The sequence below is a fragment of the Oreochromis niloticus genome, linkage group LG4, assembly GCF_001858045.2.
Source record: "Oreochromis niloticus isolate F11D_XX linkage group LG4, O_niloticus_UMD_NMBU, whole genome shotgun sequence".
NCBI classification, from domain to species: Eukaryota; Metazoa; Chordata; class Actinopteri; order Cichliformes; family Cichlidae; genus Oreochromis; species Oreochromis niloticus.
Genome location: NC_031969.2, coordinates 25,743,296 through 25,851,402, shown reverse-complemented (window position 1 = coordinate 25,851,402; position 108,107 = coordinate 25,743,296). Strand labels below are relative to the sequence as shown.

The 108,107-nt window shown below is 39.8% G+C and overlaps 8 protein-coding genes, 1 long non-coding RNA gene and 3 other non-coding genes across 23 annotated transcripts; 9 read left to right on the top strand and 3 right to left on the bottom strand.

The window, feature by feature from the left end:
- Window positions 1-1,597: 1,597 nt before the first annotated feature.
- Window positions 1,598-7,577, top strand: wnt9b (wingless-type MMTV integration site family, member 9B). Its single transcript, XM_003442171.5, has 4 exons — window positions 1,598-1,825; window positions 2,247-2,500; window positions 3,923-4,188; window positions 5,576-7,577. Exons 1-4 carry the CDS (start codon window positions 1,740-1,742, stop codon window positions 6,035-6,037), a joined length of 1,068 nt encoding a protein of 355 aa, XP_003442219.1. The 5' UTR covers window positions 1,598-1,739; the 3' UTR covers window positions 6,038-7,577.
- A 10,667-nt stretch (window positions 7,578-18,244) lies between these two features.
- Window positions 18,245-22,264, top strand: gosr2 (golgi SNAP receptor complex member 2). Of its 2 annotated transcripts, XM_003442050.5 has the most exons (6): window positions 18,246-18,439; window positions 18,664-18,728; window positions 19,347-19,455; window positions 20,642-20,774; window positions 20,894-21,034; window positions 21,502-22,264. In XM_003442050.5, the coding sequence occupies exons 1-6, from the start codon at window positions 18,411-18,413 to the stop codon at window positions 21,661-21,663; spliced, it is 639 nt and encodes a 212-aa protein (XP_003442098.1). In that variant the 5' UTR covers window positions 18,246-18,410; the 3' UTR covers window positions 21,664-22,264. The 2 variants fall into 2 exon arrangements, with proteins under 2 accessions (XP_025762157.1, XP_003442098.1); XM_025906372.1 differs by lacking the exon at window positions 18,664-18,728 and having other exon boundaries at window positions 18,245-18,439.
- Window positions 22,265-22,771: 507 nt separating this feature from the next.
- gpatch8 (G patch domain containing 8) lies at window positions 22,772-51,041 on the bottom strand. Of its 8 annotated transcripts, XM_025906368.1 has the most exons (11): window positions 50,912-50,975; window positions 46,545-46,622; window positions 45,661-45,696; window positions 41,945-41,963; window positions 38,858-38,930; window positions 32,459-32,500; window positions 29,972-30,039; window positions 28,567-28,653; window positions 28,335-28,478; window positions 28,108-28,238; window positions 22,772-27,827 (listed from the first exon to the last, which is right to left on the bottom strand). In XM_025906368.1, the coding sequence occupies exons 7-11, from the start codon at window positions 29,996-29,998 to the stop codon at window positions 23,978-23,980; spliced, it is 4,239 nt and encodes a 1,412-aa protein (XP_025762153.1). In that variant the 5' UTR covers window positions 29,999-30,039; window positions 32,459-32,500; window positions 38,858-38,930; window positions 41,945-41,963; window positions 45,661-45,696; window positions 46,545-46,622; window positions 50,912-50,975; the 3' UTR covers window positions 22,772-23,977. The 8 variants fall into 8 exon arrangements, with proteins under 8 accessions (XP_025762153.1, XP_019213284.1, XP_025762150.1 ...); XM_019357739.2 differs by lacking the exon at window positions 32,459-32,500; XM_025906365.1 differs by lacking the exon at window positions 32,459-32,500 and having other exon boundaries at window positions 38,858-45,516; window positions 50,912-50,976.
- map3k14a (mitogen-activated protein kinase kinase kinase 14a) lies at window positions 50,992-70,041 on the top strand. Of its 4 annotated transcripts, XM_019357744.2 has the most exons (17): window positions 62,273-62,380; window positions 62,493-62,620; window positions 63,895-64,167; window positions 64,251-64,332; window positions 64,448-64,667; window positions 64,929-65,312; window positions 65,406-65,540; window positions 65,633-65,762; window positions 66,197-66,325; window positions 67,629-67,733; window positions 67,828-67,985; window positions 68,076-68,226; window positions 68,443-68,757; window positions 68,850-68,959; window positions 69,121-69,259; window positions 69,367-69,467; window positions 69,585-70,041. In XM_019357744.2, exons 3-17 carry the CDS (start codon window positions 63,909-63,911, stop codon window positions 69,744-69,746), a joined length of 2,580 nt encoding a protein of 859 aa, XP_019213289.1. In that variant the 5' UTR covers window positions 62,273-62,380; window positions 62,493-62,620; window positions 63,895-63,908; the 3' UTR covers window positions 69,747-70,041. The 4 variants fall into 4 exon arrangements, with proteins under 4 accessions (XP_019213290.1, XP_025762156.1, XP_019213287.1 ...); XM_019357745.2 differs by lacking the exons at window positions 62,273-62,380; window positions 62,493-62,620 and adding an exon at window positions 50,992-51,127; XM_025906371.1 differs by lacking the exons at window positions 62,273-62,380; window positions 62,493-62,620 and adding an exon at window positions 58,538-58,634.
- An 866-nt stretch (window positions 70,042-70,907) lies between these two features.
- LOC106097998 (apoptosis regulator BAX) lies at window positions 70,908-74,393 on the bottom strand. Its single transcript, XM_019357746.2, has 6 exons — window positions 74,185-74,393; window positions 73,501-73,549; window positions 72,831-72,989; window positions 72,566-72,701; window positions 72,335-72,439; window positions 70,908-72,251 (listed from the first exon to the last, which is right to left on the bottom strand). The coding sequence occupies exons 1-6, from the start codon at window positions 74,213-74,215 to the stop codon at window positions 72,153-72,155; spliced, it is 579 nt and encodes a 192-aa protein (XP_019213291.1). The 5' UTR covers window positions 74,216-74,393; the 3' UTR covers window positions 70,908-72,152.
- Window positions 74,394-74,408: 15 nt separating this feature from the next.
- Window positions 74,409-76,435, top strand: rps11 (ribosomal protein S11). Its single transcript, XM_003442051.5, has 5 exons — window positions 74,409-74,564; window positions 75,043-75,183; window positions 75,403-75,478; window positions 75,809-75,938; window positions 76,213-76,435. Exons 1-5 carry the CDS (start codon window positions 74,550-74,552, stop codon window positions 76,334-76,336), a joined length of 486 nt encoding a protein of 161 aa, XP_003442099.1. The 5' UTR covers window positions 74,409-74,549; the 3' UTR covers window positions 76,337-76,435.
- LOC112846800 (small nucleolar RNA SNORD35) lies at window positions 75,244-75,327 on the top strand. Its single transcript, XR_003219973.1, has one exon. It is a non-coding gene; the product is annotated as a small nucleolar RNA SNORD35 (small nucleolar RNA).
- LOC112846801 (small nucleolar RNA SNORD35) lies at window positions 75,624-75,707 on the top strand. The gene has a single exon (XR_003219974.1). It is a non-coding gene; the product is annotated as a small nucleolar RNA SNORD35 (small nucleolar RNA).
- Window positions 76,015-76,099, top strand: LOC112846799 (small nucleolar RNA SNORD35). Its single transcript, XR_003219972.1, has one exon. It is a non-coding gene; the product is annotated as a small nucleolar RNA SNORD35 (small nucleolar RNA).
- A 1,917-nt stretch (window positions 76,436-78,352) lies between the features above and the next one.
- LOC109201889 (mitogen-activated protein kinase kinase kinase 14-like) lies at window positions 78,353-79,008 on the top strand. The gene is made up of 3 exons (XM_019357747.2): window positions 78,353-78,481; window positions 78,571-78,680; window positions 78,838-79,008. Exons 1-3 carry the CDS (start codon window positions 78,400-78,402, stop codon window positions 78,988-78,990), a joined length of 345 nt encoding a protein of 114 aa, XP_019213292.1. The 5' UTR covers window positions 78,353-78,399; the 3' UTR covers window positions 78,991-79,008.
- A 1,167-nt stretch (window positions 79,009-80,175) lies between these two features.
- Window positions 80,176-80,537, top strand: LOC112846617 (uncharacterized). Its single transcript, XR_003219670.1, has 2 exons — window positions 80,176-80,282; window positions 80,400-80,537. It is a non-coding gene; the product is annotated as an uncharacterized LOC112846617 (long non-coding RNA).
- A 1,202-nt stretch (window positions 80,538-81,739) lies between these two features.
- LOC109201890 (apoptosis regulator BAX) lies at window positions 81,740-84,881 on the bottom strand. The gene is made up of 6 exons (XM_019357750.2): window positions 84,815-84,881; window positions 84,214-84,262; window positions 83,566-83,724; window positions 83,283-83,418; window positions 83,074-83,178; window positions 81,740-82,990 (listed from the first exon to the last, which is right to left on the bottom strand). Exons 1-6 carry the CDS (start codon window positions 84,843-84,845, stop codon window positions 82,892-82,894), a joined length of 579 nt encoding a protein of 192 aa, XP_019213295.1. The 5' UTR covers window positions 84,846-84,881; the 3' UTR covers window positions 81,740-82,891.
- Window positions 84,882-108,107: the final 23,226 nt, after the last annotated feature.

The following is a 108,107-nucleotide window of genomic DNA, read 5'->3' as shown; positions in this document are numbered from 1 at the left end:
TGAAGATGTATTGATTCATTTGAAGAGAAAAAATTCAAACTTTTTGGTTCAAATCATAATTAGTACAGAGGAGGTCAGGAGAGGAGCATGTACAAAACACAGTGGAGACTCCACAATGATTTGGAGCTTCATTTTAGCCAGTGGTGTTGGGAGTCTTGTCAATATTGATTGAACTATGAATTCAGTAAAGTATCATCAGGTTCTGATCCAATACCATGGGTAGTGTCTGGTTTGCAACAGCTTCCCTTTTCAGCATGATGATATGAAGCTACACTGAAGAATAAAGGCGACCATCCCAAATATTGACTTTCAAGCTGGTCAGTACAGTGCAAACTCGGTTTTTCCCATATAGACTGTATTCCTGTGTATGTTTGCATACATCACCTATTTTTCTAGCAAAATATAAAGAAATTAGGGTTTGCTCAAGACTTTTGCTGAGTACTGTAATATGTTGGCCTCTGGATGGATATATCCACTATATAATTAATAAAACATTAATAAAGTGATATTATTGATTATTAAGCTATAATTTACAACAAAATTTGACTGTCTTTTCCATTAAAGGATGGGACTGCCTTAACAAAAAACCCTTGCCTCCTTCTTTAGCTTAAATGTGAAATGTAGATACACAACCAAAGCATTAGTATTATTGTCTCTACGTTCATTTGTATTCCCAGATTTATTCTTTGTTTAAAAAATCCACTAGATGGGGCTCCATCCATGCCTGTTTTTTCTTTCTTTCTTTTTTCCTTCGACTGTTTGGGACCAGATGGGATAAGTTTGATTGGAATAACAGACTTCAGTGTCTGATTCTGTCCTTTAATTTCAGAACTATTTTCAGACACGGATCCTTTGCTTCCTATCCATGTGGTTGTTTTTTTGTTTTTTTTAAACCTGGCTTTCTTTTTTTCTTTCAGCGTGTTTGCAGGATGACTGAATTTATAGTCTTTAATAATGCAATATAAGAAATTATATGTGTTAACCAAAGAAACATCGTTTTGCTTTCTGAGCCCCTTTGATCAGACAGATGTTTGCTGTTAGATAACCATCAGCTTCAGTTGTGGTTGACGAACTATCTCAGCCTGAATCCATAAACATTTGCTCACTATTCCATATATTCATTCACAGCCTTTAAGCTACCATTCCATAAAACAGGTAACCATTACAGCAACTGCTTGTCTTTGTTTACTTAGCAATTTTGTTTGTTTATTGCTAGCTGGCCACACTGTTAATCATTTCAGCTAATAATTTCAGTTTTTGATTACCACTTTTGGTAGGCTATTGCAGTTTATATAGTAACTACAGATCAATTTCAACCACTTTCCCCCGTTTTAATCATGCATATAGACCCTGTGTCTGAACAGTTCTACTGCTTATTCATTGCTTCAGGTAACTGACAGTCCTACACAAACGTTAGATTCAATCACGACTTTGATTAAGTTTTTATTATTATTATTATTATTATTGTTATTATTATTATGAGCTGATCTTGCATCTTCTGGGTGGCGTTACAATGGGAGGGAACATACAGTAGCAATGTTGAGAGAATCCAATGACGGTGCGGCAGGATGATGAATCCTCCCCTAATAGTCCTTCCTCCCAGCGGACGAGAGCGCCTGGCGCAGCGGATTGAGAGTCTGTGTGCATGAGGGGCCCCTTAAAGAGAAGCGCCGAGCGAACGGCACGGACTTTCTCTATTGAAGAATCAGCGAGATGAGGAACAGCGCCAACCCGGCATCATGCGCTCCAGGCTCCCGAGGACCGCCTGCCTATTGCGAATCATTGCACTCTGCATCCTTCTGTCGCACACTGCAGCTTATTTTGGGTCAGACGATAAACTTTTACTTGCACATTTTATCTCGGTTGTTTGGCTTTTCTGTTTAAATCTTTAGAAGTGATCACAGCCACAACCTTTACAAGCTTTAGCCGAATTACGCACGCGTAATTATATTTTTATAGGGCTGTTCAAAATCCATGTACACGCTAAAATGTTCCAGTGAAACAAACAAATCCATATTCGCAATTTCAAATGTATTTTCAGGTAAATGAACATAAAAGTTTTATTCTTGGATTTTCTTCGAGAGAGAAAATACCGTTGTGGGAACACATTTGTAATAACCACATATGCTGGAACGGTGACAGAATAGTTTCATTACTGTGGTACAGGACGCAGTGTTTGTGTATTTTGTCACACACATACAATTTCTAATGTGATTTCCCCCCCCCCCCCTCTTCTATAATCATAGACTGACAGGTCGGGAACCCCTGGTGTTTTTACCAGGCCCGTTTTCCAATGAAGCTCCATCGGGAAAGGCCCACCTGAAGCAGTGCGAACAAATGACTCTGACGAGGAGACAGAAGAGACTCTGTCGCAGGGAGCCGGGCTTGGCCGAGACGCTTCGGGAGTCGGTGCGCCTCAGCCTCCTTGAGTGTCGGTATCAGTTCAGAAACGAACGCTGGAACTGCAGCCTGGATGGCCGGGGAAGTCTTCTGAAAAGAGGTGAGCCACTTTAACACTTTCCTTAATTTTGGGTTCTTGCTCAAGGTCACTGAGAAAGTCTGAAATTCTCTTTAATCCAACTACAAATTATATACGTCTTCGTCTTTATTTACCTGCAGTGCATGGCTGAGCAGTAAGTACAGGATGTTTTATAGATAAGCACACCTGTAGTGCTGCAGGCATGTTTTTGTCGACATAAGCTCATCAATTAAAAAGTCAAAAATGAAAAAAATTAACCAGTAAATAAATTTATGCGTAAACTTTTTATCACCAGTTTAACAGCTGTAAAAGTTTGTAAAAAAAAATAAGGTTTCTTGTTCAAATTTAATGAAATAGTTTAACTGATATTTTATATTTTATTTCAAACAATACAGGTTTTACAAGCCCTTTTCTCACACAGGGAAGCAGCTTTTTCAATTACATGTATTACATGCTGTACAAGATAGAAACTGAATATACACCCGTTTATAAGGTCTTACAGGTTATTTGTTTTGTTCCTAATGGTTTTTAGTTGCATTTCTAAATAAACAACTGAGACATGAGCTTCAACTATTTGCAGCAAAGTGCTGAAAATCATTACTGTATATAAAAAAAAGTTTGGTAAGTTATTTTGCTTGAGAAAACCAGTGACAAAATTAATTTTCTTCATCTCATTTAAAGATAAAAAATATTCCTAAGTCATTCTGTAGTACCAAAGAATTTGTCAAGATAACACTCGGTAACTCCTCTGAACCCCTTGACTTGATACAACCTTTTAAAGTTTTTGAGAAGCTGCTTACTTGAATACTTTATAATTTGCATGGCTTGATACAGCTATTGATCACCATATTGCATATAGCTCAAAATCCCTGCTGTGCACATAAACTCCTTTAGGATCTTCCAAGCCTTATGCATATGGATATCACTGTGTGGGAGAACATGAACAGGTCAGCACAGAGGTAATGAGGGAGTAGAAAGCCAAGAAATGTGGTGCGGTGCAGAGCGCTCAAGCCCTGTGGTTATTTTTATCTCGGGAAAGTGGCCATTCCCAGAGGAAAAGGGTGGCGTGATTACCCACTTTCATCTTGGAAAATCCTTCCTAGTCAAAATAATAATTAATTGGATCAAAATATACCGTGGTGATGGCTCTGGGTGAAGCAAATAACAGTGCAAAACCAAAAGGAAATGTCAGGAGAGGAACTGCGACGTAAGAAAACTTGCAGAATTGCTGATGTTGTTGTAAACCCTGACAACGCATCGAGTCCTCTGTAAACATTCTGGCTTAAAAGGTTAATCGGTGACGCAAAAAGCATTTTGTCGTAAATTTGTTGTTTCAGAGAAAATGTTTCTGAGCACCAATAGCTTTTGCATCCAAAGCCTTGAAAAAATGTAGCTTTAAATATTTTTTCTTTTCTTCCACCTCCCCTGATCCCTCTGCCACAGCTTTCAAGGAGACTGCATTCCTGCTGGCAGTGTCCTCTGCAGCACTGACCCATGCACTTGCCAAAGCATGCAGCTCAGGTCGAATGGAGAGGTGCACTTGTGACGATTCCCCCGGGATCCAGCATCGGGAAGCGTGGCAGTGGGGGGTCTGTGGTGACAACCTGAAATACAGCACCAAGTTTCTCAAAAAGTTCCTCGGCCAAAAGAGGGTCAGCAAGGACCTGAGGGCTCAGGTAGATGCCCACAACATCAATGTTGGAATTCGGGTAAGTGTAGAAATATTACATCAATTATTCTGCAGCAAAACAGTTTACTCCTTGAAGCCTGAGACGACAAAACGTACGCCTAAGCAACACTTAGCTCGATTAGTTGTTCTGCAATTTTACATGACAATTACGCCTCTGACGCAGTCCAGAGTATCAAATGTTATTGAACTGTAATCCTCGCCTCTATATTTTTCATGGTGCCAGCCAGATAAATGCTCTCTGATTTGGTGCCGTCATCGGCCCGAGCGGATAATACAGAGGCAGAGGGTGAGGCAGTTGTAGTGAGGAGACAAGATGGCTGTGGGATGGTTGGAGCCAGGTGTTTTCAGGCATGATAAAGCTTGCTGTGCGGGCCAGCAGAAAATTAAAGGTCTCATTTCAGAGAGAACGATTATAACCGTGGCCTCTTTTTAATATACGAGCAAGCATTTTTTTCCACTTACTGGATCACTGTGCTCTTCATAAATCCACCTAATGTTCATAACCACCACTGTGTAGCTGTGAAATAGCAGGCCCCAGGGTCCTACTCCTGTAGCTCACACCTACACAAGGCTGATGAGGAGAAAAAGGAAAAACACAACTATCTTATCTAATCTTTACTGAGTTAAATGTTTTCCTCAGTTGACACCAGTGTGGCCAGAAGAGACCAGGAGCCGTGTTAACAAAAACTTAAAGTGCCGGCATCCCTCATCTCACATTAATGGTGCTCTGAAGCCCCTGAGGGGTTCATACCTGCAAAAGGAGGAACTGAGCAGAAGTACCTAGAAGTACCTCGAAGTACCCTCTGGGTCTCTCTGTATGACCTGTCTCTGGCCCCTGCAAAGACAGTAGCTCTCAGGCTGAGTGATTGCTCTCATCACTGACCATCAAGCTCAGTGAACTATTAACCTAAATGAGGGGCACCACTACCAAATGCTGCATTATGTTTTTGGCACTTCTTGTGCAGAAATTCTTATCGATGTTTTCCATGAGCAGGCATGTACTAAAAACAGGGTGGAGAGATTCCACTCGCCCCTGTTTGTCACCTCTGCCTCAGGCTTTAGGAAAGAGAGGCAGGAGAGAAGCCGACAGAGCTAGTTTCAACACACCGAGGAAAAAAAAAATAGCAAGAGCTGTCCAAGTGAGAAATGTGGGGTGAAATATGACATGCTGAACAGTATCTTTCAATCCATTATGTCAAATTTTTGACTGAGGTGAGCTAAAGGCACATATCGGTGGACCACCACTCCTAACCCCCTATGCACCCTGCAGGAAATTGTCTCACTCTTGCCAGATAGACCTCCCAGATAAGAGGCCAGGTAATGAATCAAAGTGAAGGAACTGACATTTCTTCCCTTTTTCCCTCCAATTCCTACCCCCTGCCCCCTAACCTCCCATCTTATCCCAGGCAGTGAAGAGCGGACTGAAAACAACCTGCAAGTGCCATGGTGTCTCCGGCTCTTGTGCTGTACGGACTTGCTGGAAGCAGCTGTCTCCTTTTCACGACACTGGACGCCTGTTGAAGTATCGATACGACACTGCCGTGCGAGTGCTGAGCGTCACCAACGCAGCCACCGGGGAGACCGAACTCGCAAGCCCCCGTCGCCAAGGTCAGAGCCTCCGGACTACCGACCTGGTCTACCTGGAAGACTCCCCCAGCTTCTGCAGGCCCTCTCGCTACTCCCCTGGTACAGGTGGCCGTTCGTGCGCCAAAGACACAAGCTGTCAGAGTCTGTGCTGCGGACGTGGTTATAACACAGCCATGCGCCTCACCAGCCTGTCTTGCCACTGCCAGGTGCGCTGGTGCTGCCACGTGGAGTGTCAGACATGTGTGAGAGAGGAGGAGGTGTATACCTGCAAAAATGCATAACTGAATGATGAGATAAAGACATTTGCAAAGACCTGAATAAAGAAAAGAATGATCCTTTGAGTCAATGGAAAATGTGATTAAAAAAAATGAATCACTGATCATGGACATGACTGAACTGTAATCTCCTATAGACACTTAACACTAAGGGATTGTGAACTGCATGGAATATACAAATGTAATAATATTATACTGCTGGTTATAGTCACTAAATTGATATGCAACAGCTTACTGTAGGTGAGGATGTTTTCAAACTACCCTGCTTTTCTCTCGCTGGATGCACTGAAATCTCACTCTCCTGAGGATGAGGAGGGAAAATGCTCTTACAGCAGGTACTGGACCGGACTGGAAGACACCGGATGCTGAATCCTGTCTGCAAGGAAGCTCTAAAAGGGATTTTGTTGTGTTGTAATTGTCTCCCTCCATTTCACTATTTATTGTGCCAGTTTTGTTGTACTGCTGCTTTATATTTTAATTCTTGGAATCAATTGTTATCAATGAGGCTAAAATAGCCTCAAAAAGGAACCTACCTGTCTGACTTTCTGTCTGCTGTGGTGAACTTTTAGCTAAAGTTCAGTCCTGACTAAAAAGCACTTAAGTTGCTCTTGCTTCATGAGATCCTATGTGCATTATGAATTGTTTGTCTTTAGGTCTAAATATATGATTAGAAAGAATCACTGGAAGCTTTGAGTGGCGATTAATGCCACACAACCTACATTGTAACTGATGCATGAGAAGCTTATTGTGCAAGCAGAGAAGCTGGCTTTCAGTTGCTCTTATGGAAATGTCTATGGAAATCTTTACATGTGGACTAATGTGGGCTCAGTAGAACAAAGGGAAATACCTGGGGCAATAGTGAGGGAAACACCAAACACTGTGGTTAAAAATCACTTTTTTGCTTAATTTATCAGCATACCAGCCTGGCTCTTCTAATTTCGCTGTTTATAGAAGCACACACTTTGCTATGCTTTCAAGTTTAAAATTATTTGGCCAAACCATTTGGTCTTCAAAGTCTAATTTAGCCACGTCTTTGTTCTGAATGCCTTTGAAGTGGGCTAATCATGCTCCTTATTTGCTCAAATTGCTAATCAAAGACAATCACCCACTTTACTACCCTTATATATTCAACTTCAATGTGTCCATGTGTGCAGGTCAAAAGTGCGTGCCGGACCCCAAAGGTTGGTTTTTATTGGCCAGTTAATGTTTTCTCTGAGGGACTCTGAACTGTATATATATAATCTGAGTATAACTCATGTCAGGGGTCCTGGCGTCTGACAATGTGGAATCATAATTTTCTACCTCACTTCATCTTTTGGCAAATATCAGTAAGATTTATGAGCTATGCAGAGTTATCCTCTCTGTAGATACATGTTTTCTCCTCTGCATTCGTTATAAATATCATATCTGAGATGTTTGTACAGTTCTTTTTAATTTGGTAATATATGAATACTCATTTTTCCAAAGCAATTTTTATAAAAATCTAGTTGCTTTACATTCTTATTTAAAACAAACAAGGTTAATAAATGGACAACGAGTCACAAGGCCTACGTGTTTGTTGTGTCTTGCTCAGTTGCTGCAGGCAAACACACTAAACCATGCGCACATGCACACACTTCACACGCAACAAGGAAGCGAGCGCAATACACCTGCCCGAAACACGGCTCCGTGCATCGACTGAGCAAAAACCACTTCCTGCTCATGGTGCCCTGGCCTCCTTTTCATCTGAAAATCCTGTGGTCGTGCTGCATCGCCATCAACCGCCCAACCAAAAGGCGAGGGGTGTGTGTGTGCGGAGAACACGCTTACAGGTGTTGTGCCTCTGGCCAGCACACCAGCCGCGATGACAACCATAATGCAGATGATGACAAAGGTGGTGACTCAGAGGAGTGCTGTCTTGCAGAGCATTTGACCCCAATTCACCATTAGAAAGTTACAATCGACCGCCCCACAACGATGATGAGAGCAGTTTATGTGCTATTATCCCTGAATCATAACTTTCCACTCATTTGCAAGGCATCAGTGAACCTACAGCATACAGAGGGCTATTGTATAAGGTATTTATAGTGTGCTCTTTGGTGCTTTTGATGTTGCTCTCTAATTACTGTGATTACGCATTATTATTCCTTATTAGAACATTCACTTAAAACCCAAAGCATTGCAGTAAATTATAATGATAATTTTTTAAATTACTTTATATTATTGATATACAGCAAGTTATTGTTGGGTCAAATTAGTTTTTAAGTAAGATGAGTAAACTTGTCTTGGCTGTTCAGATTTTTTAATGAATTTTTTCGGACTACCTTGCATAGAAGAAAAAAAACAGCTGTTTGCTTTAATGGCAAAACTTTATGGAGAGCCAAATGTCACCTTGGGGAAATAGGTAAAGGGAAAGGTTAGCTTGGGTAACAGACAAAAAAAATCTTAAAGGTTTTCTTGTTTTTGCTTAAAACTATACCAAAACCAAACATATGTATGCAAATATTCAAAGTTTCAGTTTTACTAAACTTCATGTATTTTCACTATGATACATATCCGGCTTTAGTGATTTGAATTCTGACAGCTTGTTAAAGCCACTGCAGAGCCTTTAAAGGTATTTTACCTCAAGCAATAAAATGCACCACTGCTTACTATGAAATCACCAGCGGCTTACTCTAACTCTGACTTTATGATATTTCACCTTTTTTGTTTCCCATAGTCTTTAGAAAATGCTTTACAGTTTCACATACTTTCCCAAAGCCTTCCCAAAGCTGACATGATCATTTAAAGAACCACTTGGTTAAATAGGTCAGCTTTTTTTTTAGATATTGAAGAGTTCATATTTTAGTGATATGTGATTTCCACTGGACCGCAGCAATATTCTTCGGTCTGTCCAACAACTGTATTGTATTGCCTTTTTGAACCTTTGGATGTGTCCTTTGCTGCAAAACTAATTTCCCTTCTCAGACAATAAAGTTGAAAAATTCAGTTCAGCAGTACACAAAATGCGTCAGCATCTCTCCAATGACTGAGGTCAAGCCAGTTCATGTGGTCAGACTACTGACTCACCACATTAACTCATCATATTATAATAATCCAGATCAATATTTAACTTTATTCATCATGAATGTCATGTATTAAAAAGCTGCAGGATAAAGAGCAAGACGAAGGAGTGTGTCACGGAAAGAAAGGTGGAGCAGGGTTTAGATATTGAGGGACATGAAGGAAAAAGATGAGGATGGAGGGATGAGAAGGGATAGCGTGTGGCCCCGGGAGGCCTATCCCCTGCTGCTGCTCTTGTTGTTTTATAATGAACTCCTAAAGCTTTCATTTCCCTCACTACCCTCAGTGGAGGGGGCGCAGCGATGGGAGCTGCTGAGTCCACGGCCAGATTCGCACGCACAAGCCCCAGGGGTGGGGAGCTTTGAGCTGGGTGGGGGGGCTGGACTGAGCAGAGGTGCAATAGTCAAGCGCCAGTGTATGTGTTTGAAAGAGTCCTGACAGCAGACAGGTGAGGGCAAAAAGGTTTTTGCATATGTGTGTGTGAGCATACTTGCCGTGTGCACACCTGTGGTCACTTCAGCAGTGTTTGTAGTGAGGTCCTCGTGTGCGGGTGTGGGCTATAGTCACCCTGCCGTGTGCCAGAGCTTCTCTCTGTCTGCCTGAGACACTGAATAACATAGATAATGTAGGTTAAGGCTGATGGTAACACTATCTCCTGTGTCTGCACTGGCTCAGTTCAGGTAAAGGTTACTATGCCGGGCTGGGCTGCAGCAGTGCACCATGCTGTGATAGATGAAGATGAATTGGCAAATCAGGGCTGGGGCATTTTGTCAGATATGTATTATATTTGCGTTGCTTAGCAAAAAGATATTATCCATAGAGACTTACATAGCTTTCAGGTTTATACATCACTCATTTGTGTAAGAAAAGTAGATGTTAACTCAAGCGTGGAAGGCTTGGTAGATACTTTGCTCAAGGACACAAAGCGTAGTCCTGTCCTGTAATCGAAACCTCTGAGCCCCAGGTCAAACATCTACACCCTACAAGACTTCCGCCTCTGGAGAGGAGACTCTTAGACAGCATTGGAGCTGTGCCTAATGCCCACACCCTGACATCACACGGAGATAATTAAATAATGAAGACAACGAGGAGAGGAATGGATTTGGTGAAGAAGAAGAGGAAAAAGAGAGATACAGAGAGTTGTGAATACAGCATGGGGTAGGAATTTGGAATGTGAAATGACTAATGCAGTTGCTCAACCCACAACAAGAACATGCACTGCCTAGAGCTATGACAAGGCTGAGTGCATACCTCTAAGTCAGAGGCTGGGTTGGACTGGGATGATGGCTGAGTTCCTCGCAGTAGGTGATGAGATAGTGCATGCCTGTTTGATGGTCAATTAAGCGGGCACAAGGTTTAAATGATGAATAGTTTGGTTTGTTCACCTGCGGATGGAGAAAAACAAGAAGAGCTGACAGGTATTACAATACAAATGATTAGTTTATACAAATTAATATAGGATACTAAATCAATCAAAAGAAAAATATGAGGCTTTGCCTTAGAGCTGAAATTTACTGACAAGGTAATCAACTGAAAAATGAATGAGGATCTATTTTGTTTGTCAATAAAACATTTAAATCATTTTCTTTTTATTTTGTCTCTCATAAATTAGAGTTGGAAGGGATAAGCAATACCACCAGCCTCATGGTTCTTTAGGGGAAACAATATCACCTTTTGTGGATCTTCACATTTTTCAAAAATTAGTTTGATTTCTTCTAAACTGAACTGATTTAATTCCAATTTAAATCCTTCTAAGCTTATAGTGTTTTTAAGCATGTTAGCACTGTAGACAGTATAATAAATGGATGGAGCTTGGTCTAAAAAGTGAACACCACAGGCAGTGGCTTAAGCCTGCATTCTTTTTCACTGTCACCAAGGGGGGACTCAAAAATAATGCGGTTATATATAGATTTGCGGCAAAATAGTCCTCATCTCCCTTGTTCAGTGACCTCACTAATTGATCCTGATGACTTCATGAGCTTACACACTGAATAGAACATTAGGTCCATCAGTGCATTCATTTGCTCTCTTCTCTTTCCCCTCACCCCCAAGTGGGGGTGTCCAGTTGCCGTCCCCTGAGTCCAGTTCTGTCAAAGGTTTCTTCCTGTCAAGTCAAGTCTGTTTATTTATAAGCACATTTAAAAAAAGACAAGGGTTTATCAAAGTGCAGTACAACTAAAAAGAATAGAGCAAGTAAAGATGTGTCTTCAAGTGGGTTTTAAAAGATGTCGAGAGTTAGTGAGGTTCTATCCCCTGCAACAGATGCAACTATAGCAAAAGCCTGTGTCATCTGTGCTTTAGGCTCAGCTCACCTTAAAGTATGCATAGTTTTAAGTTCAGAAAGAGGGTGCGGATTGCAAGGGAAGATCTGATTATTGCAAGGACTTTACCTAACAGTATAAAGCACCTCAAGGGGACCGTTCTTGTGATTTGGTGCTATACAAATAAAACTGAATAGAAATTGACATGAACTGAATTCATTTTATGCAACTTGTCCAGGTTGCAGGGGGAGCAGTTTAAGCAGAAACACAGAGACTTTCCTCTCCCCAGCTACCTCCTCCAGCTCTTCCAGCGGGACTTCAAGGTGTTCCCTTGCTGACCAAGAGATATGATCTCTCCAGCATGTCCTGGGTCTGCCCCGGGGTATCCTCCCATTAGGACATGCCTAAAACATCTCACCTAGGAGTTACCCAGAGGGCGTCCAAGTCTGATACCTGAACCTTCCCAACTCGTTTCTGTCGGTGTGGAGGATTTAGTGGCTCCTACTGAATGACACCCATCTTTGAGGGAGAGCCCAGACACCCACAGAGGAAGTTAATTTCCTTGTATCCAAGATCTCTACCAGTCACTACCCATAGTTTGCAGCCATAGATTTTCCAGTAAGTTTCAAGCTTTGATTTCACTCTAAGATCTTTTGTTTCCAAATGTCTTCCTTCTCCCTGAGGTTTGGGTTCTCAAACCTGTTGAGATTCATTTGTTTTTGTTTGAGCTACCCATCTGTAAAGTCTTGAGACTCCTTCACAGGTTGTGATTTAATGGTTTGGACAAAAACATTCCACAAACACATACAAACACCTGCCAAAGTACTCAAAACTGCAATGACAGCTCCGATGACACATTTACAGGCAGACTCACACAGAATGGGTTGATTTCTGGTAGTTTAAAAAAAGTATAACACAGGAGTGCTGATGAACTGGTTTTCCATAACAAAGATACCCACAGATGTTTACCAGATTCCTCTTGAACTGTCCATTCTCAAGCCCCACAACTACCCACCCATTGGGAAGCTCCTGTGGGAGGCTTTTCTCATGCTGCTCCACAGAAACACCTGCAGCACCAACAGAAGAGTTTACATGGCAGCTGCTGTGATAAGAGCCCACACACCTACATAACTGACTCCTCTGCTCGATATATGGCACTCCTCTTGCTTTTTCTCTCACAGCCACATGTGCGCGCACACACACACACACACATATACACACAGTGACCTCCATCACAATCAAAACAAAACTTTCCCACATCAACTATGTCCAGGGAAGAAAAACACAGATAATGTTCTGAGCTATGTCTTCTCCCCAACCGGCAACATCTTTGAAAAAGAAGTCTGGTATGTTGCCTGTGATTATTTGTGATACCAATACCTACACAATTATGCTGTCTGCTGGCTTTATTTCCACCAGTATTCACAATTAAATCATGGAGCTAGACAAAAACATTTCTTTTGAGCTCTGTATACCACACAATTTTGTTCACACACACAGCGTAATGATGAGAGCGTGGTTTTAAGTGGTTGCATGACTGTGGGAAGGGAGCTGTCAGGCCGGGGAACCCCGGTGCAGTGCTTCGTGCCACTGCTGTTTTTAATCGCATCCTCGCAAAGATGAAATCCAACCACAGGGGTGGACAGCATCTCTCATCCTCAGAGGTCTTAGTGTCACAGGTGGTATAACCAGAGGGCTGCATATCTGTGGGTATGTGTGTATGGGTCTGACACCTGTATGATCACTTTTAGGAGAGAAAAAAATACAGCATACCAGGAACCAACAGAGGGAGACAGTAATGCTGATCACCTGTGCCCATTTCAGAAGCTTAGTCTTCTCCACTGAAGAGAAAAAAGGTTGAGGGGAACCACAAATCTACAGATTTACAAAAATGCATTTGACTCAAATCATGTACAAGACCTTAATAGACCAAATATTTCTTAAATAGCACTAAATCAATACCAAATAACAAATAAAAACTTTAGAGTACTTTGAAATAAAAAGAGTAAATAGAGGGCAGTTGTATTTCCACACAGCCTGCAGCAATGGGCTGATGTAAGACAATCACCCTGTGGTTTTATGCTTATTTGCGGTTGTCTTGCATCATTATGTTGTTGTCCTTAATCTGTTTTTAGTTTTGTTTCGTCTCTTTGTGGCTATTCGCAGACATTTCATCATTAAAAGTAATATAGTCGCAGCAACTGGGTGGTCATATAGACTGTCCCTCTGGGAGGAGAGGGTGCTGCCCTCTGGACCCCCAGCTGGACTCCTTTCACAGTAAAACCCACTGAGATGTTGGGAGCTTATGAGTTTCGCCTGTCATCTCTGACAGGCCCTCATTTGCTTTCATTCAGCGCCTCATCACAGCTTCAAAGACGAGTGGCTCACCTGCCTCAGGGAAGAAGCGTAAAGATCAGTGTGCCTTTAAAAGAAATGACTGGTATCCAGAAATTGTTGACCCTGGGCAATTTTGCTCCTCATAATTGGCTTCTTCGCTGTGTCTGTCTTGGGCAATCATTGTAGAGTTATGATGTGTTATACTGCCTGGAAAACATCATTAAGTACATTGTAGGGAAGTGATTCAATAACATATCATTTTCCCTTGATGAACAAAACAGTGTTGGGGTGCGGGGGTGGGGGGTAGGTCTCTGAGTACATCCAGTGCTTTCATTTCTCTACTGAACAATAACCAGGCTGCGGTGTTTTCTAAGCAGTACAGGGAGACTGATGCAGCACTAAATGTTGTTTGGTTACAAGCCCTCCAAAGAGGCTAAGATAAACAGCATTTCCTAACAACAAAGCAGCAACATACATGTATGTTCTCATATAGATATATTCAATTCATACCCATGCTTCCCTTAAAATCATTGTTAGCCTACAAGTCTTGAGCCACCTCGCATTTCTTTATGTTGTATTTTGCTTCCAAGTAGCCAGACATTTTTAAAGTGGTTGCGAGAAAGTGTTCTCCAGGCTTCCTGAATGACTTATAGAGTTTTATTTGGACTCAAAGTGATAAATCAGTGTTGTCTCTATACATAACAGACAACTTAGTAGTGAACCAGTTTTAATTTGTATCTTTAGACACTTTGTTTGTGTCATAAAAACACTAAATTTTTTCCCATTATTTAGGTGAATCTATGAAAAATGCCAAACACAACACAGTTTGACAGGAAATAGTATTTTTGAACCAACAAGGTGATTCCAAAAGAATTATTAGTTGTAAACTTGGCATTTTTCGGCATGGTGTGCAACGTGTCCTAAAAAAATTGAGAATCACAACAAGTGGAGGACAAAAGAAGAAGTAGCAGACATAAAAAGTATCTACAGCAGATGAGCAGTATCTGAAAGTCATGTCCTTAGGAAAAATGGAAAAAGAAACCTTGAGAACGATTCCTAAAGACTATTTAAAGAAATTACAAGAGAGAGTTCTGGCTACCTTTAGAAATAAAGGTGGTCATTCTAAATTGTACTTTTCAAGCTCATCAGTATTTTGCAAACAAATTTTTTTTCTTATTTACTGTATTTTTATGTATATTTCCTGTTTTCTTTGCCAAATATAAAGGTTTTCCACAATACTATGCGAACACTTTTGTGCAGTAAAATCTATACACTACCCCTCAATAGTTCAGCTATATGTTACTTTATACTAAAACTGAGGGGAAATATTGTAATGCTGTAGAAAGCAGAAGTGTGTAAGAAAATTTTCTTCTAAAGCAATATCTCAATAAAATATTTCTGTTCCGTATCATCATCCAAATTCCTTAAAATTACAAGAAAAATTAATTAAAATGGGAAAAAAGGATGGATGTTACACCAGCTGTGCTCCATAGACATGTGTATTAAGGTATGACAGTGACAGTTTGCGCTAACTCGGTCAGTCAAAGTGATCAAGGCTCCACACCTGGAGTCTGGATTCCAGTTTGTGCCCGTGGTGATCAGGTGTGGATGAAAACCAGTAAGCTCATCTCATCCTTTCCTCAGGGCTTAAACATAAAGGACAGACGGAGAGAACCCCACGACCTCCAGAGAGGTGCCTCATGTATTGCTCAGAAATGGTTTAAGAGGGTTTATTCCTCCTTCTCGCTACTTTTTCTCTATTCTGAGCAACAGGTTAAAGCCGTACGCATCCAGCCACAACCCGAGGATATGTTATGACAACCAAAAATGGGGAACTGCAAGAGCAAGAAGTGGCATGAACAGATCTCAAGATTTCTGACATGTGGGGGTGGGTGAAAAGGACCTCTGTTCAGAAGTGTCTAGCCTGAAGATACAACCATCAACTCATGTAGCATCAGGCAGCCGTGGAAAAGTGTCTGGGCCAACTTCTGATTGCTGTGCTGAATGAGGAAAACAAATACAGGTATCACCTCCAAACAGGAGCTCATTCCACAAAGTATGTTAATGTTTATGTTTCCCTTGCTTTCCCTTGCACCCGTTTATTCTTTCTTCCCTAACGGGTAGACACCACACTGATGGAGGCTATGTATAGGGTGATTGAGATGTGGTTTTATTAAGGCGCCAGGCAGCGCTCCAAGGTGCTTTCCTCATAATAAATCACTAAGGAACTATTGTGAAATTTAGACAGTTTTTTTCACACCCCACTCCATGACAGAGTCAGTTTGTGGCAGGCAAATCTGACATCTTCTCTTCTCTGTTCATGAATTGTAATCTCACTATGAAGTTTAATAATATTAGTTTTGGTGACTCTGGCTGCAGGCAAGAAGAGGAGAACAGCTTCTGGATGGACGAACAGGAACACTCTGACACCTGACTGTGGAAAAAGAGGATGGCCTAATTAGACCTAGTCAGCGAGAGCTGACAAAAGCTCGCCTTAGGACATGTTTCTTAGAGTCTTTCCTGTGACATGTCTACGTGTCAATAGATTATGCTGCATCTTCTCAGAGCTTGTCTTTGTAGGCCAAAGACTTTTCTTTTTACAGAGTGCAGTGATTGTATGGCATACATCTTTGGAAAAAAACAAGAATTGAGTTCATAAGTTTGAATTTTGGATAAACCACATGGTCAAAAGCATACTTACAGGTTCAAATATATCTATACACTCCTACTTATAGTGTATGGTTAAATGTCTCTGAGCAAGTTGCACAATAACCAGTTGCTTGGTCTTTGTGAAGGTCATTTCAGAAGCTAATAACCTGCTTTATCCATTCCAAAACCATGATTGAGGTGAAGTTGAAGAATTTGGAGGTTGTCTTCCTCCTCAGTTATTCCATCTTCTTTGTGCAATGTACCACCAAAAGCAAAACTGGCTAAGACCATGACCCCCACCAGACTGACACCTAAAAACAAAGTTATTAGGTTTGAAAGCCTCAACTTTAGTCCTCCAAACATACAGTGCAGTAATTCAGTTCAATTCAACTCAATTCAATTCAACATAGTTTTATTTATGTAGCACGAAATAACAAAATAGTCAGCTCAACACACTTTATGTTGTAAAGTAAAGACCCTACTAAATGCAGAGAATCATTTTGGACTTTGTAGTCCTTTAGAAAAGAGACTTTTCCAACTTGTGTAAATCTACAGTTTTATCTCTGATCCCATGACTATTGTTCAGTCCAACTGGCAAAAAGAAACTACCATTTGTTTTGTAGACAATCATGATTCTTCTTTTCTGAAGTCATTAAAAAAATCACAAATGTTCTATATATTTACTGAGTGTGAGTCTGTGAGCCACCTGCATTCCCAACATTTTGTGTTACTATACTATCTTGTATCATATGTTTATTAGCATCATTATTTATGTATTATCATAAAAAATAATATTAAATGTATAAACCAAATCTCGACAAAAGTAACTTGAACTAAATGGAATTTAACACAAAAATAAAGGAGTAAAATAAAAACAAAATACATAAAAATATAAAAAAAATAACATTATAATATATTATAAATATATTTTAGGAACATAATTTTAGGAAGACTGGTAGAAGTAAGGGATTACATTTTCAGTGTCCAAAATTGAGGAGGAGTGAGCACTCTTTTCTCCCATAAAATTTTCTGAAACATAAACAGTGACATAATAAAACTATAAGCATATGAAAAGGCTTCCAGTCAAACAGAGGTGAACAAAGTGCCGGGGGGATGCATAAAACATAATACTGAGAGAAGAACAGGAAAAATCACATGTATTACATATTAACCTTTGACAATTATGAAATAGACTGTACCAGTATTCCAGGTACAGTAGTGCATCCAACTTGATTTGAACAAGTGAATTAATTAACATAAAATAAAATATTATATATTATTATATAATATATAATATATAAATATTATTATAGGAATAATTAAAGAATAAACGAAACACTGGGTTATGGAGTTTTATATTGGTCAATAATTTTTATTAAACACTTTTAGGGTCTTTACTACTTTGATATTTTAATATTAAACTTACCAAAAATGATCAAAAGTTGGACTGGAAAACAAATATTTTTGTCCGTTGAGCTATTCAATAAACAAATGAAAATATTTATATCACAAAGTACGAACTTTTCACTTATTAAATAAAAAGCTTTGCACGTAAATCCAGAGTAAATGCAAACGATGGAAAAATCAATAACCACTTAAATCACATGAATAATCAATATACAGTATAAATCTTTACATGACTTTACATGGTATATCCTGGACACTGAAAAAAATTACTCTTCTTTCATTTCACTGATAATGCAGTATTTGTCGCATATTATTCAAGTCTTTTCCAGTTCTGGTCAATATAAATTGAAGAGCAAGGGTATTCCGAGTGTGTTCATTTCATCACTTTTTAAAAGATTTTTATTTAAAAATTCATAACCGCAATGAAAACACTCCTCTTACAGTCTGCTGACAGAGATGTGTAATTAAGAAGGAGTGAGCTCTCTTCTTTATTTCTTTCTATGTGATGACGTCGAGCGGCTTCCGGTTTCCTATTTCCGTACACAAAAGCTCCGCTGATGACGTGTAAACTCCTGTAACGTTAGCTACCAAGCTAACTGAGCTGCTTGTCACAATTAAAACTATTATAACAAAATTACGCGATAAAGTAAAGGGAGGGCGAAGCGTTTCTTAGATCGGGAAAAATGGAGACGCTTTACCACCAGACCAACAAGTGAGTTCTCTTGCCTGATGTGGAAACGGTGCCAGTTAGCTACCACTGCTAATGAGTCTAACTTATTATCACTTTTACTTCTGCTGCAGCAGGCTTATATCAGCATAATACGATTGTTAATCTATATATATGGGCCATACCAATATGTTCATGTACAGTAATAATTAAAACAAAACTATTTGTTTTTATTGCTGTTCACTAACGGTATGATCGTTGTGGATTAGGCAAATCCAGGAGGTTCAGTCTCTAATGGGAAATCTGGAAAAGACAGACCGCCAGTCAGTTCACTGTAAGTGACCAGCTGTCATGATTGTAAGGGGCTCTGCCCCTGCTCTGTGTGGGAGTGTTGTTGTGGTACAAAGCTGTCATTGCTAATGGCACCACCTCTGATCTAATCCCCTTTGAATAGCTTCTAATTTCTGCTCAGAACCGGCTCCTTGTTATGGCTGCTTCTTCCTCTCACATATATAATGATAAAAGGCAGGGCTAATTGTTTTCTGTGGATAGTGCCCGTTCAGTTCTGTGCCCAGCTGTTGCCAAGACAGGAAGTAGTAGGGTGGGTGGTGTGACAGATAATGGTGGGAGCCGGGCAGTGAACTACACTCCCCTTCACAAATGATGACAAAAGGTTTATTTTAACCCCAGGGGAGGATGTAAACCTACGCAGCTACTAATGAGCTGGGGTCGCTTAAGTGATGAATGCTACCCTGTGACACCTGGGTATATTATTAGAAGACAAACAGCAGCCCAAACTCTTTTCTTTATATATATCGGAAGACATTTTGGAATCAATTCGGTATGGAAGTATATTAGCCAGTAAATTTAAAAATTATGAATTGTAATTTCACAGCCTTAACTGTTGTCTTCCCTGCAATTCTCTCTTCTTCATTTCTCTCTGTTTTACAAGTGTTAGAAAACGAACTGCAAGCTAGAATCGACCAGATCTTCAATCATTTAGAACGCCTTGAGATCCTGGCCAGCAAGGAACCGCCAAACCGCCGCCAGAATGCCAAATTGTAAGTTTGGATTTAAACAATAGACGGTGACCATAAAGACCCAGAAACAGCAGGGTGTATCATATGCAATAAAAGCAGAGGGAGGGTTAGATGATGAAGAGGCAGCCGCGTCCTGCCCTGTGGCAACGTGGCTCTATGAAAACATTTCCTCAGAAGCCCCCGTCATCACCAGCATTCCTGCTGCATCGGGCAAAGATTCATTTCTGAGCTGGATAAACAGGCCTTAGGGGACACAGTGCACCCCATTCCACAGCACTCCTTTAATCTTAACAGGTCTCTGGTGGGGCCTGAGTGAACTCAGGGCGGGGAAGGGGATGGGGGATTGTGGGAGACTCTTCAAAACAACCACATAAGATTTGAGAGCAAAATAAATTTTCTCCTTATTCAGTACAACTGCTGATACACTGAATTGTGCAAAAAAAAAAACCAGGGTGCAGTAAGTATTAGCACCACTGTCAAACAAGGGTGGGGAGACAGTACGCTACATTAAAGTCATCAAATCTGATAAAAGTTCCTTTCCTGTCCTCTTCATAATCAGCTGATTTTATTTATTTATTTATTTATTTATTTTGTACAATTTAACAAGGATATTGCAGACAGCAGCCTGGTGCAGAGATGCATATGTAACTTCTCCGAGTCTCCCAGCACAGCATGTGGTTAATTTCTTTTATCTAGTTAAAATAATTTTTACTGAGAAACGCAGCAGAATTTAGTTGAATGAAATGATCGTCCATTCCATGCAGTGTACCTTCATATCAGACCCTTACTCTAACAGAATCATGAGTGCTGAAAGTGAAAGTCAGTTCCTGATTTGGCTGATGCAGTGCTAAAAGTCAGAGGGAGGAATACATTGTTTTTCCCTGCCAGGGATGAAAAATTATTTAACAGAGACATGGATGTGTAGACCAGAGTGAGAGAAATCCCTCCTATCCTCCTGGCAAATCACACCCTGGCTATAGTACTTGCACATTATAAGAAGTGCAAGCTTAAATTCAGAAGTGTTCAAAAACTCCAAATAGCCTGTTACCTCCCACAGGTTTCAAAATGCATTTGACATCTCTATAGATTACTCTTTGAGGTGAATGGATTGCTTTGTAAAGAACTGCAGAGACCGTCATCCTTAAATTAGAAAATGTTTGGTGTAGTTGTAAAACTGGACACAGTTGAATCCTTTTCTTTCTCTCAGACGAGTGGACCAGCTCAAGTATGATGTCCAGCACCTCCGGAGTGCCCTGCAAAATTTCCAGCACAGACGCTATGCCAGAGAGGCCCAGGAGAGAGAGAGGGAGGAACTCATGAGCCGCACATTCACGACAAATGTATGTAAATTGTATAACAGTGATCAAAATGGTGATGGGTATTGGTGTGAATGCAACATTTTAAGCTAAAAAAACATCTAGAGTTTGTGTAAAATACAGAGATTCCTCTTGTTTAATAGGACGCAGATACCTCCATCCCCATAGATGAGACCCTACAGTTTAACTCCAACTTGCACAACGCACACAGAGGCATGGATGACCTCCTGGGCAGTGGCAGCAGCATCCTTAATGGTCTCAGAGATCAGAGATCTACGCTGAAGGTTAGTGACTTAACACAGCAGAAAAACAAGTCTGCATCTGTAGCTTATTTAAACCGTTTGTTAAACAAAGGAAGCGGTATAGAAAGGCGGATTGAATTAAATTTCCTGACCCAGTTTCTGGTGTCCACGATGATCACAATAGTCGTATTGTTAGTGTGCTCATGCTCAGCTAGAGGGTGAGTCTGTGTTTCCAAGGAGGAGATGGCCTTCCTGGTTTTGCTTCAGGCCTCTTATCAGGGTGTGTCTGTTGATCAGCACTCTCAGCCTGGTTGTCTAGCCATGAGAAACCTCTGACGGAGTGGCGCGTCAGGGAGGGCGTTGGCACTCCACGTCTCTCAAAATCAGAGGAATTAGTGGAGATAATTACAATGTGGTCATGGAAACATTTTGTTTATTTATGGCTCTTATAAACTGTCACATGTGATCATTACTGTTGAAATGAGTGTGGCTGTTTTGACTCTGCACAGGGAACTCATAAGAAGATGCTGGATGTGGCTAACATGTTGGGGCTGTCAAACACAGTGATGAGACTTATAGAAAGGCGAGCCACCCAAGATAAGTTCATCATGATTGGAGGCATGCTGCTGACCTGCGTCTTCATGTTCCTGGTAATCAGATACCTGGGCTGACCTCCAACTATCCACAAGGGCGGCTTTTTGATCAGTCGTGGACATTTCTGCAGCACATCGTCCCTAATGATATGAATTTCTAACATTAAAACAAACTTCATAAGCTGTTCCCTTATATTTAGTTTTCTTTTAATGGCTTTCCATCATGTTTATTGATAAAATGGTGAAGTTGGCAAAGACCTTAAACTATGGACAGTATTTTCAAACCATGTGAAGCTCAGTGTGCCGCTTTCCATTTTTACCAAAACCACTTTGAAACTGTAAATTTCTCCTGTAACTTTACACAGATGGTTTCTTATAAATACTTAACTGTTCCTCACGTTGCCATCAGTGTTAGTGTTCTTCCGCCTTGATAAACATGGTTTATAAAGAAATAGCAGTACGGAAATGTTTGTTATGTTCAGTGTTTCATCACAATGCAACTTAAGAATTCTCACCAGAAATTCTTGTGTTTTATGGTGTAAACTCAGTTACTAGCTTATTAGCTGCACCTGGTCAATACAGTCTAATGTAGTGGACAAAGTAGGATCGAGTTGATGCCATACAATTCTAATACATTAGGCACAATGACCAGAAAATTAGACTATAATTAGACATTATATCCTGCATTAAGGCAGGACTTAGTGGACAGCCTCATTAGGCTTAGCGAGCTGCACCTAATAAGCTGAGAACTGATAATATATGTAGCTAATAGTTCAAAGAAAATCGATGGAAGCAGCCCTTTTCTGTCACATGCTCTCTTTAAGTTTATGCTTGGTCTTGTCTCACTATGTGAGTGATTTTAAAGAAATTAAATCTATAATTTTCTTTCTACAGCCTCATGTAATGGTTCTGCAAGTGCTGACAGGACTGTTTCCCCTTTTACAGTAAACAGTATTAATCGTAGCCTGTGAACAAATGCACTAAATGCATGCTGCATTCACATGGATTGACTGTTTTCCTGAAGCCTATTCTAGGTAACTCCAGCACCATCTACTGTTGGACATTTACATCTGCAGGGATTGTTTGACTGTCAGATGAGGCTTATGGAAATAAGGCAGGACCTTCATGTGACCATCTACAGTTATTTACATGGCATTTCAATAATGAAAAAATATGGAAAAAGACACACAAACTCAGGATTTTATTTGGTGAAACAGAGTTAAGTCTTTAAAAAATACAGAGTTGCTACTTTTCTTTTTAAACAGATCACTGCTGTTTGGCACCCCAGCAGGGATGAACAAACCACCGTGATAAAATACGTGTCCACCTCCCATCCAACTTGTCATTTGTCTGCTTTTCCCCCTCCCCCCAACAGCAGTGTCAACCCAGTAGAACGTTAATAGGTTAATCTACAGCAGTTTTATTTACAAAATTACACACAAAAAAAAAGCCAAACACAGCTCTTCTTTTGAAGAGCATTTTGGAAAATAATTTAAAAAACAGAAAAATACAATTATTGCAGTATACTACAATCTTATTATATGATGCACAGGCACCATCTTGATGTACAGATTTCAGTGCAATTGATTCAGATGTACCCTCATCTCAGGGAACAAGAGCTTTGCTTCAGAGTATTCAGGAGATTTATACCCCTTCATCACATTTCCCCTGATTTAGAGAGGGCTTCTTGTATGACAATGTCATACTTGTTTGGACACCATATCTGTTTTGTTTTTTTTCCATATGGCTGTCACTGGTGGGTTTCTTCACATTACACACTGATCTATGTACAAGTTACTGCATTACAAATTACTTTTAAACCAAGAATCCAATAGAGAGCGAGTAGTCATTTGAAAACACAACAAGAGATCAGTAATTATGAAAGAGTCCATCTCTGAAAATTAGATTACACAGATTAAAATGTTCACCTCTAGAACAAAACCACTTCCTTGAATCGTAACATGATTCTGCTTACACTTTTAGCCATCATGTATCTCTTTGGCTGCCAAAATGAGCAAAAAAACAACCAAAAAAGCTCCAGTAGTTTCTGAGGCTGTTACTATTCCCCAAATTGGAATATAAACCAATGGTCTAGAGGAAGTTTCTACAGTTTTTAGAGGGGGAGAAAAAAATCTGTGAAAACATGAGAAAATAAAAATCTCACATGTACCAGAAGAAAATGTTAGTGTCAATTTTGAACCCAGCAGTCTTAACCACTTTGTGGGGACGTGCTGCACTGTGAAGGCCAGTAAAGTTCTCACAAGATTCACGTCTTACAGCCTGCATGATGTAACAAAGACTTTATTTAAAACCCTAAACCAAGAGAGTTCAGGTTAAGTCTTTATTTTAGTGGTTGGTTGTTGTGAACACACTACTTCATTTTCATTTGTTTTCAAGAGCCGTGGTTAGGGGGGTGCTGGAGGTCCTGTCCTGAGAATATTGGGTGTAAGAGTGGGTGGAGCTGAAGGGCTGCTGCTGCTGCAGCCTGTGAGGGTCGGGGTGTGAAAAGTGTGGGGTAGAGGGCTGTGTGTGGAACATGGTGGAGAGCTAAGGGGGTGTGATGAAGTGCAGAAGCAGGGATAATATGTATTGGCTGACCAGAGAGGAAGGCTGTTGGGTGGGCAGGGATCAATCCTGCATGCCCCAGTGAGTGTCCCAGAGAATGACCAAGTGAGGGCCCCAAAGGAGACAGGGAGATGGGGGTAAGGTGATGCTGGGGAATGTGATGTACCTGGGCCAGCTGGGCATGTGCCGGATGTGGGTGGTGGGCATGAGCTGGGTGGATGCCCATTGCTGCAGCAGTGGCTGCATGGTGCTGAAGGATGGCGTGTTGCACTGTGGTGATGGATGTGCCAGAAGCTACGGACACAGTTGGCTGCTGAATGTGGATCTGCTGCAGGGCTGGTGGAGGGGGCGCTGGGGCCAAAGTGGCAGCTGCTGCGGCAGCGGCCGCTGCAGCAGCTGAGGGAAAAGTCTTGACCTGCTTGGCTAAAAGCTGCTGCTGGATGTGCTGTTGTGCAGCCTGTTGCAGCTTGCTGTATTTCTCCATCTCCTCTGGTGTGAATGTAATGGGCTGACTTTCCAAAGGAGCCAGTCCGTCCTCCTCTGCCTCCATGCCATCCTCCTCCAAGCTGGGTGGTGGGTAACCAGGGTAGGCATGCATGGCAGCCTGCTGCTGCTGCATTTCAGGCATCATGGACTCCATCATTGGGTTCTGGGAAAGGTCCTGTCCTGACTCTCCTTGGTACTGGGGCATCATCATGGAGGGCTCTTGTTCAAATACTGTCCGGGTTTCTTGGTGCCCCTGGTCTTCTGTTGCAGGCTGCTGTGTCTCTTCTTGAGTCACTGTGCTCTGTGGGGCTTCCTCAACCTTCTGAACTGGTGGAGCTGGAGGTGGTGGTGGAGGTGGGAACTCCCTTATAGGTTCTACTAATATAACCTCTCCTTCAGCTTCAGAGCTCTTCCCTGTCCCTGATTTCTCTCCCTCTTCAGGTCTGATTAAAGGAATTGCTGGCTTTTTCCCTGCCTGCAGCTTACCAATTAGTGGAAGCATGGCTTTGTTTCCAAGAGATGGGGGTAGTTTTGGGCCAAAATAGCCCTGCGGTGGGTCTTTAATCTTAATCCCAGATTTTGTTCCTGTGGTAGAATCTTCAGAACTTTTCTTGGACTGAACCTTCTCCAACAGCTGTCGTGCAGTTAGGGTGTTTTTCTGTTCTCCTGCATCTCGTGACCCCCCTGGTCTCAGACCCAGCGAGCTCGATGAATGGGTGTTTCGGTTAAGGCCTCGTGAAGAAGAAGACCGTGGAGACTGGGAGCGGTAGATACGTGAGCGGTTGAAGTCTCTGCGATGGGTGTCACTATCCTCTCGACCCCTAGTGCTTCGTCTGTGAGGAGACCCTTTATTTGAACTGGAGGAGCGGCTAGCAGAGCTGTAGCTACGACTGTAGCTCCGCCTCCAGGATCTTGCACTAGTGCTGCGACTCCAGCTGCTGGAGCTTCTGGAGCTGCTACGATGATGCCGTCTGTGCCTCTTCCTGCGGCTGTAGCTGCGTGAACGTGAGCGCGAGTCTTCTGAAGAGGAAGATGTGTACTGATGCCTCCTGGATCGTCTACGTCCTCGGCTACTCCTGCGGTCATACTCAGAGTCGGATGAACGTTTGGAGCGCCTTCGTCTGCGACCTTCTGTGCTGTAGTCGCTGTAGCTGTCTGAGTAGCTTCGGCTACGGTGGCTGTAGGCACTGCTGCCTGCTGAGGAGCGCTCAGAGCTGCTGGAATAAGAGCGACTACGGGAGGTTTGGCCACGATGATGCCGGCGACTACTACCTCGTCGTTCCCCCCGTCTTGATGAACGGCTGCAGGATCGCCCTGATTCTTCACTATGGTGGCGGCGCTGTTCCCTCGGGCTTGACCTGTGATGACGTGAGCGCTGGGTATTAGAGCCCCCTTCTTCTTCACTTTCACTGCTGGGAGGTCTACCAGAACCAGGACTCTTTTGGGCTGAGGTGGAGCACGAGGCACTTTGAGATGCACTGGTGTCAGTCTTTTGTCTTTTGTTGCCACTGTGCTCCTCAGATGAGTTGGCCTTATCAGTACTTTTTCCATTCCCTCCTTCTGCTCCAGATTTGCAAGGCACTTCCTTAGCAGCACGTTTCCTCTTCCCCAGTTCTGCTCCTGTGTTTCCTGTAGCTCCTTCCCCTCCAGTTGTCAGCTGAACAGAGGAGGCAGCAGCTTTATCTTCCGACTTTGGTTTAGGTTTTTCCTTTTCTTCACCTGTTGCCTCAGCTTGATCTTGAGCCTTGTTTTTGCTCTTCTTACGTTTGTGTTTTTTCTTTTTTTTGGGCTTTTCTTGTGTTACCTCAGTCTCACCTTCTGCATCTTCTCCCGCTCCTTTTTCTTTTCCTTTGCGTTTTGAATGCTTTGCAGACTTCTTATGCTTCTTCTTTTTCTTTTTTTTCTTTGCACTATTACTTCCACTTGTGGGCTTTTGTTCTTCACTTTCTGGCTGGCCAGACTCTCCTTTTGACACTAGCTTGTCTTTGTCAGCACTGGTTCCAGGTTTATTAGCCGTTTCTACTTCAGATGGTGAAGCAGCCACTTCTTGTCCCTTGTCATCAGTGTCTTCACCAGGCTTGGGGGACTTTGCCACTTTCCCACCACGCACTCCTTTGTTACGGGACAGTTTGAAGTCAAAGTAGAGGGGATTGCAGCTGTAAGACAGGGAAGGTTGAGCTTTTGTAAATTCAAGGAGCTCCGATGGCCACTGTAGGGTGGTAGTCTCATCTTTGCTCAGGACTGGAAAGAAGGGACCAGTGGGCATTTTCGGACCAGTGTTTGCATCCACAGTATCACGTGTCTCTGCTTTCTGGGTGGGTGAAGCTGGTACAGCAGGAGCTGCATCTCCTGCACATGAAGGGGTCTCCTCTTCTGCCTTTACTTTAGCTGATAGAGGAACTAGGTCTGGGTCAGCATCTGCAGTAACGTTGCCTTGTTCCTTTTCAGTCTTGCACTCTGTCACACCGCTCTCTGTATGTTCTGAACTTTCTTCAGCCTTGTTCTCCTCTTGTGTCTCTTCCTCATCATCTTCATCTTTGCTCTGACACTGTTCAGAGGCTTTCATGAACAGCAAAAACTGGAAGTGTGGCTTTACTCGACAGTGAGCTGGTGGTACATAGTGGTAGTACTGAGGCTCTTGTCCAGGAGATCCTTCATTGGTTTTCATCATCATTTTCAATTTGCTAAGCGTTGATGCTAAAGATCCTCCATCATCAGGCTGCTGCACCTCTTCTGTACCTGCACCACCACCTCCTTCTCCTCCTTCACCTCCTCCAGGCAGTCCCTTAGGGCTGTCTGTGCCACAGCCTGATGTGTCATCTTGTCCTCCAGCCTTTTCTCCCTCTTGACTCTCCTCTGTCTCCATAGCTTCCTCACCATGATCAGCAAAAACAGCAGCTGCTGTCTCCAGTTTTACTGGTGCTTTCTTGGCAAAAGAGAATGATACACTGACTTTTGATGCGCTGCTGGAAGTTGGCGATGATGAGGCATTCTTTCCCAGAGAGAAGCTAAAGGTTGGACCAGACTTTGGGGAGGCTTGACCAGTTTTATCTGACAGTGATCCTTCCAGGGCAGTGTCTGCCAAAGACTGTGTCATGCTGTTCTCAGGTGTCATGCTGTTGCTGTCTTCTCCTTTCTCTCCATCTACAGCGACTGTAGTTGTTTTGAACATAGGTCCACTTCCAGGAGTTCTGAAAGAAAAAATTACACCAATGTGATGCTGGACAAATTTTTTTTAATCAAGGTCTTTGACTTTAATTTTTATCGTGCTTCCTGGAAAAGATGAAAATATACAAAAATATGTTTTAATTTACAGTAAGTGAAATGTTCAAATACATTTTATTGAATTTGTCTTGTTTGGACTAACATATTGAACCAGTGACATTTATAAAATAAGTAATTTCACCACGTCCCATTAAATATATATACACAATCCATCCAGCAGATGGCACTCCAGGAATAAATACTTACCGGTCTTGCCGTTTTCTCTGCTCAGCAAGTTCATGCAATCGCCGCAGCATCTTTTCTTGCTTTTTTCCATCTTTCCGGGAACGTGATGACACATTACGGGCAAACTCTCTCTGCTTCAGCTCTTTAAGCCTCTGCAAGACAGAGAGAAACCGGGCACATCATTTCATCGTGTCTTTAATTAACAACAGATCTGCATCAACACCGCAATGCTTGCTAAACAGCAGTACCTGCTTGTGAGCGTGGTCATAAGAGTTAATGTGGTTGTCAAATTCCTGGTGTTTGGTGTACTGTTTGTCACACAGCTCACAGTAGAAATTGGCTCTCAGGTCTTCCAGAGCTTTTGCGATGGCTTTTTCTTTTTCCATCTGGTCCTATTTTTTGTGGGAAATTAAAAAATATAGTATTAAAAAATACAGGTGATAACAATTATCACTGTGACAAAAAGATAAACAACCTCACCTTGTATTTTTGCCGCAGTTCTTCTGTATCTTCCTTTTCCACTTCGAGGACTCTCCTCTTCTCTGTGGCATCCTCAGCATAATCCAGCTAGAACAAACCAAAACGTTACATTATAAACCAACAGCATTGTCAAAGACAGTCCAAGTTCATCTTATATACCAAACATGAGTTTAATATGGTGCATAGAAGAGCTGATGTGCCTTGAACGCATCGAGTCCCTACAGTGACTATAGAAGACAGCACACGGAAACTCCAAGAAGAACAGTTGGTCAGTTTGTGTCGCTTGTGTGCTGTTACACACGTTTATCATGCTGACTGACTGTTTGCTGTAGAAACATCTATGCGACCAGGGTAGGTAAATGTTATTTCAAGACAAATATCAAAGACTAGGCAGGAGCTGAAATAACTGACAGTGATGCTCGCTGAAAATTTAAGCATAGCTTTATTTTGCTAGGCAGTGTTGGTGTCACATTCTTCTTTGCGGTTTCTACATGTTTTATTTTCATTAAATAGAATCATTCATCATTCATGTCTGAAGGTATTTGAAGTGGTTAAGACTGTCCATGAGAGTCAAGATCTTTAATATGTTGAACACAGAACACCTCTGCATGAACTGCGTGTTGTGAACAGGAGCAGTTATACTTTGTCACTGTGCCATAGCCTTGAGACTTCTGTTAAGGGATCTAGCAAAGGAACCTAAAAAATAAATATATCTCTATATATCTCTCTCTAATATATATATATATATATATATATCTCTATATATCTCTCTCTAATATATATATATATATATATATCTCTATATATATATCTCTATATATATATATATCTCTATATCTCTATATATATCTCTATATATATCTCTATATATCTCTATATATCTCTATATATATATATCTCTATATATATATCTCTATATATATATATATATATATATCTCTATATATATATATCTCTATATATACATATATATATATATCTCTCTATATATATATATATATATATATATATATATATATCTCTCTCTATATATATATATATATATATATATATATCTCTCTCTAATATATATATATAATATATTATATATATATATATTTATATATATATATATATATATATATATATATATATATATATATATATATATATATATATATATATATATATATATATATATATATCTCAAAGTCATTTCTATTTCACAGTCAAAGCACTCACCCCACTATCAATACAAGTTCATAATATTTATCTAAACACCTTAAATTACTGCTTGGACACTTAAAGTGCAAAAAAAAAAAAAAAAAGAGAGAGAAAGGAACACCCTCAAATCTTTCTTTTATTACAGGTTCAACTACTACAACTTAAATAAATGTGTACAAATCGATAGACATGAGCATCATACCTCCATCTCCATTCGTCCCATCCCCATGACATCATACTTAAGGATGATGGGCACAGGGTCAGTGCGTCCTAAGGGTAGAAAGAGAGAGAGAGGACTAGGTGAGCTTTTTTAATGCTTGGATGAAGGACCAACTCGGAGACAGCCTGCTTTTAGAGCATAGGGTGCTGGGGTTAGAGAATTTTGCCTTCAAGTGCAAAGAGACCAGAAAGCTACAGTGAACCAAACACCAGCCATTCTCACAGCTTACTGCAGCCACCAGCTACAGACCAATTTAGCCTTCCTGTTACATTTGACCGGGCTGCTGGTTTGCATTATGAATGAGTCAAATTAGCTGCACTGCATTCCTGATGGAGTAAATGAAGACAAGGGGATCAGGATTGCTCAGTAAAATGTCTTGATATAAAAGTACACTACAAAGCATACTGATCTTTAAGCCGGTATGTTTTCATTTGTGCCTGTCTGCACCCCTCCTCCATCCTTTCATTCCTGCAGTCCTGTTAAACCAGAATGCCAAGTTTATCAAGGACGCTGCAGCTCGAGGGACTGTGTCTGTCTGTGTGTGTCTGTCTGTGTGTGTGTGTGTGTGTGTGTGTGTGTGTGTGTGTGTGTGTGTGTGTGTGTGTGTGTGTGTGTGTGTGTGTGTGTGTTTGAGAGACAGTGTGTGTGAGAGGGGAGCTGCAGCTGCTGCCACCGCTCACAAAACACCACTGCGACATCCTCCTTGAGAGTAACAAAGGCTCCCAATATTATCTAAAGGCTATTGCATCACTTCTTGCTGAACTGTCTGTCTGACCATTTACTGTCCTGAGGTCCAAACCTGTTCCCTTGTCAGAGGCCCCCCATTTCCTCATTATGACTGAAGCTGAAAGATTTTTCTTCCGTTTACTTAACCTATGTTATGATGTAAGCTGTGAAAAGAGCTAGATCAGAAGGAAATTAACTTGTAGAAAAATAAACAAACCAAAGACAACCAAAAAAACTAAAACAAAAACAGAATGAAACATTAAAGATATAAAATATATGTAAATCAAAACTACATTGGAGATCGACACAGAATTGCTTGATCCACTCATAATCAGCCAAACAAAGCAGAGAGAAAGAGTCAAATTAAAAAAAAAAAAAAAAAAGGACACAAGCACTGAACTACAGCAGAGTGACGTCACAGGCCAGGTATCGCCATGGTGACAGTGCAAGGGATGGGGATACTTACCTGGTAAAACATGGGCATGAGTAGGAGGAGAAGGAGGGGGGGACAGACAGACAGACAGGGGAATCTCAAAACAAAAGGCATAAAGAGAATTTGGACTAGTCTGCTGCTCCTGATGCCAGCCAGATGTAATAATTAATCACACTGATAATGATTATCAATTCAGTTTGGTTTCAGTTTTTTTTCCCCTCCCACAAATCCAATAATCCAATGTAGGTTTTTCCACAAATTAAATTTCTATGTATACCATTGGGCATATGGAAAAACTACTAATATTTATTTACAGTGGCGCTAAATAAGGTGTAAACTTACTACCAGTTGGTGCCATATATAAAGAAGAGAAAATAGAGTTCTCCTATTCGTAAATACAACTGATTTTCAATAAAGAGAACGAAACATAAGTAATGGAGTAAATAATATGTTCAAAACCTTTTGGCTTTGATTAAAATTTCAAAATTATCACAACCGCAGCGGCTTTCTTACACATTCTTACTTTCCTAGACAGAGGAAAGTAAGAAAAAATTTACTGCAAATCTCCGTTTCTTTTAGCCATCATAGCCCAATGACATAGTCATTTTAAAATCATAAATGCATGGGCATAGTAGCACACTGTATAACGGCCTGCCTGCACTCTCAGTCCCACGGCAGTGTCTGTCACCTAGGCAGGCTTTTTATTTTATTTTTTTTAAAACAGAATACCTAACAGTGATTGGATGATTTTTGTGGCCATATTCAAACTAAGGAAGCGAAAGAAAACGGCTGATTTTGAGATCACAAGACTACTGATAGCCTGGACATGTAAGTTCATGCCCTTTGTCAAGCAGCAGCAGAAGTGAAACCAAAAACAGGGTTTAGTCTGTTAGCCAGCCACTGCAGTGGTCTGTCTGACAAGTCACAAGTCAGGCCTAGAATTATAGATTAATGAACAATTACAGTCATCCCAAACTATCACCAATCTTTAAACACAGTGACAATACTTCCACATTACCCATTCCAGTGAAAAAGAAAGGGACCAGACAAAAACAATGTGCATCTAAATCACAGGGTGTGAATCACAAGGTTTTTTGGAAAAAAAAAACTGAAAACAAACAAAATGACAATGTTCTAAGAGTAATACATATGCATGGTAATATACAAGCAGCAGAATGAAGACTAATACAGAGAGAATTAAAGCCTATGTAGCATTGGTGCTCTGATGAAAGGAAAAACAAACAAAAAAAAAATTGGAGAAATAAAAACAAACAGAAAACAATTCAATTGGGGGATAAAATAACATTTACCACTAAGTTTACCATCAGCACAACATGGGCAGGATCAAATCGCTGTAAAAAAGAAACACCAATTGGTTAAGCAGGAAGATTGAGGCACATAGAGAAGGGAGGGTGGGGTTGGGAGTGTGGTTATGGGATTTAGGGGGGTTTACCAGAGGGGCTACTGTGTGTCAACTGCCCCACCCCCCCTCATCCCTTCATTTAGGGCTAGGTGCTTACAGGGATTTCCTCTCACCACTCTCTCCCAACCACTTATCCCAGTCCCCAGGCCCCTAGCCTGATGTCATCTTGTTTCTCAAAGAAAATATACCCCAAAAAACAAATTACCACCCCTTACATCTTTTCCACTATGGGAACTTGCGACCTGTAACTGAACACAAGCCTCCCCTCAAAATGGGGCAGTGGGAGTTGCGGAAGCAAAATCTGAGCTCCCCTCAGGAGATTGTGCTAAATGAACCAACACTATAACATAAAGTTTAAAACCATGTTGTTTGTGTTATCATGAAGAATGCTACCATTTCACTGATACATGCATGTAAGCATTGAAAAAGTGAAGACCACCTTTACCCCTCACGTTCTCATAAGGTTACATGTCAATAAGTTCCTGTAGTGGAAAAGCAGGTTGGTCTTACATCAAGTAAAACCCCAGAAATCCTTCACATTTTAGCTTGGGAAATTAAAAACAAACAACCCACAAAACAAAAAGTGAAATCTCATCAAATAAGAACTGTTAAAGGAGATAGTCTGGGTAAAGGAGAGACTGGAGAGAACTGCCATGTCTGATAGTATTTTGGGTCTAGAGGGAGGCTTACCGCCTAAGAAAAGTAATGAATCAAAAATATACTTTTGCCTTTTTAAAGATGTGGTCAAATATCTAGATTGAGACAATAGGTGCCTCTAGGGATGACCACCATTTTCCCCCTCTGAGCTTTTTGCCTTGCAGATGCTTGTCAGCCCAGTTAGCAAATCTCCCTGAGATTCCTTCATTTCCTCGCTAGCCTACTGCCAGCAAGCTCATTTTGGGATGTGCTTAACCATGGAAAAAGTGAACACAAACTACACATAAAATGTACCTGAGGGAAGAGCCAGCAAGGCTTTGAGCAGTGCTTAGAGTGGTTTCTTTATTGCTATGGAACAGCAATGGTACTGAAGTACAACTAAAGATGTTAATTGTGCATCCAACCGTTTTGTCATATAGTCCTATATCATGTGAACGTAGTAGTTTAGTGTGCTACCTCCAACACTGCTTAAAGCCCCAGGTGAATGACAGTTGGAGGCAGGCAGAAGTGCACCTCTGGGACAAACATGCTATGCTGAAGGGGCAAAGAAACGGGGGGAGGATGGGAGCCTGTGACCATGGGGACAGAGACAATTGGGGTGTAAGAGGTGGAGAGGTTTTCCCTGCAAGTTGACTCTATGGCCCGGTCAGTAGCAGACACACACGCATCTCAGTTCCACATAATGACCACACACATACACATGAGTTTCACAGGTTTGGAGGTAGAAACAGGCAAACAAGCAAAGGGGAGAAAACTTGTCTACTCTGCAAGCCATTCACAGTCTGAGCCATGGTTACAGCCAATCAGATTACCCAACAGCAGCCACGGAAACTCAAAGAAGGGGGGAAAAAAAATCTAACATACACGGAGATGATGATTCTAAGGATTTTGAATGAATCATGGCTTCCTAAATCTACCTTGATTTAAAATGGATCGTTCTTTGTTCAAATTGAAGCACTTTACTCATAAGCAGATTGAAATAAAGGTTTAGTGATTATAAAGCAAAGAGGAGGAAGCTGACAGAGGCCATTAGCCTATGATAAACTGTAAAAGGGGTGTTACACTGAGGTCAACTGCAGAGTGGGAAAAGAAAACACACCCACACACACACACACACACACACACATACCCACCCACCCACACACACACACTGACATACAGAGGATCCAACAAACCTTACCTAAAAAAAGGGCAAAAGGGACAAAAGAAGAATAAGAACAGAGTCAATACAGTGAAAAACTTAAAAAAGGGGACAATGCTTTAATGTCAAATTTCATCAACCGTCTCTTCAGGCAAAGAGGACAGGAAAGAAGAGGAAGATTATAGTGATTATCCAGCAGACTTCAATGAGATGCAATGGTTCACCTATGTGATATGCCTACTCCTAAGTATATTAGCAAAATTCAACAGGAGATAGCGTGCTCCAACACTGGGCCATTAATTCCAGCACAACAACTGGACACAATTTGCCGCAGTCTCATCTGCCCACAAAGCAGGATGCTTACATAACCACATGACTGGTGCCAGCGGCAAAAACAAGAGCACAGTCAGCCCCTGCAACTTGTTCTCTCCTCCACACAGAGCACACATCCTTATCACATCAAATAGTCTGCTATTCACTGGTTCATGGCCAGATGGAAATAAACAATGATGGTTACTGAACGCTAAGCTCTGATATTTCTGCTGTTGTTACCCTCCATAAACTTGTCAGCCTGCCCAGAAAGAAATGAAGCAGCCTCCTGGCCTACTCTGGTCCTTGGCCATGGTCAGCCTGAGAATACCTATGAGGGACAACACTAGGAGCCAAGGCCATATATGTACATGTGAGAGCTGCTAGGGCGGCAGCAACAATAAAACTCAACAACCAGAGCTCATCAGAGCTTAGTATCTCTGGAGGACAAGTGATTCCTAGAAGCAACATTTTAACATGGAAAGAACAGACCTCACATGCTGCTATGCTGCATTAGCAAAAAAAGGTAAAGACTATAGTGATTACCTGACTTTAATACCTTTTTACACTCAAATAAAAACAACAAAAAATACATAACAGCTCCATGTTAACAGTAGAAAGAGGATTCATCATGTTCATCTTCCTCTACTGGTCAGCCAAATGTCAACACTTAGCATTATTCTGGTAAATTAAGGACACTGTTTAGTTAGGCAGTCTGTGTTCCAATTTTGTCAAGCACACAGTCCAAGACATTTTCAAGAGCCCCTTTTCTCACTCTTTTACTTGGCAATATGGTGTGCTGAAAAATCCAATTCCCAGAACCATATAAACAAGGAGATCTGGACTAGATGAAAACAATTAAGCAGCACTATCCTGGACACATGTTTATAGATCTGTATATATAAGACAAGTGAATTTAAGCAACCCAGTTACAAGCTCTGCCTAAGCCCCAACACATTTAAGACAACTTTGTAATTTGGGCGTGTGCTTTTCACTGTTTTGCAGTATTAGTGGTGTTTCTCAATAAAATACCAATATTGAAAACAGATGTTACTGCTAGGTTTACAGGAAGGGCAATGCACTTGAGAGAGCATTGCAACTGAGCAAGACTAAGTGAGTGAGGGAGATGGATAAGTCAGACATGACTAAAATGTTATGGGTCCAGTGGATAGAAAGGGACATAGAGGAGGAGGCAGATAAGATTAATACCAGAAGCTATGTAGAAAAACAAGCTCCACTCTTAACAGACTGCAAGGACTCGTTTGCGCTGAAGGCATTGACATCACTCATATAGAATGCTATACATCACTCTTTTTGGGCAGAATTCAGGGAAGGGTGAGGCTATGAGCAGAAGCAGAAAGGGGGAGGAAAGGAGAAAATGAAGATGCTGATGAGAACAGGAAAGCCAGTGAAGAGACAGGAAACGGCTTGGTGGAGACATGCCAAGGCTCTGCACCACTGCCTCTGAGCCAATGAGCCTATGAGCACAGCAGGTCTGAGCTAATGAGGTGCCAACGTCAGCCAAGGTCTAACCCACACGCTCAGCTATGTGCAGCCTTCTAAGTTTGTGCAATTCAATATAAACAAGGCCATTAGATTACTATGAATGGCCAAGAGAAAGTAAACCTCTCTTAATGTAGCTTTTTAATCTAAAGCCTTTTACATCTTAGAGAATTTGCTCCCGTGCAGAGGTCACTGAGCATGATACAGTCACTCTCATAATACAAAGCAATCCTTAAACTAATAGAGTAATACAATGTAATATGTTGTTGGACATGCAGTTAGAGTAGGGCTGCCACAATTAGTCGACTAGTCACGATTACGTCGACGACTAATTTAATAGTCGACGCGTCGTTTGAAGCTTTGTAAGATCACAAAAGACGCAGGAATAAGAAGTAGGATTTAAGAGTGTAATAACGGACTGAAACAGAAGATGGCAGGACTGCATGGCAGGACTGTACAAGGATGCCAACTGCCGTTAAACCCAGAAGAAGAAGAAGAAGAAGAAGAAGCTGTGTCCCAGAATTCATAGCGCGGCCCAGCTCAGTTTCCAACAGCTAGTTAGTTTTAATATTACTCTTATTACTCTTTCTGGGTCACAAAATAAACGTTTAACATGTTTTCAGGCGAGAATGTAGCTGTGTAAACTTCAAATATCTGCTCAGTTTATCAAGACACCACATATTTTCAAAAGCCCTCCGACGTTTTCGGAGACGTCCATTACCCACCAGCTCGATAGCTAGCCGGGGTTCTAGGCTCACTAGAGCCGGTGAGAACACCGGACTCCCGGCAAATTGTTTTCAAACCCACCGCCGTCTTTCACTACTCAGGTTAAACATGACATATAAGTCACTTAGATATCTTAAAAATGTTATTGTTTGGCTTTTTTTAGTATTTTATTTGTTCCTGAGTAAATCGGTTTGGCTGAGATTAAAGTTATAGGTTTTACACAGCTGAATAAACGTCAAGCAGACAACTGATTATCAGAAGTGTGAGATGCTCGAGAATATACTCCGGTGTCCTGTTAGATAGCAAGGAGCAGACGGCTGAGTTTATTAAACTCCACCGAAACAATCTGCAAATTTCATTAAAATTTAATAAACTATCATCTTGTCTTTATTTTTAGTTAGCACATACCTTAAACACTTAAAGCTGTAAGCTAATGATAGTTATTTAAGAGCAGATGCATGCTGGTGCAATAAGCTGTACGTTTTACGTCCAATGGATGCATGATCTGATTCGTCAACTAATCGCAAAAATAATCGGTGACTAGTCGACTATCAAAATAGTCGTTTGTGGCAGCCCTAAGTTAGAGTAACAGAAAAAACGATTTTTAGATTAAATGCTGGACTCAATAATTGTATAAAGTCATAGGTATACAGGGTAAACAGCAAAAGCACTGAGTTTAATGTTACAAGAAGTGTTCAACTAATGGGACTGTCCAACACAGTGTGTGATCAAATGTCTCTGCAACTAGTGGATCTATGGCCCCATTACTAATTTCTGTTTGCGGTCTCAGAGCTGTAGGGTGTGTGATGACCAGCACACACACAGCAACCACACAATGGACAGCATAAAAACTTCTTTTTGAATAAAAAAATATGGCAATGCAGTGCATTCCTGTAGGGTTGTGGAGGTGTGTGGAGGTGTAGGCATGTTTATTATGAACTTAGAACATAATGGCTGTAAAACCATCTTTTTTTTTTGAATTTCTCGGAATCATCACTCTGTTCAATACCAGCTTGCTGATTAACATATTTATAAACTGCCAACTTATGAGGTCCACTTTACAGTAACAGAACTGTTTTTTACCAGCTATGTGACCAAGAGATGAGCCTGGTCAAACTGCTGGTTAAAATGCTGCAAGTCGGTAACTGAGTGAATCAGAAATAATCTGTGCTACAAGTTTCACTCCAACGTTCAGGGACTTGTGGGGTAAAATAACTCCCCCAGAGGGTCTCTGGGCCTCTGTAGTTAAAATCAAGAGGTCCTTCAAAAGTCTTTAGTCCCTGGGAAAGGTTCTTGCAATGGAAAAAAAACAGCTAATGTGTTCTCCTTTATTTGCACAACTATCCAACTAAAATAAATAAATACTCATGTTTTAACAGAAATGCAATTTAGCTAAAAATGAGATAAGATAAACACTTTATTTATCCCATATTTAGAAAATTCTGATATGATCAGCACATGCTTTCAAGTTCAAGGCATGATCTGAAATAGATAAAACAAATATGTGCCCTGGAGGCAACACAGAAACTACCATATCAGCAAACTGTATGTTCATAAGCACTGAATCTGAATGTGAACAAAGGGCAGATTCAACTTTGCTGTCAACTAAAGCATTATGTAAAAATGAATAGCTCCATTCTAGTTCCCAAGCCCCAAAGTCCCTTCCCTAAGTCTTAATCAAGGTCAAGAATGTTTTCTTCCCTCTTTCAGTTTAAAGTAACAGCAGTATGAGAGCAAAAAAACAACTACAATGTTTCCTTAAATAACAATCAATTTCACACTACCAGATACAAAGGAAGAAGGCAGAGAAAAGATAAAGAGAAAAGAAAATCTAGCACAAAAAATAAAATAATACAAAAGGGGGAATGTGAGGGGAAAGAAAATGATACATAGTGTTCCAATAACATCAGTATACATTGAACTTAAGTGTAAAGAAGAGTGTGCCCTTACCCTGCATGGTTTTGCCAAGGCCTTGGCCCAACTTCCAGCCATGTTTCTGAAGCAGCCGGTGCCCGATGTTATCCTAGCAGAGAGAGAAGAGAAGAAAAAAACCAAAAATATTCCAATAATAAGAGGAGCTTTACCCGTAGGCACGGGTGAAAAAATAAAATAAATACAAAATTAAAATTAAAAAAACTAACAAAGAAAAAAAATAACACTCAGATCACGCTACCATCATCAGCACAACCACCACCACCAACACCATCGTCATTATCGTCATCACCTACAGCGTGTAATAATCAGTGTCTTCCAGCACAAAGAGTGGTAAGGGAGGCTGGGTGTGGGGGAATAAAAAGTGGGAGACTGAGAGGAAGGGTTGAATTTCAACTATGAACAATACATGAGGCTATATGTTATCTGTAAACTACAAGATATCCTCCTGAAGTAGGAGTGCATTTTTAAAACCTTTATTAGGCAAAAAAAACTGGGCGTGATCATTTCTCTATTTTTCATTGATAAAGGTAACACATGAAGTCACATCCACTAACTGAGAAGTTAAGAGGAGGAGGAGTAGGAAGGAGGAAGGAGAGGGCGATATATGTATCACACGCATACATATATGAACCACTACAGAGCAAGATCTCAGTACACAAAGAAAAGTAACACAGAACAGGTATGGAAATCTAGCATAAACAAAACAAAGACCAGAAACTCCAAGCTTGCTGTGATTCTGTAACCATGACAAGGAGAGCACCATGAAACATATGCAGCTGTCACAAAAAATTATAGCAACAGGAAGAGACAGAAGTGGAACTAGTGGGCCTTGGATTACCATTACAAGGCCCAGGGTGGACAGAATATGCACGTGTGAGGGGATATGCGGGTGTGCAGGTGAAGAGAGGGACACATTGTGTGCATGTAGCCCCACCAGATATACAAAAAATAGCTGTTGTGCTTATTTTTGGACATCCTTAGCAGTTCTGGTCTGTTATCAATCATCACATCCCACCAATTTCAACACCTATAATTTGATATTTTCATAGATATCATTAGTATTCAGAAATGAGAAAACATACCTTCAGACTACTTGAGGCCTCTGAATGTGCGTGCAAGGCTTTTCTTTTAATACTAATGATTTCTATGACAAACGCATCACAAGATCAAGCAACTGATAATGAACCAAAGAGGCAAGAGGAGTGCAAAAACATACACAACAGGAACTCTCAGCACACTGTGGGGCCAAATGTGCATGTCGGAGACCGTTATATCACTAGTATGGGTCAGCAAGAAAACAAAAACATTAAGTGAAATGCAAGACCGTCCCACCACTACACACTACAGTACATCCTCAAGCACAAATAAACAGGTAACAATGAGATTTCTTAATAAGCAGTGTTTTGCTGTTGTGATTATAACTATTCCAAGCTTGTCTAACATTCACCAGAGTGCTGCATTCTACCAAAAAAACATACAAACCAAACAAAAAAGGATATTTATAATCACAAAGAGATTGACATCAACTTTCACAAACAGAAAGTGAAGGGGTTTAAACAGAAAAAAACTGCATGCAGCTTTTTGTTAAAGAGTTTTAACAAAAAGGATCGTCGGTGTTAGTAGCGCACTGTGAATGGTACACATACAGAGGAGTGGGGCGGGCTGAGGGGTGTGGGCGGGTTAAAAAAAAAAAACTCCAACTGTGTTAGTCTCAGGTGGTTCAGGCACAGAGAGGAAAGTGATGGCTCAACAGGGCTCAATTAGTTCTCTTTGGTAAAAACAGGAGGTTGGGAGCAGAACAGAGCAGGCTGAGCCATGATGAGGGTGAGTTTCTAGGGTGGTGAAGGTGAACTGGGCTTGTATGAGTTAGTGCATGTGAAGGGGAGTGGTACTCACACACGCAGTGTGCATACTGCATCTCCGCCCACGAGACTTTAATTGAGATACATCTGGCTGTGGCCCTTTTTAAGGTGCTTTTTCAGAGTAAACTGTTGCCTTCCTTTGCCCCATTTTACAAGTGACATACTTGTAAATTGTGACATACTCAGGACACTTAAAAATACTTTGCATTTTAGTGACAAGAATAACATATCCAAATCATCTGGCTGATCTTTGCAGCAAATGCTCAAGAAAGACTCAAATTCTTCACTTGCTGTTTATGTTACAGTTTGGTGGGTTGGTTTTTTTTTTTACTGTGCAACTGTCAGATCCTTTCCGCTGTGGGATGAGATAAGAGAGAAATATGTGCTAGGACTAACATGGCAGGAAGGCAACTGGAGACAGACTGCCTGAATCAACTCCTAAATCAGGACACTGAAGGCTAAATTAAAAAGTCCTGCAAATCACTGTTTATTACTTGTTGCTGCCTAGCAGTTGGGCAAGGACTTATAAGAATTAGAAGCTTTATGGCCACTAAGGATCATTTCTTCATGCCTAATAGACAAAATGTGCTCTGAATTTATTGTTAGGGGAAAACACTGCAGAATTTGCTGCAGTGAAAGCCACTCCTGTTCTTGACACAGGACCTGCTTCTGTCCTTAACTGCAGTATTGGAGTGTGACAAGACTCTACACAAAAAGCATTTATTGATGAGGGGAATTAGCTGACCTATGAAGAAGGAATCGAGAAAATAAAATCCACCCTGAACTAACTGCTGAGAAAGGCACTCCCTCATCCTCTGCGCAATTGATGTTAGCTGATTTATTTCTCCAGCACATAACGTGGTAGTTAGGAAAAAAAAAAGACTCAGACTCAAGTGCCATAAATGTATATGCTCCCTTTAACAAATCAATTTTTTGTATTTAAATCAATTAATTATATTAAAAAACAACCTCCCCCCCTTAAAAAAACAACAACAACAAAAAAGAAAAAAAAAAGAAAAACCCAGCAAGGGCATGTTGGATGAGGCAACAGTTCCAACTGCTGACAGTGAGAAAACGATGCGTTCAAAATGTGTTCAGCAAAAGTTAGAGGGCGGAGATGAGGAGCAGACTGGGTGTTGAACAGACGAGTGCACCAAAAGAATAGACAGACAGACAGATGAAAGCAACGACGGCGAGTCCAACAGCAGTGCAAGTGGAGTGAAGGCATTTCCATACGAACCTGGCTTTAAAATACTGGGCTGTCAAAAAAACAGTCACACGTGACACAACGTAAGAAACCGGCCAAACGCTTTCAACTGCAATTCTGCTAGCTTCTCTAGTTCTTAAAAATACAAATCTCTCTCTGCTTTAAAACAAACATAATACTGTATACAAACAGAAAAGGTAGGCATTTCAATAAATCCACCAACTGACTGTTAATACAAGAGAAAGAAAAAAAATAGAAAATGTTATCCAAACAAAGACCTCTACAAGAGGAGGTGTTCAAGAGTGTGCAATGTGCTTTCAATGGCACAGTGCATGGCAACAGATATGTAAAAAGGGAAGTGATATGCAGGGGACCCCATTTGGAGACCTCAGAGTATTTACTTTTAGTGAGTCAGCCTATGCAGCCATTTTAATGAGACAGTATGTGTGTGTTTGTGTGTCCCTGTCAGGGTGTGAGAAATTGCTTTAGCTCAGATTAATAAAGACATGCCAATACTGGACAGGCATACTCATAAATGTATGGACCTAAGCTAACAAAAACCATATATTTTCAGTGGTGGTAGACAAGATTGCTTTCTGCAGCTCTTCATTCATTTTAGCAATTGCCTTGAAAGAGAAGCTCTGTAGTTGTCAGTTACTCTACGTATGACTAAATGAAAACAACCATCTAAGTGCACGAAAAGGCAATTAAATAAAATAATAACCTTATTTGTATATGTGTAGACGTGGCCAATTTTATTTAATTTATTTAAAATAAAATAACTAAAAACATGTACTTACCTCATAATTCTGAAGTCACATATCAAGGTGAGGAAATTTAGCAGTCTAGTTAAGAAATAAACACCTCTAAACAGATAGGTGTTCCTGTTCTTTTTGTGTGTGAGTGTGTGTTAATGTCCAATAAGCTACTTAAATCATTTGGGATGGTCTCAATTATGGCCCCCTTTGGTAGCTGTGGTAAATTTAGAGACTGTGGTGTTGTGAAAAATGTGGGTCAGTTGTGTTTGACCTTTTGCTTGTGCTGTTGTTCTTCCTACCTTTTATGTGACAGAAGTCAAACAAGGATAAACAGCTGTCAGATACTGTCTGGCTGTAATGCAAAACCCTGCATACTTCAGTAACAGCTGATACACCGTCACCCAAATGTTCCCATGAGAACCTTGGTAACTTTAAGACAATCATAATGTCTACAAGTAGCATAGTAAACACATAATAGAGAAATAAATCTCCCTGTGGCCTGAATACATGTGTTTCTTGGATTGGACAGCTGTGTGGTTTCTGTGGCTCTGAGGCTGCCCGCTGCATATCGCTCTGGTACTGGGTCAGGTCAGGGAAGGAAGGAGGATGGTAGGATTGAGGGACTAGGAGGGTCAAGAGACGTGGGGGGAATGAGTCTGGGAGAAAAGGTTGTAGTTGTGATTAAGACAGAGTGTTGAGAGGAAATAGTACTGAATGCTATCAAGTTAACACATGCAATGCAAAAATAGTGTTAGAGAAAATAGCAAAGACCAAATGGGAAAGATAGGAAGAGAAAAAAAGATCCCAATAAAGTACCACAGACCTCTAGCTGCCTATAGATCACACACAATAAGTGGCTGGAGAGGGGCTCCGAGAAGCTAGGCCGAAGCATTCACCAACAGCTCTGAGATGTAACACTGGTGATCAACTGCCACAAATTCTACTACCTTAGAAGTTTTCACTAAGGAAGCTGGGATAGACGTGTCAACATAATAACTTAGCTTAAAATTTAATGCAGACTTTCAGATCTACTTGTATTTGTGTCATTTACATCCAAGTATTAAATTCTGTTTTTAAAACATGCTTTGGGGGATTTGGTCAGCATAATATAGTTACATTTTTTTGCTTTAAAAACTGTACTACACCTTTTTTTTTTAAATTAAGAACAGCCTCATAATATATTCTGAATCATCAAATATCACCTGATATATGCTTGCATATCCAGTACTGTGCAAAAGTATTATTGAAACATCTGCAAAACACAAAAACAAAACAAACCCCCCCACAAAGTTTGTACAATTCTGATGAGTATGAAAGTCAATATTTGGAATGACCACCTTTATTCATCAGCACAGCCTGAACTTTCTTACGCTTTCTTATAATTTCTTTAAGTAGTCCTCAGGAATAGTACTCCACGCTAATTAAAGGTCAGTTCAAAGCTCTTCTTTGGATGATGGCTGCTTTTTAAACAGAACAGAAGTTCTGTTCAAAAACAGAAGTTCAGCCAAGATGATCTCACACTGCTTCAATAATGTTGAGGCCCTTGGGTCTGGGGAGACCAATCCATGACTGTTAATGTTCCAGGGTGTGCATTTCTATAAAAAGGTATGCCTTTACTGTACTGCATCCCTGTCAGGCTGAAAAATGAAGGTGTTGCCCGTATTTTGTGTGTGATCATAATTCCTTCAATTTTGAAAAGATCTGAACTGGTTGAAAAGCAGCCCCAAACCATGACAGAGCCTCCAACGGGTCTTACAAATACTTTTACCTCTCTCCTGACCTCTTCCATACATACTGATAACAATATCATGTTTCTTTTCCCCATGTTTAATGTTTCTCAAGGACATGGCTTTCAGATACATTTATCTACTGCTTTTTTTTTTCCTTTTTTTTTTTTTTTTAGGCCTGCCATTTTGTCCTCCAAAGCAAAATATGAATAAATGGTGGGTGCCTAAGTACTTTTGCACAGTACTGTAGGTAAATTCACCTTGTTTTTGAGCATGCACTACACAAACAATTATGTTCAATAATGCTAACAGTAAGTGACAGTTGACAACACCTCTGCTGACGTGTGAGGAGCTGTGTGATGCTGCAGCATGGCCCTCAGGACCCCTCCACAAATAATAGCGCAGGAGCAAAAGAGCCACTTAAGCCAGGTGAGCAGGCCACCTCTCTCCCTCACTGTTTTCTCCATCTCTCTCCCACACAGTACGATCATTTTTGTATCTGTGAGGAACTACTTCATACATAAAATTCTACATGGATAGAATCTTTTAATGTTCTTGGTTAACAGAGTACTATCCTCCTTAAAAATTCAACGAGGCTTGGTCAAATCAAAGGCTCAGTAAAATCCTTTTATAGCATACAGCTGTGTTTAATCCAAAACATGCAAGTTATTTCTCAAGCTAATACTGTGGTTAGAAATTATTTTACAGTACTTAGAATTCATCTAAGTTCCTCCATTTTTCATTCATCATTATACCCATTTACTACTGTATACTCTGTGATTAAAGAATTAGTTTCTGTTTTTTTTAATAATTTATTTGTATTTCAGGTAAAGAGTTATTTAACTCTATGTGGTTACTGATTCTATCTGACATGCTTCATAAAGTGACCTAAAACTGAAAGCAAGCAGAGTTTGGGCCTGCTCACCACACTGCTTGAGAGACAGAACGGGGGTATGGAGAAAGTAAGAAAGACAGAAAGAAGACAGCTGCCTGCGCTATTATTGAAGTGCCTTTTCAGCGAAAAATGCAGTCCCAGTTGCACAAGCACCATGCCAGCACAGAATGACAGAGGGTACTGTACACCGAATCACTGTGTAGTAGGGAGGGAGCGAGAGAGAAACTGAGGTAGAGAGAGAATAGATGTAAAGTTTAACAGTAGTGAAACAGAGATAGCCAGAGAGAGAGAGAGAGAGAGAGATAGTCAGAGAAGCGTTACAAGGACCCTAAAGATAGGAGTAAGAAAGCAGAGCGTGCAAATACAAACCGGGTCATTGCTGCTTAGCTAATAGGGGCCAATTCGCTGCAGGAGAGAAATGTCGAACACCCCAAGTTGTGTACAATAAGATAACTGTCCTATAGACACAAACACTAAGACACAAATTCTAAAGCTACATAGACACACACTCACTCAAACACAAATGTATCCACTCACACCATCTAATGTGCACTCGCTTGTTTGCTAAATGGGGTGGAATAAGCACTGCATAGTTTTCATAAACATAAATTTGACCCACTGCAAAATGTATTCTATTATTCTTCCTTTTTTAAGACTTCATTTAAGAATACACAAATGAAATAAAAAAAAATACAAATAAAAAATAGCCTTGAAATCTAAAAGTGACTCATAAAAATATAAGTGACCAGCTTTGTTTAGCGTGTAAACTCATTTCCTATGTGTAATGTGTATGCCGTATCCATATTAAAATCTGTATGAATTTTCCTTTAAGTACTCAAATAACAGCCCCTAATGACAGTGCTTCATCCACTCCATGGTTTCACAGCAATTTCTTCTCCTAGCGTTTAGATGACTAACAATGACTAATGGGAAACTGATACAAAAATCTAACGATTATCTGTAAGCTCTACATAAAACAGGAACATCTAGCCTATACATACTTATTTTAATTGTCACACAAGAAATGGAGTAGGCATAGGACATGGGAAGTGGGGGGAGGGACTTAAAGGATATTAATGCACATGAGACAAGTGATTCTACAAGTTAGGTGACAATGTGTTCAAGAAAACACTGGATGCAGCTACACGGACAGTATGAATGGAGTAAAAGGTGTTGTTCTTATTGCTCCCTGGACCAATCATATCCACTCTCACAGCTGGTCCAATGGTGCAGGATGATGGATGCAGCCTTACCGATTCGATGGGCTTGTCCAGGGATGCCTGCTCCAGCTCCAGCTGGCCCTCTTCATACTGGTCAAAGTGATTCCCACCCTGATGGACACATTTAAAAGTGTAATGTAGAAATATATCAGAAAGCAGTTCTAGTAGAAAACTGGTCAATTAATAAAGAAATAATTGGCAACTACTTTGATAAAAGAAGCAGTTAAGTCATTTTAAAATATAAACATTAAACATCATTTGGTCTTCTGACTAATAATTTGACAAAACACGCTTTTTAAACACAGGCGAAGATCTGTAATTTTTCACAATTTTCTCACATTTCAGAGATCAAATGATTCATCTGAATTGAGAAAATAGCTGTTACTTAGACACGTAGTGAAAATAACCATTAGTTGCTGCAGGAGTGATAGCAATTCACAGGAAGAAATTTGTAGGAAGAACTCAGGAATGAACATAAAATCTGCATTTCAAGACAACACATTTCTTGATTCTTATGTCTGCACTTTAAAAACAATGAGACAGCAATATGAAGGGAGGAGTGCCCTATGCCTGGTACACCTTTACACTGCCCTTTACACTGAGCAACAGACCAGCACACAAATAACTGATCCATACCTTGAGTAAAAGCTACAATGCAGACATAAAGATGTGTTAATCTGGAATCAATTTCTCAGCTGGTGCTGCTGTTGACCAGTGTATCATCAAATAAAAATGTGTATTTTATCATGCTACAGCATGGCCTGAATAACTACATACTTAAATTTAATTGTATATTTGGAGTGAAACATGTTTAAACATCATGTCTCACTCCATAACAAAATATGTCAATACTATACTTTATATTAAAAAACAGGAACTATAGAATCAATCCTAAGCTCCATGTAGCTCAAAAATGTACATGAGGTGCACACTATAATGACACAATTATGATTTTCTATTTGTTCCCGTTTTTACTTGTTTAATTGAATTGAATCTTTCTGTGTGAGGTTAGCACTACTTAGAACATGCTTTAGTTCATTTAAAACCTTGACTGAAAACTAAAGTGACAGGGCTGAGTTCCATTTCTTTATTTCATGTTAAATTTCTTCCAGCAGTTACAGTGACTTAATGCTTCCTCAGGATATCTGACTGAATATGAAGCATAGCTTTAGAAATACAAACTGAATCTTGGGTCAGGCCCAGAGTGAGTAATGGGCTTACCACCCCAACTGAAGGAGTGAGCTTACAGAGCAGTTTCTACTCTGAGACAGATGGCTTCCTTTCTCTAGAAGCAGAGGAGAGACGAAGGTCATGCTTATGAGTTTGTTTTATTCTAACCTCAGAATTATGAAAGACTACAAAGATATTGGACGGTGTATTATTTACTATTTACTTGTAGCGTCTACAAACAGGATGTGTGTGGAAATCAAAAGCAACTATTAAAAAATAGAAGAAAAACTAGCAAAGTTTTGTAAACAGTAGAATATTTAGTTTCCCTTTATATTCATAAGTCTTCTTCCACTGGATGATAACTGATAATATTCTACAGCTTACAGCAACTCTGAAAGGAAATGTGTGTTTAAAAACAAAAGAAAACAATTCTTATGTGGCTGAGCAATGGAACTGCAGCACTTTTTTTTATTTATTTTTTTTTTAGGAAGCCTGGTTTTGCAGAGATAAGCAACTATTTAATTCAGCATACTATAATGAGGTGATGAGATGCCATACTTGCTGTCATTAATTCAGACGAAACAGGACCCTGCATCAGCATGAGCGAAGCCGGGGATTATGAGAAGAAGAGCTGCTCGGGAAGCGCAAAGGGCTTATTTGTGAACAAATCGATGGCTCCCTGCAGTTCCCCCCTCGTCTCCTCTTCTCCTGACTTTCTGTCCAAACCACTTAATGTGCTATCAACACTGCCTCTATCCACCACAATGACTTCTAATTTTCACTGCTGTTTGCTTCCTCATCACTCTGACTCTTAATACATGAACCCCACACCAGTGCTGCATAGAAATGACTCTGACCATGTTCTCCAATCTGCATTACAAGAGTAAACTGCCACTTGTGCAATAGCAGTTAAATAGATGCCCCATACCACATCGCATTAGGAAATGAGAGTTACTCTTTGCAGGAGCTCATGAATTGTGTTATATTATTCTGCAAGTCAAGACTAGTCATGTTCTACAGGTCCAACAGCACTGCTAAGTCATTAAAGAGGACAGGGTTGTTGGGCTAGTTGTGCTATAGATATTAGGTAGACCATCTGTGGGTGTTTCCTGAATAGTGTTGCTTGGCAGCAAGCTTTTATCCATGGAGTCAGAGAGAAACTTTCTGAATACTGAGCATATGAATGCCTTTGCAGCAGTTCTCACATACAGAGCTCTACTGTGCTGTGCTGGAGCTGCCCTCAACAGACTCATTCAGACCACACAGCAATTCATCTCTCACTGACAAACCAGCAAAAAACCCAAGTTCCACAGTGGGTGCAGAGGGGGAAAAAAACAAAACAGTTTCTTATATGCAAGCTTATAATTAGAACTTAATTGCATGTCTGGTAGTTTGTCACAACACTGCTCAAAGAAACAGCTGATTACCAACTGTAATTGTGTTTGATAATATTACCAAAATACACCCAATTTTAACCAAAAAGCTTAATACCAGCCCAAAAGACCACATGCTGTAATGTCATTTTTAAAATGTATCTTAATAACAGAACAGAAAAATCTAAGAAATAGGGGCAGAAATCATAAACACAAGCATTCATCCATGGATTAGCATTCAATTAAAGGCTTTAAACTCATTAACTAACCCAGCCTGAACTGCTATCGACATAAAGTGTCTCCTTCTTTTTTATAAAAAGTATAAAATAAAGGGGACATAGACATGACAAAAAGAACTGAACTATGTCCATGTATGTACAATGTGGCAATGCAAGTTTTTCCAAGTAGATAGGGTGATGCTTCCTAGAATCAGTGTTTTGAAATCCCAGGCTAAATGTGTTGGTGATTGGCTTGTTTTATTTATTAAAACTCCTTCCACATTAGTGTACTGTAATTAAGAACAGAAAAGCATTAACATGTGCATCAGAATGATATCTGAGATTCAGATTACCACACTGCCATGTATCAACTCTTCTGAAGTATCTCTGAACCAGATGACAGATTACGAACAGATGTTAAAACAGTTACTTCATTCTCACTTGTAGTAACAGCTTATAGACCGCCCAACAACAACAACGGCAAAAGTGGGAAGTCCACAAGAATTAAAAAAAAAAAAAAAAGGTTTAGATGTTTGAAAGAAGTGAGTTACACAGTGGATGAATGACCCTCTAGCGAAGTGTTTATAATGAAACAATACCAACAGTCAATATGCAAGTTTATTTTGTAGTCTAGTAAGCATAACAGTATTTGGTTTCTACTGGGTGCGGTCTTAGATCCAAGATAGGCTAGTGGGGGACAAACAGCGGTTGTGAAATTAATCTATTCAGCTACAGAACCAAGCCAAATATACAATCTGAATAACGTCATGTCACAAACATAAGATTTTTAACTGGCATCGGAGATGTATTTATTAAGATAAAGTCACGACTGACCTTAAGCTGACGCAAAATATTTACAAAGACTCCCAGTTACTGTGTCAATATTGAGCCCGACGTTTAAATGCGGGTGGAAACAAAACAAAAGTGAAGCACTTCAGTGTGAAACCAATGCTAAAAGACAGTTAATTTACACAGTTACATTAGCAGATAATCATCATATGAATGACCAAGGACACGGTACTTAAAATGTGTCGCTAAACATGCTCCTAACTTATACTCTGTGTTTTCAAGTCGATACCGGAGGCAATTTCTGACTAATATCCGACAGCTATCTGTTGCTAGATTCATCCTGACCTGATGATGACCAGCTGTGGTGGAAATTCAGCTGTCAAAATGATACAGCCATTTATGGCTATTATTGCTGCAACAGCTCAATGTGCGTACAAGCTAGCTATGTTAGCTCACTATCCATCCTTAGCATATGTCGAAAAATAATCAGTATGCCCAAGGTCACTAATGAGCTAAGTGGGACTCCAGTATCTATTTTGCTGTTGCGTGGTTAAATGTTTGTAGTTTTAGAAAGAAACGGTTAATAATGAAGACGATAACCCAAGACATGGGTCAAATATAGCACAGGCGAACACTGAGCCGTACGGCAAGTTAATATCAAAAGAGCCGCAGTGCACTAGCGTTAGCATAGCTAGCTTGCAGTGCTAGCAACGGGGATCTAGAGCGAAATGCACGATGGTATACACGATACGTCAAAACTGTCCTTAACCTTCAAATAGATATTAACTTACTGAAACACCTCGACACTTTAAAATATATGGAGGTGGACCAAATATTTAACATGCATTACCTGGAAATCACGCTCTTCGTTGAATCTAGAAAATCTGTCGGCCATTTTCTGAACGCAGCAGCAGTTGTGTACTCGCTCAGTCTGTGTCCAACAGAAGCGCGCTGTGGTGGGGAGGACGGTCTGCGGTGAATTTACACTTCACTGCCAATATCCACCAACAACTTCCAGCGTTGTACATGGAAAGCTAGACCGTATCAACATGACTACTTCTACACAGTGTGTATTTTACTTGTGTGAATGTTAAAGTGTTAGGCAACCCGGAGAGCAGAGTGACCTAGTGTCCCACTTTTTGCGAGACAACACAAACGTTTTTATCTCAAATACTGAGACAGTGACCGACATTTTGATTGGATCTAATTTTAAAGAGGACAAATGGAGAGAACATTAGCCAAAATTAGTTTTTGTTGTCACTTTAATTTGTTAGTTTCTACCGTGGGTGGGCTCATTTCAGTTTTGTTAAAGTGTTGCGTTTTTGTTTAGTTTTTAATATTTTCCATGTTAATTTTAGTTTGTCTTTGGGTGATTAAGAGGGTAAGAGCAGTTCAATAATAGAAAGAATAAATTCACTTGAATTACAGCTGTGAGACAAAACGGGGCTCCTTAAAGACATGGAACCAATTCCTCTCATGCTGGTTGTGTTTGGCATATTTGAGCAAAATAACAATGACAAAGAATGAAACTAACTTAGTTTTTTTTTTTTTTTTTCATTGAATTTAATGCCCTAAGACAGTAAAAACAAATTAAGCTTACTTTTACTTAATAAGTTTGAAAATAGCATTCAAACAAAATATTGGGTCATTGTATTCTGTTAATTACTTTCAAGGCAACTGATGATGCCATAATATCTGATATAGATAAGAACCTCCAAGGGCCTAAGATCCACTCATTTCTTACATATATTGTATTAAATAGACTACTCATTTTAGTAAACTAAAAGATAAGCATGTATATATATTTAAAGTGCTTTCTGCTTTATCATAGCAGAATGCAAACAACAGCAGGAAATTTAAATAGGTGGTTACTTACGAAATAAACAAATACATAAATTAATTAAACAGATAAATAAATAAAGGCTTTGTTTATGTGCAATTTAGCATGGAATTATTAAATATCTCCCCTTGCGCATTACATGAGCCTAGAAAACTACAAAAAATAGAGGTTGTAGATGTCGTTTCTATGCTAAAATGACCTTATTTTAGACGGTTACTAGGTGGTTGCTAAGGATGTATAATCAGACCTTTGCTGATATAAATGTGAAAGAAACATTATATGAATCTTTTATGTGTTACCAGTGCGTAAATTATATAACTGGTGATTTTATTTTGTTGCTTCGTGGCTACTAGGCAACACGACGATGCCATGATATCTGATATAGATAAGTACCTTCAGGAGCCCAAGATGTACTTCTTTTGGTTTGGTTTCTCAACTCCTGTTGATCTTGGAATTTGTGGAAACAAGTTAACAGACAGACAGAGATCCCTGGGGGGGGGGGTTAGGGTGAAACATCTTATTTGGAATTTGATCTCACCGACATCTACGCCTACATTTTTAAAAAGCTGGGACAGCAGCATGTTTTGTAGTTCCGAAAGCAAAACTATTTTCTTATTCTTGTTTGACATTCTTGCTTGTTTTACGGTCATGGCTTTCTTTGTCATATTTTTTTTTTGTTTCATGATGCATAATGTGTGACTTGAAACCATTGTAGGTGTGCCAGTTTATCACCTGCATTGTTTTTCTGCAAAGCCACGCTGTTGTAATACTTGTAAAATGTGGCATTGTCTTGCTGAAGTAGGCAAGGCCTTCCCAGAAAAAGACATCAACAGGATGGCAGCATGTCTAACTTTCACATTTAACCTGTACAAATACACCCTTGTATCTTTAAAGATCTTGGCTTTAATTAAAAGCAAATGTTAGTTTGTCACACCAGATTACATACACAATACACATGGAATGGAAAGAGGTACACAAACAGTAGCTATATAATGTATGTAGCTTTATTTAAAACATGGCTGAAACAAGCCAGAACATTTCCAGATAAAACACAATGGCATCCACACCTAAGGACGACTCAGAACGTTTTTCAGATGAAGCCACAAAATTTTATTTGTAAAGCACATTTCAAGTTAAACATCACAAAGTTCTTCAGAACAAAAATAGCACAACATCAATGCAAGTTTAAAAAGCTGACTTTTTCAAAATCACAGTGCTCAAGCTCAGTGGGAGAGAGTTCTGTTCCCTTTAGTTCTCAGCCTTGTCTGATGCACAACCAGCAGGCCCATAAACTCTGAGCTTCCTCAAGGCCTATTTTAGGGATATATGGATGTAAAAGTTCACTGATGTACACTGCTGCATTTTCATGCAGACCTCTAAAAGTCAAAACCTGAATCTTAATGTGGACTCTAATGTTAATGGGTAGCCAGTGCAGCTGAATGAGTAACAATGTGAGCACTTTGAAGACTTAATCAAAAACCTCGCACTGGCCTTCTGAACAACCTGCTGATGTTCCAATGAGGCTTTGTTGATACAAGTAAACAATGAATTACAGTAATCTAAACATGATGAAATAAAGGCATGAATAACAATTTCCGAGTCAAATTGTGACACAATGGAACTCAATTTGACTGTATTTCGTAAGTGACAAAAAACAAGAGTGAACCAGAGATTTAAAATGAACATCCACAGTGAAGGCAGAAGCAAAAGCTAACAGAGGGTTCCTGGTAGAAAATTTAACAAATAGAACCTAGGGTTCTATTACCTTAAGTACAAATATGTGACTGAATGTCATTTGCATAATAGCAATAAGAAATGACATCAAAAGTGCTTGAGATGCAATGAAGAGCAAGCAGCTATGACAGTAAAGCCCCCAGAACAGAACCTTGTGGCACTTACTTAGAAGGCAGCCAGAAAAACAGATCATTTAGACAGATAGTACCACTCCAAAACAGACCAGTATCTCCAGTATCCAGTATCTCAGCCTATGAAGCATAATGTGATGCTCAAGGCAGATATCTAAGGCAGAGGTCAAGTCCAATATTAGCAAAATGAAACATTCTCCTACATTACTTAACATTATCAATACATTATTGAGATTTCACTGGGAGACTCTAAGAAGAGCCGTGTCAGTGGGTGTTACATCTCTCTTCACTTGCATCCCAGTCATGGAAGCACTGGAGGTAGTTCGTAAGAGATTACAGGATGACCCCAACCTCAGCAACAGGACCACTCTCAGCATCGACCAAGTGTGTTTGCTTTTGGAACTGTGTCTTCATTCCACCTATTTCAAATACAAGGGTCAGTTCTACAGGCAGAAACATGGGTGTGCCATGGGCTCCCCAGTTTCGCCCATCGTGGCCAATTTGTACATGGAAGAAGTGGAAAAGAGGGCTTTGTTATCCTACCCTGGAACACCACAAGTCATTGGTTCAGGTATGTGGATGACACCTGGGTGAAAATCAAATCTCAGGACGTACCACAATTCACGGATCACATTAACTCAGTGGACCAACGCATCAAATTCACCAGGGAGGATATGAAAAGTGACAGGTTAGCCTTCTTAGACTGTGAGATTTCCATCAGTAATGGGGGACATCTAAAAGCTGATGTGTACCGGAAACCTACGCATACAGATCAGTATTTAAGGTTTGACTCTCATCATCCACTGGAGCATAAACTGGGTGTCATCAGGACGCTACAACACAGAGCGAACACCATCCCTACAGACACAGCAGCCAGGGAAGCAGAAGAACATCACATCAAGAAGGCCCTGAGTAAATGTGGTTATCCCAGCTGGACCTTTTTCAAAGCTGGGAAGGCGCCAAAAAAAAGCTCCAGCCGATCCAGGAGAGAAGGACAACTGCTGCCTAAGGGAAAACCCTCAGTGATCCCGTATGTGTCAGGAGTATCGGAACAGCTGAGGCGCATTTTTTCTAAACACCGGGTCTCTGTGGCTTTCAAACCCCAAAACATGCTGCGCCAGAAATTGGTCCACCCCAAGGATCGGGTCCCCCGACACAGAGTAACATAGTGTACGCTGTTAAGTGCCAGGAGGATTGCCAGGATTTATATATCGGGGAAACCAAACAACCTCTGGCGAAGCGGATGGCACAACACAGAAGAGCTACCTCGTCAGGCCAGGACTCTGCAGTCTATTTACACCTACAGGCCAGTGGACACTCTTTCAATGACGAGGATGTACACATCCTGGACAGGGAGGAACGCTGGTTTGAGCGCTGAGTCGAGGAGGCCATTTACGTGAAAAGGGAAAGACCATCTCTGAATCGAGGAGGGGGCCTAAGGGTACATCTGTCACTATCTTACAATGCTGTGATTGCAGCCATTCCCCAACTCTCTGTGAATGGTACTCATGGCCATTGATCAGTGGGCTTTGATTAGTGGTTGTTGATCAATGGTCATGAGAATTTGCATAATTATGATTAAGGAACTGACCTCCCAGTCCATTGTTCCTTCAGTGGGCTGGCTTCAGTCATTATGCAAAGGTACTGTTTATAAGATTGGGGAAACCTGCAGTCAGCTGAGACTGAAGAAGTCACTTGGATGAGTGACGAAACGTTTCTCCCACTGAAAATGCTACATCCAGATGAACAGAATCAACCTTTAGAGATTTTAAGCAAATGATTTTAATCTTACAAGGTTTTTTATTACCCATTTAAATTAAATTGCCTGTCTTTAAAAATGAAACTAACATTAGATTGAAAACTCAATATTTTGGCCAGCAAATTTAAATGACATAATCCTTATTCATTGGTGGTGGCTAATAAAAATGTCATTTAGAGATGCAGAAGCAGATAGACAAACATTTTAAGAAGTTAGATATTCATGAGAAAAAAGAGACTGACATTGCGCAAAAGAGTAGTGGAAATAGTATTAATATATAATGTCTACACTATAACTCAAAGAAAGGAGCAGTAAGGTATAATACAGAAATCTGTAAGTATTTGTGTAAACCTATTACCTGACAAGTGTATTCATCTATTATAGAGTAGTAGAAGAATGTAGGAATGTAGAACTGCAGGAAAGATTTCCTGAAATGTTCTTTAGGACAAGTGAGTTCTGCTGCATCTATAGTGCATTATCCTGTTCAACAAGTGACTGAAATGTTTATAAAAATAATGAGCGTGAAAGATACCAATTTAAACACACAACTTCACATCAGTGAGGCTCAGAGGACAATGCATGCCTTATGGCCCCGTGTATTAACCTGTAAAAGACTTAAGTAGGTTATAGCTCCATCTTGTGGTAGATTTATATAAATACAGATATTTTTCTTACAGCATGACGTATGAGCTGATGATATACTGTATTAGATTACTCATCATTATTATCATTTATTTATCCAGGTAAAAGTTTCAGAGAGATTTAGTGAGTGAGTCACTGAGTCAGTCTTTTTCAAGATAGACCTGGCCAAGAGGGCAGCAGATGGTACAGCAAATACAACACATAAAAATATAACAATTACAGAAACAAACACGAATGATAATCAGTGAAGACAAACTTGTGGATAATATGCAAGAACAGATCATTACAAGAGTAATAATAAAAACAGTCCCTCTGACCAAAAGAGCTATTCTTCTGCTCCTTTAAATTGGACTTAATTTCCCCCATGGTAGGACGAATCAGCCCAAGCAGAGATTTCCATTTATATTTTCAGATGAAAACTAACCAATGGGAAAGTCTATGGATAATGGCTACTTGGCAGCACCATACAGAGAACAGTTTGGACAGGAGCACTTCAGTGTGTTTTAACCTGACAAATTATGATATGCAATGATACCTAGATACTTATAACATGTAACCAGTTTAATTTCAGTTACTTGAATCCTTTTGCTCTTAGGAAGTGTAGACAACAACTTCTTTTGCCATTTGAGATTAACATGAACTTGGATTTAACACAAACCTCAAAGGCAGACAGCAGAAATTTAAAGATTTGCACTCCTACAGATAAATGGAATGCAGTATTTGGATAAAATATCACAAAGGTTATTTACATATAGAGAGATAAAGAGTGGTCCCAATATAGATCTCTGAGGAGCTCCTTTGGATACTGGGAGAAACAAAGAAGAAGACTCAGGAAAGAGGACACACTGTGTTTAACTGACAAGTCATTTGAAAACTAGCTAACAGCTTTTACTGATAAACCAATATTGTTCGCTCTGTTTATTAACATTACATGCCCAACTGTGTGATCTGTAGTTTTTAACATATGAAGGACCACCTCCTCATCACCTCCCTATCATCAACAAAGGGTATATTTCTATATTTCCATATCACCACTGTTCCAAAGCATAAGGTTAAAAATGAAAAGTTTGTGGTTCATCCAGCTTAGGAAAATAAGGTTTAAATTGATGTGGTCTTGAATTCATTGTATCCAACAGCTTTAAGGCCTTGTGGATCTCCATGACATTCAGAAAAGAAAAGCTGAAGAGTTGAATACAAGATTCATTTCGAGCAGTTGCAGAGATAACCTCCTGTTCATTAAGCTGTTTTAAATCTTTATGTAAAGATTCAAATAAAGACCCTGGAGAAACCAAATATTTATTAAAGCCGTTAGGAATGTCACATTTTTCAGTTAAAGTACAGATGTCATCAACAACAAAAAGGGTGTTATATCGCCGTAAGAAGATCGTATTGTTATCCAGAATCTTTTAGAATCATTAAACTGTTTAGTGTTTTGAGGTTGAATTATTTTTGAGTTAAAAATCAGCCAGATTTAGTTTTTCTGGCCTTAGCCCAGCCAGCATCACTTTCTTTGAGGTGACTGGACAGCATTTTACTCTAAATTTGCGGATAGGGGCATGGTTATTTAATATTTTAATGAAAATGTATTTCCATGGCAAATTAATATCACTAATCAGGTTTTATTCAAGTTGCAGTCCTATGAATCGCGGAAGAAAGGTTGCTAAAAAATCTCGTTTAAAAAACAATTTGTTGTCTTGATTTCAGGAGTATCGATTACCTGACTGCATCTACAACACAGTGATTACTGACATCATTTGCAAAACACTAATATGGGAATATTTATGCGGAGAGTATGTAATAAATAAATAAATGTGGTGATGATTTTTCTGAGCATTTAAGATTTGGACAAGTTGGACTGCAAATTAGTTGCGTGACATTAATATTTGTAAATGTAAAACTGCCTGAGACAGAAGATAGTCAGTACGAGTTAAAATCTCCAGCGAGGAGAATTTCAATAAGATCTACTGTAGATACTCATCTTGGTAAAATACATCATAAACGCCTTATATATTAAAATACAAATATCTATATCTCAGCAGAAAGCAAGCAAGGCCTATAGATATATAGTATTAGGTTATTAAAACATAAAACAAACAGACAAACAAAGGCTTTTTATGTGCAGTTTATTAAACAGCTCCCCTTTCACGCTGCATGACCGCTTATCCTCTTGTCTTTAAATTAAAAACAGACGCATACATGAAGAGAGAGCATTTTGTCTTCAAATTAAAAGCACAACTATAACTTACAGCCACACGCAAACATTGTGCTCAGTCCGAGCAACATTTAAACATACTGTTACAGTCAGTGATTAATAATAGCGCAATATGTCTTTGCATTCTGGCGCTAAATGTTGTTATTGTAAAAATTAAGGGAACCCAAACACTACTTCGAAATTCAAGCGGAAACAGGAAAGAAGCTACATGATGTCAAGATCGCCATCGGCCGACGCCTAGTTACGGGAAATACGGTAAGTGAAGAATATATAGTATTTATCATAAACGGTTTAACGAAGTTAAGAGCTTTCTGACTTCAGTGTTTCCCGCTGTTTGTCGAGAACTCGATTTCTTGATTTACATGTTTGACTGTTTAACGAATAGTTCAAACATTTTGGGCCCAAGTTTTATGTGAAATGGCGGTGAATGTGGCTAGAAGGAAGTTGGTGCGCGTGCACACAATAACAGCGCGTGTATACACATGAAATTACTGTTTAGTCAAATTATGTTCATTTTTAAATGAATCGCTAAATAGTTAAACATCAAAGGTGTTATCAAAGGTAAATTGTTATAGAGGCTTACTGTAGATTTTACTGTACAGAATATAATTACCGTCGTACTGCTCATACTTCTCAGTGGTACCCTCATTTTATTTTTTATTTTTTGTCACAAAGGCTGTACTAACTCTAAACATGAATAGGTTGATGTTCTTACCTGGTAAAAAAATTTTTTTAAGAGCATATTAGTGATAGAAAAAAAACTTGCTATATTTGTTATAGGAGTCCTCATAAGAATAGCCGTTATGTATGTTATTATATGTTGTCGCAATATATGCAGTCATATATCTTTTTATGCTCTTATCTGTTTCATTTAAACATTAGAGCCCCCATGTAATCTTGATAGAGCTAAACAATTACATCTACCAGATGTAATTGTTTACATTAGTCACTCTTGGCAGGTCCTATTTTTCAGGTCCAAGTTATGCTGGGCCTCCATACCGCAACAATGCTTGCTAGATCTTTCTTGGCCCAGAGTCAAACTCCTGGCCTGCATTTACAAGCGAATCAGCACTAGTCCAGGTCCACCCTTAAACGAAAAACCTTTTGTTCCTCCTGTGCAAATATCCTGTTCTCATTTTCTTTGCAAGATAGCAGGAAAGTGCAAATATGACTGTATTAAGATGAGCTCACTATATAGAAAATGTATAGAAAGATTGCAGCTTAGTAGAACATTATTATAATATACATGCTTTTAGAGTTGTTGACTTTGGCCATGTTTAGTAAACTTATGTTGAATAGCATTGGGAAATGGAGGGGAATGTTTTTCTTGAGGTGTCAAATACGCATTTCTAATATTGATTCATGAGAAAACTGTTTTCCGAATTAATTTTAATTTGTCAAAGAACCCAGTAATGTTTACAGAAAAACTAGGATAACATTAATAACAATGGCTTAGCTCAGAATTTTCCTGGGTTATTATTCTTTTAAAATGCCAGGAGTTTATAGAACATCTCAGTTTAATGGAAATAATGTGCAGCAAAGAGAGGACTATGCATTCTTACTGTAACTGACTGTTTCTTCATTGAAGTTAATATTGAGGAAGTAACTAGAAAAAGGGAAGTTGTTAGACATTAGACAAGGGGTATGACTGAGTACTTGGAGATGCATTTAAATGTGTGCCTGCAGATGTTTTTTGCAACCTTGTGGATGTGTAGTTGAGGACTGGAATGCTTTCCTGAGAAGCAGCCACCGGTTCTCTTAAGGAACTCTTGCCTGTGTATTCTGAGTCCCTTTTAGCTGTCGTTACTAAAGGCTTTGGAATTTCATTAATCTCTGTGAGAGAAACAGAGCAGCAGAAGCTGTACAGTCACCAACTGTATGTTTTGTTACAGTTTAGTTAAAGATGTCCACAGCAAAGATCATTATGGATTAAAGTTTATAGTGTGCACTATTAGTTACATGTTTATTAGATATGTGTAGACATTTAGGGTGCAAAACTCCTCTAAAACATAATTGTTTAGGTTTCTGATGACACTGACAGGGAAGTGTAGGTTCAGTTTGCATGTAAATCAAAAGACTTTAGTTTTGATTACTTGACCTGCAAAATTAATTTGCAGAATTTGATAATCAGTCATTGCCATTTCTCCAGTTAGTAAAATGCCATGCTTGTCAGTGCAGAAAGTTGGAATAGAAGTTAAAAAATGACCTTAGAGTTGCACAGACTTCCTTTGCAAAAAGTGAAATATTCTCAGGACTGCATGAGCAATATATGGCAATAGTGAAGATCATTGGAGATTCATTTCAGGTATAGGGTTTCTAGAAATGATGTTTGGAATATGGTCAGAATTGGTGGTGTGCCCAAAGCTGAGACGTATAGCCCTATTCTTATCTGTTTTACAGTAGTACCAGGGAGCTGTCTTTTGGTCTGTCTGTTTCCAGATTCATTCACAGCTTAAAACAATTTGACCACAAATGAATGTAAATGAATTTTTGGACAAAAACCCAAAACAAAGCAGAATTTATGTCAAGCTTTTAATAATATGAAGAGGCAATTAAAAACATGAAATTTAAAAATCAAAACCAGCAAATTGCAAAGCAAACCCCCCCCCCAAAAAAAAACACCAAAAAAAACAAAAAAAACAAAACAAAACAAAAACACTGGTCACTGTGGTATATTAAAAGAAACCTTAAAATCTTGAACCTTGAACTAGTAACTTTTGACTGTTTTTTTGTCACACAGTTAATCTGTTGCACATAATGTTGTGGCTAAACTGACTAAATATTTCAGCTCTAGACAGAATGAGTAAATGAGAAAATGATTGGCAGATGAACTGATAATTGGTACTAATTGTTGCCATTTTTATGAGTCATAATATGTGAAGTTGGTGACTAATAGAGTACCAAAAACAAAATTCAAAATGCTTTGACTGTCTACAATGTCTGTACCTGTGTCCTCAAGCTTATGTCGGTTTAGCAGAGATATTGTTGTCATGACAAACAGTTTCCTTATCAGTAGGGGTGGAGTGAGCAACTTACATTGAGCTTTTCGATTATGGCATGTACCAGAACCTGTCAAGTGGTGTTCCGAGTTTCCTGTAGTGGTTTTTGTATGACTAAGTTGTTTTTCTGCTCAAGAGAAAAGCAAGTGAGATTATTTCAGATAGAGCCATCAGATTATTGACAGCTCATACGCTTGCCTCAGTCTAAACACTGTTTTCGGAAATAATTTTTCGCAAGAAGATGCTCATAATGTGAGTTTTCACACTGCCACATTTTCATAAAGAAAGAAACTCTTTGTTGTTTTAACAACAGGACATATAGTGGAGAATGTGGGCGTGTGACATGACATGTGACGTGCTCTTGAATGTTGGCTTGCTACAGGGCACGCACTTATTAGAATATCAGAGCAAATGAAAGGCCACAAATCCCTTCACATTTAGTGGTGTGAATGTGTACAGAAAGTTGACTATCCATTCCGGGTGATTATCAGACTACCTGGTTTAATGTGCACACAGAATTGAAATTGTTTTTCACCCAGTAAAGAAACTTTTTTTAACTGATTTTTCGCTTTTAAACAAATTTGAATTCAGTGCTCGGCTGTACTAATCATATCCTTTGCTTCTTCCTCACTAAAACCTTGTATCTTGATAGTCTGCAAAGATTGAAAGGGTTTAGATATTACCACTACTCTCATCACAGTTCATAGTTCACTTTTTTTTTGTCATCATACCCATAAGCAAACCTGTTATCCTTTAATTGGTAGTACTCAAGAGGGCAGAGTAAGTAAACCAGCCCTGTTAGAGGGAGCAGAAGGAGGGGGGAATATGGGGAAGTGTAGATGCATTTCCCATAAGTCATAGTCAGCCAGCTCCTCCCCCCAGTTGGCTGAAAGCCAGCATCAGGAGAGCAGAAAGCAGAGCAGCAGCAACTGAGCCGAGTCGTTACTGAAAAGTCGAACATGAAGGCACGCAAACGGAGCACCTAGTTCGTGTCGATGACAGGTTATTCAGAACAAATACTTGAGAATGCAGTTCAGACTGGCATCTATTGGTATGTCTGCCCGCTACGTCGGCTCACACATACAGAGTCTGTTTTTGTGCCTGTTTGTTGCAGTGGGGTTTTCTCTATTTCCTTTCCACGTAAATTCATTGGGGTGTGGTGGTGCAGCGTCTTAAGACGGAAGTGACAGTTGAGTTGCTTCGCTCTAGATAATCTTGCGGTGCATGAAGTCTGCGTACAAGGTAGTATCATTAATAAACTCAAACAGCTTTAACGTAATTTTGATTATGTTTTGATCTTATTTTTTGCTGTATTCTTACTTGTATCTGTACTTTATTGGTGTTGTCAGCAGCAAAAACATGCAGCGTGCATGTGATTGTTTTAGTCAAGAATTTAGGCTTAATCTTTATGTGAGAAGCTACTAGTGTAATGGACAAACTGACGCAACTAATTGCAACTGTAGTGCTCTAAATGTAGTTCTCAGTTTGTGCCTTTTAAACTGCATGTAGTTTTCCTGTGTTGGTTTTACAGTCTTACCTGTTGTGCTGGTAATAACTTTTAAGGTGTGAACAGGCAGCCATGCAAATCTTTATTTCAAATTAGTCCAGGCTGTGCAGCCCAGGCATTGCCTAGGTTACTTCCTCTGACTGAAACAGAGTGCATGCACTGAGCGACAGAGTTTGCAACTGTGAAAACAAGGCCGGGGTTTAATTTCCTGTCTCATCTGCCCACCTCAAATTTCACAGTTTCAGTTCATCTGCGCTCCTAAACATGTGTGGCGCAGTAAAATATGTTAAACTTCAAACGAGCCATAATGAAGCAGATCAAATTATTTTTGCGTTTATGCATGGGTGTATATTTCTGTCATAAACCTTTCATCTTCAGTCAGATTTATGAGCTTTTCTGTTGTGCTCGATTACAGCAGGCAAATGGCACTGTGGAAAGTATTTGCAAAGTGCGCCATAGATGCAAACTAAGAACGAAAAATTAAGAAAAAATGAACAAAAACAAACAGCAAAATGCAATGCAACCTTTAACCTGAGATGTGTTTAGTTTTCAGTATCCATTTGTTCCCCTTTTTAGGTATCCTCACTCCCACGCTCACATTAGCAGATAAAAGTCCTTTGTTACATTTTGGAGAAATGGTTTATGCTTATACAAACTTCACAACATTTCTAAAGGTCACTCTTGATGAGTCGCAGCAAGCATCTGACTAACTGAATAAATATGACGCACTGTGAGCTCTGAAGTAACATGTTCATCAAAATCGAAAGCTCAGTTTATAAAGGAGCCAAATATGTTGCCCTCGACCAAAGACAAATTCACTAATTAATATTTAAATAATAATACTAAAAAGTTACTTTTAACTCTCTGGTTATAGCCACACAAACAACCCAGGCGTCTATAACTAAAACCAAATTGATTAACTCTTATTTAAGATTAAAGACAAAACATAAAGGCAGGATACAGTTGATAAGGAAAATCGTTATTTATCAGCTGCTTGTGTCTCTTGCAGATTTAGAAGATAACATGGCGGTGAGACAGAGGCTCTTCAACTCAACAGCGCCTTTCACTGGACCACCAAAAGCTGACCTGAAGGGGACATATCCATCATGCTCCAATGCAGAGCAGGAGACTGAGGAGGCACAAGAGGAGGGGAAGGATGGCAAAATGGGATTTACGCAAAAGTGGTCTGCTGATAAACTCACTAAACTCCTGACACATGGAACTGCAGAACAAGTGGAAGAAATGCAGTTCAAGACCTCAACCATTGTTGCTCAGGCAGAATGTAAATATATCTTATTTTTATAGTGTATCACATCAATGAACTTTCCTGTGAGCCAATTTTACATTAACACTGTGCTCTTTTAGGTGAAACCCAGGACTCCCAGGAGTTTAGCCCTTCCTGTTATGAACGATCCTTCCGTGCCTTCCCTAAATGCTTGACCACCAGGTAAGATCTTGGGGACATTCTCCGCATTATAAATTAAATTTCTGTTCAAGGGTCTGTGCTGAATTGTGTAAACATGCCTTAAATTCCTTTTGCTTTCTTCGAATTTCTTTTGAAGTCTTTCATCTGACCAAAACAATGTGGCGTGCCAAACAATGGCCACCATCCAGGAAGCAAGCACATCAATACTCTCCCCAAGAAAGAGTACCCATAGGAGACAGAAACGTAAGGGGAAGAGGAAGAAGCAGCAGAAGAAGAAGGACAAGCAGCGACAGAGACGTCGAATGCCTTCTGGAGTGCCTGAACAAGAAAGTGGAAGTTCTTTGATCCCGATCCTGGTGAGGTTACTCTTCACATCTCTCTGAGTCTGAATATTTAGTATACTGTGCTGTTAAAAGAATTTAAATCATCTTCAACAATAGGGTCCTAATCTCTAGAAGTCCCCATGTAAACATTACCCTTCCTAAATTGTGGAAGTGAAACATTGAATTCCAACAGCCCCGCCTCTTTTGGCCTTGAATTTTTAAGCCTAGAGCAAATTTGGAGGATGTAAACACCATCTTGTCTAAAAACTTTTTTTCTTCTTCTTCTTCTTGTAGGAGGACTCTTCTGTTGAAGAGAGAAGCGATCTCAGTACCTCTTGCTGTAGCAGCTTTGAAAGCTCAGAGGAAGACGACCGAAGGGCTTCTTTTTACAGCCAACAAGTTTACAACAAAGGCTCAAGCTGTTCCCCTTTGAACTGGCCAGTTTTGGGTAACCTCTCCAGTGTTCGGTCATATGAGCACAACAGCAGCTCGGACTCTCTTAGCAGTGTGGGAGACTGCTCACTGGCCCTTGCTGGGCTCAGGGGCTGTGTCAGTCAGGGGGATCCATGCTATGCAGGGCCATTTTTCAAAGAAGTGGAGAGGGAGACTAGGGAAGACGAAGATGAGTTCTCGGAAGCTGACTCTGTTAGCAATGAGGGACTAATTTTTTATCATGAAGTAAGTTCTGCTTTGCTTCAGTCTGCTTGCTTCAGTATGTTTTGGTTTGAAAATTGGCTGAACCAAACTAACCTGCTTCTCTCTTCCTGACAGAAAATTCAGCCTGTGGACTCAGAGTACAAAGAAGGGAGAGAGTATGTCTTCCAGCACTTCATCAAGGAAGGCTCCTATGGTGAAGTACACAGTGCTGAAGATGTGAACAGTGGGTTCAAATTTGCTGCCAAAAAGGTAATTTACAGCATACTGTTTTGTATAAAAACGGTCTTGTTTAAAAGTATGTACATAATCTTAGTATTTTATGTTCCATCTTTTTCTCAAAGATCGCCCTGAAGAGGTTCAACAGTGAGGAGGTGGGTGCGTGGAGTGCCCTCAGATCTCCTCGTGTGGTGAAGCTCTTTGGAGTGGTTAGAGAGGGGCCTAATGTCGTCCTTCTGATGGAACACAAAGCTGGTAAACAATCCCACTATCTTCCCTTCACACACAGCGTATGTTGTTGATACTAACTACTCCTGTTCTCATTTAAACTCAAGAAACAGATGTGATCAATTAAGTGCACAAACATGTACATGGAACTTGAGTCGACTGAGTTCAAGTGTAGAAAAATACGGATGTGATTAGTGTTGAGATGTGGAAGTGGGTGTTTCTGGGATGCTTGAAATGACTGTTGACCTTACTCAAAGAGTGTTTGTCCAAACTGCACCAAACGTGTGACGCGAGCCTTCCTGATAAACATTGATATACCTGACACATTTTTCCATTGTCATTAAATGCTGGCTTCTTTACAAGCCATAACCCAGAGGAAAAGATTAATCAGATGCTCTCTGTTGGTAAATATTACTAAGACAACAGTCTTTGTCCCGCTCTAACGTTTTGTGTTATTCCAGGCTCTTTGGGCCAGCTGATAGTGGAACGTGGTCGACTGCCAGAGGATTTAAGTCTCCACTACCACTCTCAAGTTTTAACAGCGTTGGAGTACTTAGTGAAGAAAAGGGTGGTGCATCTCGATATTAAAGGTATATTATACAAATGCCATACCTTTGAAAACTTTGATGACTCGAATGTTAGCCTCATATTTAGTATGTTTGGTGTGCCCACATTATGACTGAACAGCCATTCAAGTCATTCATCAACACATGCGGTTATTCATGACACGTATCTTAAGAGTGAGCTTTTGTAAGAATTTTAGTGTAATTTAATCAATTTACAACAGAAAATAAATCCACAAAGTGAAGTTGTTAACTTTTATCCACTTTTTATCTCTGTATAATTTACAAATTAATAATGACTGGGACTGTTCCTGTGACTTCCTAAATATTGGTGATGTTGTCGACTGATAAATTATGGAATGAAAATGGTAAATCCAAAAAAGTAACAATATATCGATATTGGCACTGCCTCACAACACTTTCATTGTGAATATTAAGAGGTAGAGAACAATAGTAATAACAGTAAAACTAAGAAATGTGTCAGCTTGACTTTTACTTGTTGTGGTAGTGGAAAGTTGAAAAAAAGACAGAGAGAAAGTCAGATTTGTAATTAGTTCTCATCAGAGGATTTTGTGTCTATGTGCAGCTGTTGTTTGGAACACAAGTGTCATAGATACAGTCTAGATTTGATCTTCAAGCACCTGGGTTGTGAAACCAGATTACCACAAAGAAAAAGACGGGCTGGGAATTTCCCACAGTGTGACTCACTGCTGTTCTGTAGACACGGCGCATGTGCACAAAGTCAGGAGAGCGAGAGAGAAAGGGAGAACGAAACGGAGTGAGGGGGGGATGGGACAAAGAGCAGGAAGTAGTTTGAAAGAGAAGAAGAGGAGAAAAAGTACAATGGACAGAAAGAATACAGAAGATGAAAATAAAGTGGAAAGGGTTATATAGAAGAACAAAGGAAACACAAAAACAGAACAGAAACTGAGATTGAGGAAGAGCAAAAAAGACAGAGAATAGCTTAAGAGCTGACAAGACATGTTTTGTGGTGTATCTCAAGCGCCATCTGCTGTCTGTAATTTCTCAGGAAAAGCTAGACAATAATACCACAGATCTTCTTTATCTGCGTACGGTTTGTGACTAGTTTCCACATCCATTCCACATTAAAGAGTTGAGCACAGCAGCTGTCCCTGTGTGACTTCATATTTTCCATTCATTTGGCTCCTTTGTCTTAGACTGTTTTGTGTCTAAGCAGCTGCCCTGTTTCTAATTATGTCATCTAAAAACTACACAGCACAAGTCATGGAAATCAACCAAGCACCACTGACATCACACAGCAGCACACAGATTAATGCAATGGATTACTGACTCTGCTTGTTTCTCACAGCCGACAACGTGTTGCTGTCGGATGATGGTAGAGACACCTTCCTATGTGACTTTGGACATGCCGAAAGGCTCGACAATCAGGGTCAGAGCCTCAGTAGGTCCAAAGGTAAATCCTTTTCCACTGAGTAATTTTGGTAAGATGTGCAATTTCTCCACTTACATGTCAGAATTCACAATTTTCTCAATCTATTTGATTACAGATCTGAAGGGCACAGAGACTCACATGGCCCCTGAAATAGTAAAAGGAGAACCCCGCGGAGCTAAAGCAGATGTGTGGAGCAGCTGCTGTATGTTACTGCACATGCTCAATGGTTGTCAGCCTTGGACAAGATACTATAATTGTCGCCTTTATTTGAAGGTATTCTTCGAATACTTTATTGACAGATGTTTGTTCTTTAGAGTACTCGTATCAAGCCTTGACTGAATTCCCTTGGTTGATTGGTTACAGATTGCTAACGAGCCCCCTCCTCTGAGAGAGATCCCACCTGACTGTGGCTCTCTCACTGCTGAAGTTATAAAAGCAGGACTCCAGAAGGATCCACTGAAGAGATCATCAGCATCTGACCTCAAAGAACAAACTGACAGAGCTCTGAGAGAAGGTAAAGTAAATCTGCACTGCATCTGGGTTGATGGCGGTTTCAGCAGTGAGTTTACAGACAATTGAGAGTTTGTTATTTTGCATTTATATGGTATGGAATGCTTGGTTTAGTGACCATCAGTTGACCACACTGAGTTTAGTAATACCTGCTATACATTTTGAAGTCAGTTTATCGTAGGTACATAAGTTCATTTAATTTTTATTGATTTGATTGCAGTTGGAGGACTCACCAGCCCAGTGAAGGGTCCCTACTTAGAGCCCTTGCTTAACACCAACAAACCAGGTGACTCCATGCAATTCATCACCAGCAGTGCTGACTTTGAGGATGAAGAGATGCACCAAGAGTCCGTGGAAAAGCTGATCACAACAGGGAGGAGGACAAAGAAACTGACTGATGAAGAAGAGGCAGACGCTGAGAAGTCGAAACGAGGCTCGCCTCATGAACCACAAATGCTGATCTCTGAGCTGAGCCACAGGAGGGACAACAAAATCACCACGGTACCTGAACTTGAGCTGCGGAAGCTGGTTGGAGGTGAGGTTTTCTTTAAGCTGTATTTAATTTCAGGTGTTAAGTATAGCAGATGCTTGAACTCTGTATGCTTTTGTTTTTTTGTTTGTTTGCAGATTTCTATCTGAGCAGCCTCTCCCAGCTTCATTCTGCTGAGATGCAGGAGCAGTTGTTGTCTTGCCTCAGCAGTGACCCTTACTCGAACTGGGAACCGTGGGACAAAAAGGTAAATCAAAATGCAGAGCAGAAATAAAGCCAAAATATCAGGAAAAACATGTTGTTAGGCGAATAGGTTACCAATTACAAGAACTTCTCTGGTGGCCTATTGTTTTGGTTAACAGCAGAATTAATAGACCTACTGTTTGGTTTGTGTTCCCCTTTTTCCAGGACTCTGGCCGCTGGTCTCTGAGCCCAGGAGACGACCTCAGCTCCGGTGTCTTCTCCTACAATAGTCAGCCTGATGGGCAGGTGTTCAGCTTGGATTTCCTGGGTCACACACAGCAGCCACCACCTTGCTGTTTTGAAGGTGAGATGAAAAGCTTCCCTTCTCTACTGTTTAATATGATACCAAATTGTATATATATATTTTTTCTCTTTCGTCATGTGGCTTACTCTGCTTTATTATTGGTCCAGGGGTGGATGTCTGCATCAGAGACTTTAGTGATAAGAAAATCCGGATCAGAGAGATGCGTCGGGTGAAGGTTGGCCATATTGCCACTGGAATCAGTGATCAGGTGAAGTGTACTCACAGCATCCCACGCTATTATATGCAAAAAGCATGTGTTGTTTGTTCATTTCAGCGATAAATATAAAGATTACACTCGTTTGACGCTTATCTGTGTGTGATTTAGATCTCTGAGAGGGTTTTCACACTGAAAACTGAGCACGGCCAGCAGATTGGTCACGATGAGGAGGTGCAAGAGTCCGGCCTGGCGCTCCGCTGTTTTCCAGCTCCAGACTTCAGCACTTCCTGGAGATGGAGAATCAAAGATGGCATGCTGGAAACACGATAGAGCCCTCAGCTACTTTATTCCAGCTGCAATTTCATATTAACCGCTCATCATTTCATGTTGTGCTTCAAACACGTGTCTTCAGCTTTTGTTGATGTGTGAGGGACCATAAAAACATTTGTGAACCTCCACTTTAACAAACTGCTTTTGTGCCTAAAATATCATAAATAAAATTTAAAAATAAAAAATAAAATTAAATATAAAAGAAGATTGATTTTTAGCTTTGTGTCTTGTAATGTTGCATGTGTCAGTGTTTACGATGAGTCAATAAACATAAAACTGTGAAGTCTGTGAAAAATTGTGATCTCTCTTTTTATTTCATACAAAAACAGGTTTGTAATACTTATAAGTTGATAGTTCACACAACGATTTAGAAGTTACAGCTATATAGTTACTAATTATATTATTACTATTACTATAATAAATATAATGGTTTCCCATTAGGATAAAGTTGGTCTCATTTTACTTTTCAGCCTTTTAAGGTTATATCCAATATCCTTTAATAAATAATAATAATAATGATAATAATAATAATAATAAAAGAAAGGCCTTTTCTATTTGTTCCACACTGGTGGCAGCCTCCCCCTCCCTCATGGATGAATATATCAGTCAGTCTGGTGACTGATGACTATTGCATATTTACCAGAATCTTTGGTGCAGAGCGAGGCTAATCCCAGAGAAGAGATTATTAATACCTAAAGATTATTTATCACAGTTTGATAATCCACCATTTTTCCAAAATTATCTGAAGGCTATACTTTGGATTACTAAGCCTTGGGTTATGTTTATGAAAATGAAAAGGTTGATGTCTTAACTTGGACATTAAAAAAATATCAGTGTGCTTCCTGGTGTCTTAATTTGCATTAAAAATTGACACCAATGTATAATCTAATTAGCACATTGTTGTATTGATCTATACAGGTTCAAACAACCCTCGGGAGACTAAGTTTCTATTTGTCTCTACATTTCCAGCAACACATGCATTTTCTAGGAAAAGGAAAACAGGGATAACTGGTATGGTGATTTGCTGACGTAAGAAAAATTTTAATCAAGTAGGGGGTGTGACTGATCGCGAATGATTTGAGCCATATTTTATGTGATCATAGTGCTGTAAGCCTTTTTAGTACAGTCAACATTCTGTGTGTGATTAATGCACAACTACAGTTAAGAGTTAAAAGATTTATTTTTAATATTACAGCATACAAAGTCACTGCAAAAAGATTTCAAGGGAGACTTGAAGGAAATTTTACCTTTACAAATATGATATAGAAAAGGTGAAAACTTGAGAATATCAAAATGATTTCAGAGTTAAAAAAGAAAACAAAATCCACCAAGGCACTGACAAACAAGAAGAATGTATAAAAAGCCTTTTGCTGTATAGACAAAGTCGCAGTTTGAATAACTCACGTACAAAATACAGTACTTTGAATATGTGTAAAGTGAGGTAAGAATATGTGAGCAATCCATTGCTTTCTGTGTCTGCAGCGTCAAACCTTTAGTAGACCAAAAGAACACCGAGAAGTAACAGAATTATTGAGTGTCACGTTAAGGTCAGAATGCTGGTCAAAATGCCCCCAAACACCTTATGATTGTATATTACACAAGATTGCAGTTCTTTTACTATCTTTTCAGAGAAATTATATGACTGTTTTTTTAACAATCTAATGATTCATCTTAAACGTAAACATAACTTTATACAGAAGAATTGGGTGTTGCACCTACTGGAAGAAGAGAAATGAACTGGGGTTTAATTAAACCCAAACTTTTACCGGAGTTCTCTTAATATATACCGTTTTCTAAATATTTCCGCAAAAATATCTCTTTAACTTCATGGAATATGACCACCCTCTTACACGTTCAGTGCCAGCAGAACATTACAGATTTACACCAGTGAACACTCACAAATACATGAGAATGTGGATTGGCTAGTATACAGACAATGATGTAAAACGGATGGAGAGAGTGGGAAGAGCAGAAAGGCAATTTCTGTGAAAAAAATACCAAAAAAACCAAAAGAAAACAAGGGAAACTCTTAATTTGATCAAAACATTTCTCATAATATCATTTAAGGTAGAAAACAGAATGCAGTGACTTGTGTACCAAGTAAAAAATAAATTAATTAAAATGCATTCCTTGTTCAAGTCTTGACAAGCTCTCCATCCTTCAATTTTGTGCACGTAATCCTGCACAGCTCACTTCCCCAGTGGCATAGGCATCTTGAGTGCAACAGCGCTATTAGTCCAACTCCCAATTCTTACACATGAATAAGAGGCAGAAATGAAGAACAATTAATTCGAGACAAGTTCTTCCTGTTGAGCGGGTTTCTTTTTGCATTCTTCCTCCTCCTGTGCCCATTTCCCTCAACTGCAAATCTTGCTGTCTTTCTCCTCTCTGTTCTTCATGCTTCCCTCACATCTTGCGAATGACAAGAACAGTGGTAAGGACTCCTGCCAAGAAAACCCCGACCGTCTGCCATGTTGGTGTGCCGAAGTAGGAGCGAATACCCTCCTAAAAATGCAGAAAAGACATGAAAATTAATATGGACAAATGGACTATTGCTAATAGATAAGGTTTATTAGTTAGCTCCTTACCCAGCCACCTTGCTCCCTGATCCAGTTGATCACATGTTCCCGGAGATAGTCTATGGTCCAACTGATAATGGTTCTGATAATATCAGGAATCTGAGTTACAAGAGCCTGGAAAGGTGTAAAGAGAAGATTTTTAGATTTTTTTTTTTTTTTTTTTTTTTTAAATTAAATAATGCATGCCTCACTTTTGTTATTCATTTATTTTTAAATACCAAGCACAGCAATTTCACGTACTTTGATAACGAGTCGGCATGCAAAGTAGAACAGGGCAACCACCCTGCCCCAGTTAAATATTCCATCTGAAAAGATCTCATAGGCCACTCTCATAAAAACCTCTCTTGTGGGACAAAGTGAAGAGTCATTTATCATTCTAGGGAAAAAGATTGAATAATGGTAAGCAAATCATTTAGTTATTACAGTTATAGTTGACCAAACTTGCATATCATAATACTCCACACCTTTAAAATTGCCTGAAGAGGCACACAGACAAGTTACCAACCTTTGGAGGTCTACATTTCCATCCAGCTCGTCTCCAATCTGCTGCAGGCACTGAGCAAGCTTCTTAGTTTTTGGGTCAGTCAACTGGCTTCCACCAAGCTGTTCTCTCGTCACTGCTTTATTGCCATCTTTTTGCCTCTGAACTCGCTCATAGATGAAACTATACAGCACAAATACGCAACAGTAAGCATTCTTACACTTTCTCTAGTTCAACAGCAAGAAACCAAAGTGAAGGGGTTAAGCTGACCTGGTTACCTAAGCTGGTTGTCATCATTGAACCTTGGCACATTAGCACTTTCAAAATGGACTGTTACTTATAAATAGCACTTTACTTCTCTATTTGAGCGTTGAATGTGTTTTCTTACAACAAGCCTCGTTCACATACGATACATATTTTCTCTGTGCCAAAGCACTTCTAACCCAGCGTTAGGACACTAGCACTGCGTCAAGGTCAACATGAGATTCACTATTTACGTTGACATGCAACCTAGAAGAGCCAGGGATCAAACCAACAGCCTTCCAACTGGAAGGTGACCTGCTCTACCTTATGAGCCAAGTCATCAAAGGCACTCAAACTCCTTACACCTAACCCCTCATATCAAGTTGATTTCCTTCACAAAAATGATATATTCCACATATAACTGCTACCCAAGAGTGTAGTGTGTACTCACTCCTGTAACAAAATAGTTCCGACTTCCAGTATCTGATCTCCGGAATTCCCTGAAAGACAAATGTAGGCACTCATTAGATGACTCAAATGCTGATAAATAAGCATTGCGCCAAATTATTATCTAAAGTGATCTCATGTCAGATGTAATTATACGTCAATTCTCAGTTTCATCCTATGCATTTTTTTGTAACAATTAGTTTAAACACGTTTTTAAAACTATTGTTTTTGTAAATTATTTATATCTGCTGTTCAACTCAACTCTAGACACCTGTTTGTCCGTAAAATATACAAAGGCAATACATCAAATCTGGTGTTAGTTATTTACTTGATAGTATTACTTTAAGTTAATTCGCGTTAAACATGGTCGTAACTGAGAAAATTTGCCATTTTTTAATGTCAAAAGGATACGGTTTCCAAATGTGTACGTTTCGCTTTTGGTCAAACGCGTTTGCTTACTCTTTCTAGCGCGAACATCTACACAACGCAGTGCTAACGCAAAGCTAACGTTTAGCTACTTTTGCTAAGCTAAGCCCTATCCATGTTAACGATACACTTAGCAAGCAATAAAGCGGCAAACTAAATGTTAAGTGTTAAAGCGCCACATTATCTGTGTCTATCGGACTCCCACCGACACTGTCAGAGTCGAAATATATATATTTTATTTGTTGACGATAGCTGCTACTACCTTGATCGCCTCCTCCTGGGTGTGATGCCATCTTGTTTTCTGTTTGGGTCGTTTCTGTTTCCCGTGCAATCACGTGACAACAGTTATTTGTTCGTGCCAGTGGGCGGCACTTGCCACCCTCACTTTTTCATCCCCTAGTTTAATTTACAAATGTACAAATAGAACTATAGGCAACAGAAATAGGGAAAAACCATAATGTCCCCTACCGCACGTACAGTGGTACGATAACCCTGTAATTTCAGTCCAAAAAAGAAGTCTGTTATATCTTTTTTTAGCCTCGCCTAAATGAACGTCATTTCCCCTACCTCGGTGTCTTCCGTCCGTCGCGCGCATGCACAGGCCTCTTTACGACTCGGCTGGCAAAGATGGCGGATGCACAAGTATGTTCGGCAAAACGGCGTGGTGACTTTAAATCGACATATTTACACTTTAATAAACCTTTTACTCATCTAGAATTAAGTATATGCCATTATAGTGTTCTTATATTTCTCCCTGAGTCACTTCAAACTACATTTACGCGCTTATAGTCAACATTTTTTGCTCCTCTGTACTCCCTCGTGCAGCGCTCAAGTAGCCGGAAAGGTAGCTTGGTTAGCTTAGCGTGCTATTACTTACCATTCCCCATTAATACGGCTTCTACTCTTTGCATGTTGTGCGTGTTAAGTCTTAGCGTTTAGGCACGTCTTCTGTAACTTGTTAGGCTGTATGTCATATTAACCAAAAGTGAACATAATTGTTAGTGAGAGGAAGTAAGTCTTAAGTCGACTAACGAGCGGCGGCGTGTGAGAGAAATGCGTGGTGAAGGTGATGTGATTTCTATTTCAAAGCTTTAACTCGCTGATCTGTTTTTCTGACCAGACCGAGAGATCCTATCAGAAGCAGCCTACCATCTTCCAGAACAAAAAGCGTGTTCTGATCGCAGATGGTGGCAAGGAGACCAAGGAAAAGCTTCCTCGCTACCACAAGAGTGTTGGGCTGGGCTTCAAAACACCAAGAGAGGTAATTGAATCAATTCAAGACATTCGTCAAACTTCTAAATACATGTATTTGGTTGTAAGCTGCAGATGATGTTTTTCTCACGATGGTCTTCCAAGCCTGCAAGGTTCTGACGACAGTGCCTTTTGGCAACACTGATGCAAACTTGTGATTATGATTCCATGTTAGATTTGATAGTGTTATCACTCATTCATAGACAGTAACATGTTTGTTTTTCTCCAGGCTATTGAAGGCACCTACATTGACAAGAAATGCCCCTTCACTGGAAATGTTTCCATCCGTGGCCGTATTCTCTCTGGTCAGTTTAATGTTTCATAGCACAGACAAGTGTTTTTACAGACGTCCTAAACTTAATTCAATTTTAACTTGTAATTTTATTTCAAATGAAGCCAGAACAGTCTAATTTACTGCAAACCACATATCTTCCTTTTTTGTCACTGTCCTGCAAATGATGCTTATCTCACGATGGTCTTCCAAGCCCTTTGGGTTCTGACGACAATGCCTAATGGCAACACTGATGTAGTCTAGTGACAAAAGTACTAAGAGCAGTTTTCTAAATCTATCCTTTGCCATGTTATGACTATAGAAAGTGGTATAACACAAAATGCTGTCCATTATCTGTCTGAAGGTGTGGTGACCAAAATGAAGATGCAGAGGACCATTGTCATCAGACGTGACTACCTGCATTACATCCGCAAGTACAACCGCTTTGAGAAGAGGCACAAGAACCTCTCGGTCCATCTGTCACCTTGCTTTAGGTACAGCACCTCACATATGTTTTGTTAAATAACTGTTTACTTAATAACTGTGTTCCTTCAAAGCATCTTATTTTGCTGCATATGATGTTTTTTCTCACGATGGTCTTCCAAGCTCAGGAAGCTCTGACGACACTGCCTTTGGCAAAAACTGATGCAGCTTTGCTTCAGTATGACAACATTTTCTGTCTACTTATTTTTGGACATGCATACCCATTTTAAATTCCCCTTTGCACTGTTTTTTTTGTTTGTTTGTTTGTTTTTTTGTCTTCCGCAGAGACGTCACAGTTGGAGACATTGTGACTGTTGGGGAGTGCCGACCCCTCAGCAAGACTGTGAGATTTAACGTCCTCAAAGTGACAAAGGCTGCTGGAGCCAAGAAGCAGTTCCAGAAGTTTTAGATGTGACTTTGAACAAGATGTCTGCCATCAGCCAATTTGTCTCATTTTGAAATAAAGAAAATCTTGACTAAATTTCCTGGAATAGACTGAAATATAAAACATTTTTGTGTGGCTTTATTTCCAGTATTTTGAGGATAATAAACAGACAGCACTCTATGTATTACTGGTCACTGTAACAATATTATTGATAAATTTATGAAGTACTCTTGCAATGGTCATTACAGTCATGATAAGGTAAACCCTCTTTCAATTCTTAGGTTTCACATATCAGGGCACAAGAAAGTTCTGGATCTAAAATTATTTAAATACAAAGCCAAATGAACAGCAGCACATGACATACTGTCAGTGGGCAAAAACAAAGGAAAAATGCATCAAGACTGCACAGCTTGTAGATCCACCTTTAAAAACCAATATAATGCATTGCTGTGACTGATTGTAATGACTATCAGTCTCATTGTGTATGAGTTTGGGCCCACTCCTTTTCTTACATTATTACTTTGGTGAGGATTGCATGCATCTGGTTTTGAACAGCATTTTAATCGTGTGGACTTAGCTATTGCAACACCTTGATTTTTGTCTTTTTCAGCTATTGTAGGTTTGTTGCTGTGCTTGGGATCATTGTACTGTTGCGTGACCCGGTTTGGACCAAGCTTTATCTGTCAAAGAGATGGCCTCACATTTGGCTCTACAAGATTTAAAGAGTGTTGTTCCCAAGTCCAAAGAACAGTTGCTTCCAGATTGCTAACGATGTATCTCCTCAACATTGTTTTAACACACCTGAATGCTGCAGACCAGCAAAGCGGCAAGAGCGGGATATAAAATAGAAGTTTTTCATTTTGTTTTAGACGTTCTCACACTTGCTATTTATTCCTGGGTGCACTTGATTTTGTCACACTTTCTGAATTTTGATTTAAATTGTCAGATTAATAATGACATGGTGTAAAATGTTTAGTAGTTCATCTGGACTATAGCGTGAGGTCATTTAAGCCCTGCTAAAGAAAATATTTTTACATCTTCAAAAATTAAACCTTAGAAGTGAAAGAGAGTTTACTGTGTTTTTTTTACAAAACTAGTAGACAAAATGATGCAAAAAAGGTGAGGCTTTGGACGTTTTAAACATAGGTGAAGTTGAGGAGATAGAAAAGTTGAATCTATATTTTCATATTCTGTGCTTTAGTTCACTCACCAGTTTTTTTGGTCTTTCTCAGGATGGCTGCTCTACTGTTTTAATAAAATAAATCCTATAGATTGTCCCTACAAGGTACATTACTGCAGCTGACTGGGAGCAGGGTTTTTTTTAGTAGCCTATGAATGCTTTTAGTAATAAATTGTGAATTATTCTACCACCAATAACTTGAGTGTCCTAAGGCTGAAAGAGAGTCATTTCTTAACTGAACTCTAGTTAAAAGCAACATGGAACATGGATGGAACATTAGACTAAATAAGTAGGTTTTTTATTATCCTGTAAAAATCTTTAAATCCTTGCTGTTGCTAGACATGACACTATAAGCACAAAAGAGATTATAAAATGATTATTGGACATATGAAATGGAAGATGTAAACGAGCCTGTTCAACCTCACTTTTCCACATAAGAGAGGTCTAAAAACATCTATTTATTTTGTAAACTCTGTAAAGATGAGAACTTTAGCATGATTTGCCAAACTGGGAGAAAGCCAAAACAAAGAATACAATGATGACAATATAGAGAGAGTGTAAAATATTATATATGTGAATTTACATTGAGGTAATTACATAATGTCAGCAACAGACACATTAGAACGATATGCAATGTGTTAGGATGACATACAGATCAGACTGAAGAGTGGGATATAAAATGGAAGTCCTTCCATTTTCTTAACTTCTTCAATTTAAGGTCAGGGAGGTATGACGCCTAAGAACAATATAGAATATAATATAGAACTGACTGTGAGGATGAAGCAATGCACCAAGTGTCTGTGGAAAAGCTCATCACAGCAGGGAGGAGGACAAAGAAACTGACTAAGAGGAAGAGGCAGACGCTGATTGTAAGAAGTCGAAATGAGGCTCGCCTCATGAACCACAAATGCTGATCTCTGAGCTGAGCCACAGGAGGGACAACAAAATCACCACGGTACCTGAACTTGAGCTACGGAAGCTGGTTGGAGGTGAGGTTTCCTTTAAAGTTGTATTTAATTTCAGGTGTTAAGTATGGCAGATGCTTGAATTCTGTATGCTTTTGTTTTTTTGTTTGCAGATTTCTATCTGAGCAGCCTCCTACAGCTTCATTCTGCTGAGATGCAGGAGCAGTTGTTGTCTTGCCTCAGCAGTGACCCTTACTCGAACTGGGAACCGTGGGACAAAAAGGTAAATCAAAATGCAGAGCAGAAATAAAGCCAAAATATCAGGGAAAACATGTTGTTAGGCGAACAGCTTTTACAAGAACTTCTCTGGTGGCCCTTTTGTTTTGGTTAACAGCAGAATTAATAGACCTACTGTTTGGTTTGTGTTCCCCTTTTTCCAGGACTCTGGCCGCTGGTCTCTGAGCCCAGGATACGACCTCAGCTCCGGTGTCTTCTCCTACAATAGCCAGCCAGATGGGCAGGTGTTCAGTTTGGATATCCTAGGTCACACACAGCAGCCACCACCTTGCTGTCTTCTCTTCTCTACTGTTTAATATGATACCAAATTCCATCCATCCATTCGCTTCCGCTTATCCTTTTCAGGGTTGCGGGGGGCGCTGGAGCCTATCCCAACTGTCATAGGGCGAGAGGCGGGGTACACCCTTGACAGGTCGCCAGTCTGTCGCAGGGCCAACACACAGGGACAGACAACCATTCGCACTCACATTCACTCGCACATTCACACCTAATTGTATATAATAATTGCTTTCTCTTTTTTCATGTGCCTCACTCTGCTTTATGATTGGTCCAGGGGACTCCACCCCTTTGGTCTTGGACTCCACCCCTCTGGGAACATCCCAGGCCCTCCGGGTATGGCTGCCTATCTCCCCTCACCACACTCCCTGCCGGTGGCTGATGCCCGCAGACGTCAGTGCGTTGGTGGTTCTTCGTGTCCGTTGCTGGGCACTCAAGTATGTACTGGCTCACTCCCGGTGGCTGCATGGTGGGGCCTGGAGCCTGAAGCTCAGTCGGGCCTCTTCCGGGGTGTGGGGGCCCTCAGGCCTCCGGCCTCTGGGCCTGGGGCTTGGTACACAGGTGTACACACAGGTGTTCACAGACATAAACTACACCTTTCTTGGCTGCTACCTCAAAGCAAATTGTGCGCTGTCGGTCTTGTGTGCTGCACAATAACATTCAATATTTAGTATTTACTGTTATTTACACTTAGCTAGATTATTGCGATGGTGTGTTTATTATGTTGCTCTCTTTTTTGTTTGTTTTCTCTTCTTTTTTTTTCTCTCAACAGATGATCCAGGTGATTTTTTCAAGTGCCCTTTCTCACTGTCCCTCTTCTCCTCTGTTTTTCTTTCCCTCCCTGTCTTTCTTTCTTTCTCCCTTTCCTATCTCCCAGTCATATCTGTCCTGTCTGTAACAACTGAAAATAAAATAAAATAAAAAAAATAAAAAAATTAAATAAAAATAAAATAATAACAAAGGTCAATCAAATGGACCAATACGGCAAAGCCGTGATGATCCACTTGGTAAAGTAAATCCGTTGGGCATCTTTCTTGGCCTTCAGACAATAATTCTGATGGCTAAAGAACCAACAGGTAAAAAAAAAAAAAAAAAAAAAAGCAGGTGAGATGAAATGCTTTTCTTCTCTTCTGTTTAATATGATACCAAATTGTATATATAATTTTTTTCTCTTTGGTCATGTGCCTCACTCTGCTTCGTGATTAGTCCAGGGGTGGATGTCTGCATCAGAGACTTTAGTGATAAGAAAATCCGGATCAGAGAGATGCGTCGGGTGAAGGTTGGCCATATTGCCACTGGAATCAGTGATCAGGTGAGGTGTACTCACAGCATCCCACACTATTATATGCAAAAAGCATGTGTTGTTTGTCCATTTCAGCGATAAATATAAAGATTACACTCGTTTGACGCTTATCTGTGTGTGATTTAGATCTCTGAGAGGGTTTTCACACTGAAAACTGAGCACGGCCAGCAGATTGGTCACGATGAGGAGGTGCAAGAGTCCGGCCTGGAGCTCCGCTGTTTTCCAGCTCCAGACTTCAGCACTTCCTGGAGATGGAGAATCAAAGATGGCATGCTGGAAACACGATAGAGCCCTCAGCTACTTTATTCCAGCTGCAATTTCATATTAATCGCTCATCATTTAATGTTGTGCTTCAAACACGTGTCTTCGGCTTTTGTTGATGTGTGAGGGACCATAACAACATTTGTGAGCCTCCACTTTAACAAACTGCTTCTGTGCCTAAAATATCATAAATAAAATTTAAAAATAAAAAATACACTGAAATATAAAAGAGGATTTATTTTTAGCTTTGTGTCTTGTAATGTTGCATGTGTCAATGTTTACGTTAAGTCAATAAATAGAAAAAAGTGAAGTGAAATTGTGATCTCTTTTTTTATTTCATACAAAAACAAGTTTGTAATACTTATAAGTTGATATTTCACACAAAGATTTAGAAGTTACTATAATTAATACAGCGGTATCCCAGTAAGATAAAATTGGTCTTATTTTACTTTTCAGCCTTTCAAGATATGCAATATCCTTTAATCAATAATAATAAAAGAAAGGCCTTTTCTATTTGTTCCACACTGGTGGCAGCCTCCTCCATGGATGGATATATCAGTCAGTCCGGTGAACGATGACTATTACATACAGTCCTGATCAAAATTTTAAGATTTAAGGATCTTAACAAGGTTCCAAGTCGACCTTCAACATGCAACAAGAAGAAATGGGAGTGAGAAAAAACATTTTTTGAGCATGCAATTTATTGAAAACAACGCTTAAACTGAAACAGGCTGTTTTACAGCTGATCAAGAGTTTAAGACCACATGCTTTTAAAAGGCCAAATCTGTGCAAAAATGTGGATTCATTGTCATTTTCTGTTAGGTAGTCACACTGTCATGATATTCTGATGGCAAAGGCAAAAAACCTTTTTGAACGTGGAAGGGTTGTTAAACAATTTTTTTAAAGTAACGCAATAGTTACTTTTCAAGTAAGTAATTACTTTTAGAATCTTGTAACTCACTCATTTACTTTTCTGAAGAAGTAACTAGTAACTATAATTAATTACTTTTTCAAAGTAACTTGCCCAACACTGGTGGTCTCAGAATCTCATCTATGCTTTTTGCGGATGATGTGATTCTGTTGGCTTCATTGGGCGATGGCCTCCAGCTTGCACTGTAATGGTTCGCAGCCACGTGTGAAGCGGTGGGAATGAGAATCAGCACCTCCAAATTTGAGGCCATGGTCCCCATTAATGCACAACTACAGTTAAGAGTTAAAAGATTTATTTTTAATATTACAGCATACAAAGTCACTGCAAAAAGATTTCAAGGGAGACTTGAAGGAAATATGATATAGAAAAGGTGAAAACTTGAGAATATCAAAATGATTTCAGTTAAAAAAGGAAAGAAAAACCACCAAGGCACTGACAAACAAGAAGAATGTATAAAAAGCCTTTTGCTGTATAGACAAAGTTGCAGTTTGAATAACTCACGTACAAAATACAGTACTTTGAATATGTGTAAAGTGAGGTAAGAATATGTGAGCAATCCATTGCTTTCTGTGTCTGCAGCGTCAAACTTTTAGTAGACCAAAAGAACACCGAGAAGTAACAGAATTATTGAGTGTCACGTTAAGGTCAGAATGCTGGTCAAAATGCCCCCAAACACCTTGATTGTATATTACACAAGATTGCAGTTCTTTTACTATCTTTTCAGACGTTTTTTTCCAACGATTTCATGATTCATGATAAACATAACTTTATACAGAAGAATTGGGTGTCACATCTATTGGAAGAAGAGAAATGAACTGGGGTTTAATTAAACCCAAACGTTTATCAGAGTTCTCTTAATATATACCGTTTTCTAAATATTTCCGCAAAAATATCTCTTTAACTCCATGGAATATGACCACCCTCTTACACGTTCAGTGCCAGCAGAACATATACATGAGAATGTGGATTGGCTAGCATACAGATGTAAAATGGATGGAGAGAGTGGGAAGAGCAGAAAGGCAATTTCTGTGGACAAACTAAAAAAAAACAACTAAAAAACCAAGAAAAAAAAAAACAATATTTCTCACAATATCATTTCAGATAGTAAACAGAATGTAGTGACTTGTGTACAAAGTAAAAAAATAAATAAATTAAAATGCATTCCTTGTTCAAGTTTTGACAAGCTCTCCATCCTTCAATTTTGTGCACGTAATCCTGCACAGCTCACTTCCCCAGTGGCATAGGCATCTTGAGTGCAACAGCGCTATTAGTCCAACTCCCAATTCTTACACATGAATAAGAGGCAGAAATGAAGAACAATTAATTTGAGTCAGTGTGTTTCTTTCTGCATTCTTCTTCCCCTTGTGCCCATTTCCCTTAACTCCAAATCTTGCTGTCTTTCTCCTCTCTGCTCTTCATGCTTCCCTCACATCTTGCGCATGACAAGAACAGCGGTAAGAAATCCTGCCAAGAAAACCCCGACCGTCTGCCATGTGGGTGTGCCGAAGTAGGAGCGAATACCCTCCTAAAAATGCCGAAAAGACATGAAAATTAATATGGACAAATGGACTATTGCTAATTGATAAGGTTTATTAGTTAGCTCCTTACCCAGCCACCTTGCTCCCTGATCCAGTTGATCACATGTTCGCGGAGATAGTCTATGGTCCAACTGATAATGGTTCTGATAATATCAGGAATCTGAGTTACAAGAGCCTGGAAAGATGTAAAGAGAAGATCTTAAGATTTTTTTAATTCAATAATACATGCCTCTCTTTTGTTATTTATTTTTAAATACCAAACACAGCAGTTTCACATACTTTGATAACGAGTCGGCATGCAAAGTAGAACAGGGCAACCACTCTGCCCCAGTTAAATATTCCATCTGAAAAGATCTCATAGGCCACTCTCATAAAAACCTCTCTTGTGGGACAAAGTGAAGAGTCATTTATCATTCTAGGGAAAAAGATTGAAAAATGCTAAGGAGATTATTTAGTTATTGTAGTGACTTTATTATTATAATATGCAAGTTGAACAAACTTGCATATCATAATACTCCATGCCTTAAAATTACCCGAAGAAGCACACAGACAAGTTGCAAACCTTTGGAGCGCTACATTTCCATCCAACTCATCGTGAATCTGATGCAGGTGCTGAGCAAGCTTCTTATGTTTTGGGTCAGTCAGCTGGCTTCCACCAAGCTGTTCTCTCAACACTATATTATTGCCAGCTTCTTGCCTCTGGACTCGCTCATAGATGAAACTATACAGCACAAATACACAACAGTAAGCATTCTTACACTTTCTCTAGTTCAACAGCAAGAAACCAAAGTGAAGGGGTTAAGCTGACCTGGTTACCTAAGCTGGTTGTCATCACTGAACCTTGGCACATTAGCACTTTCAAAATGGACTGTTACTTATATATAGCACTTTCTTACAACAAGCCTCGTTCACATACGATACATATTTTCTCTGTGCCAAAGCACTTTTAACCCAGCGTTAGGACACTAGCACTCTGAATGATGTGTAAAGGTCAACATGAGATTCACTATTTACGTTGACATGCAACCTAGAGGAGCCGGGGATCAAACCAACAGCCTTCCAATTGGTAGGTGACCTGCTCTACCTTCTGAGCCAAGTCATCAAAGGCACTTAAACTCATTACACCTCACCCCTTAGATCAAGTCGATCTCCTTCCCAAAATGATATATTCCACATATAACTGCTACCCAAGAGTGTAGTGTGTACTCACTCCTGTAACAAAATAGTTCCGACTTCCAGTATCTGATCTCCGGAATTCCCTGAAAGACAAATGTAGGCACTCATTAGATGACTCAAATGCTGATAAATAAGCATTGCGCCAAATTATTATCTAAAGTGATCTCATGTCAGATGTAATTGTACGTCAATTCTCAGTTTCATCGTAGCCATTTTTTCATAACGATTAATTTAAACACGTTTTTAAAACCATTGTTTTTGTAAATTATTTATATTTGCTGTTCAACTCAACTCTAGACACCTGTTTGTCCTTAGAGTACACAAAGTCAATACATCAAATCTCGTGTTAGTTATTTACTTGACAGTATTACTTTACGTTTCCAAATATGTACGTTTCGCTTTTGGTCAAACGCGTTTGCTTACTTTGTGATGAGAACATCTACACAACCTAGTGCTAACGCAAAGGTAACGTTAAGCTACTTTTACTAAGCTAAGCGTTACACTTAGTAAGCAATAGAGCGGCAAACTAAATGTTAACTGTTAAAGCGCCACATTATCTGTGTCTACCAGACTCCTACGGACGCTGTCAGAGTCGAAATATATATATTTTATTTGTTGACGCTAGCTGCTACTACCTTGATCGCCTCCTCCTGGGTGTGATGCCATCTTGTTTTCTGTTTGGGTCGTTTCTGTTTCTCTGCAATCACGTGATAACAGTTATTTGTTCGTGCCAGTGGGCGGCACTTGCCACCCCCACTTTTTTGGAGCGTGATGTCACGGGAGGGGGCGTGACCGCCGAGGCACCATTTTAGCAGGCCAAACAAGTGGCTAAAGGAGCGAAAGCGTCAGCAATGGTTCGCCTTTGCTGTGTTGTCTGTTGTAAGATCGCACGATCGGGAGGGGAATAAGCTGGAAAATGGGCTCTCTCTTTATTCTTTTCCCACCTGGAAGCAACGTGAGGGAGCTTATGTATCGGATGTTACCAAAAGAAGGCGTCTAGCCTGGATAGCAGCTGTGAGACGAGTGGATATCCAGTTCTCTACCATCCACAGATATCTGTAGGTGTGTTCCAGACATTTTCATTCAGTTAAGTTCTAAGGAAGTTCATATTACTCTTTATAGCCTATTAGTTTTATTTTCAATGCGCTCTGAGGCCATAGCAAATTAGAACACACGTCCTAATGAGTGATTTTGCAGAACTACGTTCCATTTATAGAGTTGCTAATTGTTTTTCATTATTGCAGCAAACCAGCCTATGAAATGGATAAAACAAATCCTGACTGGGTTCCAACGCTACACGTGGGGCACTACGAAATCCCTGCTTCAAGCTACATGCTACATACCACCATGCCAATCAGATTATTTCTTCCATTTGAGGGTGAAGAGGTGACCCTTCTGGTTAAGATGGCGAAGGTTTGCTGTTTTTTGGTGAACATGTGCCCCAGTGTGGTAGTAAAACCAGGGAAAATGCTCTTGTTAAATACTCTTAAAAGTCTTGTGCTGTGTATGTAGTAATAAGTTTTCAAAAGAGACAGTAAATTACAGAATGCTAGTAGTGGGCAATATTATTTAAATGCTGTCATGATTTTATGTGAACATATTGTCATTTGTAAACTATACATGACATTGATTCTACATTGTAACTGATGTGATGTTCTACAAAGTGGTTTTAATTTAAACAAGGCAAACATTTATGTGTTTCTTTATTCAACTTTTGAACAGTGTTACTTAATAAGTACATATTCAGTAAATGCAAATTATTTACATGGCAATGCACTTCAGGCACAAATGTAGACCCCCTAAATACAACATTATGGGTTATTCAGAACAGAACTATGCTTGGAGAAATATTTTCCCATCAGTTGAGACAACTCCTCCACAGTAGCAGGTGGAATTTCTTTTTTTGAGGACGGCTTCTTTTTACCTGTCACTACGGATGGTCTGTTTATGTTTTGATTGAGAGCCTTTTTTGGGGCAGCTAAAGGGGAGATATCTATCTTATGGCCAACCTCTGACTGTATCTTGGTCATATCACCCAGCAAAACCCAGTATTCATCTGTAACAGTCCTTGTGCCACGGATCAACACTGGTGCAGTGGGCGGCTTCAACCTTCCCTGTGATGCTCACCATGACCCATGGCTGCAATGCTGGTTCATTCAGTCTTTAAGAGTGCAGTACCTGAAACACACACAGACAAAGTTAATTTAAAGACAAGAACTTTAATGAGCCAAGGCCGACACAAATGTGTTTTATCTACTTTCAAATCCATTTATCATAAATGTAACAAATAAAGTGTTTAGAAAGTTAGCACATACATGTAATTTTTTTTATCTTTTTATGTATCCATCTATAGAACGCTGCATGTTATATTCTAAATCTGCCTTCTTTTTTTTTTTTTTTTTTTTTTTTTTTTAAATCTGCCAGCAAAAAATGAACCTAAAGTATGTAATGCAAGGATGTCATCACTTTCAAGATGGAGAAAGCATAAAGTTTGACTGTGCAAAGAAAAAAGAGAGACAGAACAGAACTTTATATACAGTGAATGAGTATATACAAAGGACATTATGTGCAGCAAGTGGGTGAGTTATGTACATTATATAAATAGAAATAAAATAAAAACTGGAAATTTACAGCTTGTGTACATTGTGTGGGTAGGGTGTTAAAGTGTCTTGTGCTGTAGTGAGGCCAGAAGGGTCAGGATGATGTGAGAATGTGGTAATGAGTCCTGTCTCAGTCACTTATGGATGATTTGGGGGGGGGGGTCTCTTGAGCCTCTCTGTTTTTGTTTGGATGGTGCGGAACCTTGTGCCTGATTTCAGAAGCTGGAACAGTTCGCAACTGGGATGTGACGGCTCCTTCAAAATCTGAGTTGCTCTAGTCCAGCATCTCCTGATGTAAATGTCCTGTAGGGAAGGGAGAGCAGTCCTGCAGCAGCGTTCTGCCATATGGATCGCTCTCTGAAGAGCTTTTTTGTCCTTGACACAGCTGTTTCCATACCAGGATGTGATGTTCTGTGTGAGGATGCTCTCCACAGCGCCTGTATAGAAGGTCCTGAGGATCACTGGAGAGACCCTGAACTTCCTCAGTTGTCGTAGGTGGTACAGGCGCTGCCTAACTGGGCCTGAATGTGGGCAGACCATGTCAGGTCTGAGGAGATGTGGACACCGAGATGCTTGAAGGACTGCACTCTCTCCACTGGAGCTCCATTGATGGTAATGGGCTTGTAGTCCCTGTGCTGGCTCCTTCTGAAGTCCACCACCAGCTCCTTGGTCTTGCCGACATTCAGCTGGAGGTGGTTGTCCCGACACCACGATGCCAGATTCTTCACTTCATCCATGTAGGCCGCCTCATTGTTGTTGGAGATGGCGCCCAACACCACTGTGTTGTCAGCGAACTTCACAATGGTGTTGGAGCCGTGGGTGGCCACAGTCTGAAGTGTAGAGGGAGTAGAGCAGTGACGAGAGGACACATCCCTGTGGCGCTCCCGTGCTGATGGTGATGCTGTCAGGGATGCACCTACCCACCCTCACCACCTGAGTTCTGCCAGTGAGGAAGTCCAACACCCATGCACACAGACGGCTGTTGAGTCCCAGATCCCTCAGCTTTGTGAACAGTCTACCGGGCACTATTGTGTTGAACGCTGAGCTGTAATCAACAAACAGCATCTCACTGTTAGTATAGGATACACAAAAAACAAAAAAACACATAGTGTCTCACTCAAACATTGAGTCATAAACAAGGATTGTGTTGTGGCATGTATTCATATTTATTTTTTTATTTTTATCAAAATGGATCAACCTGTTCCTAACCAATCTCCCTATTATCCCCAGCAGGGGGCAACAGATAGCTGTTTGAATGTGTTCACTCTTGACTCTAGTACACATTGTAAATGGATTAGCCACCAGAATATGTGTGATTGCAATCATTCATGAGTCAAATGACAATACTTGCTTTGTAAATACATATTGTGTTAATAGAATTGTAATACTAAAATATAATAATAAAAACAACAACAACAATATTAGTAATAATGTAATACAGTAGATAGATAATACTTTATTGATCTCACAAAATAGTACACTACAATAAATAAACAACAAAGTAAAAGTGGCAACAGTGGTAAAAAATAAAAGTACAAATGAATTATGAATATGCATAAAATATGCATTTTCATCCTTCACAGAAAGAAGAGTTATATAATATAATATAATATAATATCCACAACACTGGATTACTGTTGAATAACATGAATGTCTATTTCAGTGATTCCAAAGGTGTGATTCAGGGCCTCCTGTTGGGCCATTAAGGTACTGCAGGCGGTTCTGCAGCAATAACAGAAATTTAGTTTGAATTTAGTCTGTATGTATGTACAATTAAGCATAATGATATTAGTTATACTTAAAAAACAAAAAACCCCAAACAAATCTCAATGTAATTAAATGTAAAATGAATGAATTAAGTAATAAAGGTAATAAATAAAATGAATTGCAGTGTTTTTTTCAAATCGCATCTCTTGGATATGTAAAATGACACTTGCATGATGCTGCAGCCATAATATGACCTCATTCTTTTGTACTGTTAAGGCCCAAAGATGCTCAGTGGTGTCTGAGATTCAGAGAAATACACAACAAGTGTGCTTCTCAGCTGATTCATTTGCATTTGTCCTTATTTCTGCTTGAGAAGCTGACAGCTCTTCTGTGTGGGAATCAGTCAGCCCCCCACCCCCTTCACCGTCTGCTAGCTGAGTGCTGTGACAGAGAAGTCACTATTAACATAATGTCGCAGTACATGCTTTTTTCTCAGTGCTCTAGTGATTGTGGGACATATGGTGACGATGTGAAAAGGAGAAAGTGGTTAATGTGAGCTCAGCCATGTAAGTAGTCCTGTCATTTAATGATTAGCAGACTGAGCAGCTGTTCTTCTGAAGCTTTGCTATGGAAAAACAAATATTTCCCCCAATTACAGTTTTTACTTTTGTTTTTGCTGTAATAATAATAATGTAGCTCTCCACCCATGCTGCAGTGTTTACCTAAACAGCAGTGTCCCAGCTTCAAACCACAAATTGTCCTCTGTACCGGGGCTTTCCCAGCTCTTTCTCTCCTTCGTTGCCGACACTACGGGAGGGTGGGAGGGCTTGCAGGATGTTCTCGGAATAACAGGCTTTCTCACAAGCAGACACCCCAGGGAGCATGATGGCCCTGAAGGACCCCCAGCCCACATGAGTGCAAGCATGCTCCCAAGGAGTGTTTGTCTGAGGGCAGAGGTCTGATCCCTTAAGAAGTCTGAGCAACCATAATAAACCAAAACTGACTGTCAAAACTGTGATGGATATGTACGGGTAGATAAGCCTCGCCATGTTGCTGTTGTTGTGCATAGATCCAGAAAGCTAAAATAAACCGTGCTAATCATTTAAGCTAAAGAGTTTTTCAAAACTTCTGACACACAAGATGCAGACATACATTTCTTTGTGCCATTGTTCTATGCATTTACTTCCACGCAAGTCTGATTGCTGAATTCAAAAACAGCAATAAAAAAAACATTATTTATTTGTATTTTCATCCTCACTTCGTGAAACACAAGCCCTGCAATTCAGGGCTCAGCTTTGAGATGGAAAAACCAGTCACGCTTCTGCTAAACTAATTTCAATTTTCCTTTTGGAGGCATCACAAAAAGTGAAGATAGATTCCGTGTAGAGTGGAATTTAGTAGAGCATCCATCACTGGTGGCTTACTCGGGCCCTCTGTGCATATGAAACAAATGTAAACGGTAAAGAGCCTATTTTTTAGCACACTCGTATAAAAGGGTTCTCAGCACGCTAATATCTGCAAACAGCAGTATTGCAACATGTTCTTCTGTTCAATAGTAGTCTTTAAACATTGTTATCTATATATTTTCTGGCCATGACATTGGACACACAGCCAGGTCACTTCACATTCCTCCAGTCTGCCAACATGTTTACCCGGAGTCATGGAGCATGCTTGCAGCCATGCTTACTTGTGTACCTAATGGTAGTGATGTTAACTCTAAGGGTCATCCCAGTGAGGGTAATCAAACAATCAAAACAGAGACCTTCTGGTGAGCCAGCAGGAGGTTGCAAAGCCACCGAAGCTGGAGCCTGATCATGGGCTGTTTGGAGGCTGTCAGCGGCATCCAAACTGTTTTCCAGCAGAAACAGCGGCATAAATCAGAACTGATGGACTGAACAGATGCAGAGACTGTTTTGTGTAATACAGAGTAGCCTGTGCTTTAACACATAAAGCCTTTCACTCTGTGGTCTGTACTACAGACAAAATAACACGACTGCCCAACACAAAGGTAAGCTTGTTTCCTGAACCTCAACAAATGACCTCTACGTTTAAGTCTACCTTATGAGGGATAAATGTATTATATTGCTACAGATTTTTTTCTTCTACTGCAATATAATACAGAACCATTAAACCCACCACTTCCCTGTGGTTGCCTGCTAGGGTGCACAACACAAACTAGACTCCACTACGGGTCAACACAGGGTCACCCTCCACATCTGGGCATGCCATTATATATTTGAACGGACAAAAAGGGTCCAACGGCATATTATTATGACACGATTCTCGGCCACAAACAAAGTGCCATGTGGTCAGGCTGCACACTGCAGTCATATATATTAAATATGGGTTTGGATGGCCTTTGGTTAAAGCCAGTGAAAGTGGATATGGTGGCTAATGGGCATGTCAAGATCTATGTCTTTAAGGTTAAAGGTTCTGGTCACAGTTATCAGTGTCCGTTATCTACAGCAGCACCTTGAGCTTCTTAACTGATTTTAAGTGATCTAGCAGATGTGGCTGCTGCTCTTCACTTGCAGACTCATCAGTTTGTGGTTGCTTTTGTAAAAACATGCTTTTATTAACCTTATGATTCCTGTTTGCATGTGAGTGAATGTTCGCTGAAGGGTAAATTTGAACACTTCAAAGAGTATCCATTACAAAACGCTGATTGATAACTGCTCACCTGGTCTGCCTGGTAAGTCGAGAGCCATGCAGCTACACTGCAGATTTACACGACATCTACTAATTCAATATTCTCGGCGTTCATGCCTGCCTGTCATACAAACTGCATGTCTGGCATGTGTGACTGCGGTGGGCATCTCCAATTTTACACCATGTCATCAGATCAAAAGGGCGGCTGGTGCTGGCGGGTCACAGGACAGGGTGTTGTGTGCAGCAGCAATTTTGGGTCATGTGTGAACCATCCAGCATGGCTGTCATCAGAGCAGCCCCGGGGTGTGCTCCTGCTGAGTGATGGCCTCACACTGGAGCCCTGATCAGGCAGAATCTGGACTACATATTAACCATGTGCTATTTTCAGATAAACCAGGTGACTTGTGTCCTCATGGAATGTATATTCATTTGTACTTGAATAGGCATCTATTGCTAATGAATACAAACTAAATAAATAACAGAATTACTACAGAAATACCACAAGTTTTAGTCTTTTTTGTTTTGTTGAATTCTTTGAGTTTGTGTTTTGAGAAGGTAAATAAAGACCTGCACTGTAAAGTGTAACACTTCTCCCTATGAAGTGTAACAGGAGAAACTCAAAGGAACGCCCCTCAGCAACAGTTTGTGCTGTTATTGAGCAGTTCCTGTGCAGTGAGAAGAATTCACCCTGGCAGATGGTGGGGCCGAGGCCCCCGAGGCCCCAGGCAATGCTACACCCTGGGACCCGGATACCTAATCATGCCCTGTTGAGCCTCTCACCTGCTGCTCCACTGCTCACAATGTTATCTCATCTCCCTGACCTATTGTGGCTCCCATCGGTGATAATGACAGTTAAGAGACCCACGCAGCGCTGGAGCAGGAGCTCGGTCTCCCCGGAGAGAGTCAGAATCATGGGAAACCTCAGAGTAATCGATCTCCCCATCCTGCCTCCTCTGGTGGATCTTATTTCTTATCTCGTATTGCAGTAAACTACTGTGGTGTCTGTGATTAAAGCACAGATTGTTTTGACTTTCACAGCCACTGTTCTTAGAGCTCAATCTTATTTTATTATTATTATTTTTTTAATAAATCAGTTGTCAGTGCCCCTCATACACTGTAGGAAATAGAATTATAACAATGTAATGTAAAATCCACAGTGGCATTTAATTTGCTCTTTGTCTCGTCTCATCAGTCTAAAGTCTAATTTCACAATAGACAGAAAAAATTCCACTTGCTCGCCATCTAGCTCAGAGAGTGTTTGCAGACCATAGCTATGCGGCCTTGGGTAACCACAGTTAGTTGCATTTTAAAAATTCTGTTCGCGCAACCTACTTAACCAAACCACAGTATTGTGAAGATCCTTGTTGTTGTTGTTGTCCTCTTTATTTTTGTGCTTCACTATTTTCATTTTCACTTAGTCATTTATCATGAGAAAAAAACCCTCCTCTTCATGTGCGACCTCAGTTCCCACCATCTCAGACAGACATGGTCACAGTGGCCCATTTTTCACTGGGCTCTGCCCAACTTAATTAGACTTTCATTACTTCATTCTGAATGTGTACCTCATCAGTAAAAAAAAAAAAGATGGGAAAATGACCTGCTAGGTCAAAAATAATAAAAGGGGTATTTGTTAAGTAAGTTTAGCATTTTACTTTTTGTCAAATATAATCCACTTATTCTTCATAAGGAAGTTCTTTTCTCTGTGTTCGGTATTTACATAACTGATCTTGGGGCACGGTTCCCACTGAAGTGAATGCATTTGCTTATACACAGTGACTACATTAAGGAGACAATAGCTTTCAGTTGCACATACTGTACTGCAAAACCTATAGCTGCTGGTTTGTTTCTCTATATTTCTATCTTCCCCACCCAGCTTTTAACTCCAAATCCACAAGTTCCCCCAAATCTCACATGAAGTCTTTAAAGAAAATAAAGTTTTTGTAGGACTTGATGCAGTCTTTTTGCTTTTATAGGAACTAGGACATTAGGTGACAGCCAATAGGTAGCTCCTAATCAAATGCAGTCAGTTAACTGATCATCAGTTAGTTGACTGGAAGTCCCAGCAAATTCATCTCAAGGTCAGACAGGTCAGGTCCTAAATTGCAAAAACCTAATATCTACATCCCAGATGCTACAAGCCTTAGTTAGCATGCAAAATTTTAAAATTTATGACATTACAATTAGAAAACTGAACAAGTATGACTTGTTTGGAAGGGTTGCCAAGAGAAAGGCTCTTGTCTTTAATGGCAGAACACCTTAAGTAGCTTCTGAAGACTTGTTGAACAATGTCCTTTGTAGAGCATCACACCACATTTGGTGGAAACGGAACACAGCAGATGAGCGCACACACCGCATACCAACCTTCAAGCTGGGATTTGGCTGTTAATCAAATGCACTTGATTGAGCAATCATGAGCAAGTGTGAGCAACTCAGAAGCAGAAGTTTGGGCAGTTTGCTGATCTGGATCATTCAGGTGTGTGTTGAAAGAGTACCACAATTTTCCCAGACGTCCCAACAAATTCATCCCAAAGTCAGACAATGACAATGATAAGAAAAACTGCAAAAAAGAGAAGAAAACTACCAACTGGCAAGCAGGTTCTGTCGCTAATCGAATGCACTTGATTAATTGATCATCAACAAGTGTGAGCAGTTCTATGAAAGCAGACGTTTGGGCAGTTTGCTGGTATGCAGCATTCAGGGCTTCGGGGCTTGTTTTACAGACCTGGGCACCTTGAAGTCAATGAGTCAACCATGAACTTGTCTGTAAAAGTATTCTAGACTCAAATGTGAGATCATCTGTCTGACAGCTAAAGCATGGTTGATACTGGGTTGTGCCATTGCCCTATTTACGTACAAATAATTCACAGAGTGCAAAAGTGCAATAAATGTTTGCATTTTGGGTGCAGATGTTTGGATAAAGAACCAAATGATGTGTAAATGAATGTCCAGTTTCTTCTAAAATAATGATGAACTGAGATCTCTTAAATTCTAAAGAAAATAACAACTAAATTTCAACATGATACCATCTTAAATCAGCAGAAATCTCTTCTGGCTTTTTGTTGGCTTATTAAAAAAAATGTGTGGGCTACATATGACAGTTTTAAAAGCCTTTGTTTGAGGTCTAGTTGTGCTTGTGTGCTGCACACATTAAGGGAAGGTAGTGAAAGGGATTTCACAATGACCTGTTTCTTTATTATTTTCTCTATGAATGGAAAAAACAGTATCTTGTTTCTTTAGTAAATTACAACTGAAAAGAGAACAAAAGAGATCGCATGGAAGGACCACACCCAATAACTCTCTGACTGATTTCAATTATGTTCCCTTTGTAGCAATACAATCAGTATCTAGTCAAGAGAAAGGAATGTATTCACATGGGATCTCCTACAAATTCGACCTCCTTAAGCATTAAAGGCCACTTAAATGCTGGTTATTTAGTGAGACCTGCTTAAAATGAATAAAATTTAACACAATGGCACATTTTCAATTTCAGTTTAAGAGCTTTATGATTCATAGTTCAGGAAATCTGGAGGATATCTTGTGTCTTTCCACCTTGGCAGGATTCCTACTCTAAATCAACCATGCATATGTTATGTGTAATGTTAAAAATCTCACCGTAATCATAAGATTATTAAAATATTTCACTCTGGATGAGGCTCAGATGTAGGCTGCAACTTTTCCACTGACAGAAAAAGGAGAACACACATGTTGACAGACCTCACAGATAGTTGGTTGAATTTCCTTCTTCATAACACAGTAGAAACTCCCCCAACAATTCTGCAGTGTAACATCAAAGAAAAGTACTATCAAAATGACATTGTTGTGTTCAGTTTATGGGCGAGAGTTGTTGATGTAGGCTGGTACAATGAAAATAAATAACATTTGGCATGTCTGTGTTAGAGAAATGTTCTTACTCAGAGAGGTTTTATGTACAATCCAACAGAAGCCTGAAAAAAAGAACCTTAAAAACCTATTCAAACCCTATGTGATTGCATTTCCATGCAAAAAATGCATGACCTCCCACCCTCCTCCCGTGTCCTCAGTGGTAGTTATGACCCCGGCTGACATACTTCTTTTGCGGGCCAAGCACATGTTAGACCACCTCCCCGTGAAACAGAGGGGGTGCTTTCAATGCAAGACAAGCTGAAGTGACACGGCTGATAACCCTGTGCCATTGTGTGCCTGGCTGCCAGAACATCTCTGTTTCATTGCAGTGCGTAAAACATGTTGGAGATAACAGCCAATCCCAAACATTCCGCAACAGAATAAACAAAGCCGTCATTTTTCTCTCACCAAATCTCGTTTCTTAAGATAGATTGCATCTGTAAGACCACCATAATTCAAAGAGAGGAAATCTGATCGTTTGTAATGTTTTGTCTCTTGGGACAAAGTGGCATTTTGTAACATGTATGAAAACATATTTGGTAAGAAGAGAGAGCAGATTGGTGTGTGTTTGTGTTTGGAGACTTAATAGGGCATAACTTTTACATTAACATCCAATAGCTGGTATACAACCCTCTTTAGAAAATGTTTCAAGCTGCTTTATTTTGAGACATGAACCATGTCAAATTGGCCTCAGTTATGCATTTCATTAGCTTCACATGCAAATGTGTCTTAATTAAAAAGCCTTATGTGTCTTAACCCGTTTATTGTAGAACATATGAAAATAAAGAAACAGCACAGTTTATGCTTGCAGTGTTGATGTGCTTAGTCTTAGCATCACAAATATAATATCCAAGGCCTAAAAGAGGCTTTTCCGAAGTTATATACATATATTATTTTGGTCCCAAACAATTTATGTATGAATCATGAACAGACACACTCTGGTTTATAAAAAAGTTGCAAAATAGCCTGAACTGTCTGTTGTGATTTGGCAAGAAACTGAAAAATAAACATGGGCTGAGATGGGGTGTGGAGGAGAACATAAATTATCTACCTTTGGCTTTTTAATTAAAAGTACAAACAAAAGTTAACAAAAGTGCTTTGTAAGTACTAAGCCATGATAGATAAAGTTTGCTGGAATTGCTGGAGGGTAGGGGAAGCTACAATCAAACTCTGTGATCGTGGCATCAAAGATAAGGGAAATACTATACGGTGCATGTACCGGTAAGGAAGATGGGTTTCTTTTAATATTCCTAGAATATGGGAAAACACCGGTATGGCTTTTAACATCAAGACTATTTTTATTATAAGCAAAATGCAGGCGATAGGCTACACTTGTTCACAAAACTGTGGGAATTAGGACTAATAGACTAATAGACTACTCTAGCACAAACAATCTTTTTTTACGTTTATATAAGTCATTAACTATGATTGTGTAATGGGTTAGTAGCCCAAAGCAGGTGCTACACAAAGGAATAATCCTGACATTTTGACCAAAGAAAGCTAGGTTCAAGAGCCTAGTTAATGGTATGGATCTGTATAACAGTACTCCTCAGCTTTAAAAATAAAGACTTCTCTGACTTTTTCCCATCCTGTTAAATTCCAAATATGTTACAATCAACAATTAGACTTAACAGTAGTTGAGAGATTTGCTGTTTTATATTGTATTTGTAAATGGACTGATTCTTATATAGCGCTTTTCTACTCTCCCGGAGTACTCAAAGCGCTGTATACAACATGCCTCATTCACCCAATCACTTCAAGTGCAACTAATAACCATTCACACTCCGATGAACGCATCGGAAGGCAACTTGGGGTTAGTATGTTGCCCATGTGGACTGGGGCAGCCAGGAATCGAACCACCAACCTTCCAATCAGTAGTTGATCTGCTCTACCATCTGAGCCACAGCCACCGAGTGCCAAGTGCATTTAGGCATATAAGTACAGGAATATGCATAACACAGCCTCGGCAGTCCCATTAAAGAAGGGCATCTTTGCAAGTCCTGCTATGCTTGTGTGGAGAAATCGAGAGAAGGAAACAAAGCGTTTCTCGACAATCTGTTTCATTGTCAGTTTCTCTGATCAGCAGAGCAACAATAATCTTTTCTGCTTTAGCAACTTTCAGCTAAAGATAAAACAAAAGACATCAAATAGAAAAGGAAAAAAACCAGTCAATCACTGTCTGACGACTTGAACTGTATTCACACAATAAGCTTAATCTCCAAAGCAAAAGCATAATCAAGCAAAAGAAAATGAATGAACTCTGCCTGACCTTATGAAAGGTCATACAATGGTCAGTGAGTTTTGGTTTGCCACTCTGTCTTTATCTATGAGGCTGTCAGCTCTTTAGCTATAAAAACAATTGATTTTGTAAATAAGAAGCTTTCAGATTCTTTTCTGTTGGTAGAGTATTCCAATCAACTGATACTGAATTTAGATTTAACAATAAGCCTTCCCAACTTTCCAGACTCAGAGAATCAATGTCTTATTGCAAAAAAGACCACACCACTGGTCCGTAACCCTCAAATAGCAACAACAACATAACCACTTTGTTTGCTTTTCGTTTAACATATGGAAAAAAGTGACTCATCTAATGGTACACTGAAAAATCAAAGCCCCTCTGCATCCTCAAGAGGTGGCCCCAACATAAACAGCGATCTGTTGAGCAGCAGTGTAAACTTCCTTTTGCTTGCTCTGATGCACACACTTCCTGAGGGGATTGAGTTCTACACCAGACTGAACCCCATTCTCCATAACGGGGTGGAAGTGTTCCAGCCAACCAGACAAATTTAGGCCAGCTGCTGTTGTTGGTTGCATCTTTGTCTGCATGTATCTGTATGCAAAACCTAAAAGACTGCATGTGAAAAAACAAGCAGACATAAGCTGTGGGGGCATTTGTATATTTTCAGGGCTTAAAACTAGAATTACCACCACCAGCCAGCTCAGAGCTGTTAGAGTTTACATGTCTCCACATACTGGATACAAATGAGACTTTAAAGGAATTTAATGAAAAGTAATAAGTGTTTTTATGTCTGCCCATAAAGACAAAGCATAAAGTTGTAGTCATAACAGTAAACAACGTTTCACAAATTAACACAGACACAATCTGACTTCTGTTCCTGATTTATGGCACTAAGAAAGTTATTTTTGGATAAAATAATAACATCACAAGGAAGAACATCAACATGGTCTTTACGTCAACACTTCATTACAAATTTGTCTAAAATGCTGTCATAATACGCATAGAAATAGTTGAACTTCAGTGACCTTTGACAACCAAATTCTAATCATTTCATGCCTGGTTCTAGGGGACTTTTGTACCAGCTCTGTATCTGTAAGTGTTCTTGATATTACAGTAGTACTTTCACAAGGATAAGATGGACAGATAAACAACTGGGGAAAAAACCACTTGTTGTCAGTATGGAGGTCTAACAGTATCCAAAGGCGTAGTGCACACTGCCTGGTATTAAAGATGGGCTAAGGGATGATATTAACAACTTTTGAAGAGATAAACTCATCATCCCCAGTGGATACATAACTTGTGTCACAATCGTGTAATTGTAACTGATCTTTGACCTTTTACCTGCTCCTATCGTCAGATTAAAATTTCCTCCAGCCTTAGTCGTGCTTTGTATTTGGTGCTAATTAGAATATGAACTAAGATTGCTACTAAACATCAACATATCCATGTTATCACCATGACCTTGTTGGCATGGTTAACATATAGTAAGCACATAGTTAAGGCTGGACCAGGTGACCCTAAATCCTCCTTTAGTTATGCTGCAATAGGTGTAGGCTGCTGGGGGACTCCCATGATGCATTGAGTATTTCTTCTCCAGTCATCTTTCTCACTCACTGTGTGTTAGTAGACCTCTCTGCATTGAATCATACTTGTTATTAATCTCCGGCTCTGTCGGCAGATGGCCCCGCCCCTCCCTGAGCCTGGTTCTGCCGGAGGTTTCTTTCTGTTAAAAGGGAGTTTTTCCTTCCCACTGTCGCCAAAGTACTTGCTCATGGGGGGATCATATGATTGTTGTGTTTTTCTCTGTATGTATTATTGTAGGGTCTACCTTACAATATAAAGCGCCTTGAGGCAACTGTTGCTGTGATTTGGCGCTGTATAAATAAAATTGAATTGATGTGATATTAGAGTTCACTGTCATTAATTCTCTTTCATTAGTTCTCATTTTTTACTTGAAATCAAAATAACACTGTTATTTTTAACAGTGTCTTTTGAACTGTTTCATCACACTCTTAGTTCAAATTAAAGCAGCCAGTAAAACATCGGTTCATACCCTCATAGAGCAGGGGTGGCCAATTAATTTTCTCAATGGGCCACAAATAGGGCCTAGTTGTAACATCTACTCTTGCCAGTAGCAGTTCATAAAGTAATAAAATTAATATTGAACAGAAGCAAGTTTAGCTTATTGATGTCCATCACAGTAGTATCTCATAGATTCTCATGTAGCCCCTTAAGAAAATGAACTGCCTACCCCTGATGCAGAGTCACTGGTGACCAGTGGCATTTAAAACCCTCCTGCACACAGTTTTAAACCTTAATAAATATTAAACTGGTTATCCATTAAAGTAAATCGGCTCCAGTACACTGTTTGTTATGATGGGATATATTCACTATAGAAACAAAAGTGATTTTTGTACCAGGCTTCAAACATTCTTCTTTTTTCTGCTGTAACTCTGACTCAAGCCTTTATAGAGCATACAGATTTTTCAACCCTGGAGTGTTATTGGAGTTTATTATGAGACTTTTTACCCCTAAATTTTCCATCGTCATGCTGCAAATCATTTCACCATATATGGTTCCCTGCTGATAAAAGATTAAGGAAGTGTAGTTTTTGCCTCTTTGCTGTTCTTTTGCTTCATTGTTTAGCCTCGAAGGCTGCTGCAGCTCATTTCCCACAAAGTCTTGTGTTGAGATGATGTTCCTCAGATATAAATGATGTCAACACTACATGTTTTCTGAGAAACAAGTCTGTTAACTTAATTGTTATGATAAAGGTGGATTATCTAGCCGGTCCCACTAATTCAGCGTGTTCTGCAGTTTATTTTTGATTTCCTGCACCATGACTGGAGATTCATATCTCTGCTGGCAGTAGCCCAACTGCAACAAAATCACATCTATGAAGGTCCCCAACCTTGGCACTTTGAGAAACACTACAGCTAGTCCAACAGGTCATAGCATTGCACCATGGGAGACATGATTGGGGTACAGTAGGTATGTATAAGTTTGGACCTCCTGGGGGGAGTCCCACCCAGGGAGAATGGAGAGGAAACCGCACAGATGGAGGTCAGAGTTGGGTGGCTCACATCCTACTCAGTGTTTGTCCTGTTATTCTAATCTACGCCAACACACACACACACGCTGGATCCCGATTGGGGAATAATGCCTAGGGAATCATCTCAAAAAGCCTTCTTTTAAAGGCTCGGCAACATATGGAAAATTCTACAAACTGCAGAACTCTACTCTACTACAACTCATGAACAAGAAAGCATGGAATGACATTTAGGAAACCGCAGGATTTTAAGAATTGTTGTAAAATGCGGTCTTTGGGGTGACCTTGCCGCAAAGTCTTGTAAAACCAATATAAAAGAGTATAATTAGAAAGAATACTGCTCTAAACTGTCATTTTTCATCTACAGAGGACTCTACATGCAACCTTAAGGCATGACTTGGCAAGTGTAAAGTCCTTAAAGCCTTTGAAGACTGTCCGACTGATGTATGGCATTCCAATATATGATATCCCTCTGTGATTATTTGCGTGGCCTGTATCATGTTTTTTCCAGGCTGTTGCTGAGTCCGGAGGCTAAAGCTGGCCGATGTCATGTTTTTCATGGCTGAAACACGGACACCATCCTCAGATGTTAAACGTATTGAGAGTAAAAGTAAACCCCTCACTAATGTGTGGGACAGGGAAGAGACATTTATAATACTTATCATGCTGTGTTTGTACCGATTTATTATCTGCTAAACACTAACACACCAATAAGCCTGATGCATTGTTGGATCCATAATTTTTTTTTGTGATATCACAAGAAAAGCTATTCCTGGATGGTATTTACAGCACACGACTACAAAGGCAAAATCTCCATGTGCGCCTTTCCTGAATATGTGACTATGTTCACAATGTCTCATCAAAGGTCACACTGAGACACGTCAGGCAAACTCTGGCCAAGACCAACGAAGCAGCGGTAGTGACCTGGGAAATCGGGATCTTTCCGTCAATACTGCAGAGACAAAGCGATGTCAGGGGATGATGACCCTTTCCAGCTAATCAGAGGGAAGGTCTCCTCCCTCCACCTCTGCTCTGACAGTGAAGAGGTTTCCATGTTTGTGTTGGCTCGTGGAGGCCTGGCGGTACCTGTATCCTTTCTGGCATAAGTTGATGATACAGATACTTATCTTCTGTCTTTGCATGGAAGAGAGGAAGTCAGAGTTTCATCAATTAATCTTGTTTATCACTGCCTAAATTCTGAATCCCTGTAAATGTAATTATTTAGTTTCCTTTCACGTAGCTTTTGCCCAAATTCCTGTACCACATAATCCACAGATAAAGTTGTTGTAAACCACATCTTGAAAAACTAATTTCTCCATGTCCATTTTCTTGCCACCTCACATGTATTTCAATTTTCAGTGACAGTGGGACATGACTGAATTTATAACAAACACTGGCTGTCAGTCGGTCAACCACTTTGGCCTAGATTAGAATATATTACTGACAGCTGAATGGTTATGATGTTTTGTTGAGACATTTTAATCTTTAACAGATGTCAAACTCTATTGTTGGAGTCCAAACCTTACATCTCCTTTGTGCTTCTGATGTAATTTTTTAATGTTACTATTCCCCTTTCTTTAGCTGTTAATGTACACACTGCAAAATATAAAAAGAGTTAGCCCCACAGAAGACAAACATGGTTGATGGAATGCAGCTTTACTAGCAGAAAAATGGCTCCAAACTTGAAACTTGAAACCTGGCCTAAAAATTACATTTTTTTCAAACCACTGCCATCCATCCAACTCTTTCCTAATGAGTTTATGGCCTCAGTTGGTAGTTTCAAGTCTTATTTTGTAAAATAGAGTCCCTGTTAGAGTAAAAAAGAATAACAAAAACAGCAGAGTAAAATAAAATTTATCACGTGGCCGAGTAGCTGTTCGCCTGTGAGTCAGATGATGGGCCACGTTTCAAAACACCAAGAAACTAGTCAGCTTTAGACTTCACAACAGGCCTTCACTAACCTGTAGGTGACAATGAATCCATCCATTTTTCATATACAGGACATACACCATAATCTATTATATAAATATTTAATTATATTATATAGTTATTATATAATTTATTCCAAGATCAGCAAAGTAAAACTCCCACCATTGTGAATAACTCTCGGGCTAATATACCCATACTTGCCATGTTTTATGGCATTATTGAGTTAAAAAGGCTTGTAATGAATTTATTTCATGTTTTATGAACAGAATAATTGTCTTTTGAACCCTTTGATGCATCTGCTGATATTGTATGACATTTCTTTTATCCTCTGAGACTGTTCCTTTTGTTCTTCAACAGTAGCTTTATAGAGCGATGGCCACTGACAGCGAGGGCCCTTTTTCAGTCACTGTGGCCAAGCATTGGCTTAAGATGCATATCTAAGCGTACTCTGACCTGTGCTTTCTTCATGCCGGCTGAAATCCACAGTTTGTCCAGAGTCCTGACCCACTCCAGTCTACGCCGTGACCCTGGTAATGTTATACAAATGTCATGCATCACAGGACTGATAGCTCTTGTATAAGATGCAGGCATTTGGCCTACGAGCACTGTTGCAGAAAAGGTCCTTTGTATGAAAACAGGGACCCCCTAGCCCAGTGGTTTATTAATACAAGGTTTAGCAGAAAAAAAAGGAAGCCAAAACTAAACTAAAATGTTGTAAGGTTTCTGCTGGCAATGCCATCTCAAAAAATGCTTCCGCTTAATTATTTGTAATGTCTGTTGTTTCCTCAAGCCATTTATAACTCAAGCTGGCTCTTTATTTGTGCAGCCTTCGAGAAGAACAAAGCTCTTGATGCTGCAGTATACTTTGTGGTTTCTTCATTTCAGCATTGCAAGACTTTTGAGATTTATAGTCAATGTTGCTTTGATGTTAAAGATTGATAAAAGTTGTAATTGTGTTCAACTCTCAGCAATAAATTGTCTTTAAAAGGCTTTGGAGTAACATGTTATCATAATATGACATATAATCCTGTCCAAGGATTTTAGCTGAAGAACAAAAAGTTCCCTTAAAGTTGCAATAAAGATGTGATTAGCTTAGCAGGATCTGTGGGCTGCCTTTCACTCAGTTAAGCGAATGATTTATTGCCCATTTGGTGAGATAAGATGATGAAGCCAGGATTTGATCAAAGACTTAGACAAAAAGTCGCATTCTTCTGTAGCCATCACCTCAAAGGAAATGACTTACAGTCAAGCCACAGTAAACTGTCAGAACAACAAGCTCTGCTTTTTTATCTCTGCCTTTTCTGCAGCACCCTGTGGCTTTGCAGTTCTCCCAGCTGAAACCATCTCCAGACGTTAAGGTTTCTTATTATAGTGACTGTTTATAGATAAAGATTTCATGTTTGTGTGGTGTACAGAAAAGTATGCGAGAAAAACACACTCACACAGTCACATACAGAAAATTTGAACTGTAAAAATTATTTAAAAAATGATGAATGCTTTGAACAGTAAATAAAGATCCTCTTAGGCTGCTACAGCTTAAAAAAAACTATTAAACAATATACCATCAACAGTCTTGTTTTTATATCTTCTTGTTTTCCCGGAGTCCTGCTTTCCTGTTTCACTGTCACTTCATATTTCTTGCATCTGCAAAATTACTCAAAAGTAAACCTGATCTTGCCTGTGGTTCTGAACCAAGTTCTGCAGAATCTCTGAAACCAGAAACAAAATAAAGCCTTGTTTTGCCAGAGATCCCAGAGCCTAAATTGCCATTTTATGTCCCAGACAACAGACGGCTTAGTGATGCAAGCAGGCTGCCATGGAAACCATTGCTGCCTGCTGTATTGGTTGTGTCAGAGATACGCCCTTTTGCCCTGACCCTTTCCCTCGATGGCGGCACACTTTCCCTGGGGGATTTCACATACAACATCTGCCCTGTCCCCCCTCACTGAGCCACCCATTCCAAAAGCCGCAGAGCTTCTTGACAGGCTTTTCTCAATAAAGGCCATCCACACACACCTGCTGAGAGGGTTAGAGGTCATCATCCCAGCAAGGACATGACCTGCAGGGCTCTAGCCCTGAACCTCCACACCACATAGCAGAGGAGAAAGAAGCACAGTTAAGAAAATTAATTCTTCTCGTTTTCCTTCAAGCTATCACTGCAACGGATCAAAGTAAAGCCTTTTTCCTGGAACGCTCCTTGAGAACACAAGTTGTACTGATTTTTCTAACACATTACATCAGCCTCTGAAAACACTTTCCCTTTTCATGTTCCCAGGTTTTGGTGTCTGGCTGCTCCGTCATGTGACTGCTGTGGAGACAGAAGGAGAGGGAGTTCCCAGTGGCGTCTGTTCAGATTTCTGTGCTGCCTGCTGCCTCATCGGGGCCTAAAGGAATCACCCGGCCCTCATCAATCTGCTTCCACATTCCACAATAGCCGACAAAGAGACTCCACTCTCAGTGGCAGATGGCTTCGCCTCAGGCTAACCACGCCAAGCTGCCATTGTTCAGACCGAAGGGTTTGATGCAGGAACCTTTGTTCCTCCTCCTTCAGTGTCACAAAGGGTCCTAGGATGCAGAAGTTGAATTTAAACCTTCTAAATGTAGTAACACCAATAAAGTTTCCAATATTGAAAATATGCTTTAATATAAGGTATACAGCATGTTGCTATGAATAAGGAAGCTAAGTATGTATAAGATATAGTGGGTAAATAAAATGAAACACTAATGCTGTCACAAAAGGGTGCGATAGCAAGGATTATCCTGATTCCCACAGGAATACAGGAGGTAAGCGTGGGCCCAGCAGGGAAACAGCAGCAAGCTCTCATAGCTTGCTATTGTACTAGAAGCCATGTTTTCTATTGTTATCTCCAACCAGTCAAAATAAGAGAGCCTTGTGAAACCACAACATTTATTTTAAAAAAAGTGTGATAAGAAGTCCTACTGGGGCCAGAATCACAGATATCAGTAGTTTTATATTTTTTATAAACAGTTAAAAACTACAATTTGATTATTTTTGCATGCAGGGAAATTTTTGTGGTCCTTTTTGTCTCAGATGGTGCTGCTTTCAGCTCTTCTTTCCCACCATCACTAAGAACTCAGACCTTTGGCGTTCTTGCTATTGTAAGCTCTTCTAATTTACTATTTAAACTAGTTCCTGACTTATATAAATAAAAAATGAAATGAACTAAGATGGATTATTGCACTTTAGTGTGTGCAAAGATTCTCCTGAGTCACTTTGTAGACATCTGTTGCATTTGCACTTGCACTTTTATTATCTTTTTTTAAAGCTATGATGCCCTAATTTGCATTAGCAAAACATGCATAATGCATAATGATTTTATAAAATTTGCCCTTTGTTTTTGGTGGAAAAACATCGACATGCAGATTTTGTAAATTTAGCAAGGAATTCTCCACTTCTACCTTAATCAGATTAGAATTCTGCTTATTTTACTGCCTTTGTGCTAAAAGTCTGGTAAAGGACTCCAAAGCTCACATTCCGCATAATAGATCTCTACCCCCCCCCCGATAACACTTATTCCTTTATAAAATTCAAATCGCAGTGAAGAAATTAGGCGTTAACCCTCTACTTAAATACTTGGAAAAGTTCCAAGACTTTAGAGCAGTTTAACTTTAAAGCATTTTTCAAAAATATATTTCCAAATCAAATATGTGGATCCATCTGCTTGGGAAATATGGGAGCAGCTGAAAACAGCATTGAACAATCATTTCTACCTCTTTTATGTGTAATTACTTTATTACAAAACAGCGTTTACTGTAAAACACTCTCATAACCACAACAAAAGTAAACAATATCACAAAAAGAATTGCCATATTGATTCCCTGGCTTAGTGCAGCACCCCCGGTTTAAAGTCATATTGATCCAAGCTTCTTTTGAAACACAATCCAGGCGTAGTTTTACACCCAGATACAGTTACATGGTGGGTTTTTGTAGGATCTAATGCTGCTGTTCAGTTACAGACCCCGGCAACTATTTTATGGCCTTTTCTTTGTAGTGCTTTCTTCCTGAAAGTGGAGGGAAGTGAGGATTTCTTTATGATGTGGGATTCCTTGAACATGCTCACCAAAAGCTCACAGCACCTTTGACTGACTCCATTCAGCAATTAACATAAAGCTGCCTCTCCATTAGATAGTATGCAGCCCCAGCTCTCTGGGCTTTTTGTGGGGGAGAGGGCTACATTTAACACATCTGTTGTCTCCCATGTCTGGGCAACCCACAGACAGGTCTGTCCACAGTGATCCTTTTATTTGGCTCTGAAAAGGCCTATAGGGGATCCTGATAGATGGCCTTCATACCAATGAAAATGCAAAGCAGGGTATTGAGAAGAATAGGGAGCCACCACTCCAGTACACCCCCAAGCTCCAAACCCCTAAACTTCCTTTAAAGGACTACTCTTAAACAGTCTGATGCTGAGCCTAATCATGTTAAAAAGAGAAGGCATGTCTAGGCATGTTTTATTTACTGCATTCAGCAGGTATTTTTTTTCTCCTCTTTACCATCTCAACAAACTTAAAGAAAACTATTTTACCAGATGAAGCACTGGTTCAAAATGGAAGTTTTTCTTGAAGCAAGACTTGGCAAAAATTAAGTTTCTATCCATGTTTTATTAAAATTTGAGCCTAATTCCAGACAACATGCAAAAGAAAAGCTCCACTAAACTATATCTTTAAACAAACACTGGTTTTATTTGATTGTGTATTTTGTCCGATGCTATTTTATTTCACATGGTTCATACACAACAAACTTGTTTCGTCTGAGCATTTCCATCAACAAAAACTGGAAAAGGACATGGTGGGGAGTTTTTGGTTTTTCCATCATAATTTTCTTTTTTCCTTCTGATCCACAAGTGCCATTGTTGTGTTGGCCCATTCTGCTTTTCATACCCTGCCAATTTATCCATTTTATTGGAAAAACTTTGTCCTTAGGGCAGAATCCATGTAGACTTGAAAAAATTAGTCAGAAATAATTATCCTTTCATGGTGTCCACAGCTGTCTGCTTGTTTATCTGCAAGTTACAACAATCCCAACCTTAGTCACTCAGTACTTCTGGAAGAGCATTTTCATTCATTTGTAGTTGTTCTTCTGACTTAATGGCCAATTTAAGCATCTGCGTAACTTTGTGCTGAACATTGGGGGGTCAAGATCTCTGTCTAAATAAATAAATAAATCTGGGTAAATTCCCAGATGATTAAACATGCAACTGTTTTGCTGGTAATAACTGAAATGAGTAAAGAAAATCAACAGCCTGTTTATGCAAGATAATTCATAATTTTATTGGGGGGGTTATATTGGTTGGGTTTGATCATTGGGGGGTTATAACCCCCCTAACCCCCCTGGAAATTACGCCCCTGAATTTAAGTAAATATTAACTCTTACTTTCTTTCTAGCTCAGTTTGTGTTTCTAACCACCTTCTGAAAGGAAATTTGCTTAACTGTTTAGTTACTAAATCCTATTATATGCTCACCAGATGATGTTTTTTTGTGTGCTATTAAGAGCTGAGAAAGTACAGGTTTTGGACAATGGCACAGTTTTTGCAGTTTTGCCTCTGTACATCACCACAGTAGATTTTGAAACTGAAACCTAGTTTGTCCAAAATAAAGTAGATTTAGCTAAGAAGGTAAAGAAAAGACAAAATGTCATGTCCGTGTATGAGGAATGGAGAATCTAATTTCTGTATAAGGGATTAGAGTCTCAGGAAGTAAACAGTAAGTTACTTAAAATGATTCTTCTTGTCCTTGATGCATTATTTTAATATTTAATACCAAATACTATATATATTAATACGACTATAAATATATAAATGAAGCTATATGGCGAATAGTTTGTGCTAAAAACAGAATACAAATACTTGCT

Excerpts from the sequence above, each read along its gene's own strand:
- wnt9b (XM_003442171.5), top strand. The coding sequence starts at position 1,740 with ATGCGCTCCAGGCTCCCGAGGACCGCCTGCCTATTGCGAATCATTGCA. Across the intron at positions 2,501-3,922 it reads GGGAAGTCTTCTGAAAAGAG|CTTTCAAGGAGACTGCATTC; the intron begins GTGAGCCACTTT and ends CCTCTGCCACAG. Across the intron at positions 4,189-5,575 it reads ACATCAATGTTGGAATTCGG|GCAGTGAAGAGCGGACTGAA; the intron begins GTAAGTGTAGAA and ends ATCTTATCCCAG.
- gosr2 (XM_003442050.5), top strand. The coding sequence starts at position 18,411 with ATGGAGACGCTTTACCACCAGACCAACAA. Across the intron at positions 19,456-20,641 it reads CGCCGCCAGAATGCCAAATT|ACGAGTGGACCAGCTCAAGT; the intron begins GTAAGTTTGGAT and ends TCTTTCTCTCAG. Across the intron at positions 20,775-20,893 it reads GCCGCACATTCACGACAAAT|GACGCAGATACCTCCATCCC; the intron begins GTATGTAAATTG and ends CTTGTTTAATAG.
- gpatch8 (XM_019357738.2), bottom strand. The coding sequence starts at position 50,956 with ATGGCCGACAGATTTTCTAGATTCAACGAAGAGCGTGATTTCCAG. Across the intron at positions 28,479-28,566 it reads AACTGCGGCAAAAATACAAG|GACCAGATGGAAAAAGAAAA; the intron begins GTGAGGTTGTTT and ends CACAAAAAATAG. Across the intron at positions 27,828-28,107 it reads CAGAGAAAACGGCAAGACCG|AACTCCTGGAAGTGGACCTA; the intron begins GTAAGTATTTAT and ends TTTTTCTTTCAG.
- map3k14a (XM_019357742.2), top strand. The coding sequence starts at position 62,405 with ATGCAGTTCAGACTGGCATCTATTG. Across the intron at positions 62,430-63,894 it reads GTTCAGACTGGCATCTATTG|ATTTAGAAGATAACATGGCG; the intron begins GTATGTCTGCCC and ends TGTCTCTTGCAG. Across the intron at positions 65,763-66,196 it reads TCTGATGGAACACAAAGCTG|GCTCTTTGGGCCAGCTGATA; the intron begins GTAAACAATCCC and ends GTGTTATTCCAG.
- LOC106097998 (XM_019357746.2), bottom strand. The coding sequence starts at position 74,215 with ATGGCATCACACCCAGGAGGAGGCGATCAAG. Across the intron at positions 72,990-73,500 it reads GGAACTATTTTGTTACAGGA|TTTCATCTATGAGCGAGTTC; the intron begins GTGAGTACACAC and ends TGTGCTGTATAG. Across the intron at positions 72,440-72,565 it reads CATGCCGACTCGTTATCAAA|GCTCTTGTAACTCAGATTCC; the intron begins GTACGTGAAATT and ends ACACCTTTCCAG.
- rps11 (XM_003442051.5), top strand. Across the intron at positions 75,184-75,402 it reads GCTTCAAAACACCAAGAGAG|GCTATTGAAGGCACCTACAT; the intron begins GTAATTGAATCA and ends GTTTTTCTCCAG. Across the intron at positions 75,479-75,808 it reads CCGTGGCCGTATTCTCTCTG|GTGTGGTGACCAAAATGAAG; the intron begins GTCAGTTTAATG and ends ATCTGTCTGAAG.
- LOC109201889 (XM_019357747.2), top strand. The coding sequence starts at position 78,400 with ATGCTGATCTCTGAGCTGAGCCACAGGAGGGACAACAAAATCACCACG. Across the intron at positions 78,482-78,570 it reads GCTACGGAAGCTGGTTGGAG|ATTTCTATCTGAGCAGCCTC; the intron begins GTGAGGTTTCCT and ends TTTTGTTTGCAG. Across the intron at positions 78,681-78,837 it reads GGGAACCGTGGGACAAAAAG|GACTCTGGCCGCTGGTCTCT; the intron begins GTAAATCAAAAT and ends CCCTTTTTCCAG.
- LOC109201890 (XM_019357750.2), bottom strand. The coding sequence starts at position 84,845 with ATGGCATCACACCCAGGAGGAGGCGATCAAG. Across the intron at positions 83,725-84,213 it reads GGAACTATTTTGTTACAGGA|TTTCATCTATGAGCGAGTCC; the intron begins GTGAGTACACAC and ends TGTGCTGTATAG. Across the intron at positions 83,419-83,565 it reads GGAAATGTAGCGCTCCAAAG|AATGATAAATGACTCTTCAC; the intron begins GTTTGCAACTTG and ends CTTTTTCCCTAG.